We start from the raw sequence: 144,179 nt of genomic DNA, 5'->3' as shown, positions 1-144,179 counted from the left end.
TCCCGAGGAAAGCACATATCTCAGAGGCTAGAAGATCGTACAATTGGCTTTCTACTAAAGATAACATTTTCCTTAAATCGGTCTCTCTGACCCATAACTGCCTACACAAAGTGGCCCCTCAATATTTGATAACGAGATTCACCAGACCGACTTCCTGCCGCCCCTCTAGAAAGGCCAACTCAAACCTCCTCCTTGTCCCAAGATTCAAATGTACTATGTCTGGAGGGAATAGCTTTCCTGTCAAAGCAGCACAATTTTGGAATTTCTTACCACCATCTCTTAGGGAAGACCTTCCCTACCCACAATTCAGATCTAATACCATCCACTGGATCAAGGAACATGACTCTTAATGCTATGACATCCAATCTCTTCCACTGCCGCACCTTCTGTAACTTGTGCATAAATTGTATATCCCCTTACCTCTATGCTTAGATATATCTACAACTTGAAAACTATGTATATTCACCTATAACTTATACTTTAATGTACTGGTCCAAAATGTTTGATGCTTCCAACACTGTAACCTAGTTGGATTCATTTACTGCGTGCTCTGTAACTTAAGTTGTACACTCCTCTTGTTGCTTTGCGCCCTGCTACCCACGGGTTAGGTGCGCATCACAAATAATAAAAACAAACAAACAAAAACAAACAAAAAAGATCCCAGAGAATAAAAGTGCAAGTCTGGGACACACCCAGAGTGTGATTTGCGATGATTCAGGCATGCATGACTAGTGGGTGCTCTGAAAATACAGGGGAAGATGAGGATACAGGGGAAGATGAGGATACAGGGGAAAATACACCTGGATGACAACTACCAGGTATCGGCACGCCTCTAGAAGCACTCCAGTACTTCCAGGAAGTACAGAAAGGAGTGTAATGGGTGAGGTGGAAGTATCTGTGAGAACATGACACACAAGGGAACACACCAGAGCAGGGTTCAGCGGCGACTCATGGCAAATTTACTGCTATCAAATACTACTGTCGGAAGTGCCCACAGTTGTGGTTGCACCCTGGGGTTTAGAAACATTCACGCAAGACTGATTAGATCCAACTCTTCCCTCTGAAAAGAATTGTAAATATTTGATTGCATTTCCATTTTCTTCAAGGTCTTGCGAGGCAGCCCGTGTTGGCCAATGCATTTAGGACTGTGTAGTCCATCTTCAGGGCATCTAGCTGTGAGCAATTATAATGCAAACAAATAAACGTATGATGCGTCTGCTCCATAGCAAATCATCTTTCAAAAATAATATTACAATGGCTAAACAACTTGCCTGTCTGGAGAACAAATGGTGTACTTGAGTCTGACACATGCCATGCAACAGTGTCTATGTTGGTATAAAATAAAAGCTATTGGACATAAATAAATGTCCTGGGGTGCAGCAACTGTTCAGGAAACCAATTCACTGTGTACATAATCCAGAGATGTATGGGATGTATATACATAGAGACAATGAACCTTGTACAGACCCAAATTCATTAATATTCAAAGAAAATAGAAGAAACCGTCCTGCTAAGGAGCTATATGGCTGCGTCCTGCTCAGGAACCATATGGCTACGTACTGCTAAGGAGCTATATGGCTATGTCCTGCTAAGTAAGGAACTATATGGCTATGTCCTGCTAAGGAGCTATAGGGCTACGTCTTGCTAAGGCGCTATAGGGCTACGTACTGCTAAGGAGCCAAACTGTGAGTGCTTGAGCTTCGATAAGCACTACCCCCCAGCATTCGACTCTGTCTGTCCTCCCCTTGTCTCTCAGCCCACCTTCATGTCACCTGACCTCACCCATGCAAATCACACTCTACCTTCCATTCACTCCCCCTTTATACTTCTCACTATGCGGTTAGGTTGGACACCATGCTTACTTAATCTAATAGAAGAACTTTCATTAGTCACAGAATTCTGCGCTCTTCAGATGCAGCTTCTGCTCACAGTTCCATGCACTCCCCTTTTGTACTGCTCACTATGCGTTTAGGTTGGAATCCATGCTTAATCTACTAGAAGAACTTTCATTAGTCACAGAATTCTACGCTCTCAGATGCACCGTCTGCTCACAATTTGTAATATTTTAATTTGTTTCAGTGTTCCACTGGGAGGAATAGTAGTCGGTGTAAAGTTACACCTTCTATGTTGTAAGCATCTAGACCTGTGGTGTCTGTTACAAGAGTTGAAAGGTTATTTGTTTTATCTTCTTAAAATGTTTGAATTCTTTTAATCAACATTTTTTGCCAGAACCAGTTTCACTATTTAAATACCAGAGCAGAGGTTTGTCATTTTTGCAACTGCATGCTTTATTTGTATGTTTTAATCCATGTTCAATTACTTCATAGCCATCTCGGTGAATGTAGAGTTGTTAATATGATTTGAGCACTGACACGTCGTCTTCAGAATGTTTGCATTGATACATGGTGTTTTCCACTTCATTCATTGCTATTTCTGCTTCTCTTTGCATGAGTGGTTCATCAAGTGGTCCTTGGCTTCCTGTAAGAGATGGCTGACTGCCTTCAGGTGTTTCTCTGTCCAGTTCTCTTTCTATTTCTTTTTCTTGTTGATGTTCATTATCTAACATTTCTCTGTATTTTTTAAAATGTAATTTGTTATACTGCTTTCATTTGCTGTGAATACAGCTTCAAATGTATCATTGTCGCCTAATAATTATTTCTGTGTTCTCCAAGGTTTGAATAGTCGTAGTAGAGCCATGTAATGCAATTCTCTGTGTTCTGTAGATTTAAACAATTTCCTTATATCACACTAGGACATCATCAAGAGAGTGTATCTATTAGAACAATGACGATCATTTCAGTGCACCACCTCTATTGGTCTACAAACACAGTAGTATGTGATAGAATGTGTTATGATAACACAGCGAGATTCCTGGAGAGAATGAGTCCCTTTCACACAACATGGAGGCCGGGGGATTCTTGACAAGTGCACAGAGATTATACCTTCGACCTAGCATGCAGGTTTCCTTGTCTCTTGTATGTTTACATTAAGACCATTTTCAGACACCCTTTAGCAAGAACAACAAACCTTTTTGCACAGATTGGGTAGCCAGAGTAGGCATGTTATTGGCTGGAAGGAAAGTGAAGGAAGCTGTGCTTAGTGGTAGAAGTCACATCACATATGCTTCAGGTATGTTGGTGGTAGTAGTCGCATCACATATGCACCAGGTATGTGAGCGGTAGAAGTCACATCTCATGCTTCAGGTACGTTACTGGTAGAAGTCACATGACATATGCTTCAGGTATGTTAGTGGTAGAAGTCACATCACATATGAAGCTTCAGGTATGTTAGTGGTAGAAGTCACATCACATATGATTCAGGTATGTTAGTGGAAGAATTCACATCACATATGAAGCTTCAGGTATGTTAGTGGTAACAGTCACATCACATGCTTCAGGTACGTTACTGGTAGAAGTCACATCACCTCTGCTTCAGGTATGTTACTGGTAGAAGTCACATCACATATGCTTCAGGTATGTTACGGGTAGAAGTCACATCACATATGCTTCAGATATGTTACTGGTAGAAGTCACATCACATATGCTTCAGGTATATTAGTGGTAAAAGTCACATCACATGCTTCAGGTACGTTACTGGTAGACGTCACATCACATCTGCTTCAGGTATGTTACTGGTAGAAGTCACATCACATATGCTTCAGGTATGTTAGTGGTAAAATTCACATTGCATGCTTCAGGTACGTTACTGGTAAAAGTCACATCACGTATGCTTCAGGAATGTTAGTGGTAGATGTTACATCACATCTGCTTCAGGTATGTTAGTGGTAAGTCACATCACATGCTTCAGGTACGTTACTGGTAGAAGCCACATCACATATGCTTCAGCTATGTTGGTGATAGAAGTCACATCACATATGCTTCAGGAATGTTGGTGGTAGAAGTCACATCACATATGCGTCAGGTATGTTACTGGTAGAGGTCACATGACATCTGCTTCAGATATGTTAGTGGTAGAAGTCACATCGCATTTGCTTCAGGTATGTTAGTGGTAGAAGTCACATCACATATGCTTCAGGAATGTTAGTGGTAGATGTCACATCACATCTGCTTCAGGTATGTTAGTGGTAAGTCACATCACATGCTTCAGGTACGTTAGTGGTAGAAGTCACATTGCATATGCTTCAGGTATGTTAGTGGCAGAAGTCACATAACCTATGCTTCTTGTATGTTACTGATAGAAGTCACATCACATATGCTTCAGGTATGTTAGTGGTAAAAGTCACATCACATGCTTCAGGTACGTTACTGGTAGAAGTCACATGACATCTGCTCCAGGTATGTTACTGGTAGAAGTCACATCACATCTGCTTCAGGTATGTTACTGGTAGAAGTCACATCACATATGCTTCAGGTATGTTAGTGGTAGACGTCACATCACATATGCTTCAGGAATGTTAGTGGTAGATGTCACATCACATCTGCTTCAGGTATGTTAGTGGTAAGTCACATCACATGCTTCAGGTACGTTACTGGTATAAGCCACATCACATATGCTTCAGCTATGTTGGTGATAGAAGTCACATCACATATGCTTCAGGAATGTTAGTGGTAGATGTCACATCACATCTGCTTCAGGTATGCTAGTGGCAGAAGTCACATAACCCATGCTGCTTGTATGTTGGTGGTAGAAGTCACATCACATATGCATCAGGTATGTTACTGGTAGAGGTCACATGACATCTGCTTCAGATATGTTAGTGGTAGAAGTCACATCGCATTTGCTTCAGGAATGTTAGTGGTAGAAGTCACATCACATATGCTTCATGGTATGTTGTCATCATGGGGTATAGAATCTAATCAGTGCAATAAACAGTGCTTTGGCTCCAGTATAGGTCCCTACAGAGCATGGGCTTTACACAACACTTCAGAAACCTTTGCAATCTGAGTTGAGAAGCTTTGTCGGTCAACGGTTAAGCATGAGAAGTTAGGCTCAGTTAGACATGACATTCTCCCCTGGATTTCTTGCTCTTTGTTTTGGTTTGTCTGCCTTTGAGATTACTCTGGAACTCAACCTCTGCCTGTCGCTGGATCGTCTGCCCAGCGTCTTGGTTGGTCTGCCTCTGATTATACTGGATTGCAACCCCAGTTTCTTCCTGGATTCCTTGCTTAGCATCTCTTGCTTTTCTGCTCTCTGTTTTCCTGAATGAATTACCTGCGGCCTGTTCCTGGTCATCTGCAGGTAAAGCAGGGTTGCTGTTCAATTATTCTCACAGCATCAGGGAGCACTAACTTGCTGCTGGTCTCTCTGCCCTTCTGACTTTCCCGTTTCCTTAGAGGCGTCCTGGTGCCATTAGCTCTAGGTCTCTGCAAGCATTTGGACATGTTTTTCGGGACTCGTTTTAGGAAGGAGTGTCAGGCGGTTTCCCAGCCTATTGTTAGGACTGGTTTTCTATACACTTGCCTGGTGGACAGATGTATAAAAGGCCAACCTAGTTCAGTGACGGGGACAACTCTGGGAGCTGTAGCCAAACCAGTTCAAGGTAGGTGGACGAGTGATCTATGCTAAGTCTCAAGAGGTGGTGAAATTGTAAGGGGTCCTCAATGAGTACATATAGTGAAAAGTCAGGGAACACCCTTACAATCAGTTATAAAAATACTTATTTATTTATGACCATATAACACTATGAAAAGTAAATGACTACTAGCATGTAATTATATCACACAACATTAAATAAAAGATACATATATACAATCAATGAAGCACAGCAAAAAACATATCAAATCCTTGAAAAGGAAGCTAAGTATTAGTATGCAGCACTACAGGTCCACAGAGATAGATCTAACTTTAGAAATCCATCCCTAAGCTGGATGGGGCCTTGTGCCCAATGTTTCACCAAATTCCACACCATTTTGTGAGAGGGGAACAAATGTGTGTAGGGATTCTGAGGTCCAGTGAAGAGTTACAAGTGGCACAGGACAAGGTATTCTAACTAACACTAGTGACCCATGTTTTTTTGTTCTTGCCCGAGCAAGCAATGGCAAAGCCAAACTGTTGTAAAAGTTTCTAAAATTTGACAAAATTTTAAAAGGGAGGTAGGGGTTCAGGTAAGTATCATTACCACCAACCCTCGGTACACTGATTCGTCTTAGGACTTGGCAGGTCTTCTGACGAGGGTCTGCAGTTGCTTTTCCCAACTTTAGCTCCAGTCCCTGATGCCCAGGTGTTGCAGGTTTGAGCACTTCTCCAGTCGGTGACAAATACTGGTGCCAGGTCTTCAGGTTGGAGAATGCAGAAGAACTCGATGCAGCGCCCCTCTCGGCACAGGATTAGATGCAGGAAAGCTGTTTCAGACGAAGGCCACTGATGCACAGCGACACATGAGGGTACACTTGTCACAGTCAGGCTTCGCCTCCTATCGCGGGTTCCCTTGATGTTGGAACTATGATAGTTGGCAGAAGTGAGTCTTGTAGCACATGCTGGCGGTCCCCCAGGTTCCAGGCCTCAATATGGAATGGTGATTTTTGCAGCACGGTAGCCCAGACTCTGAGCTGGTCAGCAACTGCATGGTCCAGGGGCACTTACAAAGGCTCTTCTTCATAGGACTCTCAGCTGACATTGAGAAGGGATGTTCCCTCCATGCGAAGGGTCAAAGCTCCATCGTAGTACTGCTGAAGATCAATACCGTGTATTCAATTGACTTAATGGCCAGTAGATGGTCAATGGAGGTGTATGATGCTGTTACGTCTAAAGTGGCTAATAGGTAATCCTCTTGCCACTCCATTTGTTGCAGGAACTGCAGTACATGTGTTCTGTCTCCGATGTAAAATTGTAATTTATGTACATGTTCATTATTTAGTCGTCCAACCTATACCACTCCTAATTGTGGAAATCGGTCAAAAGGTTTGTGAATTTTAGGTACAAAATATAAGGTTGGCATGGTTGGTTTTGCAATAAACAAAAAGAACTTCTCCTCATACATCAGTAATCCTAATCTGTGCCACTCCAAGATTAATTTTTCAAGTTCATGGACTGTAATTTTGATAGGGTTGGAGGCTAGTTTCTTGTAGCACCCTGGTGTCTCCAGGTGCAACAAACCTGTGTAAATTATAATCACTTCTATTCATAATAACCACATTGCCTCCCTCGTCTGCTTCCTTAATTACAATGTTCATGTCCTTGGCTAATGCATCAAGAGCTACTTGTTCATTTTTGTTGAGATTATGTTGTCCCAAATTAGATTTTCTCAATTTGAAATCTAAATGATGATGTATGTCTATTATGACTGGTTGGTGAAAAGTGTCAATTATGTTTTCTATCGGCATCTGAGGGATAAACTTACATTTAGATTTAAGTTTGTTAAACTTCAAATTGCTGGTTAGTATGCCTAAATCAGTGTGTATATCTTCCTGACTAACCTGGGTTTATGATTCGAGAGACATTAGGAGATGGGTATTCTCAATGTCCTCTAAGGAAAAATGACTCAATGGTCTCTCTTGTCGTTTTGGTATATAAGTCTCAGATTTATTAGTAAAAAACGTCTTCAATTTCAGTTTTCGAACAAATTTGAAAATATCGATCTGAAAGTTAGTAAAGTCATTAGTGGTGCAAAGGAAAGTACTTTATTTAAAACCGACTCTTCTTCTTCAGTAAGCTGTCGATTAGACAAATTGATAACTACATTTAGCTCATTCATTTCACTATCTGTCTCCTTGTGCCCAAATTCATGAGTCTGCCTGTTACCCCTTTCTTTTCTTCTGAACTTCCTCCTGCCCCTGCTGTTGTGTTTGTTGTTGATATATGTGTTGCGAGAGGGTCATGAAACTGTACATGTTTAGAAAAATCTCTTATCGTGCCTTTCCTGTACCGTCTGATCTCTTCTAAAAAAAAACGTTCTTCTGTATATTGGTATTTCTGATAATACCAGTAGGTTCCGTCCAATTAGTGTGAGCGGGTTCTTCTTCTGATTCTATATCTGAGCTTCCCTGTGATGAATTCGGTGTACTCTCTTTTGGCCTTTTTCTATAGGTGTCATCAAATTTGGGTTGAAACGCGTTAAACCCTATGTTAGCGATAATCGCGGTCATCCCTAAAATACTTCCTAAACTTATTTATTTATTTATTTTATTTTGCCATTTATATAGCGCGCAAAACCCAGAGGTATCTAGGCGCTTTTGACTTAAGAATACGGTTACAGTGAGGGCTTGCCTGTTACAATGGCTGCCAACCAGCCATTCATGACACCTGGAAGGTACATAATATACAAACTTGGAAAAACTTGCTTCTTGTTGTGGGGAGCTACATCATGGCTGCATATTGGGGACATAATTGGTATGGTAAATACAAACTTGGAAAAGCTTGCCTCTTGTTGCGGGGAGCTACATCATGAATGCATATTGGGGACATAATTGGTACGGTAGATACAAACTTGGAATAACTCGCCTTTTGTTGTGGGGCGCTATATCATGGATGCATTTTGGGGACATAATTGGTACGATAGATACAAACCTGGAGAAACTCGCTTCTTTTGCGGGGAGCTACTTCATTAATGCATATTTGGGACATAATTGGTACAGTGGATACAAACTTGGAAAGGCTTGCCTCTTGTTGCGGGGAGCTACATCATGGATGCATATTGGGGACATAATTGGTATGGTAGACACAAACTTGGAGAAACTCGCCTTTTGTTGCGGGCAGCTACATCATGAATGCATATTTGGTACATGTTTGGTACAGTTGATACAAACTTGGAGAAACTTGCCGCTTGTTGCGGGGAGCTATTTATGAATGTATATTGGGGACATAATTGGTACAGTAGATACAAACTTGGAGAATCTTGCCTCTTGTTGCGGAGAGCAACATCATGGATGCATATTGGGGACATAATTGGTACAGTAGATACAAACTTGGAGAAACTTGCCTCGTGTTGTGGGGAGCTACTTCATGAATGCATATTTGGGACATAATTGGTACAGTGGATACAAACTTGTAAAAGCTTGCATCTTGTTGCGGGGAGCTACATCATGGATGCATATTGGGGACATAATTGGTACAGTGGATACAAACTTGGAGAAGCTTGCCTCTTGTTGCGGGGAGCTACATCATGGATGCATATTGGGGACATAATTGGTACAGTAGATACAAACTTGGAGAAACTCGCCTCGTGTTGTGGGGAGCTACTTCATTAATGCATATTTGGGACATAATTGGTACAGTGGATACAAACTTGTAAAAGCTTGCCTCTTGTTGCGGGGAGCTACATCATGGATGCATATTGGGGACATAATTGGTACAGTGGATACAAACTTGGAAAAGCTTGCCTCTTGTTGTGGGGAGCTACATCATGAATGCATACATGGGACATAGCATTGTTGCAGGATCAATACATGCTTTGGTGGCCACAGTCATGAGGCAGAGAGCCGCATCAGGTGTACATGGGAACAGGAAGAGGGTAAGAAATAAGCGGGATGGCTGCGACACACCTCATGATAAAGGGGCAGTATGAATGTCATGAGGACACAGGAGTACAAACAGACATCAGCACACCTCACGTTGCTTTGAGATAATTTGGGCACTCAGGCTACACCAGGCATGTATGCCGTGGCCATGAGGAAACAGGCAATACTGAAGGTATTCGTTTCGCAAGTGATATTATTGTCCCTGTGGATTGTGTTCATGAATAAAGGATAGAGATTTTGACAGATGGATTGGACTACAAGCCGGCTAATGGAGTTAGGAATAGCACATGTGGTAGACTGGGATACACCTGTTAAGGCAATGAAGTTAGTTCAAGGTAGAAAGGCAATGTTCTGCATCCCTTGCATGGCGCATGAGACCACCATTCTCTCAGAAAACTTAAAAGACACATCCCATACATTACTTTTGGGTGACTTAAATATTGGCTTCAATGACACCAATGACCAACATGCCATAGCAGCATCTAACATTCTGACAGAACTAGGCTTCACCCAAAGAGTGAATGAGCCAACCTGTCCCGATCTTGATGGTCGTGCAGATTTATTGCACCTCCGTCCCCAAGTACCGCACAGGCAAGAACAAGCTACTGCCTGTGCAGTCTTTGAGGCCACAGGTATTGTAGCCATCAGTCAGGAACCGGGAACACCGGAAGAACCCCAGACCACTGTAAGGCAAAAGCAATATATAAGAAAACAGAGGGTAGTAGAAATGTAAACTAAATACAGTTGGAATAAGGCTTACCCCGATAGATGACAGGAAAAATCCTCAGAATGATGAAGAGTAGTGAATCGGGGGGCCAGGTGAATAGGGTTCAATCTGACTTGCAGGAAGGCAACACCCGGGATCAGGATGGTGAAGTTCCAAAGGTACAAGGTGCAAAATATAGGAGCAACAGGTCCAAAGTTCCAAGGATACCAAGTTAAGGGAAAGTTCCAAACGAGTCCAAGAGAGCAGTCCAAGGCCGTGCCTAAGTAGTACTTAGAATTCCAAGAAAGCCAAAAACCAAATCCGTTGAGCAGTCCGAGGTCAAGTTATCCGAGGTCTTGAAGAGCTGTACCAGAATCCGAGGAGAGAGCAAAAGGCAGGTCCGTGAAACAGTCCGAAGTCGAAACAAGGATGAAGTCAACAGGAGCAACAAGAAACGCCAAAACCTCACGTGAAACAGCTGTAAGGCACGGCTTCCATGTTTTCGAGTGCTTATGACTCATTCAGGGCTGTCACGTGAGGAAAAAAACACTGGAACGTGCGGTGTGAGGAATGTCACGTGATTTGGGTCACGTGATGCAGTTCATCAGGGTTGTTGTGGGGGCTCTCACCGTACGGTGCCAGGATGAAAGCCGGGGACGATGTCGGCTGCGAAAAAGTCTCCAAGGCAACTGCCAACAAGCGGAGGGGCGAAAGACACCCGGACTGCCAGGCAGCGTTTTCATCCGCCGACGCTGCTTCACTGACTTAGTTGCCTCTGCAGGTGAGTGAGCGGGAGAGACCTTTGGGATGGGAAACCTAGGAGATGTGACAGAGCCCCCCCCTAAAGGCCCACGACCCCGTGGGCTTGATCGATTATCCCAGTGGAAAGCAGCAACCAACTGTGGAGCGTGAACGTCCCCGGAAGGGACCCACGAACGCTCCTCGGGACCGTAACCAAGCCAATACACCAGGTACTGGAGACGACCCCTACAAAGGCGGGAACTCAAAATGGCACTGACTTCATATACATCCGGAGAGGAGATAGACACCAGGGCCGGGGTCGGAACCAACCGGGTCGGGGCTAGATAGGGCTTGAGAAGGGAGGTATGAAAAACCGGGTGGATGCGCCATGTAGATGGAACAGAAAGACGCAAAGCCACCGGATTAAGGACCACAGACACCCTATAGGGCCCAATGAAACGGGGAAGCAATTTGCGGCAGCCAGGCAACCGCAAATGGCAGGTAGACAGCCAGACGCGGTCACCCACTTGGTAAGAGGGAGCCGCAGTTCTCCTCCTGTCAGCTTTCCTTTTCATGGAAGCCTGAGCCTCACGCAAATGGATCATGGTCTGGGTGTGAACAGCAAACAGATCGCGGGCACAGGCATTGGCGGCAGGAGTCGGTGTGGGCGGAAAATCAGGGAGTGGGAGAGTACGGGGGTGCTGCCCATAAAGAGAGTAAAAAGGAGAGAATCCCGTAGAGGAATGCCAGGTGTTATTATGCGCGAATTCAGCCAAATGAAGAAGGTTCAACCAGGTGTCCTGATACTGAAGGGTCAGGCATCGCAAATATTGTTCAAGGGCCTGGTTAACCCTCTCCGTCTGGCCATCGCTTTCTGGGTGGTAAGCCGAGGAAAAATGGGCATCAATACCAAGGATTTTAGTGAGGGACCGCCAAAAACGAGATGTAAATTGCAGACCCCGGTCCGATACAATGACTTGAGGCAAACCAAAGAGACAGAAAACAGACTTGAAAAACATTCAGGCTAGTGAAGAAGCTGAAGAAATGCCTGAACAGGGAATAAAGCGGGCCATTTTGGTGTAAGAATCGACAACCACCCATACTGTGTCATGTCCCTGCCTGCGGGGTAAATCAGTTATAAAGTCCATGGAGACGGTATGCCAAGGTCGAGGTGGTATGGGTAAGGGGTGTAAAAGACCCAACGGGCGGCCCTTGCGCGGTTTACATTGCGCGCATATGGAGCAGGTGTTCACATAATGTTCCACATCGCGTCTCATCAGGGGCCACCAACACCAGCGCTTTAATAGTTCCAGAGTGCGCTGTTGCCCAGGGTGTCCATTGATGGCCCCGTCATGGGACCAAACGAGTGCCTGATTGCGAGTGTCACTAGTGGGAAGGAACAATTTCCCCTGTATAAAGGGTAAGCCTTCCTGTAAAACCAGATCCCATTCTGTTAGTGCATGTGGATGAGTCGAAGCCCACTGTCGAATGGATTGCAGCATGGAGGGTGGTGGTGTGCACAAACAACATGCCCCTCGCCCAGGAGTGTGTCTGGATATAAGGACAAGGAATCCCCCCCAGTAGAGCGAGAAAGAGCATCATCCTTACTATAAGAAGACCCCGGTCTATGTTTCACTATGAAATCGTACGCGGCAAAAAACAAGTGCCAGCGTACCTGCCTACTGTTAGAACACTTAAGAGAGGCCAGGTCCTGCAGGTTCTTATGATCTGTGTACACTACAGTTTGATGTTTGGCCCCGATTAGGTGATGTCTCCAAGTTTGCAATGCGTCCTTGATGGCCAACAATTCCTTTTCAGTCACGGTGTAGTGACATTCAGATGGCATAAATTTCCGTGAATGAAAAGCCACAGGATGCAAGTGGCCTGTGGTCGGGCAGGGTTGCGAGAGCACTGTGCCTAATGCAAATGAGGAGGCATCCGCTTCTACAACAAAAGGGGAATCGGGATCAGGATGTTTTAGTAACGGGGCAGTGATAAACCGGGACTTTAGCGTATCAAAAGACTGTTGTTGTTCTGAGCCCCAATGGAACGGGGACCGGGGACTAGTTAAAGTAGTGAGGGGAGAAACAATCGAGGAGAAGTCAGCAATGAATCGCTGATAGAAATTGGCGAAACCAAGAAACGATTGCAATTGTTTGAGAGTGGTCGGAGCGGGCCAATCAATGATAGCACAAACTTTTGAATGGTTCATGGATAGACCTCCCGGTGTAATATGAAAACCTAGAAAGTCGACCTCCTGAGTATGGAACATGCATTTCTCGGGTTTAGCGAACAAGGAATTCTCCTTGAGACGTTTCAGGACTTCTTTAACATGGGCTATGTGTTCTTCTAGAGAGGAGGAGAAGATCAGTATATCATCTAGGTACACTACGACAAAGATATCAAGAATGTCGTAAAAAACCTTGTTAACAAAACGTTGAAAAGTGGCGGGGGCGTTGCAGAGACCGAAGGGCATCACGCACGGTGTACTCGAATAGACCCAGACGAGTACAGAATGCCATCTTCCATTCGTCTCCGCTGCGCATACGAACCAGGTTATAGGCACCGCGGAGGTCGAGTTTGGTAAATATTGATGCCCGTATTAACCTATCCAATAGTGTGGAAATAAGGGGTATAGGATACCGGTCTTTTATGGTGATAGCATTCAATCGTCTATAGTCAATGCAAGGACATAGGTCCCCCTCCTTCTTAGGCACGAAAAAGATTGGGCTGGCAGCCAGAGAACTGGATGGACGTATGTGGCCCAAACGTAAAGCCTGTTGTATATACTCTTTGAGTGCCTGCTCCTCAAGTGGAGAGAGCGAATATATCCCACCCTTCGGTATTGGTGCATCAGGAATGAGATCAATGGGGCAGTCATAAGGTCTATGTGGTGGTAGACCCTCTGCCGTGCCCTTATCGAAGACCTCGAAATAGTCTTGGTAAACCACAGGAACCCCTGCTACGACGGCTCCCACTGTTTGTGGGACCGTTTCGGATGTACCAGTGTTTGCAATACTGAAGGAGGCCATAGCCCCTAGTAAAGAAGCAGGAGAGGGCTGTGTTTCAGGTTCTGTCAAACAAACATGTTGGCAAATATCAGATTCAAAGGTAACTTGCCCAGTTCCCCAATTAATCAATGGGTTGTGTTGCCGAAGCCAAGGGATACCCATTATAACACCAAACTGAGGGGTGGTGATAAGATCGAATGATAAGGTTTCTCCCGGTGCACATCTTGAATCACCACTGTCATTGGAGCGGTTTGATATTCAATAGGGCCAGAAGATAGACTCGAGCCATCAACCGCTTGTACCGGTTCAGGATATTTTTTCTTGATCAGGGGTAGATTGAGTGTGTGTGCTAGTGCAATGTCAATAAAACAGCCAGTAGCCCCAGAATCGATCACAATTTGTACCGAATGTACTTGATCTGCAGTTGGTTTCAACAATACCTGGACCACAATCGGTCGGATAGGACCAAACGTTGGTCCAGTGGGGGTCAAGGAAGGGCCCGCCCGTACCCCCAATTTTAAGGGCGAGCCTTCTGAAAACATGATGGTCTCTTCGGGCGACGCGGACAATTATTTACATAGTGCCCATGGATTCCACAGTAAAAACAGGCGTTGTCGGATCCCCGACGTTCCCGTTCTGCCTGAGTGATAGGGCTTCTAATCCCACTGACCTGTATTGGTTCTGGAGTAGCAGAGGAGGTGGTCGGGGGAATTTGACTGGATGCTCCTGACTCTGCCCTACGCTCGATCTTACGTGCGTCAATCTGCAGTGTTAGATCCACTAGTTCAGAAAAAGCAGAAGGACGAGCAGGGATCACCGACAGGGCGTCTTTTCGACTGTTGCAAAGACCGCGATAGAATACAATTGCCTTCTTTTCTTCAGGCCATGAGGTCTCAGCAGCCAATTGATTAAAGCGGGTGATGTACTCAATAAGCGTCTGTTTGCCTTGAGTGAGATCCAATAACTCTAGGTCTCGAGACTGTGCCCTATACCTAGTATCGAATACTTTGGACATTTCAGCAACCAACAGATCGAAGTCGTATAGGGCGGGATGATCACTCTCCATTAAGGGGTTAGCCCAAATTGCCGCAACCCCAGACAGGTGTGAAAGAAGAAAGGCTGCTTTGGTCACGGCATCAGGGAAAGCTTGGGGCCTACATAAAAAATGTAACTTGCATTGGTTCAAAAAAGTGCGGTACTTCCTGGGGTCACCCTGGTAGCGTTCAGGGGCAGCAAGAGGAAATTAAGTAGAAAGGACAACTGGGGTAGGGACTGCAGGTGGCGGAACCGATGTTTGGGATGGAGGGGTAGGGTCACCGAAATCGGCGTCAGCGGGTAAAGGGTAACGGGTACTTTGTAAGGCATCAAGTCTATGGTGAATGGCGGTAGTGGCTGCGGCCATGTCGGTCCTAAGGTCCGCAACCGCTTGCCTTAAAGCGGCCACGGGGTCCCCGGGAGAGGCGCTCATAATCTGGACGACCAGAAAGGCCTTACAGTCTGTCCTGATCTTGATGGTCGTGCAGATTTATTGCACCTCTGTCCCCAAGTACCGCACAGGCAAGAACAAGCTACTGCCTGCGCAGTCTTTGAGGCCACAGGTATTGTAGCCGTCAGTCAGGAACCGGGAACACCGGAAGAACCCCAGACCACTGTAAGGCAAAAGCAATATATAAGCAAACAGAGGGTATTAGAAATGTAAACTAAATACAGTTGGAATAAGGCTTACCCCGATAGATGACAGGAAAAACCCTCAGAATGACGAAGAGTAGTGAATCGGGGGGCCAGGTGAATAGGGTTCAATCTGACTTGCAGGAAGGCAACACCCGGGATCAGGATGGTGAAGTTCCAAAGGTACAAGGTGCAAAATATAGGAGCAACGGGTCCAAAGTTCCAAGGATACCAAGTTAAGGGAAAGTTCCAAACGAGTCCAAGAGAGCAGTCCAAGGCCGTGCCTAAGTAGTACTTAGAATTCCAAGAAAGCCAAAAACCAAATCCGTTGAGCAGTCCGCGGTCAAGTTATCCGAGGTCTTGAAGAGCTGTACCAGAATCCGAGGAGAGAGCAAAAGGAAGGTCCGTGAAACAGTCCGAAGTCGAAACAAGGATGAAGTCAACAGGAGCAACAAGAAACACCAAAACCTCACATGAAACAGCTGTAAGGCACGGCTTCTGTGTTTTCGAGTGCTTATGACTCATTCAGGGCTGTCACGTGAGGAAAAAAACACTGGAACGTGCGGCGTGAGGAATGTCACGTGATTTGGGTCACGTGATGCAGTTCATCAGGGTTGTTGTGGGGCTCTCACCGTACGGTGCCAGGATGAAAGCCGGGGACGATGTCGGCCGCGAAAATGTCTCCATGGCAACTGCCAACAAGTGGAGGGGCGAAAGACACCCGGACTGCCAGGCAGCGTTTTCATCCGCCGACGCTGCTTCACTGACTTAGTTGCCTCTGCAGGTGAGTGAGCGGGATAGACCTTTGGGATGGGAAACCTAGGAGACGTGACACAACCCATGACAAAGGGAGAACCTTAGATTGGGTTGCAGACCATAATTGTAATATTTCTACCCTAACTATTTCCCCTCAAATCTGGACAAACCATCACTTGATATCCTTCACAATAGACACTAAAACTGCCACCCCTCAACAACCCTTGGCACCACCCATACTTACCATACTTACCAGAAATAAGAAGAATATGACAGTAGACAAACTAATCCCAGGCATCCTGCCCACCCTCAAGGCACTATCTGCCAACTTAGATCCTAACCTTCTAGTCCATTTATACAATACAATTATGAACAAGACTCATAACATTGCCCCTCTCAAACTAAGAAATAGCAAACCTTTTAACCACCTGAACAACTGGTAACTCCTCACCTAAAAAACCTCAGACTAGAAAAAAGAAATTGCGCTAACACTTGGAAACTCTCCCCCACACCTGAAAATAAACTAAAACTACAAAACATCTTACCACAATATAAGAAAGAGATCCTGCTAGCCAAACAAGAGACCTATAACAACAGAATCACTCAAGTTCATTCCAGTACAAAGGAGCTATTTTCCATACTCAGAGAACTTGAAAGTCCCATAACTGCCCAAGACAACTGTATCAAAGACAAAACTTGGTGCTCTGAAGTCCAGCATGCACTAGCGAATAAAGTCCTAAACCTCCAAAAGAAAATAGAATTAAAAAAAGAGCTACTAGCTACTACAGCATCTCCCAAAACTATAGTACCGCCCAATACTAAACTCCACACCCAATTACACTTCTCTAAAGTCTCCATAATTGAGGTTGAAAAAGTAATTCTTGGACTCAAACCATCCAATTGCAAAGGCGATCTATGCCCAGCACAATTGATCAAAGACGCGGCTAGGGATCTAGCCCCATTTATCACTAAACTGATCAATGCCTCCTTCAATACTGGCACTATCGCTAGTAACCTAAAGAAATCATGGGTACTCCCACTTCTCAAAAAGCAAACCTTAGACCCAACTGTACCCACCAATTACAGACCGATTACAACTGTGCCATTTCTGCTGAAGATTCTGGATAAGGTAGCCTACATATAAATCCAGAACTTCCTTGAAGCCAACCAGCTACTAGCTTCCCGTCAATCTGGCTTCTGCCCTCTACATGGCACGGAAACTGCACTCATTGACCTCAAGGCACAAATAGATAAATTAAGAGACAATGGGAAACCTGCATTGCTCCTCCTACTAGATATATCTGCGGCATTTGACCTAGTGGATCACAAAGTCTTATGTAATCACTTGGATTCAGCAGCCCACTTTTCTAGAGCGGCAATAGCAAGGATTCAATCATTCCTTAGTGACCGTACCATGAGGGTCTTCTCGCCCTCTGCGGCAGCTGACCCTATCCCTATCACATGTGGAGTGCCACAAGGCTCCTGTGTATCACCAACACTATACAATATCTTCACTAAACCCCTGTTTGATGACTTGGACCATCTGGGTATCACCTACACTAACTATGCAGATGATACCCAGATCCTCCTGCCACTCACAGGAGACTACAGTGAGGACCTTTCAATGGTGAACAAAATCTACAGTATCGTTCAGGCATGGATGGCCACCCATGGCCTCTGCTTGAACGATGACAAGACAGAGCTTCTCATCCTGGGCACTACAACTCTGCTCAACAAACTAGGCTCAAGTTACTCTGCCTTCATTATCGATGAGAATGTAATTCAAGTAGTTAAGGAAGTAAAAATGTTAGGCGTATATCTAGACTCCACATTATCATTTACCAAACAGGTAAATTCTCTAGCCTCATCAACAGCCTACACCTGTAAACTTATCAGAGCAGGCAAACAATTCTTATCCTCGAATAGTTGCATGACTCTAGCCAGAGCTCTGATTATCTCCAAATTAGATTATTGTAATGCCCTTTACATTGGAGCTTCCAAATCCATTACCAATAAAATACAGATACAGCAAAACAATGCTCTCCGAGCTGCTCTGAACACCCCCAAGAGAGAACATATTTCCGAAACAAGAAGGAAGCATAAATGGCTCTCCACACATGAGAAAATTAGACTTAAAACTGCTGCCCTCACTGTCACAAGTCTCTGCCCTTCTCACCTGCTTTTATTGTTTGCTTGCAACCTTCTGTGATGTCTTCTTTCTCAAAGTCCGGGATTTGTACAAACCCGAGCGCTGGTCCTCGGATTCCAGCGTGAGGTTCGCAATCCAACTTCTTAGAACGTTCAGAAGTCCAGGGCGGATACCAGGAAGGAATGATGCTCACACTCGGAGGCACGGAATGCCGTGACCCGAGCGCGGAAGAAAATCCAGGAAGTTTGAAGGTAAGGTAGAGGAATGGGAGGAAGGAAGGGGAATTCAAGGAACCGGGAACCAGGAATCAGAAGAAAGCCTCGAGTGAACTCCAGCAACACACGTCCAACTACAGCAAGCGGTAGCGTTGAGATGCGCAGAGCCGCAGGGTGTGTCTGTTTTGTAGAGCGTACAGCGTGGAGCGTAGAGAATGGCCAGCAGCATTCCGTTTCAAGCGGCCATGTTGGAAGGATCACTGTATTCAATCCCCTATGGGTCAGGGACCAGGAAGTCCAGAAAGGATGCAGACGACGGTTCATGACACTCACACACAAAAGTCTAAACAACAAAGCCCCTTAATACCTAATAGACAGATCCTATAGAATAGTACCCCCTAGACTGACTAGATCAGCAAACACTAATCACTTTCAGGTACCCCGATTCAAACTCTCCACCATTGGTGGATCCAGCTTCCCTGTCAAAGCTGCCCAACTATGGAACGAGTTACCTAGCTCAATGAGAATGGAACAATCCTTCACCAAATTTAGGCAAAACCTGATCAGCTGGTTAATAGCAACTAATAACAAAACCATTTACAAACTTAACCTACTGTATATACCTCCAATCATGCTTCAATCGTTTATTTTGCCTAAACTTAACTGCTGTATTATGTAATCTTGATTAATCTTGTTCATTACTGACACTTCTGTACTCTTTATCCTGTCACTAAGATGTATGTTTTTCTTGTAACCTGCCACTAAGCTGTACGTTTTCCTATGCTCTTGCACCCATATACCCTCGGGTCTGGTGCGCACAATAAATTCAAAACAAACAAACAAAAGGTGGTCTGTATGGAACAATCGTAAACTGGAAGTAATCAAGAGTCAGTGCAGAGGCCTGTGTCAGCAGTGCAAAGTAGGCATTGTTATAGGCATTGGTATGCCTATAACAGTGCGGTGTCAGATGGGTCATCGCAGAAGGCTGCAGAAGGCAGCCCAAGGCAGGGCGGTGCAAGCAAGTTTCAAGAGGGTGCGAGAGTGAGGGCTCACGCATGAGAGCAAGGTACAGGGCGCAGTAGCGAGGTGGGTGGGTGATGGCCAGATAAGGGATCATGAGAGTGAGGACCTCTTACCTGTGGATAGGACAGGAGCGACACTGGATGCAAATGGGAGGTTTGGAACGCCCCGATCCCACGTAGGACGGTGGTGGTAAGCCAGGAAGCCATGAGCGAGACAGTTATGCCAGGCCCCGCCTCGCTCACGGGTCAGCTGGGCCTCAGTATTTGATGGATGTTAAAGCCAATCTGACGGCTTGATGTAGTCGAGTGCCTCTCCTTCTCCAGGCACGACAGACATCCCAGAAAGATGTGATAAATGTGGCGGCCATCTTAAAAGTGCTGCAAAGTCTGCTTCAGTTGATAGTAGAACTGCAGACTGTGCCCCACGATGTTGGAGGGGGCACATCCTTCTTGGGCAGCAGGCCTGGAGTCTCCGGGTTTTTGGGTCCCGTCCAATTCTCTATCCGATTGGTGACCGGCAGCGGTCTTTTGCAGCCAATTTGACAGGACCTAGAAACGACGTGAATGCAGTATTACCAAATTTATTTAACTTAAACGTTTATTCTTTTTGGCCAGTTTGCCTTATGTTTTAGTCACCCTAAATTGAAGGGCGATTAAAACATAATGCACATTTGCCAAAAAGAATGCAAGCTGTAGCAACAAAAAAAACACAGAATACTGCTTTCAATCCAGTGTCATTAATTAAAGCAGTATTCCTATTTTTTCAGCTTCCATTCTTTTTGGGCAGTTTCCCAAGGCTCAAGTCTGGTGGATGGAGTCCACCCACTTTTTTCAGAGGGTGGACTCGGTCCCTCCAAACTAAAATGAGAAACATTGAAGGTCCTCTTTGAATTTGTGAATTAGCCGACCTCAGGGATTGCACCACAGCCATCAGGTTTGCAGGCTGGACACCTCACCACTGCACGATATAACCTGATGACAAACAACTAGGGTGAAATGTCACATTCCGGTACTGCAAGTTCCAGGGAAAACCTTTGTATTGGCTCTTGGAGTTTAAAACATGCACACATGTTAACGTCTTCAAAAACACTATTTGAAGGAAACATCCTCTCTTGTTTTGTTTGTGTATTGCTTTAATGGAAGGCGAATGCCATTCATCTTATGCAATCTGGGTAGTTATGCATGTCCCTGGACATTCACATTTACTGCATTCCACTGTAAAGTGCAAGATGCAAACATGCAACAGCAGAAGTTACCTTTATGACATGTGGCCGGAGTCTCTTGTGACTGTGGGCAGGGAATGCAGCTCAGGGTGTTTGATTTTCCAATAGGCAGATATGATCCAGGGGTCCTTATCTGTAGGCGTGGTTACAGGAAAGCAGTTGTTACAGTAAATACTTCTATATTAAAGCTGCCATGCTCACCTGGTGTTTGTGATGTCGGGTCCCTGGTGGTGTGTGTGGGGCCCGACCTTGGGGGTAGGCCCGGCTTGGGCCTGGCTTGGTGCACCGCGGTGCACAAAAGAAAGACGCAACCACACGTTTCGCTGCATAAACCCGGACTGGCGTTCTAACGCCTGTTCCGGTGATTCCTTTATTTCCGGTGTGTCACGTGACCCGGAAATAACTGGGCACGTGACACCACATTCCTCCCCAACTTGGAGGGGTTTACACTACTATTAACAACAAAACATTAGAACGGTACCGTGCATTCAAACTGACTCTGAGTTCATCTTGGCCGGGTTTTCTGTAGGTAAACTCCGTCCACCACGTATCCCTGGAGATGGGAGGACGGTCTCGGCCTCTCTCTCAGGAGGTATCGGGTGTTACCTCTCTCTGGCGTGTCCGCTCTTGGGAGCTCAGGTTCAGTCCTACCTTCTTGCTGGTGTGTCGTCTCGGGGTCTCTTGGCGTGGCATAGGTTCTGGGTGATACTCGGTCTCGGGGCGTGCAAGGTGCCATCGTCTCTCTTCTTGGGGACGCTGGGCACTCTTCCCACAGTTCGGGTGGTACTTTCCTGAAGTGTGACACATTTCTTGTCACTGTTTCGCTCCCTCGGGTGGCGGTAACCATGCTGTGGTTTGCCGCACTGACTGTCCACGGTTGGAGTTCAAAGTTGAGGGACATCTTCTTGGGCGTAGCCCGGTTTTTGACAATGACAGTGTCGCCTGGCGTTAACTCTCTGTGACTGGCTCGCCTGGTAATGCTTTCTTGTTCATTTTGCCTCAGTCGCATGGCGTCTATGGCCGGGATGTCAGGTTCAGTCCTACCTGACCTATGGCCGGGATGTCAGGTTCGGGGGCTACCCACTGAGGGTGTATGGGAAGCTCTGCCTGTATGGGTACCCCGAGCATGAGAGCAGCAGGGCTGATGCCTGTGGAAGAGTGTGGGGTTTGCCTGTGGGTCCTCAGGAAACAATATACCGCTCTCAGCCATGGATGTCCTCGTTCTTTGGCGATGCGAATGACCTTATTGAGTGACCCCATGAATCTCTCGGCGTCGCCGTTTGCTTGGGGCCATCTTGGGGTGATTTGCTTGTGTTTTACATTTATGTCCTTAAAGAAGTTGCGCAGCTCTTGGCTGGTAAATGATGGTCCGTTGTCGCTCTTTATCTTTCTTGGAATTCCGTGTGTTGCGAAGATCTTTTCTAGCGTGAGGATTGTGGTCTCTGCGTTGGTGGACGCCACGTGTTCTACCTCAGGATACCTGCTGAACTCGTCAATTACCACGAGTAGATATCCTTCGTCGGCAATTGTACAGTGGTCCATGCTGACTGCATCCCACCGCTTGCTGCTTCTTGGGGCACTACTGATGGGCTCTGGGTTCTCAGGCCTTCTGGAGGCTTGGCAGGCTGCGCAGGATTCTACCAACTCCACTACCCGTTGTTGTATGTTGGGCATCCACATTCTGGACTTTAGGTATGCCGTGGTTTTGACAATGCCCTGGTGTCCGCTGTGAGCTAGCCGGAGGGCTCTCTCCTCTAGTGATGCTGGCAGTATGATTCGGTGGCCTTTGAGGAGTACCCCTTTGGGGGCAACAGAGAGCTCATGTCGGAACCCGAATATTGCTCGGAGTTTGGCTTGAGCTGACGTCGTGCGTTGGGCCATGGACGTGAGGTAGTTCTTCCAATTACCTGACTGGATGGCGCTGGTGGTATGTTGCAGAATGGGGTCCGCTTCCGTTTCACATGCTACTTCTTTCAAGGGCAGGGCCCGTGGTCGGGCGCAGGCGACTACGTGGCACACATGTTCATCAGTTTCCTTCGCATGGCGTTGTTCTCCTTCCGTGGCAGGCCTCGGGTGACGGGACAGGTAATCGGCTGGGTTGTCAGTCCCTGGGCGATATTCAACTTCGATATTGTAGGGCTGCAGTTGCAGCATCCATTTCTCAATGCGTGCTGGTGGGTGAGGAGCCGACCCTCGGAATATCGGGATCAGGGGTTTGTGGTCCGAAAATACCTTTGCTTGCTTACCCAGCAGGTACACTTTGAAATGACGGCATCCCCACAGGATAGCGAGTCCTTCTATCTCTATGTGTGCATAGTTCTGCTCAGGTTTGGTGAGTGCCCGACTGGCAAATGCGATGGGGAACACGTTGCCTTCATTGTCTGTCTGGGTTAGTACCGCCCCAAGGCCAACCGGGCTGGCATCTACAAGGAGTTCGGTATGCCTTTCTATGTTGAAGAATGCCATGGTTGTGGAGGCTGACACTGAGTCCTTAATTTGTTGAAATGCTTGTTGGTGGATCGATGTCCATTCCCACTTCTGGTCTTTCTTTGTTAGTTCTCGGAGTGGGCTTGCAATACTGGCGAGGTCTGGAATGAACCGCGCGCAGTACCTCGCCATTCCCATGAAGCTCCTTACCTAAGTGGCAGATTGAGGTGCCTTGGTGTTCTTTATGTCCTCCACCTTGGAGGGGTCAGGTGATACGCCTTTTGCGTTGAAGATGTACCCAAAGAAACATAGTTCTTCCTTTGCGAATTTGCATTTTTCTGCGTTTAGCGTCAGGCCTGCTTCTTCCAATCTGCCCAGGACTGCTGCCAGGCGTTTGTGGTGCTCTCTCTCGTTTGACGCATACACAAGGATGTCGTCGTTGATGTTTGTGGTGCCCTCTAGGCCAGCGAGGACTTTTCGGATTTCGTGTTGGAATACCTCTGCAGCTGACGATATCCCGAAGTTAAGCCGTTTATACCGTATCTCGACTCTCTGGCTAGTCGGAGCTGGTGATAGCCAGATCTGAGGTCCAGTTTGCTGAATATCGTTACTTCTGTGAGGTCCACAATGAGCTCATCTATCGTTGGAGTTATGTGGCGTTCTCTTCCGATGGCTGCATTGGGAAGCCTCATGTCTATACAGATTCGTACTGCGTTGGGTTGTTTGGGTTTTTGGGCAACCACCATGGGGGATACCCACGGGGTTGGGCCTGACGTCTTTTGTATTATTCCTGCTTCTTTGAGCTAGGCCAGTTCCTTCTCCACTGCCTCTCTCAAGTGGAACGGTATCCGTCGGTGTCGGACGGCTTTCGGCTCGATGGTAGGGTCTATGTGGAGCTTGATGGTTCGGCCTTTCAGGCATCCGATGCCTTGGAATATCTTCTGGTATTGTTCTAGTAGGCCATCGAGTTCTTTGTGTTGAAGGCTGAAAGTGAAATGTATTAATTTTAGTTTTTCCGCTGTCTTGCAGCTTAGCAGCGTCTCACAGCCAGCATCCACGACATATATGCGTGCCCGGCAACTGGTGTTATTATGAGAAAAGTCTGATTTAAAGCATCCTTGCACTGGCAGGGGCTTCTTGCATCCGTACGCGTATAGTCGGACCTTCTTCACATGGAGTTTGGGCTTCGGGCGGAGCTTGCCGAATGCTGTCGTTGGCATTACTTTCACTGTTGCGCCAGTGTCGATGACTACTTTTAGTGGTTCTCCGTTGGCGATGACTGTACATGAGGGTCTCTTCCGTTGTCGGGATCGATGTGGTTCAACGGCCGAGATGAGGTGCACCCGGTGTATCTGCTTGTTCCATCTTTTCTGTCTGTCTTTGTCTCTCCTATCAGGGGATTCGCTGTCAATGCTGTCGTCACTCTCGCTTGTGTCTGGGGATCTTTGGGAGTGATCAACGGCTCTGGCCTTTCCTTTCTTGTTAGGCTGGAATGGATTTTCTCTGGGTGCAAACTTTTTCTGCCGCTCTTGCCCTGGTCACGGAGTTGATTCTCTGTCGTTTCGGTTTGGCGGGTTTAGACAGACTGCGGCATAATGATTAAGGAGGTGTGCATGAAATGTATCAACTGTCTCGGTGTCTCGCTGCCTGGCCATGCAGAAATGAAAGCGTTCATAGTCCGGGTTAAGGTCAGGTTTGAACATGTTAGTGAGCACAGTCTTCGCAGCGTCGTAGTCGTTTCCGTCTCCGCGGTTTGGGATGGCGTTAAACAGGCGTAAGGCGGCAGCCCCGATGTTGAGCAAAAGGAAGGTGCGTTTCTGTGGTACTGTGCTATCTCTTGCGTCGAGGTGCATTTCAAACTGTTGTAGTCAGATTTCCCAGCGAATGGCTGCTCCAGTGGTGAATGGGTCAAACGGAGGCATGAGCGTGGTGAGCGCTGGGTCGGGGTGATCTGTGGTGATGCTCCTTCTGGATGACGAGCTAGTGTTGACCTTCGAGGGGCTTGACTCTCTGCTGGACATGTTGCGTTACTGGGGTGATGGCGCAGCCAAAAATTTCAGGCCCTGGAGGGCTTCACTCACCCGTGTCGTGATGCAGGTGCCTGGGTGCTTGAGTGATGTCTTCCGTTGACTTTGATAGCTTGGTTGTGCCTCCTGATATTTTAATTGTTCAATAGGAGAAAAATTGTTTATTTTTTTTAAAAAAATGTTTTAAACCTAAATTGCTCTTGGGTGAGGCGGGACTTGCTGCAGCCACTTTGTACCGAGCGCGATGCTCCTAGAACGTTGGGGGGCTGAGAACGAGGCATCCAAAGTTTCTGTCGGGCCTGCGTGTAGGTTTGGAATGTTGGGGGTGTGAAAACGAGGCTCGGATGCTGCGCGTGTTGATATGCAGCTCCGCTCGCGGGCTCTTCTCCTTTCCCCTCGTCACCAGTGTGATGTCAGGTCCCTGGTGGTGTGTGTGGGGCCCGACCTTGGGGGTAGGACCGGCTTGGTGCGCCGCGGTGCACAAAAGAAAGACACGACCACATGTTTCACTGCATAAACCCGGACTGGCGTTCTAAGGTGATTCCTTTATTTCTGGTGTGTCACGTGACCCGTAAATAACTGGGCACGTGACACCACAGTGTTTAACGATCACCCGAATGCGCATGGTAATGCGATGTGTAAGGCGCTTCAGTCAGAACGAGGCTGCTGTGTAAGGTAGGAACCCCGCATGTCCGTCCGCGCGGGGACGTCACGTGTACACAAATGACGTCACCGCTCGGGGATGAGTGAAGTTTGATGAGGGCCGCCACGGGGCGTTCTGGATAGAGTGGGTAAGGTGCATTACTTAACGGAGTAGTGCCAACAAGGTCGGTACATGTTAAACAGGACTTCTCGCCTTCGATCGAGGAGGGTTTCTCGTCAAAGAGCTCTTACAGACATCAGAGCAACACCCGCCAGGTGAGAGGTGAGTTTGGATACAGGAAACTCCTCTGAGTCTGCGCCGCGAGCGAACAAGGGGTCTCAGCACTGCGGCTGCGCAAAACCAGATGCACGGATCACTCGTGCATGCGCACGACGGTCTATGAGCAGAATATCCCAACGCTGCTTTGAGGCTGCGCAGGAACAAAGATACCGCCTAGCGAAGCCAGCGCAGAACGGACTATTTTCAGTAGAAATTCTCAACACTGAACTGAGGCTGCGTCAAATTAGAGATACTATCAAATGAGCATGCGCAGAACGGTCTATGAGCAGAAGATTCCCAACGCTGGACTGAGGCTGCGCAAAACCAGAGACACCGATTGGCAGCGCATGCGCAATACGGTCTATCAGCATAACGTACCGGTGACCGTGAGCCAGGAAGTCTACCTGCTTAGGCAAATACTCAGGGAGGGAAGCAGGAACTCTCGCCGCCCCGCCACATCCCGGCGCCTCAGGCAGGAACTGGAGAGTTCGGGCAGCGGCGGCTCACGCGGGGGAGAAAGGGTGAGGCGCACCTGGGGCTGCTGCGGGAGGGGTGGCCGTTTGGCGAGTCTTGGCACTGGCGGGGGCTGTGTGCGCGCGATGCCGAGGAGGGTGAGAGTCACGCGCTAATTGGTGAGTGTGGGGTGGGTGTCCCTGCGCCCGCCGAGATGAGTGGGCAGGGGCGTGCTCTAGAGTGTGCGGCTGGGAATGGGGTGCAAGATGGCGCATGGCCTGCTCGTGGGAGGGGGGGATGCATTGGGTGGCCTGCTCCTGGGAGGAGGGGGGGATGCATTGGGTGGCCTGCTCCTGGGAGGAGGGGGGGATGCATTGGGTGGTCTGCACCTGGGAGGGGGATCATGCATTGGGCTGCCTGCTCCTGGGAGGGGGGGGGTGATGCATTGGGCTGCCTGCTCCTGGGAGGGGGAGGAGGGTGCATTGGGCTGCCTGCTCCTGGGAGGGGGAGGAGGGTGCATTGGGCTGCCTGCTCCTGGGAGGGGGAGGAGGGTGCATTGGGCTGCCTGCTCCTGGGAGGGGGAGGAGGGTGCATTGGGCTGCCTGCTTCTGGGAGGGGGAGGGGGGTGCATTCGGCGGCCTGCTCCTGGGAGGGGGTGGGGGGTGCATTGGGCGGCCTGCTCCTGGGAAGGGGGGGATGCATTGGGCAGCCTGCTCCTGGGAGGGTGGGATGCATTGAATGGGGGGGGATGCATTGGGCTGCCTGCTCCTGGGAGGGTGGGATGCATTAAATGGGGGGGATGCATGGGGCTGCCTGCTCCTGGGAGGGTGAGATGCATTGGACTGCCTGCTCCTGGGAGGGTGGGATGCATTGGACTGCCTGCTCCTGGGAGGGTGGGATGCACTAGGTGGTCTGCTGCTGTGATGGGGGTGCATTGGGCGGCCTGCTCCTAGGAGGGTGGGATGCATTGAATGGGGGGGGATGCATGGGGCTGCCTGCTCCTGGGAGGGTGGGATGCATTGGGTGGTCTGCTCCTGGGATGGGGGTGCATTGGGCGGCCTGCTCCTGGGATGGGGGTGCATTGGGCGGCCTGCTCATGGGAGGGGGGATGCATTGCAGGGGGGGAGGGATGCATTGGACTGCCTGCTCCTGGGAGGGTGGGATGCATTGGACTGCCTGCTCCTGGGAGGGTGGGATGCATTAGGTGGTCTGCTCCTGGGAGGGTGGGATGCATTGGGTGGTCTGCTCCTAGGAGGGTGGGATGCATTGAATGGGGGGGATGCATGGGGCTGCCTGCTCCTGGGATGGTGGGATGGATTGGACTGCCTGCTCCTGGGAGGGTGGGATGGATTGGACTGCCTGCTCCTGGGAGGGTGGGATGGATTGGAATGCCTGCTCCTGGGAGGGTGGGATGCATTGGGCGGCCTGCTCCTGGGATGGGGGTGCATTGGGCGGCCTGCTCCTGGGATGGGGGTGCATTGGGCGGCCTGCTCCTGGGAGGGGGGATGCATTGCAGGGGGGGGGGATGCATTGGGCTGCCTGCTCCTGGGAGGGTGGGATGCATTGGGCGGCCTTTTCCTGGTAGGGGGGATGCATTGGGCGGTAAGTCTACCAATGGGTCTGCAGGGGTTAGTGTATCTGACAAGGGGTCCCTTGGGGTTCCAGGGGGGAGAGGTGGCAAGGGTGATGGTGGGAAAGGGAAATCTGGTGCATGTGGTGGTCATCAGTCTCTGGCAGAGCGTTCGGCGGGAGCAGGTGTTGATGGTGGGAGAAGGAAGGGGGGGGTCGCATGGGTATGACAGTGGGGCGCTGCTTTGTAGTAGATCATCTGTGGATCCGCGGGTGGAGGGCAGTGGGGGTTCTGGTGGTGGACAGCAGTGGGTGGGTGTGAGTTTGGGGTTGAACCCATGGAGGCAGAGTTGGGTTGGCAGGGGGAAAGTCGGTGAAGCCCAATCAGGATCTTAGTGTTGTTGGCCCTTTTGTGATGTCAGAGTGGGTCCAGAAAGGGATTGGTACTGTGCAGTCTCTCCAGGTAATCAGTGTGGGGGCGTTTGTTGGTTAAAGGTGTGGGTGAGGTGACCAGGAACAAGGCATTCGATATGGGTTGTCTTGGGAGACATCCTGTTTCCGTGTCTAAACAGGGCGGTGCAGTGTGTAAGGGGGGGTACCTCTCTGTGTGCATGGCAAGCATATTGTGAGTTCCTTGCCGATGTTGGGGTTTTGGAGGTGTGGGGTTGGGTAGGAAAGGTCCTGATGGCATCATTTCTACAATGGTGGCCATTTGGTTTAGGGGGACTGAGGTGCCGGAGCACGTGTTTTTAAGGTTTCAGCATTTTAGGGTGAAGCCTTATGTTCCAGCCCCTCTTCGATGCTATAAGTGTCAGGAGTATGGTCACGTGGCACGATCTTGTAGGAAGGAGAGAAGGTGTGGTAAGTGTGGTGGTCCCCATGATATTAAGGATTGTGTCTCTGTATGTACACAAAGTCTTGTAATTGTGGTGGGGATCATGGATCATTTTGCTTCCTTTAAGGGGTGTGTTACGCAGGTGCAAGAGGCCTGTACGGTTGTGAGTACGAGGGTGGCCCATAACATCAGTTATGCTGCAGCAGTTCAGAAGGTGTGGGCGGAGCAGGTGGTTGTGGTGGGAAGTACTGCTGCAGTGGTGAAGCAGGTGGAGGTGGGGCAGGTACAATCTTTGCGGGTGGAAGGGGTGATTGGCGGGGGTGTTACTATCCGAATGGTGGATTTGTTGCATTTTATTATCACAACTATTAGTATGATGGCCGAGTGTCAGTCAAAATCGGACCGGTTGCAAGCAGTGGTGAAGGCTGCAAAGATGTATTTAAAGATTGGAAATATCACAGATTAACAGGCTAATTCATAGAATCCAGCGCACAAGTAGCGCACGCGGCTGGCGCACAGCGTGCCCCTGCGATAGTCTGCGCCAGGCACGTGCGCTAAAACAGATTTCCGCGCACAGCGTATTCATGGATTTCAAGCTCCCAAACCAGCCGTGGCGCAGAGAATCGCAGCGAGCCTGCAGCAGCGCCAGTAACGCCCCCAAGAACGCCCTCGCGCAAGGAAAAGCCATCAAAATCGCTAAATCATCGATAAGGGCTGCGCTAACCCTGGACCACTTCACAGGGCAGGCAAACAAGGAAAGCAAAGCGGGCAATCTCCAAATCAGGAGTACGCGGGAAGTACTACACGCGACTAGGCAGGGAACGTGAATTACAGGGGTACGCGGGAATCATCACACGCGAACAGCCAGGGTGCGTGTATTACAGGGGTAGCGGGAAGTTCAACACGCGATTGGCCAGGGAACGTGTATTACAGGGGGACGCGTGAAGTAGAACACGCGATAGGCCAGGGAACGTGTATTACAGGGGTACGCGGGAATCATCACACGCGAACAGCCAGGGTGCGTGTATTACAGGGGTAGCGGGAAGTTCAACACGCGATTGGCCAGGGAACGTGTATTACAGGGGGACGCGTGAAGTAGAACACGCGATAGGCCAGGGAACGTGTATCACAGGGGTATGCGGGAATTATCACACGCGAACAGCCAGGGTGCGTGTATTACAGGGGTAGCGGGAAGTTCAACACGCGATTGGCCAGGGTACGTGTATCACAGGGGTGCGTGGGAATTATCACATGCGAATAGGCTGGGTGGGCCCTCACAGGTGTACCCTGTACACCCTCCACGGCCCCTGCAGGCAGCCCACAAAACAGTGGACTACCCTGCACACCTGATCATGTCCCCCTGCACCCCCATCCACCAGGGGCACCCTCCACCAGGCCCCCACCCATGTCTCCCACCACCCCCACCCCCCAGCAGTGCAGGGGCACCTGCCATCAGGCCCCCATCCATGTCTCCCACCACCCCCACCCCCCATCCACCAGGGGCACCCTCCACCAGGCCCCCACCCATGTCTCCCACCACCCCCACCCACCAGCACTGTGGGGCACGTGGCCAGCAGGCAGTCAGGCAGCAGCCGATGGCAGGTGGGAGCGTGCTCAGGGCTCTGGGGGACTTAAATTTGGCCTCCTGGCCAGGAGCGTGGTCTTTCGTGTTTGAACGCGTGGACAGCCTGATAGGGAGTGATTTTGCACGTGAAAACCCCACACTCAGCGAATCGCGCGAAAACCCGTCACCAGCATATGTGCGTCAATAGTTACCTGCACGTGCAGTGTCAAAGCGTGTGATTGGTGAAAATGGATCTACACGCAGGAGTGACAAAGCGAGTGATTGGTGAAAAGTGAGCTACACGCAGGAGTGTCAAAGCATGTGATTGGTGAAAAAGGATCCACACGCAGGAGTGACAAAGCGTGTGATTGGTGAAAAGTGAGCTACACGCAGGAGTGTCAAAGCGTGTGATTGGTGAAAATGGGCCAAGCACGTACACGCCGTAAGTGACGCTGTACGTGTGGGCCTGTATAAAAGGTAGTGTTGAACACCATTTCCTTGTACGTGCTTTTCGTGGAGAGCGAGTGGGTGAATTCTGTACTTCTTGTCGTTTCACACGCGATTTACTTCACGGCGTTTCCAGTTCGTACTCCCTGTTACCTCTGACAGCTCTTTTCTCTTTTTCCTCTTGTACTGGTTTACCTGGGCCTGTTCCCTCAAACAGTGTCCCCTTCTACTGTTGTCCTGTCTCCTCAGACAGCGTACACCTCTTCTTTTGGCGGGGGTGTTGCCAACCAAAAGCGCTCATTTTTCACGCTCTTTTACCTGGCAGACGGTGAGTCACGCACGTATCTAACATCTGTGCTTGCCCCGTGTGTAGCCTACCCCTTCAGAGGTCAATCTAGGCTGCGTGTGACACGCATACGTTCATTGTGTTACTGGATGCCACAGCGTAGTGCAGGGTTTTCCATCAGCACACGTGGTCTAGGAGGGGTATTGTGCACGTTCCTTAACTTTTTTGGGGTGCCTGTGCGTTGCGTGACCCGTCATCTTTCCCCAGGGGTGTCATATAGCCTTGCCACTGCACTAGGGTACGAATACCATCTGGTACCCAACCCCTTTGACACCCAATTGCCCAGGACAATTGTGCACACCCACTCCCATACGCACAATACCATCAGTGCCATGGTTGGGAGGCGTGCAAGCCGTAAGGGTGGCAAAGGTGGCCGAGCCACACGTGGTGGCCGTGGAGGATCCACTAGGGGACGTGGTTGTGACTTGCAGGGTGTCCCTGTCCCCCCCAGTCTGGAGGAACAGTCAGGGACACCCATGCCCCCCCCCCCCCCAGTTGAGAGTCATGTGGCTGATACCAACCCTGATCAGCCCTTGTCGGACCAGGCCATTGTGGCACCAGACCTGTCCGAGGGTGATTCCATCGCTGACATCCAGGTCAGCAGGTCCACTGCACGTGCACCGGTGCACATTGGTGTCATCAGGGCACGCGCATCTATGCCAGATAGGTCATCTGCTGGCCCCCGTAGCCAGGGTGTGGCTCCATCCACCCCACCTCTCATACACCCTGCCAAGACTGTGTCGGTCCTAGTTCATGCACCTCAGATCAGGCCTGACCCCATCCCACTACCCCCAATGCCTGCACCTACTCCCATGCTGAGTGGGCAATCCCACACACCCAGTACTGAGTCCACCATGACTCCTGCCCCTAGTGTCCACAGCGGCGTAGGACACTCTGGATCCCCACCCCCTTCCAAGCGCAAGAGGAAGAGTGCACGTCCGGCACAGGCTGATGCCCCAGGCACGGCTGCACAGTCCGGCCCATCAAGGAAGCCAAGCTTCACAGACGCCAAACTGAATGCACTTGTTCAGTATGTGTCAGATCATGATAGGGAAATGGTCATCGTTGCAGGGTCCAAGACCACACATGCCAGACGCCAGGCACACTGGCAGACCATTGCTGACAGAATAAGTGCCCTTGGAGTAGTGAGGCGCACAGCTAGTGATTGCCAGAAGCGCTGGAATGACCTTAAGCGCAGGGCAAAGGATAAGCTGGCCTCAAGTCATGCCGCAACCTTGGTGACTGGAGGTGGGTCCCCAGCACAGGAAATAGAACTCACACCACACGAGTCCGTAGCTGGATCCTACGTCACCGAGGGACAACTCCAAGGTGTGGGAGACCTCCCTGATTACGAGGCATCATCCGGTGAGTGCACATGCATGTGTGTATTATCCATGTGCATGGTGTGTGTGTGAAGCATTCATGTTGGGTGCCTGTCAAGGGGGTGTGTGGCAGAGTTGATAGTGGCACCCATGTGCCTCATCCAGTATGTTCAGTGCAACACCATCTGGCCACAGCACTATCCCTACTGGCAACAGTGCACATATGGGCCAACACCATGGAAGTTGCCCTTGATTAGTCATTTTGTCACTACATTGTTGCTCATACTCCCCTGTCTATTCATCTGATGTCTTACATACCATTCCTATCCTTTCCCCCAGCCATTCAAGTTTCATCTTCACATGCCTGACATGCAATGATACCACATGCTAATGCGTCCTCTGTATATAAATGCCAACCAACATGCTGTCATACTGTGGATGTTGCCTTGACATCCACCTCCTACCTGTGGGCTTTGGTACCGTCTGGTTTCGAGCCCCATTCCCTCACACTCCATGCTGCTCTTCATGGTCTATCTTCCATGACTTCTACAGTTCAGACCATCGTGCCCTACTCACGACACCTGCTTGCCAAAAGTCAAATGAGGGCACCCTGCCCTCCAATGCGACCCACCCTATTGCTGACCAGTGCATCTGAGCCTACTCTAAGCTAACTCTCACTGACATCTGCTCATACATGCCTTTGCCTGTCCCATAGACCCTTCACATGGTCCCTGTCCTCTCTCCTTGCTCCTCTTCCACCATCATAGGTGGGACCCGTTGGGGTGTACTCCTGGCCTCCTTCCAATCCTCAGAGACCACTATTGATGTGCATGGTAATGGGAGCGTCTCAGTCCAAGGCCCTTAGGCCAACCTCAATCTCCTTGAGAAATGCTACCCACATCTCATCAACTTCCTTACCTCTCCTGCTGTCCCCCCTCCTCTCTCCTCATCAATCCTGCACTGCCTCCCTGCACCCTCCCATGAACCTTCTCCGCCTCCCACTCCAACTCCTACACATGCTGCACCTCTGATCTCTAGCACTCCCCGTAAGTCCTACAAGGCTGTCAACCTCCTCCACAATTACACTCCTTTCACTGCGGCTGCATCAGGCATTCCTCCGATATCTGTCACTTACATGAGGTTATGCACCTTGACATCCTTTGTCTCATGGAAACATGTCTGACGGCCAGCTCTGTCTGCATCCTTGACCCTCTCCTTGGCCCGCCACTACTGTGCAGGGGGGGTGTGCCCTTGGCTTCCCTGAGGGTATTCCTGCCACTGTCACTCCTACTTAGACCTACTCCACTCTGGAATGGCTTGTGTGAGGTCTCTCTCCACCACACCTTGACATTCTCAAACAGTGCGTACTGTGTCTGGGAAAACTGGTCAAATGTACTACTTCCTTTCTGAGTGTCCTCACCTCTCCTCCTCACTCATGTCCCCAGACACAGAAATCCTCATCCTTGGTGCTGTACACATCCACCTGCATGCTTGTTGATGCCCCCACGTGACCTTTCTGTGACCTCAGCAACTCCCTCTCACCCTCTAGACTCCCGTCTGTCCCTACTCATTCTGCAGGGCACACTCTTGATGCTCTGATCTCATCTGACTTTCCCCTCTCCGTCCATCTCTGCACTCCTCTCTCCTGGAGTGATCACATTCTCCTCTCCTCCCAGCTCACCCTCACCACCCCACAGGCAAAGCCACCCTCACCACTGTCACACACCTTCTTGGTATTCCGACCCATGAAGTGTGTGTCAGTCGAGGCTCATGCTGCCAAAATCTCTCCCCCATCCAGCTCCCCCTTAGGCTCACTCCCATCCTGACAGGGCCCACTCCATGCTCCACTCCATGTCAGGTACACTGGATGTCTTTGCCACGGTCATGACCACCTGTCTGAAGCCCCATGCCAATGCAGAGTCCTGGCATGACTCGGATCTTGTGAACCCAAACCACAGGTGCCGGGTGGCAGAGAGGTAATGTCCTGCATCATGGCCATCCTCTGGCAAACTGGCCTGCCACATGCTCCAAAGGCAATAGCGCCTCACCCTTTTCACCAAGATGAGATCCCCAATCCAAGGCCACATATCTGCGGCATGTGACAACTCTGCAGGACACATAGAAATCTGAAAGGACCTTGCCGAGCCAGAAGCAGTGTGTACCTCCCCTGTCCCCTCCGAGCCCACAGCACAGCATGATTGTCTCTGTACCCCTATAGGCCACCCCCCCAGCACTTGTCTGCGCCTAACACCATCTGCCCTTGACGTCAAGTCCTACTTACCTTGTACAGCACTTCCAGCCGCCACTCCCCCTTGCACTTCATTGTGCCACCCACCCCTGCACTTGCGTGACATGAATGACACCAGCACCAGTAGGATTGTTGACTGGCATCCCCTTCTGCCCCACCACCCCTCAGTGCTCCGCTGTACCTTCATACATTACTTGACCGGTGCTTCACGAATGCAATATGAATCCTTTACAGGTGATGGGGAGGTGGAATCACATTGTTTACTGCATTTTGTTGATGTAGACAAGGCACTGTGCATCGTTGCCAATTTGGACTAGCAGATCCATGTACAACATGTATACTTATTGATGTGACGATGCAATGTCAGGACCAGAGTGGTTGAAATCCAAAAAAGTAGCCCTCCTCTCCCTCTTCACTTGGTGGCTATGTCACATGCCATGTGTGTGATGGCATGTGCCTTTGACATGGCAATCACCGGCCAATGTGTGATGGCAGTGCTAGGCAGCAAGGTGAGCAGGCGTTGCTCTCCAATCTGTACATTGTATGCCCTGAGCCTCCCCTACAGACCCAGTGATGGTGAATGCATAGGAGGTCTCCCAGTCATGTTGGACATGTGTCGTAGGACTACTGCCTATGTTGTTCATCAGCCCTTGTTGCATGCCATGGTGCTAATGCCTGTTTCCATTTTTCTCTTTCATGTCTTTGCAGGGGACGAAGCACTTGTTGATGCTGGGGATGTGGTGGTGGAGCCGTCCCAGGAGGGCAACCCGGGCCGACCTACCACAAGTGAGGGACGTGGTGTGTTTGTGGGTGAAAACCCACAAGTGCTGCAGGCCGTGCTGTCGAGGGGTGTCTCTGGGGGTTCCTCCCCCGAGCAGTATTCAGGTGTAGACTCGGAGGATGACACCTATGTGCAGTCGCAGGTGAGTGTTCTTGGGAGAGAATCTCCTCTGTCCGACCCACCTGCAGCCGGGCCATTGCCCTCAATGGGGATGTCAGTGTCGGCAGATCAGCCTCCGGTGGTTACGGATGCAGGGCCACACCACCCAATCTCTGATCCTGTTCCTGGGGCTGCAGATCAGAGAGGGAATGCAGTCCTGCAGCCTGATGTCACAATGTGCAAAAGTTCCTGCCCCCTGAGACTCCTCACCTGGTTCTTCAGCAGGGTTTGAAGACTTCGGTCTCCTTCTTCTCTCCGTTTGTAGACTTTCTCTTTCTTCACTTGACTGAATAGTCCTTCTTTCCTTCCTTCGTTCGAAGAGATAGGGGCGGTCTCCCCCCGAGGCCACCTTGCCCGCCTATAGATCTGGCAGTCAGGTGGACCCAGGGGAGTCCGCTCCTCAAACAGGGAAAAAGCCTGATAAGGCAGAAAAAACCCTGTGTTTCAATTGGGGCTCTTGATATGTCCGATGTGAAGACTGGAGAGGCTGGCGTAGTCCGGTATCAGTTGTAAATGCAAGCTCAAGGTTTGATCCTTATAGATGAGGGTTTGGCCACTCTCGGGAAGCGAAGAGAAAATCCAACCGGAGGCTAAGGAGTAGTTAGACGCAAAAGAATCCTGGACCAAGGTAAGAGAGGAAATAGAACGAGAGGCTACGAGCGTGAGAGAGTGAGAGTGTGTGAGCGCGAAAGAGAAAGAGAGGATGCGAGTGCGAGAGAGAAAGGGGAAGTGAGCGTGAGAGCGAAAGAGAGCAGTAGTGAAAGAGTAGGAGTGAAGGAGAGTGGAAAAGAGAGAGAGAGCGATAGCGAAAGAGAACGGAAGAGCGAGAGAAAGAAAGAATGAAAGAGGGATAGACAGAGAGGGAAAGCGAGCGTCAGAGAGAGAAAGAGTAATCGGCGCGGGAGTAGCACGGGTCAGCTGACACCGAACACACCGCGAAAGAAAGATAGAAAATCCAAGCAGGTACAACAGGGAGGAACGAGAGAAGAGGAATCAAGCGAGGGCTGACAGAAGTAGAGAAAAATCGGTCAAGACGCTAAGGATAGCGAAATAACAGATGAAGCAAAAGTAATAAGATTCGCTTGACGGGGCACTGCAAGCAGACGAAAGTCAGGAGACTAACAAAGCGAGTTGCAACGCAAGTTGCAGGGGGGCGTGGTCTCCTATTATACCTGCCGGTCCTAGACGACTAGACCGTCAGGCGGACCGCTGTAGAGACTCAACACCGCCTCCATCTTGCCCAGAGTTTCCACGGCCGCGGTGTGACAGTATGCCCTCTCTTCATCGACTCTCCCCCAGGTTTTCCCGGATGTAGGCGATGGAACTGTCTTAAAAGTTGTGGGGCGTGAATATGCCTTCTGGGCTCCCAAGACCGTTCTGCGATCGAATACCCCTTCCACTGCACCAGGTATTGTAGAGATCCATGTCGGTAACGTGAATCCACCAGCCTCTCCACTTCATATTCTTCCGGTTCTGGTTCTTGGAGTTTAGAAGAGGGTATATGACGGTTCATGGGATCAGGATGATAAGCCTTCAGAAGGGAAGTATGAAAAACGGGGTGAATCCTTTTCAGCCTGGATGGAAGACGTAATCGAAAAGCCACAGGGTTTACTTGAGACAAAATGGGAAAAGGGCCTATAAAGCGGGCTGAGAATTTCCCTGGATGAACCCAACGTGGGAGATATTTGGTTGACAACCAGACCTTGGTTCCCACTTCCCATTCGGGGTTTTGAGATCTCTTTTTATCCGCATATTTCTTGTATCGAGCTCTACTTGCCTCCAACTGCTGAGTAGCATCCTTCTGGATGGATCGGAGCTCAAACAGGCGTTGATCTACCGAAGGGACTGAAGTTGGAGGTATTCCAAAGAGAGGTATATGTCTCGGATGATATCCATAGGTAAAGTAGAAAGGGCTGCAACCAGTTGCCGAATGTACAGTGTTGTTGTAGGTGAATTCTGCTAGAGTTAGAAAGGATTTCCACCTATCTTGTTCCTGATGGCAAAAACAACGGAGATATTGTTCAAGGGTGGAATTTAGGCGTTCTGTCTGTCCGTTGCTTTGGGGATGATAACCAGAGGATAAAGCTCTCTTTATTCCTAGAGTACTACATAAAGCCGACCAGAATCGGGATGTGAATTGGGAGCCCCTGTCGGACACTATGGTCCGAGGTAGACCATGCAGTCTTACTATTTCTTTGAGGAAAACTTCAGCCGTTTCGGATGCAGATGGCAGGCCAGGCAAGGGAGAAAAATGAGCCATCTTGCTCAAAGTATCCACCGTAACCATGATAGCCGTTGATCCCATTGAAAGAGGGAGATCCACGATGAAATCAGTGGAAATGTGTTCCCAGGGTTGTGATGGTAGAGGTTCTTGTTGGAGTAACCCCATGGGCCGATGAGTAATGGGTTTATTGGCCGCACAAACCGGACAAGCCTTCACGTATGTTCTGACGTCCTGGTCCATAGTCGGCCACCAGAAATATCTGGATATCAGATGGAGGGTTGCTTCTTGGCCCTTATGTCCTGCCGAAGGGAGATCATGGCACCAGAATAAGGCTTGTGTCTGAAGTTTCTCAGACGGTAAATACAGTGATCCTTGATGAAAAAATAGTTTCCCTCTCCTTTCCATACTGGTCCTATGGTCAGAAGAGACACCAGGGAAATTAGTCGAACGCTCAACTTCTTGTATGAAGGAATTGATAATTCCTAAGATTCTCTTACCAGGAAGTATCTCACCCAGGCTCTGTTCTTCCTTGGGCTCCAGACTGCGGGACAGAGCGTCAGCTAAGGTATTCTCCTTTCCTGGAAGGTAGGTTATTTCAAAGTCGAACTGGGAGAAAAAATACGCCCAGCGGGCGTGACGAGAATTACGGCATTCCATCTGTTGCAAAACCTTGAGATTCCGGTGGTCCGTGCGAACCAGAAAGGGATGGGCAGCCCCCTGCAGTAAATGTCTCCACTCTATACATGCCTGACGAATAGCCAGTAATTCTCGTTCCAGAACAGAGTAGTTCCTCTCACTCGGTGTAAGAGTTCTGGAATAGTAGGCCACCGGATGTTCTGCTCCATCCTTGCTTGCTTGTAGGAGAACAGCTCCTATGGCACCTCCGGAAGCATCCGTCTCCACCACAAAAGGAAGAGACTGATTTGGTTGCACTAGGATGGGAGCGGTGGTGAAAGTCTTCTTAAGTAAGAGAAAGGCTTGATCCGCCTCCTTATCCCAATCGAACTTCTGACCCTTCTTAAGCAAACGGGTTATTGGTAGTACAATATCCGAGAAGTTGGGAATAAACCTTCTGTAAAAGTTAGATAGTCCCAGAAATCTCTGAATATCCTTGGGATTCCTGGGAGTAGGCCATAAGAGAACTGCCTTAACCTTCTCCGAATCCATCTGTACTCCTTCCTTAGAAAGGATGAATCCTAAATAGGATACTGAAGAGGTTTCGAAAACACATTTCTCAGGTTTGACCAGTAGTTGATGTTCTCTCAGCCTTTGAAGGACCTGCGTGACGTGTCTTCGATGTTCAGAGAGGGAGGAAGAGAAAATCAAAATATCGTCTAAATAGACAACCACAGAGATGTATAACATGTCTGAGAAGATCTTGTCAACAAACCTTTGGAACACGGCAGGAGCATTCACTAGTCCGAAGGGCATTACCCGATACTCAAAGTGTCCCATGGGAGTCCTAAATGCCGTCTTCCATTCATCTCCTGCCCTTATTCTCAACAAATGATAGGCTCCTCGAAGGTCTAACTTTGTAAAGATAGAGGCTCCTTCCACAGCTTCAAGTACCTCCTTGATGAGAGGCATGGGGTACCTATCCCTGATGGTCATGCTATTCAGCCCACGGTAGTCTATACACGGCCTTAATTCAGTGGTTCCCTTCTTGGGAATGAAGAACATTGAGGCTCCTGCTGGGGAACGGGATTCTTGTATTAAACCGTTTTGCAGATTGGCATCCAAGTACTCCTTCAAGGCTCTTCTTTCCGGAAGGGACATAGGATACATACGACCAAAAGGAACAGATGACTCGGGCTTTAGGTCGATACCGCAGTCCTCTGCTCGATGTGGGGGTAAAGAACGAGGTAGCCTGTCTTCAAAGATTTCAGCATACTCCTGATAATGCGGTGGAATCGTTTGGACCACTGTAGTGCATGTCGATTGTGCTTTCCCCTTCTTCATCAAAGGAGAGGGTTGTGGTAGACATTCCTTTGAACAATACTGTGACAAAAAACAGACGGTATTTGCGGACCAATCAATCCTGGGATTATGTTTCCGTAGCCAGGGTATGCCTAGGATGATTGGGAAATGGGCTGCTCTTATAACATCAAAGACAATCCGTTCTTGGTGTTGAGACAAAGACATGTTAGCCGGAACTGTCTCCTTAATGATGGGACCGGATGAAAGGGGTACACCATCGACTCCTTCTACAGGCAAAGGGCAGGCCTTCTGACGTAGGGGTATGCCTTGTTCTTGAGCCCACTGGATGTCAATAAAGTTACCGGCCGCACCACAATCCAACATAGCTAGTACTTCAACAGATAGGGAGGATTCAAATGTTAGACGCACAGAAAACACCATAAGACTGTTGTTATCCGCAGAGGGATCCTGGTGAGTAGAATTGCAGGGATTCCTTGATCCTGCCCGGTTCCTTTCCCTGCTCAAGACCGGGGAGGCGCGTTTCCCGGACGTCTCGGGGGCACATCTGGACAGGTTCGGAGCAAATGTTTCGAAGATCCGCAGTACATGCAGAGACCCAGGTCTCTGCGTCTCTTGCGTTCCTCGGGGTTCAAAGGACCTCGGGTTGTTCCTATTTGCATAGGCTCTTCCTGTTGTGGTCTGTTAGGAGAACCTATCGAGGGATTCCCTCCTATGGGATGGAGTCTGAATCTCCTTCTTTCCAACCTTCGTTCATGCAATCTGTACTCCAGTTGCAGGGATAAAGTCACCAACTCTTGGAAGGAGGTAGGACGCGCCATTCTGGCCAGCTCATCCTTGAGTTCATCCTGTAAACCTCGGCGAAAAAGGGTCTGTTGAGCCGAATCTGGCCATCCGGAGTCTGTGGCCAGTTTGGTAAAGGTAGAGGCATAAGTCTGTACATCTTGATTGCCTTGACGGAGATCTAGGAGGGTTTCATAAGAAGAATATTGGACTTCTGGTCTCTCAAACCTGGCACACAACAGTTGAGTGAACTGAGCGTAATCCGCTAGCGCAGGGTCTGCGAGTGTTATCAGTGGGGTTGCCCAAGCCAGAGCGTTACCCGTAAGGTTGGAAACAAGAAACCCTACCTTAGTTCTATCCAATTCATATGCCCTGGGCCGAAAAGTGAAGTAAACCATACAGGCATTCAGGAATTCCTTTAGGTGTTTCGGATTACCATCGTACTTCCCAAAAGAAAAGGTCAGAGGAGGTAGATCGCCTCGGGATTCTTCTCGTGTCGCAACCTGTTGGCGTAAGTTAGCGTTCTCGGTCCGGAGATTCTGTACCTCGGCCTGAAGGCCCTGAATAGCTGTAACCATCTCCTGGAATTGTTCTAAGGAGGCCATGCCGGTAGTTAGGCGTTGCAATCTGTCACAATGTGCAAAAGTTCCTGCCCCCTGAGACTCCTCACCTGGTTCTTCAGCAGGGTTTGAAGACTTCGGTCTCCTTCTTCTCTCCGTTTGTAGACTTTCTCTTTCTTCACTTGACTGAATAGTCCTTCTTCCCTTCCTTCGTTCGAAGAGATAGGGGCGGTCTCCCCCCGAGGCCACCTTGCCCGCCTATAGATCTGGCAGTCAGGTGGACCCAGGGGAGTCCGCTCCTCAAACAGGGAAAAAGCCTGATAAGGCAGAAAAAACCCTGTGTTTCAATTGGGGCTCTTGATATGTCCGATGTGAAGACTGGAGAGGCTGGCGTAGTCCGGTATCAGTTGTAAATGCAAGCTCAAGGTTTGATCCTTATAGATGAGGGTTTGGCCACTCTCGGGAAGCGAAGAGAAAATCCAACCGGAGGCTAAGGAGTAGTTAGACGCAAAAGAATCCTGGACCAAGGTAAGAGAGGAAATAGAACGAGAGGCTACGAGCGTGAGAGAGTGAGAGTGTGTGAGCGCGAAAGAGAAAGAGAGGATGCGAGTGCGAGAGAGAAAGGGGAAGTGAGCGTGAGAGCGAAAGAGAGCAGTAGTGAAAGAGTAGGAGTGAAGGAGAGTGGAAAAGAGAGAGAGAGCGATAGCGAAAGAGAACGGAAGAGCGAGAGAAAGAAAGAATGAAAGAGGGATAGACAGAGAGGGAAAGCGAGCGTCAGAGAGAGAAAGAGTAATCGGCGCGGGAGTAGCACGGGTCAGCTGACACCGAACACACCGCGAAAGAAAGATAGAAAATCCAAGCAGGTACAACAGGGAGGAACGAGAGAAGAGGAATCAAGCGAGGGCTGACAGAAGTAGAGAAAAATCGGTCAAGACGCTAAGGATAGCGAAATAACAGATGAAGCAAAAGTAATAAGATTCGCTTGACGGGGCACTGCAAGCAGACGAAAGTCAGGAGACTAACAAAGCGAGTTGCAACGCAAGTTGCAGGGGGGCGTGGTCTCCTATTATACCTGCCGGTCCTAGACGACTAGACCGTCAGGCGGACCGCTGTAGAGACTCAACACCGCCTCCATCTTGCCCAGAGTTTCCACGGCCGCGGTGTGACACCTGAGGCCTTGCCGGCACAGCAATGCGCAGTCCGCCTTGCCCCAGGCAGGTGTGGTGCCCGTCAACGTGGTGGCCGTATGCCACCTGACAATACCGTTTGGGAGCAATCCATCTACGGTATGGCCACCCAACAGGCAGCATCATCAGAGATGATTGCACAGGCCATGGATAGGGTGGCCACTTCCATTGTCCCCCCAGAAAGGCTGATGGAGCGACTGGAGCAGGCTACAGAGTCCATCTGCCAGGCACACAGGGAGGATATGTTGGCGTCCAACATGGACAGGCGGGCGGCACTGGCGACTCTGCGGGAATCACTTTCCATGGAGTCCCAGCGCCACAGGGAAGGCCTGAGGGAAGAACTCCGTCACCTCAGGTCGACCCTGTTAGAGCTTGAGGCTTCATCCCATAGAAGGACAGAGGAGCAGCTGGAGCGTCTGACACGGACGCTCTCGGCCGAGATGCAGGCAACTCGTGCGGAGGTCAGGTCATCCCGGGAGTTACTGCATGGGGACCTCCGCATGATTATAACCCAGAACCAGAACTACCAGACCCGCCTGCTTGCAGCCATGGAGGAGCAAACTCGTGCTTTGCGTGGGCTGCCTCCCATTGTCACACCATCTTCTGAGGCAGCTCCCCCACCTCCAGAGTCAGCTGCAGGGTCTGGCCAGAGCCATAGCGACTCATCTCCCACAACAGAGTAGCCGTGTGGGCCACGAGCCTATGGGGTGTTTTCCTTTCCCATGATCCACACAGGTGGATTGTGGCGTGCATCCTGTCCTCGGACCTCATAGGTGGCCCCCCCCCCCCGCCGGCCCTTTCATGGCCATTTTTTCTCTTTTTTATTTTTATTTTGCAAGAGTGTTGCCTTGTGTGGGTACCTGGGCATACACTGGGCCTCATTACACGGACGGCGGTAAGGGTTAACGGTCACCGTTAATGGCAACGGTGACCGTTAACCCTTACCGCCGTACTACGAGGTCCCTTTGCGGGTTGGAGGAACTAACGCCTGCTTCTTGCAGGCGTTAAGTACCAACCCGCTAAGGGACCTCGGAGCTAATTACGGCACCGCAAAATTGCGGTGCCGTAATTAGCGCCTTCCCCATTCCCATAGAGCCCTATGGGGCTGAAATGGGAATGGGGAAGGGCAATGGCGGAAAGGGGATTTACCGCCCCTCCAACCTTGGAATGGGGCGGTAAATCCCCTTTCCGCCAAGGCGGTGCCGGTAATTTACCGGCATGGTCCAGGGTGCTAATAGCACCCTGGATTACCGCCTTCCGTGTAATGAGGCTTACTGTATTGTGGCTGGGCACATGCAGGCTTGTCCTGAGTTTGGTTTCGATGCTTGGGTAGCAGACATCCACACCCCTCCTGCTTCCGTTTCCATGGGCTTGCAAAGGGTGTGCCCAAGTGACAGCAAATTACACTGTGACATTGGACTCCCATGAGCTGTTGGCCAGTCCATAGTCAATACTGTGTAGACATTCATAGTGTTCATTGTTGTTGCACCTAACTATGCATGATGGTTTGATATGTGCCTCTACTTACATATGTTGCTCATGTTTTGCAGGTATTTCACACAGATCTTCAGAAGGGCATACTCTCTGGAGTCAGACTACATGTCGGCAGATGTGCACTGACACTTTTGCATGGCGCCATCACTGTACATCTGGACGGTGAGGACATACCAGCTGAATCAGGTAATGAGACTACCATTGATTACATGCAATATGTCTTGTTTGGGTGGGCTTCAGGGTGGGTTGGTGTGTAATTTGATTGAAATTACTCTTACACAGGTGTGTAGTAGTGGCTCCAGGGCGGTTAGCTGCTCAAGTGCGGCTATGTTCCATTTGGGGCACTGCTATTTGTGACACTGGTGTCATGTTGTGATGGCCAGTTTGTTTGCTGTCACATACCATGACATGGTGTCCTCAGTGGCGGGACTGTGAAGGGAATGGGTGACATGGCAATGTTGTCATGTAGTGAATCGCCTGTGGCAATGCATATTAGATTGATGGAGTTGTGTCTTTGCGTTGTGATGCATTGCTGGTGTATGTGTAGCTAGGGGTGCACACATATTGACACTTCCATGTTAACAATCTCAGGCTGATGTGTATCTGACAGTTTATTGTCAAGTAATTTTCAGACATTGTCACGTAGTGTCATCATTGATTGTCAGATGGTATGTGCCAGAGCAGTGTGCACTAGCCAGCACTGTGATTCCTAGGTGAAGAAGTTGGCCACCAGTTGCGTACGGGCTGCCTCCCCCCGTGCCCTTTCCCCTCCCATGCACAGCGGGCGTGCATGTGGTTGTGGATGTGGGGGCACCACCATGTCCACGGGCAGGCCCCGGCGTGTTGCAACGTTGTGCAGGACACATGCTGCCACTATGATCCTGCACACTATTCGGGGAGCATATAACAGCTGCCCGCCAGAACGGTCAAGGGAGCGAAAGCGTGACTTGAGCACTCCGAATGTGCGCTCCACTATGCCCCGTGTTGCAATGTGGGCTGTGTTGTACCTTACCTGGGGTGGCGTGGTGGGGTTCCGGATTGGGGTCATCATGTGGGGGCTGATAGGGTAGGCACTGTCCCCTGCGGAGGTGGTGATGGGTATCATTAGTGGTGTTGTGTCATGACCCAGTATCTGACATGCATGCATGTGCAGTGGCATTCATGCTCACCAAGCAGCCATGTATCTCCATGCTGGCCAGCCTCTAGGTCCCGGCATAGGGTAGACATTCTGTAGATGAAGCTGTCGTGGGTGGACCCTGGATAGTTGGCATATACTGATGTGATTATTCCCTTGGCATTGCATACAACTTGGACGTTGATGGAATGCCGGTGCTTGCGGTTTCTATAGATGTGCTCTGTTGCCCTGGGTGGACGTAGAGCCACATGTGTGCAGTCAATTGCACCAAGCACTTTGGGGAATTGAGCCACACCATAGAATTCCTGGATGCACGTCCGCCTTTCTGCATGAGTCCTGGGGAGATATATGTGCCTGCGGACTGATGGCCGTGCAGTGATGATGTTCAAGACCTGGTGTAGGCAGCGTGACTGCGTGGCCTGTGACACACCACCCACTATGGCACTTGTCCGCTGAAAGGATCCAGTGGCCAAGAAGTGCAGTACATTCAGGACCTTCTGCAGGGGGCTGAGTGCTTGGGAGCACAGGGTGGGTGATGTGAGGTCATCCTCCCACTCACTGACCAGGTCCAGTATGATGTGTGCTGGAAACCTGTACCTCCCATACACCTGGTCATCAGGCATCCCGAATAGGCTGGTTCTGGGTGTGAATATTCTGGCCCTGACTCTCCTCCTCCTCCTTTGGTAGCCCACTGCCACTGCTGCTAGGAACGGTATGTTCATCCTGGCATCTGGCTTGTTTATTGAAAAGTGCGCAAATTAATGCCTTGCGCGTGTTGTAGGCGAGCGTGTGAGCCTCGCACCCCTGGAATCGAGTTCCCACTCCAATCGCGTGTGGAAATTCCCACGCTGCAGGCATACAGGTGCGCTGACGTACTTGCCTGTGTAAGTGGCCGCGCGTCCCTGAAATACACGTACTTAGGCCAATGGCGTGTACGCGCACTTTTGGCCAATTACACGCGATGAAATACACGTACATAGGCCAATGGCGTGTACGCGCACTTTTGGCCAATTACACGCGATGACACTCTGACGTGCAGTATTTCCACGTGTGCTCCGTCTTCACGTGCTGAGTGGGGAACGCCCGTGCGGATCACGTCAGACGCGCTTACGCGATGAGGGACTCTGGTCCAATAGAATCGCATATGCGTGCTGACGCACTTACGCGCTAAGGGCCTTTCCTCGGATTTCACGCTGACGTGCAGGAATTTCACGTGCCAAATCACTCCGTATCAAGCTGGCCACCCGAAAACACACGGAACACCACGCTCCTGCCCCGAAGGCCGAGTTACTGCCCCCCCAGTGCCCTGAGCAGCCTCCCACGTGCTATCTGCTGCTGCCTGCCTGCCTGCCTGCTGCCACCGTGCCCTGCCATTTGGTGCCTGCACATCAGCCATCTGCAGGGGTCCACTTGCTGTGTCCACCCCTGCTGGAACTGAAGACTCCCAACTGGGATTACATCGCTCCACAGCCCAGCCCCAGGACCCAGTTGCCCACCCACACCTGCCTCTGGGGTTGCCATGTCGGGCACTTCTACATCTGGCACCAGTGGCAACCCCAGGCCAGAGGGGCAGAGGGGCACCAGCTTCACTGCCACCGAAGTTGGTGTCCTGGTGGAGCATGTCCTGGGGCAGTATGATGCCCTCTTTGGATCGTCCCGCGCCAGCAAGGAAGGACGGGAGAGGATCTGGGCCGACTGTGTGGTTGCCATCAACGCGGAGGGGGTGGCAACCCGCAACGTCTTGAAGATCAAGAAGCGCTGGGAGGACTTGAGGTCCAGGTCCCTTGTGAAGGCCCGGCGCCTCGTGGAGGGGGGCCGGGGCCACATGAGTTCCATCCAGAAGAGGGTCCTGGAACGCGTACGCCCAGCGCTCCACACCCAGATCCTTGAGAGGGAGACCCGTCTGGAGTTGAGCGGTAAGTGTCCAAGCATCACTGTGTGAGACAGGGCATGTTGCGGTGTGCTGGTTCTATGATACTTGCCTGTATGTGTGCCATGGGCCATGTATGCATGTATGTGTGCTGGGACATCATGGTAATGCATGTGCGACCAGTGATGTGTGACCCACATGGTTGTTGCATGTGTTGAAATGCGGCATGGGGAGCACTATGCAGATTTGGGACATGAGAGCATGCCAGTCTCTGTACCTGGACATGGATGGGGGTGAAGGATGGGTGCTGATGCCAGGTACATATATGGTAGCCATGTCTGTGTGCCTGACCTGCATGTCTGTGACTTGTGCATGCCATGGATGCATGACTCATGTGTGTGACAATGCACAGATTCAGTGACGCACCCAACTTACCCTTGTTTTGCCTGTGTTCGGTGTGATTGGGGCCAGATGGATGTGACTGAGGTGAAGTGTGTGCATGTCATATGCATGAGCCATGATGCATGTGAGTTACATTTCATTGAATGTTTCAAGAGTCAATTGGACATGCATGGAAATGTGCATGGCATGCACCATGCCTGTTACTGTGTGTGTTTTGCCTGGACTGACCCATGTGTTGTGGAGGGACATGATGGAAGTGTACTTTGACAGGGGTGCTCATCTGCTATTGCTTCCTGTCTAGGGGACCATTGTACAGTAGCCTGATGCTTGTGTCCTTTGTCTCCCTCTACGCAGCGGCTAGTGAAGAAGAGGGCGGAGACGGCGCTGTGGAGCAAGGCGGCGGGGATGCCCCCACGGCTGCAGCGGAAGGGGTGGGTGAGCCCCCACAGGGGCCTGCTACGGCGGGAGACGGTGAGGAGCCATCCAGGTTGGTGGTTTGCACAGAGGAGGAGGAGGCCGACACTGGTGCACACATGGGGCCTGGTGGGAGCATCCCTGCTGGTGCAAGTGGTGCAGTCCAGGGCCAGGGGCAGGAGGCAGCACAGGTCACCGTGGAGGGGCCTGTGCATGTCGCTGTCCCTGACCCTGTGAGTGCACCACCATGCACCAGCAGGGATGCCCCGTCCCAGGCCCGTCCGCAGGTAGAGGGGATGTCCATGTCAACTGACTCCCCTCCACCTGCGGCCGTGGGAACCCCTGGCCGCGTGGAGCAGGTCCTGATTGGGGTCGCGATGCGCACGGCTGTGATTCGTGATGCCGTGCGTGCTTCCCGGGAGGAGCACGCACGTCATCACGAAGTGCACCGTGCCGACGTGGCCCAATTGGGATCGGCCATGTTCGGGGGGTTCCTGCATGTGTTGGCCAATCTGACGGCCCTCTCCTCCTCTGTGCAGGCTATCCACCGGTCATTCTCCTTGCCGTCTTCCGGCCCAGATGCCACCATGGCCCCCTGTGGACCTGCCCCGACCAATGCAGCGAGCTCGGTGGGGATCCCATCCCTGCCGCAGTTGGGAGTCGGAGGTCCAGCAGGGGTGGACGACACAGCAAGTGGACCCCAGCAGATGGAAGATGTGCCGGCATCATCGGGCAGGGCACGTGCACGACGGCGTCGGTGGTTACCATCAGCCTGGATGCCGTCGTGCTGGCAGAGGCAGTGGCGTCGCAGGCAGCAGCGGGCTCGACGTGGGAGGCATCATGGCTCAGGGCCATCAAGATCGGAGGGGCAGGCATCGGCCGGAGGGCAGGGCAACCCTGGCATGGCGGTGTGTTCCGTGTGGGAGGAGTTTGGCCAGCGGATAGGTGCGGAGCGGCAGCGGGCGGAAGAGGAGCGGCTCGCCATGGCCAGGGCTGAGATCTCCATGCATCAGGCATTGAGGCGGGCTGAGTGCCTCGAGGAGGCTCGCAGGGAATTTGGTGAGCACATGGGGTTGTCCCTGCGAGACCTCCGGGCCAGGACTGAGTCCCGCCTCCAGGACATTGACATGGAGTTCGAGGATGCCCTGGCCAGCATCACCAAGTGAGCCGCAGGACTAGCCCGCTGCCTTTGTATATAGTTTTTTAGTTAGTTAGTGCTAGGTTTCCTTTATTTCTTTTTATTATTTTGGACCGCTTGGACAATGGCCACTTCTTTGTACATATTTTTTTAATTAGTTAGTATTAGGTTTCATTTGTGGTGTTGGGCTCATGGACCCTTGAACAATCCTGTATATATTGTTATTTTTTGTGAGGTACATTTTTTTACTTTCATATTGTTTACACCATGTCGTAATGGTTTTTCTTTCATTTCATACTACATGTGTTTACTTTGGACAAAATCTATTGATTTTTCTATCCTTTGTTTTTTGGTTTCTCATTTTTGTTCCCGGACATGGACCTTTTATTTGCTTTGCCAGATGGTTGTATTAGTTTACTTGATTTTTTTTTAATACATTTTTATATTATCTTACACTTGTGTCATTTTTTCTTTGGTTTCTTACATGTCATGATATGGGTTTTGACATTCACTTGCACCCATTGTGTATGTGTGTGTGGCGGACATGTGTTCTTTTGCATACTTGCCTTTGGGGTTGTGTCATGTGATTGCATTCACTATGTGGGTGCATGCAATCCTTGCCTGGGTGTTTGTGCTGGGTATGCTGGCCATTACTGCCATTATTGTGTATCGTCAGGACCAGGGGCCAGGGGGACATGGGTGGGGGCCTGGTGGAGGGAGCCCCTGGTGGATGGGGGGTTGGGGGTGGTGGGAGACATGGGTTGGACATGGGTGGGGGCCTGCTGGCAGGTTCCCCACAGTGCTGGGGGTGGGGGTGGTGGGAGACATGGGTTGGACATGGGTGGGGGCCTGCTGGCAGGTTCCCCACAGTGCTGGGGGTGGTGGGAGACATGGGTTGGACATGGGTGGGGGCCTGCTGGCAGGTTCCCCACAGTGCTGGGGGTGGTGGTGGTGGGAGACATGGGTTGGACATGGGTGGGGGCCTGCTGGCAGGTTCCCCACAGTGCTGGGGGTGGGGGTGGTGGGAGACATGGGTTGGACATGGGTGGGGGCCTGCTGGCAGGTTCCCCACAGTGCTGGGGGTGGGGGTGGTGGGAGACATGGGTTGGACATGGGTGGGGGCCTGCTGGCAGGTTCCCCACAGTGCTGGGGGTGGGGGTGGTGGGAGACATGGGTTGGACATGGGTGGGGGCCTGCTGGCAGGTTCCCCACAGTGCTGGGGGTGGGGGTGGTGGGAGACATGGGTTGGACATGGGTGGGGGCCTGCTGGCAGGTTCCCCACAGTGCTGGGGGTTGGGGTGGTGGGAGACATGGGTTGGACATGGGTGGGGGCCTGCTGGCAGGTTCCCCACAGTGCTGGGGGTGGGGGTGGTGGGAGACATGGGTGGGGGCCTGGTGGAGGGTGCCCCTGGTGGATGGGGGGTTGGGGGTGGTGGGAGACATGAGCAGGTGTGCAGGGTAGTTCCCTGTGGTGTGTGCTGCCTGCAGGGGCCGTGGAGGGTGTACAGGTAATGCCTGGGAGCACACAGCCAATTCGCGTGTGGAACTTCCCGCGCACTCCTGCAATCCACGTACCCGGCCATATCGCGTGTGGAACTTCCCGCGCACCCCTGGAATCCACGTACCCGGCTATATCGCGTGTGGAACTTCCCGCGCACCCCTGGAATCCACGTAGCCGGCCATTTCGCGTGTGGAACTTCCCGCGCACCCCTGGAATCCACGTAGCCGGCCATATCGCGTGTGGAACTTCCCGCGCACCCCTGCAATCCACGTAGCCGCCCATATCGCGTGTGGATCTTCCCGCGCACCCCTGAAATCCACGTTCCCTGCCATATCGCGTGTGGAACTTCCCGCGCACACCTGAAATCCACGTACCCGGCCATTTCGCGTGTGCAACTTCCCGCGCACCCCTGCAATCCACGTTCCCTGCCATATCGCGTGTGGGACTTCCCGCGCACCCCTGAAATCCACGTACCCGGCCATTTCGCGTGTGCAACTTCCCGCGCACTCCTGCAATCCACGTACCCGGCCATATCGCGTGTGGAACTTCCCGCGCACCCCTGGAATCCATGTACCCGGCCATATCGCGTGTGGAACTTCCCGCGCACCCCTGGAATCCACGTACCCGGCCATATCGCGTGTGGAACTTCCCGCGCACCCCTGGAATCCACGTAGCCGGCCATTTCGCGTGTGGAACTTCCCGCGCACCCCTGGAATCCACGTAGCCGGCCATATCGCGTGTGGAACTTCCCGCGCACCCCTGCAATCCACGTAGCCGCCCATATCGCGTGTGGATCTTCCCGCGCACCCCTGCAATCCACGTTCCCTGCCATATCGCGTGTGGAACTTCCCGCGCACCCCTGAAATCCACGTCCCCGGCCATTTCGCGTGTGCAACTTCCCGCGCACCCCTGCAATCCACGTACCCGGCCATTTCGCGTGTGCAACTTCCCGCGCACCCCTGCAATCCACGTTCCCTGCCATATCGCGTGTGGAACTTCCCGCGCACCCCTGAAATCCACGTAGCCGGCCATTTCGCGTGTGGAACTTCCCGCGCACCCCTGGAATCCACGTAGCCGGCCATATCGCGTGTGCAACTTACCGCGCACCCCGGTATGCACGCACACGTTTATTTTTTCTCTCTGCGCGTGTCTGTGTTTGTGGGTACCCCTTTGTACGTCATTTGTCCTGGAGGGCCACAGTATTGGACATTGATCATGTCTGTATATAGGTGCTATTTGTTGGCGCACCTTTTAGCGCACATTTCTTGCAGGCGCAGAGACGCTACCGCCTGCTTTCTTGTGGCGGTCGTGTTTGTGCCTGTTTGTGCCTGTGCGCTGCTTTGAGCGTGCGCTTTTTTGCCCTATTCTATTCCATGAATACGTGTTGTATGCGAGCGTGTGGGCGTTCCGCGCACTTGCCTCCTGAACTTTCCCCGTGCCGCCCACATTCTTCCCCATTCCGAGTGTTGTGCCCCATTTTATTCCCCATTCCGAGTGTCCCGCCTACTTTAGAGCTGTGCGCTGCGCTCGGAGTGATGGCGCAGTGGCCGTGGCGCACGACGTTGGTTGACCTGTGCGCCGGCCTGCGCCGCGCGTTTTTTCCGCGCACGTCCTCTGCTTTTCTTGCGCAGGGACTTCCATGAATCGACGTGCGCTGGTTTCCCTGCGCTTTGCGCTGATTTTCGGCGCAGCGCACGCATTGGCCCCTCTGCACCGGGATTTTCGGCGCACATTTATTCCATGAATCGGCCTGTAAGTGGTGGTGCCGTCACCCGTGATGGTTCAGGGGTCTGAGGTTGTGGCAATGGAATGCAAGGAATTTGTTGGCGAATGGGTAGGAGTTGAAGGAGTTGTTGAGGGTGTATGACGTTGATGTCATGTGCATGCAGGAGATGTGGTTGAGAGAGGTTATTAATTTTTGTTTTCCGGGGAATGTGTTGTTTAGGAAGGATAGAGTGGCAGGCTGTGCGGGAGGGGTTTGCATTTTGGTGAAGAATGGCATTCAATGTTCTGTCCTTGAGTTTGGTGGGGAGTTGGAGATGATTGGTGTGCAGTTGTTTGTGGATGATGATGTGTTGGTTGTTTTGAATTTTTATAATCCGTGTAGATCTCTGGATATGGGGGCATTGCAGCAGGCACTGGGGCGGAGCGGCAGATATGTTTTTTGTGGTGATTTTAATTGTCACAATATGTTTTGGAATCAAACAGTGACAGAGGTTAATGGGGCTAGTCTTGTGGTGCTAGCTGATGAGTGCAGGCTTATTTTATTGAACTCGCCGGGGCATACTAGGACTGATGTTCATACTGGTATGGGATCTTGTTTGGATTTGACCTGGGTCTCAGCTTCTTTAGTTTCTAAGTGTGTTTGGAAATTGAGGACGGGTGGGGAGTGATCACTGGTCTATATCCATAGAGGTAGATGTCAGGGTGGTGAAGTCAGCAAGTCCTGGCCGATGGGTTGTAACTTCCGTAATTTGGTTTGGGTGAAGTATGGAGAGGGGTGTAGTAGGTTGATGGGTGTGATGGGGTGGGGGTGCCACCCACTGTAGATGAGATGGATTTGACTCTGGTAGGCATTTTCCAGAGTGTTGTGGCAGAACTGGCCCCGGCTCGAGGTAAGCTCTACCGGAAACCTGAGGTCCTGTGGTGGTTGTCCAAATGTACAGTTGCTGTGCAGGATAGGAAGAGGAAGCGTCGGAAGGCCATGCATACTAAAGCAGTGGTGGATGTTGTCACGTATAAAAAGGCTAGGGCACTGGTGCAGAGGGTGATTTGGTGTCATAACCAAGTGTATTGGAGGAATTTTCGTGGTTCTCTCTAGTGATACTTGCTTGTCGAAGGTGTGGGCAAGGTTTCGGCATATGTCTAGGCTGGCGAAAGGTGGATCTTGATTACTGATATGGGGTGTTATATGGTGGTAAAGCGGAGGCACTGGGTAATTATTTTGCGTGTGTGCACATCACAGAAAATTATTCTCTGGTGTCCAGACGGAAAATGTCAGAGTTTATGGCTGTTAATTATGGTGTGCTGAATGCCGTGTTCAATTGAACATCCAGTATGGACATGTACTTCACTTGGAGTGAGTTGCGGGCTGTGCTGAGGAGGCAACGAGGTTCGAATCAGGGTGCAGATGGGGTCTGTTATATTTATTTGCATCATTTGCCGATGTTTGTTTGCTGGAGGTGTTGCAGCTGTTTACTGTAGTGTGGGGGTAGCAGTACGTTTCCTAGTGAGTGGAAGAAGTCTGTCATCCTGCCGATTCTGAAATTGGGGAAGCTGGATGGCTTGTGTGGCTCCCATTGTCCCATTGCTTTGACTTCTGTTTTGTGCAAGGTGATGGAAAAAATGGTGTGTGGCCGCCTGGTGCATTTTTTGGAGTCGGAGCAGCGGCTGATTGTGTTTCAGAATGGGTTCCGTAAATGTAGATCAGTGATGGATGCAGTTGTGGCGCTGGCGACAGATGTGGAGGAGGCCTTGTCCTGTCGGGAGATGGTGAGGTGATTTTTGTTGATATGGAGAAGGTGTACGATATGGTGTGGAGGGGTGGGTTGCTTTTTGTGCTGCGAGAGAAAGGTGTAAGGGGAAGATGTTTTCTTGGATTAAGGATTTTCTGATGAATAGGGTGTTTCAGGTACGTGTTGGTTTTGTGTTGTATCGAGAGTTTTTGATGGAAATGGGACGTCCTGGGGTAGCGTTTTCAGCTCTATTTTGTTTCTTGTAGCAGTGGGTGGCCTTACAGAGAAAATTCGGGAGTGTGCTTGTCAGGTGGGATTCTATGCAGATGATGGGGTGATTTGGGTTAGGGGTAAGGTGGGTGGAGTGATTCAAAGAAGGTTGCAGGAGGCTTTGGAGGTAATGGAAAGATGGTGTCAGGCTTGGGGTTGATGGTGTCCTCCTCCAAAACGGTGTGTATGCTGTTTAACAGGTGACGTAGTGGTGTCAGTTTGGATCTCAAGTTGAGTGGGGCTGTGTTGGTTCAGGTGTCGGAAATTACGGTATCTTGGTGTGCTCTTGGATGAGCGCCTGTCTTGGAAGTTTCAAGTGGAGAGGACAGTGGTGAAGTGTAAAAGACGTCTTAATTTGTTGAAAGCATTATCTGGTCAGGGATGGGGTGGAGGCCAGAGGAGTATGAGGTTGTTGTATGTGGGGTTGGTCAGGAGTGTGCTGGAGTACGGGGTTCAGCTGCAGAGCAGTTATAGTCAGAGGATCTGTTTGATGGTGTTCAGGCAAGGGCGGTGAGGATTGTGACTGCGACCGTTCGGTCATCCCCCACAGAGGCTGTGCAAGTGTTGGCAGGGATGTTGTCATTGGATTTGAGACGGGGGGAGATGAGTGCTAGGTATTGGTTGCGATGTAAGTCCCTCAGTGTGTGTCATCCTGTGAAGAAGTGTCTGGTGGTTAATTGGTTGCAGGCCTATAAAACTGGGAGTTGGGAGAGGAAAGGGGGACCTTTGGGTTCCAAGCGGACAGGCTGGTGAAATGATTGGGGGTGGAGAGGTTGTGTATGGTGGAAGATGTGGCTAGCGTGGTGGTGCCGGTTTGGATGTGGCATGATCCAATTATCTGTTTGGATTTGGAAAAGGTGGTAGTCAAAGTAGTAATCGAGGGGTGATTAAAAGATTGGCGGTGCAGTATGTGGAGGTGAAAGTTGGCGCTAAGGTATATACGGATGGTTCCAGGGACCCCGAGAGGAACAGGGTTGGTATGGCGTGCTATTTTCAGACGGATGGAGTTTTCAGTGGCTAGATTGTCGGATAATGTGTCCGTCTGCACGGCGGAGTTGATTGCTGTTAATATGGCAGTGCTTCAGATTCTGGGGATGCAGTTGGCTAAGGTGGTGGTGGTTGTGGATTTGATGAGTGCGTTGTTGTCTATCAAGGAGGAGAACTTTGATAGGGGGGATATAGTTGTGCTCATTAGACAGTGATTAGAGGAGTGTTGCGGGGGTACCGTGGTGTAGTTGGCTGGGCTTCTCAGTCATTGTGGGCTCTTGGGTAATGAGTTTGTGGATCAGGCTGCGTATGCGGCCATGCTTAAGGGCGAGGTGGATGTGGAAGTCCCATTGAGCGTGGCTGGGGTACAGGTGATGGTGCGTGGCAAGATTAAGGATATGTGGCAGGATCGGTGGGATATGAGTTTGAAGGGGTGGCAGTTGTATGTAGTGTGCAGGGAGGTGCGGTTTCGGGCAGTTGAAGGGGGTGTAGAGTTGGCACGAAGGGAGGAAACTATTTTGAATTACCTTAGGGTGGGTCATACGGGGTTGGCGGGGTGTAAATGTATGATCGGTAGAGCTGCATCGGCGGCGTGTGAGTCGTGCGGTTGCCCGGAGACGGTTTCTCATTATATGTTGGATTGTGTGAGGTTTCGTGTGCAGAGGGAATTGCTCAGTTAGGATGTGTGACATTGGGGTGGTTTTGCAGGTGTTACCAGATTTGTTCTGTTGGAAAAGAGGGGTAGAGGATAAACAGTGTAGGTTCCTGCTTCAGTTTGTGGGGGAGACAGGGAGGTGGGAAGAGATCTAGTGGTGATGGTTACCTGATTAGTGCATATTTTGACGAACATCATCTAGTTAGATGGAAATCGCTGGTTCTGGGGTTACCCCAAGAAGAAGGGGGAAGACTGTGAGCCCCTGATTGGTAGATGTGTTCCTAGGACTGCCCCCCACCTCTTCTTCAAATGTTGACTTGTCTCTGCTTTTCCTTCTAAAACCTTCTGTAAGCCTTTCTCCTGTGTATGTGATGGAGGGCGGGTTATGAGGGTGGGTCAGCAGCTTCTTTCGTCAATAGAATGAAATATTTTCTGTGTATGTCATGTAACTGCTTGGAGTATTTACTTCAGATCACTCTTTATAGAACAATTAATCATATGATAATATTTGCTTTCTCCAGACTTGAATACATTATTGTTGTCTGGTCGTGTTCAGCAAAAAGTAAGGAGAAAAGGCTACAAAAGGTAAGAACCTGCTGTGATATATGTATGCCTCTCTGCACATGTTCCTTGCTTCTGTCTCCTGACCTGTGTATCCAGGCCCGCTCTGTACCCACTTCCTTTTCTCTTATTCCTCTCCTCATGCAGAGGGGTCGACTAGGAACCAAATGTGGCCCTGGAAAAAGTTTTTAAAGTGCCCCATGGTGCGTGGATCAAAGACGAATAACCCGCAATTTCAACCCCTGAACAGAGAGCTTGAATGAGGGCATTTTATAGTAAGTTTATCTGTAAACAGTAATTAAAAAGCCATGTTTAAACTTTTCCAACATGTTTTAGGGGTCTTGTTCAATTCTGAATAAATAAAATGGTAGAAGGTATATGCATGGCCCTGATGATTAAAGTACCCACTTAAATGTTTGTTCACCCAGCATGTTTCATTCCTCTTACTCTTGGATGCTAAAATGGTCTTAATAAAAATAATCCCACTATTCCTGCTGCATACGGCCACTATCACATCATATTTTATCATCATCGAGCCACTACTCTGCCCCTAGAGTGCGTGTCCCCAGTAGATAGGACCCTAGTATTGAAAGTCTTATGAGCTACTGTGTGAGTGATTAACTAGTACACATTACTACTACTGAGAACCAGTCTGCCTGTTACATGGGATGCCTACGATTTTGAACATGTTGCAACTAATAACATGCATCTCCTTTTATTTTAACAGGTGATTGATGCCCCAGAAATGCAACCGCAGTGATTGTTAGATTCTCTGGACTAATGCAGTGAAAAGCGTCATTATTAGAATATGCAAGTGTGGGGTCCAGTTGTCTTTTCAGAGTTTTCAGCAACTCGGATTGAGAAGCCTATTTGCTACCAGGCGGCTTCTGTCCATGCAACTCTTTCATGCTAACATCCAATATCCAAATTTGTTCTGGATGTCAATCCTGACATGAAAACGACAAAAATGTCATTTCTTTAAAGCATTTTGTGAATAGGAGAAGCATATCCTTACGCTGAATATTTTAAAAGCTTCAATCAAAGGAAGAATTGTATTTGTCACCAGAAATGATCTTCGCAAGAGAAAGCTCATCTGTGCTCTGAATTTAGGAAAAGATATAGTGAGAAGTGCAACTGACGAGAAACCTTACACATGCACAGAATATGGGAAAAGTTGCCATCTGAAAAACATACTTATTGCCCACATGAGAACATGGGTGAAAAACCTTATTAGGTCACTGAATTTGAGAATAGCGTCCATTTGCATGATACACTTTTCTGCCTTCACAAAATGCATACAAGTGAGAAACATCATGTGCCCATTGAATGTGGGAAAGGGTTTGCAGAGAAGGTAGATCTTACTAGCCACCAGAGAACACGTACAGGTGAGAAATCTCACGTGTGCACTGAATGTGGGAAAGGGTTTGCCCATAAGTGTGATCTTACTAGCCATCAGAGAACACATACAGGTGAGAAACCTCATGTGTGTTCTGAATGTGGGAAAGGGTTTTCTCATAAGGCAAATCTTATTCGTCACCAGAGAATACATACAACTGAGAAACCCCATGAGTGTTCTGCATGTGGGAAAAGGTTTTCCCGGAAGGGATATCTTATTTGTCACCAGAGGACACATACAGGTGTGAAACCTCATGTTGGCACTGAATGTGGGAAAGAGTTTACTTCGAATAAAGCTCTTACTAGCCACCGGAGAACACACACAGGTGAGAAACCTCATGAGTGCACTGAATGTGGTAAATGGTTTGCTCAGAAGGAACATCTCACTATCCACCAGAGAACACATACAGGTGTGAAACCTCATGAGTGCACTGAATGTGGGAAATGGTTTGCTCAGAAGGAACATCTGACTATCCACCAGAGAACACATACAGGTGAGAAACCGTACGTCTGTACTGAATGTGGGAAAGGGTTTGCTCAGAAGGGAAATCTTAGTAGCCACCAAAGAGCACATACAGGTGAGAAACCTCATGTGTGTACTGAATGTTGGAAGGGGTTTACTCGGAAGGACATTCTTACTAGCCACCAGAGAACACATACAGGTGAGAAACCCCATGAGTGTTCTGAATGTGGGAAAGGGTTTGCATGGAAAGAACTTCTTACTAGCCACCAGAGAACACATACAGGTGAGAAACCTCATGTGTGCACTGAATGTGGGAAAGAGTTTGCTTGGAATGCAGATCTTACTAAACACCAGAGAACACACACAGGTGAGACACCTCATGTGTGCACTGAATGTGGGAAAGGGTTTACTCAGAAGGGACATCTTACTAGCCACCAGAGAACACATACAGGCGAGAAACCTCATGTGTGCACTGAATGTGGGAAAGAGTTTGCTAGGAATGCAGATCTTACTAAACACCAGAGAAAGCACACCGGTGTGAAACCTCATGTGTGCACTGAATGTGGGAAAGCGTTTACTCGGAAGGAACATGTTACTAGCCACCAGAGAACACATACAGCTGAGAAACCTCATGTGTGCACTGAATGTGGGAAAGAGTTTGCTTGGAAGGAACATCTTACTAAACACCAGAGAATACACACAGGTGAGAAACCTTATGTGTGCACTGAGTGTGGGAAAGAGTTTGCTTGGAATACAGCTCTTACTAGCCACAAGAGAAAACACACAGGTGAGAAACCTTATGTGTGCACTGAATGTGGGAAAGAGTTTGCTTGGAATACATCTCTTACTAACCACCAGAGAACACATACGGGTGAGAAACCTCATGTGTGTTCTGAATGTGGGAAAGGGTTTGCTCGGAAGGGAAATCTTACTAGCCACCAGAGAACACATGCAGGTGAGAAACCCCATGAGTGCACAGAATGCGGGAAAGGGTTTTCTCAGAAGGGACATCTTTCTATCCACCAGAGAACACATACAGATGAGTAACCTCATGTGTGCACTGAATGTGGGAAAGGGTTTACTCAGAAGGGACATCTTACTAGCCACCAGAGAACACATACAGGCGAGAAACCTCATGTGTGCACTGAATGTGGGAAAGAGTTTGCTAGGAATGCAGATCTTACTAAACACCAGAGAAAGCACACCGGTGTGAAACCTCATGTGTGCACTGAATGTGGGAAAGCGTTTACTCGGAAGGAACATGTTACTAGCCACCAGAGAACACATACAGCTGAGAAACCTCATGTGTGCACTGAATGTGGGAAAGAGTTTGCTTGGAAGGAGCATCTTACTAAACACCAGAGAATACACACGGGTGAGAAACCTTATGTGTGCACTGAGTGTGGGAAAGAGTTTGCTTGGAATACAGCTCTTAATAGCCACAAGAGAAAACACACAGGTGAGAAACCTTATGTGTGCACTGAATGTGGGAAAGAGTTTGCTTGGAATACATCTCTTACTAACCACCAGAGAACACATACGGGTGAGAAACCTCATGTGTGTTCTGAATGTGGGAAAGGGTTTGCTCGGAAGGGAAATCTTACTAGCCACCAGAGAACACATGCAGGTGAGAAACACCATGAGTGCACAGAATGCGGGAAAGGGTTTTCTCAGAAGGGACATCTTTCTATCCACCAGAGAACACATACAGATGAGTAACCTCATGAGTGCACTGAATGCAGGAAAGGGTTTGACATCTTATTAACCGTCAGAAAACATACAGGTGAGAAACATCACATAATGTGGAAAAGAGCTTGTGAACAGTAATCTTATTAGGCACCAGATGCAAGGAACCGTTGCAGTGTAGTGAATGTTGAAAATACTCCAGTGTTCGCGTCTGCCAAACGAGGACATGCAGGTGGTGAAATCCCCTTTTCAATTGAAGCTTCAGAGAGGAGGTGGTGCTTCTTCAATGGGTCTGAGTTTGCCATGGCTATTGACTAAATCTGTGAAATTATCACCACAGTTGTTGCCAGTTTCTTTTAGCTCACAAATAGTGGCTGATTATGATTGGCTGCATCAATGCTGTTTCAAATGCATCCTTTCTGGAATATTTCTGGAATATTCTAACCGGAAACTGTACATTATGTTCTAAGATACTCATCCTACAGAACACTTTTCCCAAGCACCTCCTGCAGATTAACGGGCACCACCATTCTGAAAAAGCTTAAAAATGCAGTGGTTGAATCAATAACTATAGACACTCTTTGGATATATGAGGGAAGGAAACAGCCCTATACATTATTTTGCAAGATGCTGCCTGTCACTAAGTGAGTAATCATTTCTTTAGATGGTGCCAGAGAACATATACAGATGAGAACCTGCATTGGTGAAGTGCATGTGTGAAACCTTTATCATTCTCTTGGACCTCTCGGTTGCCTTTGACACCATTGACCATTAGATCCTCCTTAGTCTAAGAGATGCCTCACTCAGGGACACAACCATCTCCTTTTTGCAATCCCTGCAGGATAACATTAGCAGTTATGACACCTCATTTGATATCAGAGTCCCTTAAGAACAGGATGTGGTGTGCCCCAGGGCTCCACTTGATCCCCTCTCCTTAACATGTTATGTTCTACTCCTGGCCTGACTAATCTACCATATATAACAACAATATGGACCAAAGGATGGAGGATGACAAATCACACTTATTTATCGTTTCTCATATATCGATAAATGTTTTTCTTCTAATCCATTTTCATTTTATTGTATATAAATGTTTAAAAACAACATAAATCATTTCCCATACAATATTAACACATCATTTTTGGCTCACATATCTTTTCTCCACCATTTCTCATTCATTCACTCTCATTACATCTCCACAAACTTTCTTCAATACATACAGGAATGACCATCTAAATTGGGTCACTCTCTACAATTCTCAGTTTCAACAGTATTTGGATCCCTCTGACCATTCTAAGGTGACTCAATCTGTATGTAAATATTCCCACAGATATTTGGTCGACGTGTGTTTTGTTTCGGTTGTCAGTGTTGGACTTCATAAGTTATGTCCATTCGATAATGCAATCTTCATCAGGACAAAAACAGGAACACAATAAGTCCTATTTCTCACAGTAGGCTGAACCACACCACCTATACAAACAAATAAAACCCATTGTAAACTCAATTTGTCTGTCATACCCCCCTTGTTCATATAGCACTCTAAATGTATTTTAAGTGACGCTTAACAGTAACCACCTCATCTGACTCGCCTCCATATATCACTTATGGGGGCGGCACAGATGTGATGAATGAATCCTCACTCCAATTCTAAGCTTGGCCAGATATTTCCGGTCTAACCTGAAAAAGTGAAATGATGGAGACTCAATTATATGTGGTCTCCTAATACCAATGGTAAAATTCAATCCTGATTGCAAAGAATTCTGATCGCCAACAATTCAACGCAATAGGTGCAGCCGTGTACTCATTTCCATAGTCAGCATCAGCTCGATATCCTATATCCACTGGATCTCTTTTACGTAGTGTAGGTTTCACAAAAATTAATTCCCCTGCAATAGATATCCATTCTTCAATCATCTTCACTATTCCTTGATCATATCTCAAAAACTATGTGTGAGAGAGTATATTCTTACTCTTACAATCCCTGTTGTTTGATACCGCTAAATGCTTCTTAATGGGGTAGACCAACTGTCCAAATTAGATATTCTTCAGTCCTTGACCCACATATGGACTTCATATTGGATTAGTTTCCTTTCAAATCACTATAAAACAATGAAAACGCCAGTAAATAAAAAACTCTCCGTAAGCACTCATGTTGGTTCCTACATCTAGTCTGTGTTTCACATCAGAGTATATTACTTAACTTATAGTATATACTTAAATATTGATCTTTTTGTTATTCAATTTGAGTGGTTGGTCCAATGTATATGGTGTGTGCCGTCTCGTCTGCTGGCTTAATATAGTTGAGTGCTGTTAGTTCCATACAGCAGGTAGTCTTGACAATAGCGTACTGAAGGGAACCAGATCTCTAATCAATCTTCTATGAATCTACATTGTAGTACATAGTATCTCGTCGCCTGCCCGTTATTTTTACGCGCAATTCCATTTCATTTCTCTAGTGTAACCCGACCGTTTTTCAAACTCACTACTTTGCTGAAGTTCTTTGTTATAGGCAGGGTATATCTATCCCTTTATGCACATTCGTCACACTACATTCCATAATTTTACTGGTCATTTCGTTATGAGTGTTACATTACATAACATGACACTGTAAGTACCGATCTAGCCGGCAACTTTTATTCATTCATTCCGCCAGGTTTATAGCCTTGCTATATTCCAATGTCACTTCTTCACTTTGACTACCAATAGCCGATTTCTTTAACATTGCGATTAAGCCACTTCTTCACTCTACCTGGTTTCACTAGTGTCGCACTTACCTCAGCGCAAAGTAGTCATACAAAGAGGACTATACGGTGGTCTCTGATCGGTGTCTTTACAACTGTTCTCTCTCCCACCGTGTTAGATGTATGTATGTCTAACCGGGTGGTGGCATCATCGCCAAAAGTTTATTCAAATTTTTGCAATACACAATAAAAAATGTCTTCAATTGCTTCATCTCAACGTAAAATGGGGGTATCATTTCCAAGACAGGACTTGTGATTCAGATGCTGCGTATCTCCTGTACGTTTTTCTCATTAGCATAGTGTATTATATGCAACTCAGACCGCATAGTACCGCTACCCTGTCTACATCTCCGTTTAGTGGATATCCTCTACCTTTTTAGAATTAGATTATTTTATACCGCAATTTGCGGTACCGTACTTAGCGCATTCCCATAGAGCCCCATGGGGTGAAAATGGTAATGGGGAAGGGCCATGGTTCAATGGGGAATTACCGCCCCGCCAACCTTGGAATGGGGTGGTAATTCCCCATTCAACCATGGCGGACCCATTACAACACCGGCACCAACCATGGTGCTAATAGCGCCATGGTTTAGTGCCGGTGTTGTAATGAGGGCCCATGTGTCCTTTGGATGCACAAGTACCATAGAGATTGCCTCTTTCTTTTTTAAAGAAAGAAACTCTTAATCCCAGCCCTGCTGATACAGTGTGTTGATCACATGTACTTCCCAAGAATTGTCACATAGTCCCATCTTAATAAATGTATGTAGAATTGGAAGCAATGGACACATAGCTGCCTGCTTTCCTGTTTTCACCCCTCAGCTCCATGGATATGTTCAGCCCAGTGACACCAGGCACACTTTACCAGTGGGATGTGTTATACAGGTACTACTGAATGATAGTAGAGGAACTGTAAAGTAAAAATTCAATATTTTATTTTGCATGAATTGCTAGATGCAAAGAAGCGTGAAAAACAAAGAGTTAAATATTGTTCTGCTTAAGTGAAACAATGCCTCTACTGAGAATGAGAATTGTATTTGTACACCCCCATAAAGAAATGTTACTTTCAACTAATAATCACAGGGATTTAAACATTCCAAATTTAAATGATCTGGAACCCGTCCTTAATACATTGGGAGATAGTTGCATTCTCGCATGGCTAATTGGACTAAGCTCGGCAATACAAATGTGAAAAGGCAATGTTCATCAAGGGGAAAACATGGAACATGGAATCTATAAACTGGAATCTCCAATATTACTCCAGAAGTCAGTTTGCAAGAAATGCATAACTCGCCTCAAACGTCCTTCTCGCTGAACTCTGCAGCGCTTCCAGTTTTGCACCACTGGGCTCCTTTCTCTCCTCAAGGTCCGCTCTCGCGTATTACACTATCGCCTGTCTCTATTGGGGGCACATAAGATTAGTGGATAGTTCCATGGCCTAGGAGCGGCATGGGGGGGCATTTACTAAAGGGCGTGTGCATACCCACTGTTAAAGCATTATCTTATAAGACAATGGTTTGGTGTGAAGGGCCTGGGGAATAAAGCAGAGAGGGCAAATGGAATAGAATTATTCACTGAGATGTGAGGCAATAAAACTCATTATGCAAATTTGGAAATTAAATGGTCTTTCTGAAATGAAAGTGTTGTGGGAGTAATGATATCATAGACTTGCTCTCTGAATTCCAAGAAGGAATACTGGGCAAAAATGTTTACCACATTAAAGTAATCCTGGAAAACTGACATGCTGAACTGAAACTTTACACACCTGTGTTCACAAATTGGATGAAATGCTGATTAAAAGAATATTGAGCTTCAGCCAATGTGCCGCTGTGTTACATACAAAATAAATGTTTCTGTTTTCTGCCTTTACTTTGGAGTAAACTGCTGCCTGCAACAGAGGCGATTGGTGTGTTTTAGGTAGTGGGGTGACCGTCTTGATTTCACTTTTATCTTAGAATGAATGTGATTCTCAGCTTATTAAACGTTCTTATCATGTTTGTATTTCTCTGAATTCTCCTTGAGGTTATACAATTCTGACCACAACAGGAATAATGGTATATGCAACGATGAATTCAGACAATGTATGTTTAGTTTAACATATAATCAGCCTATATTCTGACAATCATGCTGGCTGCCCTGGGCTCAGGAGGCCGGTACAGCATGTGGTACCTCCAGCATCTGTGGGTGTCAGAAGCTTGGCAGCATCTCCAGCATCTGTGGGTGTCAGAAGCTTAGCAGTATCTCCAGCATCTGTGGGTGTCAGAAGCTTAGCAGTATCTCCAGCATCTGTGGGTGTCAGAAGGTTAGCTGTATCTCCAGCATCTGTGGGTGTCAGGAGCTTAGCAGTATCTCCAGCATCTGTGATTGTCAGAAGCTTAGCAGAATCTCCAGCATCTGTGGGCGTCAGAAGCTTAGCAGTATCTCCAGCATCTGTGGGTGTCAGAAGCTTAGCAGTATCTTCAGCATCTCTGGGTGTCAGAAGCTTAGCAGTACCTCCAGCATCTGTGGGTGTCAGAAGCTTAGCAGTATCTCCAGCATCTGTGGGTGCCAGAAGTTTAGCAGAATCTCCAGCATCCGTGGGTGTCAGAAGCTTAGCTGTATCTCCAGCATCCGTGGGTGCCAGAAGCTTAGCAGAATCTCCAGCATCCGTGGGTGCCAGAAGCTTAGCAGTACCTCCAGCATCCGTGGGTGTCAGAAGCTTAGCAGAATCTCCAGCATCCGTGGGTGCCAGAAGCTTAGCAGTATCTCCAGCATCTGTGGGTGTCAGAAGCTTAGCAGTATCTCCAGCATCTGTGGGTGCCAGAAGCTTAGCAGTATCTCCAGCATCTGTGGGTGTCAGAAGCTTAGCAGTATCTCCAGCATCTGTGGGTTTCAGAAGCTTAGCAGTATCTCCAGCATCTGTGGGTGTCAGAAGCTTAGCAGTATCTCCAGCATCTGTGGGTGTCAGAAGCTTAGCAGTATCTCCAGCATCTGTGGGTACCAGAAGCTGGTTATGTGGGGGAACGAGATTACAAAAAACATGGAACATGGAATCTATAAACTGGAATCTCCAATATTGCTGCAGAAGTCAGTTTCCAAGAAATGCTTGACTTGCCTGGAACGTTCTTCTTGCTGAACTCTGCAGCGCTTCCACTTTTGCAGCACTAGGCTCCTTTCTAAAACCAATTAGCAATCCTGAAACCAGTTCAGTCGGGGATGAGAGTTGCTCTTATAAAGGCACGCTATATGGTAACCCATGCTACTGACATAGCTGACTTACTACACAATGAAAACCTAGACTTCTTAGCTGTTTCTCAATCTTGGCTCCACCCAGCAGCCGGCCCAGCAATTATGCTAGCTGTGCCAGACGACTACACCCTCCTAAGACTCGACCGTACCACCTCGCGAGGCGGTGGCCTTGCTATTATAGCTAAAACCAACCTATCAGTGAATCTCTCACCATCAACATAAATTCTTGTGAATCCCTAACGGCTAAGTTAACTCTATCTAATACGCAGACTGTATCCATTCACCTAATTTACAGACCTCCTGGTCCATTAGGATCTTTTGAAGATGACTTAACAAATATTATATCGCATAATCTCAAGATCTCCTCCCAAAGCATCATATTAGGAGATTTTAACCTTGGTCTTAGCGACTGGTTAGACACTAATGCTACTATAATCAATAACACCCTAGAGGAACTAGGTTTCATTCAGAAAATCACAGCTCCTACCCATACCAAAGGTAGAACCTTGGACTGGCTAGCTGTGCACAACTGCCCACTTACAGTCTCATCTATAATTCCACAGCCGTGGTCTGATCACCACCTGATCACATTCTCCCTAGAGCCCATACCACCGTTGCAACCTAATAGCATAGCTCCAGCGGTCCCAATTAGAAATAGGAGAAACATCACTTCTGAAAACCTTATTCCTATGATCTTACCTACTCTTAACGCTGTTCCCGACCATACAGATCCCTCAACCATGGTACATCTGTACAATAAAGTAATGCTATCCTCCCTTGATGCCATAACACCTCTCAAAGTGAGAAGGAGCAAACCTTGCAAACATGTGAACAATTGGTTCTCACCTCACCTTAAGGCTATCAGACAGGAGAAACAACGCTATGAAAAAATCTGGAGATCAGATCCAACTGAAACTAATAAGATAAACCTAAGTAATTTAGCTTCCCAGTACAAAAAAGAAATTATCCATGCCAAACAAACCTCTTATAACCTTCGAATCTCTCAAGTGAAATCTAATACTAAAGAGCTCTTCTCAATTCTGAAAGAAATAGAAACTCCCGTGCAGCTGCCTGACTCATGCATCAAGGACACAAACTGGTGCACAGATATTCAAAATGCTCTTGCCAATAAAATTACTTCTCTGTAAACTAAAATCAGTAACAAAAAAGATTCCCTTCTCTCCATCTCCAAATTGAGTAACACCAATTCTACTCTACCTCAACCCACCTGGACATCACCTCCTGTGCCCACCCCCCTCTTCAACTTCAGTAAAGTCTCTACCAAAGAGGTTGAAAAAGTTATTCCTGCACTCAAACTTTCAAACTGCCATGGGGACCTATGCCCTGCACAACTAATAAAAGATGCAGCTCGAGAACTCTCACCATTTATTACTAAACTAATAAATCCATCCTTTACAGCCGGAACCATACCCAACAATCTGAAACAATCCTGGGTCCTCCCACTCCTTAAAAAACCGAATCTAGATCCTGCCATCCCTACCAATTACCGTCCCATCACTACAGTGCCATTTCTTCTCAAAATCCTTGATAAGATGGCATACCAACAAATTCAACAATACCTTGAACTCAACCACCTCCTAGGAGTCTGACAGTCAGGCTTCAGACCTCAGCACGGGACCGAGACTGCGCTTATAGATCTTAAGGCACAGATAGATGAGCTGAGAGATGAGGGCAAGACAGCACTTCAGTTACTTCTCGATCTCTCAGCTGCATTTGATCTGGGCAACCACGAGATCCTCTGCACACACTTACAGTCGGCTGCTCACTTCTCCAAGGAGGCATGTGAATGGATCCAGTCCTTCCTCAACAACCGCGCCGTGTGAGTTTTTTTCCCCTTCAGCAGCCGCTGACACTATGCCCATTACCTGTGGTGTGCCAAAAGGGTTCTCGTGTCTCCCCCACCCTGTACAACATTTTTACAAAGCCCCTTTTCGATGATCTAGATGGCCTGGGTATCACCTACACGAACTATGCTGATGATATCCAGATCCTCATCCCGCTGACGGGGGGATTATGTCAAGGATTTGGCCTTTGTAAATCGCGTGTACCTCATCATCCAGGCATGGATGGATTCTCATGGTCTATGCCTAAATTATGACAAAACAGAACTCCTCATCCTAGCCACCACACCCAACCTCAATAAATTATGTCAAAACTACTCCTCTTTTGTCATTGATAATATCATCACCGTAGCCAACAAGGGTAAAACCATAGGATTCTATTTAGACTCAACGCTCACCTTCAAAAAACAAGTCAAAGCCATGGCTTCCGCTACATCTTATACATGTAAACTTATTAGGGCAACCAAACCATTCCTCTCACCAAACAACTGCATCACTCTAGCCAGAGCATTGATCCTATCCAAGTTGGATTACTGCAACACGCTCTACGTAGGTAGTAACAAATACATCACAAATAATATTCAAACATTACAAAACAATGCCTTAAGAGCAGCCCTAAGCCTCCCGAGGAAAGCACATATCTCAGAGGCTAGAAGATCGTACAATTGGCTTTCTACTAAAGATAACATTTTCCTTAAATCGGTCTCTCTGACCCATAAATGCCTACACAAAGTGACCCCTCAATATTTGATAACGAGATTCACCAGACCGACTTCCTGCCGCCCCTCTAGAAAGGCCAACTCAAACCTCCTCCTTGTCCCAAGATTCAAATGTACTATGTCTGGAGGGAATAGCTTTCCTGTCAAAGCAGCACAATTTTGGAATTTCTTACCACCATCTCTTAGGGAAGACCTTCCCTACCCACGATTCAGATCTAATACCATCCACTGGATCAAGGAACATGACTCTTAATGCTATGACATCCAATCTCTTCCACTGCCGCACCTTCTGTAACTTGTGCATAAATTGTATATCCTCTTACCTCTATGCTTAGATATATCTACAACTTGAAAACTATGTATATTCACCTATAACTTATACTTTGATGTATTGGACCAAAATGTTTGATGCTTCCAACACTGTAACCTAGTTGGATTCATTTACTGCGTGCTCTGTAACTTAAGTTGTACACTCCTCTTGTTGCTTTGCGCCCTGCTACCCACGGGTTAGGTGCGCGTCACAAATAATACAAACAAACAAACAAAAACAAACAAAAAAGATCCCAGAGAAAAAAAGAGCAAGTCTGGGACACACCCAGAGTATGATTTGCGATGATTCAGGCATGCATGACTAGTGGGTGCTCTGAAAATACAGGGGAAGATGAGGATACAGGGGAAGATGAGGATACAGGGGTAACTACACCTGGATGACAACTACCAGGTATCGGCACACCTCTAGAAGCACTCCAGTACTTCCAGGAAGTACAGAAAGGAGTGTAATGGGTGAGGTGGAAGTATCTGTGAGAACATGACACACAAGGGAACACACCAGAGCAGGGTTCAGCGGCGACTCATGGCAGATTTACTGCTATCAAATACTACTGTCGGAAGTGCCCACAGTTGTGGTTGCACCCTGGGGTTTAGAAACATTCACGCAAGACTCATTAGATCCAACTCTTCCCTCTGAAAAGAATTGTAAATATTTGATTGCATTTCCATTTTCTTCAAGGTCTTGCGAGGCAGCCCGTGTTGGCCAATGCATTTAGGACTGTGTAGTCCATCTTCAGGGCATCTAACTGTGAGCAATTATAATGCAAACAAATAAACGTATGATGCGTCTCCTCCATAGCAAATCATCTTTCAAAAATAATATTACAATGGCTAAACAACTTGCCTGTCTGGAGAACAAATGGTGTACTTGAGTCTGACACATGCCATGCAACAGTGTCTACGTTGGTAAAAAATAAAAGCTATTGGACATAAATAAATGTCCTGTGGTGCAGCAACTGTTCAGGAAACCAATTCACTGTGTACATAATCCAGAGATGTATGGGATGTATATACATAGAGACAATGAACCTTGTACAGACCCAAATTCATTAATATTCAAAGAAAATAGAAGAAACCGTCCTGCTAAGGAGCTATATGGCTGCGTCCTGCTCAGGAACCATATGGCTACGTACTGCTAAGGAGCTATATGGCTATGTCCTGCTAAGTAAGGAACTACATGGCTATGTCCTGCTAAGGAGCTATATGGCTACATCCTGCTAAGGAGCTATAGGGCTACGTCTTGCTAAGGCGCTATAGGGCTACGTACTGCTAAGGAGCCAAACTGTGAGTGCTTGAGCTTCGATAAGCACTACCCCCCAGCATTCGACTCTGTCTGTCCTCCCCTTGTCTCTCAGCCCACCTTCATGTCACCTGACCTCACCCATGCAAACCACACTCTAACATCCATTCACTCCCCCTTTATACTTCTCACTATGCGGTTAGGTTGGACACCATGCTTACTTAATCTACTAGAAGAACTTTCATTAGTCGCAGAAGGCTGCGCTCTTCAGATGCAGCGTCCGCTCACAATTCGATGCACTCCCCTTTTATACTGCTCACTATCCGTTAGGTTGGAATCCATGCTTAATCTACTAGAAGAACTTTCATTAGTCACAGAATTCTATGCTCTCAGATGCACAGTCTGCTCACAATTTGTAATATTTTAATTTGTTTCAGTGTTCCACTGGGAGGAATAGTAGTCGTTGTAAAGTTACACCTTCTATGTTGTAAGCATCTAGACCTGTGGTGTCTGTTACAAGAGTTGAAAGGTTATTTGTTTTATCTTCTTTAAATGTTTGAATTCTTTTAATCAACATTTTTTGCCAGAACCAGTTTCACTATTTAAATACCAGAGCAGAGGTTTGTCATTTTTGCAACTGCATGCTTTATTTGTATGTTTTAATCCATGTTCAATTACTTCATAGCCATCTCGGTGAATGTAGAGTTGTTAATATGATTTGAGCACTGACACGTCGTCTTCAGAATGTTTGCATTGATACATGGTGTTTTCCACTTCATTCATTGCTATTTCTGCTTCTCTTTGCATGAGTGGTTCATCAAGTGGTCCTTGCTTCCTGTAAGAGATGGCTGGCTGCCTTCAGGTGTTTCTCTGTCCAGTTCTCTTTCTATTTCTTTTTCTTGTTGATGTTCATTATCTAACATTTCTCTGTATTTTTTAAAATGTAATTTGTTATATTGCTTTCATTTGCTGTGAATACAGCTTCAAATGTATCATTGTCGCCTAATAATTATTTCTGTGTTCTCCAAGGTTTGAATAGTCGTAGTAGAGCCATGTAATGCAATTCTCTGTGTTCTGTAGATTTAAACAATTTCCTTATATCACACTAGGACATCATCAAGAGAGTGTATCTATTAGAACAATGACGATCATTTCAGTGCACCACCTCTATTGGTCTACAAACACAGTAGTATGTGATAGAATGTGTTATGATAACACAGCGAGATTCCTGGAGAGAATGAGTCCCTTTCACACAACATGGAGGCCGGGGGATTCTTGACAAGTGCACAGAGATTATACCTTCGACCTAGCATGCAGGTTTCCTCGTCTCTTGTATGTTTACATTAAGACCATTTTCAGACACCCGTTAGCAAGAACAACAAACCTCTTTGCACAGATTGGGTAGCCAGAGTAAGCATGTTATTGGCTGGAAGGAAAGCGAAGGAAGCTCTGCTTAGTGGTAGAAGTCACATCACATATGCTTCAGGTATGTTGGTGGTAGTAGTCGCATCACATATGCACCAGGTATGTGAGCGGTAGAAGTCACATCTCATGCTTCAGGTACGTTACTGGTAGAAGTCACATTCTGGTATGTTGGTGGTAGAGGTCACATGACATATGCTTCAGGTATGTTAGTGGTAGAAGTCACATCACATATGAAGCTTCAGGTATGTTAGTGGTAGAAGTCACATCACATATGCTTCAGGTATGTTAGTGGAAGAATTCACATCACATATGCTTCAGGTATGTTAGTGGTAACAGTCACATCACATGCTTCAGGTACGTTACTGGTAGAAGTCACATCACCTCTGCTTCAGGTATGTTACTGGTAGAAGTCACATCACATATGCTTCAGGTATGTTACGGGTAGAAGTCACATCACATATGCTTCAGATATGTTACTGGTAGAAGTCACATCACATATGCTTCAGGTATATTAGTGGTAAAAGTCACATCACATGCTTCAGGTACGTTACTGGTAGACGTCACATCACATCTGCTTCAGGTATGTTACTGGTAGAAGTCACATCACAAATGCTTCAGGTATGTTAGTGGTAAAATTCACATCACATGCTTCAGGTACGTTACTGGTAAAAGTCACATCACGTATGCTTCAGGAATGTTAGTGGTAGATGTTACATCACATCTGCTTCAGGTATGTTAGTGGTAAGTCACATCACATGCTTCAGGTACGTTACTGGTAGAAGCCACATCACATATGCTTCAGCTATGTTGGTGATAGAAGTCACATCACATATGCTTCAGGCATGTTAGTGGTAGATGTCACATCACATCTGCTTCAGGTATGCTAGTGGCAGAAGTCACATAACCCATGCTGCTTGTATGTTGGTGGTAGAAGTCACATCACATATGCGTCAGGTATGTTACTGGTAGAGGTCACATGACATCTGCTTCAGATATGTTAGTGGTAGAAGTCACATCGCATTTGCTTCAGGTATGTTAGTGGTAGAAGTCACATCACATATGCTTCAGGAATGTTAGTGGTAGATGTCACATCACATCTGCTTCAGGTATGTTAGTGGTAAGTCACATCACATGCTTCAGGTACGTTAGTGGTAGAAGTCACATTGCATATGCTTCAGGTATGTTAGTGGCAGAAGTCACATAACCTATGCTTCTTGTATGTTACTGATAGAAGTCACATCACATATGCTTCAGGTATGTTACTGGTAGAAGTCACATCACATATGCTTCAGGTATGTTAGTGGTAAAAGTCACATCACATGCTTCAGGTACGTTACTGGTAAAAGTCACATGACATCTGCTCCAGGTATGTTACTGGTAGAAGTCACATCACATCTGCTTCAGGTATGTTACTGGTAGAAGTCACATCACATATGCTTCAGGTATGTTAGTGGTAGACGTCACATCACATATGCTTCAGGAATGTTAGTGGTAGATGTCACATCACATCTGCTTCAGGTATGTTAGTGGTAAGTCACATCACATGCTTCAGGTACGTTACTGGTATAAGTCACATCACATATGCTTCAGGAATGTTAGTGGTAGATGTCACATCACATCTGCTTCAGGTATGCTAGTGGCAGAAGTCACATAACCCATGCTGCTTGTATGTTGGTGGTAGAAGTCACATCACATATGCGTCAGGTATGTTACTGGTAGAGGTCACATGACATCTGCTTCAGCTATGTTGGTGATAGAAGTCACATCACATATGCTTCAGGAATGTTAGTGGTAGAAGTCACATCGCATTTGCTTCAGGAATGTTAGTGGTAGAAGTCACATCACATATGCTTCATGGTATGTTGTCATCATGGGGTATAGAATCTAATCAGTGCAATAAACAGTGCTTTGGCTCCAGTATAGGTCCCTACAGAGCATGGGCTTCACACAACACTTCAGAAACCTTTGCAATCTGAGTTGAGAAGCTTTGTCGGTCAACGGTTAAGCATGAGAAGTTAGGCTCAGTTAGACATGACATTCTCCCCTGGATTTCTTGCTCTTTGTTTTGGTTTGTCTGCCTTTGAGATTACTCTGGAACTCAACCTCTGCCTGTCGCTGGATCGTCTGCCCAGCGTCTTGGTTGGTCTGCCTCTGATTATACTGGATTGCAACCCCAGTTTCTTCCTGGATTCCTTGCTTAGCATCTCTTGCTTTTCTGCTCTCTGTTTCCTGAATGAATTACCTGCGGCCTGTTCCTGGTCATCTGCAGGTAAAGCAGGGTTGCTGTTCAATTATTCTCACAGCATCAGGGAGCACTAACTTGCTGCTGGTCTCTCTGCCCTTCTGACTCTCCCGTTTCCTTAGAGGCGTCCTGGTGCCATTAGCTCTAGGTCTCTGCAAGCATTTGGACATGTTTTTCGGGACTCGTCTGAGGAAGGAGTGTCAGGCGGTTTCCCAGCCTATTGTTAGGACTGGTTTTCTATACACTTGCCTGGTGGACAGATGTATAAAAGGCCAACCTAGTTCAGTGACAGGGACAACTCTGGGAGCTGTAGCCAAACCAGTTCAAGGTAGGTGGACGAGTGATCTATGCTAAGTCTCAAGAGGTGGTGAAATTGTAAGGGGTCCTCAATGAGTACATATAGTGAAAAGTCAGGGAACACCCTTACAATCAGTTATAAAAATACTTATTTATTTATGACCATATAACACTATGAAAAGTAAATGACTACTAGCATGTAATTATATCACACAACATTAAATAAAAGATACATATATACAATCAATGAAGCACAGCAAAAAACATATCAAATCCTTGAAAAGGAAGCTAAGTATTAGTATGCAGCACTACAGGTCCACAGAGATAGATCTAACTTTAGAAATCCATCCCTAAGCTGGATGGGGCCTTGTGCCCAATGTTTCACCAAATTCCACACCATTTTGTGAGAGGGGAACAAATGTGTGTAGGGATTCTGAGGTCCAGTGAAGAGTTACAAGTGGCACAGGACAAGGTATTCTAACTAACACTAGTGACCCATGTTTTTTTGTTCTTGCCCGAGCAAGCAATGGCAAAGCCAAACTGTTGTAAAAGTTTCTAAAATTTGACAAAATTTTAAAAGGGAGGTAGGGGTTCAGGTAAGTATCATTACCACCAACCCTCGGTACACTGATTCGTCTTAGGACTTGGCAGGTCTTCTGACGAGGGTCTGCAGTTGCTTTTCCCAACTTTAGCTCCAGTCCCTGATGCCCAGGTGTTGCAGGTTTGAGCACTTCTCCAGTCGGTGACAAATACTGGTGCCAGGTCTTCAGGTTGGAGAATGCAGAAGAACTCGATGCAGCGCCCCTCTCGGCACAGGATTAGATGCAGGAAAGCTGTTTCAGACGAAGGCCACTGATGCACAGTGACACATGAGGGTACACTTGTCACAGTCAGGCTTCGCCTCCTATCGCGGGTTCCCTTGATGTTGGAACTATGATAGTTGGCAGAAGTGAGTCTTGTAGCACATGCTGGCGGTCCCCCAGGTTCCAGGCCTCAATATGGAATGGTGATTTTTGCAGCACGGTAGCCCAGACTCTGAGCTGGTCAGCAACTGCATGGTCCAGGGGCACTTACAAAGGCTCTTCTTCATAGGACTCTCAGCTGACATTGAGAAGGGATGTTCCCTCCATGCGAAGGGTCAAAGCTCCATCGTAGTACTGCTGAAGATCAATACCGTGTATTCAATTGACTTAATGGCCAGTAGATGGTCAATGGAGGTGTATGATGCTGTTACGTCTAAAGTGGCTAATAGGTAATCCTCTTGCCACTCCATTTGTTGCAGGAACTGCAGTACATGTGTTCTGTCTCCGATGTAAAATTGTAATTTATGTACATGTTCATTATTTAGTCGTCCAACCTATACCACTCCTAATTGTGGAAATCGGTCAAAAGGTTTGTGAATTTTAGGTACAAAATATAAGGTTGGCATGGTTGGTTTTGCAATAAACAAAAAGAACTTCTCCTCATACATCAGTAATCCTAATCTGTGCCACTCCAAGATTAATTTTTCAAGTTCATGGACTGTAATTTTGATAGGGTTGGAGGCTAGTTTCTTGTAGCACCCTGGTGTCTCCAGGTGCAACAAACCTGTGTAAATTATAATCACTTCTATTCATAATAACCACATTGCCTCCCTCGTCTGCTTCCTTAATTACAATGTTCATGTCCTTGGCTAATGCATCAAGAGCTACTTGTTCATTTTTGTTGAGATTATGTTGTCCCAAATTAGATTTTCTCAATTTGAAATCTAAATGATGATGTATGTCTATTATGACTGGTTGGTGAAAAGTGTCAATTATGTTTTCTATCGGCATCTGAGGGATAAACTTACATTTAGATTTAAGTTTGTTAAACTTCAAATTGCTGGTTAGTATGCCTAAATCAGTGTGTATATCTTCCTGACTAACCTGGGTTTATGATTCGAGAGACATTAGGAGATGGGTATTCTCAATGTCCTCTAAGGAAAAATGACTCAATGGTCTCTCTTGTCGTTTTGGTACATAAGTCTCAGATTTATTAGTAAAAAACGTCTTCAATTTCAGTTTTCGAACAAATTTGAAAATATCGATCTGAAAGTTAGTAAAGTCATTAGTGGTGCAAAGGAAAGTACTTTATTTAAAACCGACTCTTCTTCTTCAGTAAGCTGTCGATTAGACAAATTGATAACTACATTTAGCTCATTCATTTCACTATCTGTCTCCTTGTGCCCAAATTCATGAGTCTGCCTGTTACCCCTTTCTTTTCTTCTGAACTTCCTCCTGCCCCTGCTGTTGTGTTTGTTGTTGATATATGTGTTGCGAGAGGGTCATGAAACTGTACATGTTTAGAAAAATCTCTTATCGTGCCTTTCCTGTACCGTCTGATCTCTTCTAAAAAAAAACGTTCTTCTGTATATTGGTATTTCTGATAATACCAGTAGGTTCCGTCCAATTAGTGTGAGCGGGTTCTTCTTCTGATTCTATATCTGAGCTTCCCTGTGATGAATTCGGTGTACTCTCTTTTGGCCTTTTTCTATAGGTGTCATCAAATTTGGGTTGAAACGCGTTAAACCCTATGTTAGCGATAATCGCGGTCATCCCTAAAATACTTCCTAAACTTATTTATTTATTTATTTTATTTTGCCATTTATATAGCGCGCAAAACCCAGAGGTATCTAGGCGCTTTTGACTTAAGAATACGGTTACAGTGAGGGCTTGCCTGTTACAATGGCTGCCAACCAGCCATTCATGACACCTGGAAGGTACATAATATACAAACTTGGAAAAACTTGCTTCTTGTTGTGGGGAGCTACATCATGGCTGCATATTGGGGACATAATTGGTATGGTAAATACAAACTTGGAAAAGCTTGCCTCTTGTTGCGGGGAGCTACATCATGAATGCATATTGGGGACATAATTGCTACGGTAGATACAAACTTGGAATAACTCGCCTTTTGTTGTGGGGCGCTATATCATGGATGCATTTTGGGGACATAATTGGTACGATAGATACAAACCTGGAGAAACTCGCTTCTTTTGCGGGGAGCTACATCATGGATGCATATTGAGGACACAATTGGTACGGTAGATACAAACATGGAGCAACTTGTCTCTTGTTGCGGGGAGCTACATCATGGATGCATATTGGGGACATAATTGGTACGGTGGATTCAAACTTGGAGAAACTCGCCTCTTGTTGCGGGGAGCTACATCATGGATGCATATTGGGGACATAATTGGTACAGTAGATACAAACTTGGAGACACTTGCCTCTTGTTGTGGAGAGCTACATCATGGATGCACATTGGGGACATAATTGGTACAGTAGATACAAACTTGGAGAAACTCGCCTCGTGTTGTGGGGAGCTACTTCATTAATGCATATTTGGGACATAATTGGTACAGTGGATACAAACTTGGAAAGGCTTGCCTCTTGTTGCGGGGAGCTACATCATGGATGCATATTGGGGACATAATTGGTATGGTAGACACAAACTTGGAGAAACTCGCCTTTTGTTGCGGGCAGCTACATCATGAATGCATATTTGGTACATGTTTGGTACAGTTGATACAAACTTGGAGAAACTTGCCGCTTGTTGCGGGGAGCTATTTATGAATGTATATTGGGGACATAATTGGTACAGTAGATACAAACTTGGAGAATCTTGCCTCTTGTTGCGGAGAGCAACATCATGGATGCATATTGGGGACATAATTGGTACAGTAGATACAAACTTGGAGAAACTTGCCTCGTGTTGTGGGGAGCTACTTCATGAATGCATATTTGGGACATAATTGGTACAGTGGATACAAACTTGTAAAAGCTTGCATCTTGTTGCGGGGAGCTACATCATGGATGCATATTGGGGACATAATTGGTACAGTGGATACAAACTTGGAGAAGCTTGCCTCTTGTTGCGGGGAGCTACATCATGGATGCATATTGGGGACATAATTGGTACAGTAGATACAAACTTGGAGAAACTCGCCTCGTGTTGTGGGGAGCTACTTCATTAATGCATATTTGGGACATAATTGGTACAGTGGATACAAACTTGTAAAAGCTTGCCTCTTGTTGCGGGGAGCTACATCATGGATGCATATTGGGGACATAATTGGTACAGTGGATACAAACTTGGAAAAGCTTGCCTCTTGTTGTGGGGAGCTACATCATGAATGCATACATGGGACATAGCATTGTTGCAGGATCAATACATGCTTTGGTGGCCACAGTCATGAGGCAGAGAGCCGCATCAGGTGTACATGGGAACAGGAAGAGGGTAAGAAATAAGCGGGATGGCTGCGACACACCTCATGATAAAGGGGCAGTATGAATGTCATGAGGACACAGGAGTACAAACAGACATCAGCACACCTCACGTTGCTTTGAGATAATTTGGGCACTCAGGCTACACCAGGCATGTATGCCGTGGCCATGAGGAAACAGGCAATACTGAAGGTATTCGTTTCGCAAGTGATATTATTGTCCCTGTGGATTGTGTTCATGAATAAAGGATAGAGATTTTGACAGATGGATTGGACTACAAGCCGGCTAATGGAGTTAGGAATAGCACATGTGGTAGACTGGGATACACCTGTTAAGGCAATGAAGTTAGTTCAAGGTAGAAAGGCAATGTTCTGCATCCCTTGCATGGCGCATGAGACCACCATTCTCTCAGAAAACTTAAAAGACACATCCCATACATTACTTTTGGGTGACTTAAATATTGGCTTCAATGACACCAATGACCAACATGCCATAGCAGCATCTAACATTCTGACAGAACTAGGCTTCACCCAAAGAGTGAATGAGCCAACCTGTCCCGATCTTGATGGTCGTGCAGATTTATTGCACCTCCGTCCCCAAGTACCGCACAGGCAAGAACAAGCTACTGCCTGTGCAGTCTTTGAGGCCACAGGTATTGTAGCCATCAGTCAGGAACCGGGAACACCGGAAGAACCCCAGACCACTGTAAGGCAAAAGCAATATATAAGAAAACAGAGGGTAGTAGAAATGTAAACTAAATACAGTTGGAATAAGGCTTACCCCGATAGATGACAGGAAAAATCCTCAGAATGATGAAGAGTAGTGAATCGGGGGGCCAGGTGAATAGGGTTCAATCTGACTTGCAGGAAGGCAACACCCGGGATCAGGATGGTGAAGTTCCAAAGGTACAAGGTGCAAAATATAGGAGCAACAGGTCCAAAGTTCCAAGGATACCAAGTTAAGGGAAAGTTCCAAACGAGTCCAAGAGAGCAGTCCAAGGCCGTGCCTAAGTAGTACTTAGAATTCCAAGAAAGCCAAAAACCAAATCCGTTGAGCAGTCCGAGGTCAAGTTATCCGAGGTCTTGAAGAGCTGTACCAGAATCCGAGGAGAGAGCAAAAGGCAGGTCCGTGAAACAGTCCGAAGTCGAAACAAGGATGAAGTCAACAGGAGCAACAAGAAACGCCAAAACCTCACGTGAAACAGCTGTAAGGCACGGCTTCCATGTTTTCGAGTGCTTATGACTCATTCAGGGCTGTCACGTGAGGAAAAAAACACTGGAACGTGCGGTGTGAGGAATGTCACGTGATTTGGGTCACGTGATGCAGTTCATCAGGGTTGTTGTGGGGGCTCTCACCGTACGGTGCCAGGATGAAAGCCGGGGACGATGTCGGCTGCGAAAAAGTCTCCAAGGCAACTGCCAACAAGCGGAGGGGCGAAAGACACCCGGACTGCCAGGCAGCGTTTTCATCCGCCGACGCTGCTTCACTGACTTAGTTGCCTCTGCAGGTGAGTGAGCGGGAGAGACCTTTGGGATGGGAAACCTAGGAGATGTGACAGAGCCCCCCCCTAAAGGCCCACGACCCCGTGGGCTTGATCGATTATCCCAGTGGAAAGCAGCAACCAACTGTGGAGCGTGAACGTCCCCGGAAGGGACCCACGAACGCTCCTCGGGACCGTAACCAAGCCAATACACCAGGTACTGGAGACGACCCCTACAAAGGCGGGAACCCAAAATGGCACTGACTTCATATACATCCGGAGAGGAGATAGACACCAGGGCCGGGGTCGGAACCAACCGGGTCGGGGCTAGATAGGGCTTGAGAAGGGAGGTATGAAAAACCGGGTGGATGCGCCATGTAGATGGAACAGAAAGACGCAAAGCCACCGGATTAAGGACCACAGACACCCTATAGGGCCCAATGAAACGGGGAAGCAATTTGCGGCAGCCAGGCAACCGCAAATGGCAGGTAGACAGCCAGACGCGGTCACCCACTTGGTAAGAGGGAGCCGCAGTTCTCCTCCTGTCAGCTTTCCTTTTCATGGAAGCCTGAGCCTCACGCAAATGGATCATGGTCTGGGTGTGAACAGCAAACAGATCGCGGGCACAGGCATTGGCGGCAGGAGTCGGTGTGGGCGGAAAATCAGGGAGTGGGAGAGTACGGGGGTGCTGCCCATAAAGAGAGTAAAAAGGAGAGAATCCCGTAGAGGAATGCCAGGTGTTATTATGCGCGAATTCAGCCAAATGAAGAAGGTTCAACCAGGTGTCCTGATACTGAAGGGTCAGGCATCGCAAATATTGTTCAAGGGCCTGGTTAACCCTCTCCGTCTGGCCATCGCTTTCTGGGTGGTAAGCCGAGGAAAAATGGGCATCAATACCAAGGATTTTAGTGAGGGACCGCCAAAAACGAGATGTAAATTGCAGACCCCGGTCCGATACAATGACTTGAGGCAAACCAAAGAGACAGAAAACAGACTTGAAAAACATTCAGGCTAGTGAAGAAGCTGAAGAAATGCCTGAACAGGGAATAAAGCGGGCCATTTTGGTGTAAGAATCGACAACCACCCATACTGTGTCATGTCCCTGCCTGCGGGGTAAATCAGTTATAAAGTCCATGGAGACGGTATGCCAAGGTCGAGGTGGTATGGGTAAGGGGTGTAAAAGACCCAACGGGCGGCCCTTGCGCGGTTTACATTGCGCGCATATGGAGCAGGTGTTCACATAATGTTCCACATCGCGTCTCATCAGGGGCCACCAACACCAGCGCTTTAATAGTTCCAGAGTGCGCTGTTGCCCAGGGTGTCCATTGATGGCCCCGTCATGGGACCAAACGAGTGCCTGATTGCGAGTGTCACTAGTGGGAAGGAACAATTTCCCCTGTATAAAGGGTAAGCCTTCCTGTAAAACCAGATCCCATTCTGTTAGTGCATGTGGATGAGTCGAAGCCCACTGTCGAATGGATTGCAGCATGGAGGGTGGTGGTGTGCACAAACAACATGCCCCTCGCCCAGGAGTGTGTCTGGATATAAGGACAAGGAATCCCCCCCAGTAGAGCGAGAAAGAGCATCATCCTTACTATAAGAAGACCCCGGTCTATGTTTCACTATGAAATCGTACGCGGCAAAAAACAAGTGCCAGCGTACCTGCCTACTGTTAGAACACTTAAGAGAGGCCAGGTCCTGCAGGTTCTTATGATCTGTGTACACTACAGTTTGATGTTTGGCCCCGATTAGGTGATGTCTCCAAGTTTGCAATGCGTCCTTGATGGCCAACAATTCCTTTTCAGTCACGGTGTAGTGACATTCAGATGGCATAAATTTCCGTGAATGAAAAGCCACAGGATGCAAGTGGCCTGTGGTCGGGCAGGGTTGCGAGAGCACTGTGCCTAATGCAAATGAGGAGGCATCCGCTTCTACAACAAAAGGGGAATCGGGATCAGGATGTTTTAGTAACGGGGCAGTGATAAACCGGGACTTTAGCGTATCAAAAGACTGTTGTTGTTCTGAGCCCCAATGGAACGGGGACCGGGGACTAGTTAAAGTAGTGAGGGGAGAAACAATCGAGGAGAAGTCAGCAATGAATCGCTGATAGAAATTGGCGAAACCAAGAAACGATTGCAATTGTTTGAGAGTGGTCGGAGCGGGCCAATCAATGATAGCACAAACTTTTGAATGGTTCATGGATAGACCTCCCGGTGTAATATGAAAACCTAGAAAGTCGACCTCCTGAGTATGGAACATGCATTTCTCGGGTTTAGCGAACAAGGAATTCTCCTTGAGACGTTTCAGGACTTCTTTAACATGGGCTATGTGTTCTTCTAGAGAGGAGGAGAAGATCAGTATATCATCTAGGTACACTACGACAAAGATATCAAGAATGTCGTAAAAAACCTTGTTAACAAAACGTTGAAAAGTGGCGGGGGCGTTGCAGAGACCGAAGGGCATCACGCACGGTGTACTCGAATAGACCCAGACGAGTACAGAATGCCATCTTCCATTCGTCTCCGCTGCGCATACGAACCAGGTTATAGGCACCGCGGAGGTCGAGTTTGGTAAATATTGATGCCCGTATTAACCTATCCAATAGTGTGGAAATAAGGGGTATAGGATACCGGTCTTTTATGGTGATAGCATTCAATCGTCTATAGTCAATGCAAGGACATAGGTCCCCCTCCTTCTTAGGCACGAAAAAGATTGGGCTGGCAGCCAGAGAACTGGATGGACGTATTTGGCCCAAACGTAAAGCCTATTGTATATACTCTTTGAGTGCCTGCTCCTCAAGTGGAGAGAGCGAATATATCCCACCCTTCGGTATTGGTGCATCAGGAATGAGATCAATGGGGCAGTCATAAGGTCTATGTGGTGGTAGACCCTCTGCCGTGCCCTTATCGAAGACCTCGAAATAGTCTTGGTAAACCACAGGAACCCCTGCTACGACGGCTCCCACTGTTTGTGGGACCGTTTCGGATGTACCAGTGTTTGCAATACTGAAGGAGGCCATAGCCCCTAGTAAAGAAGCAGGAGAGGGCTGTGTTTCAGGTTCTGTCAAACAAACATGTTGGCAAATATCAGATTCAAAGGTAACTTGCCCAGTTCCCCAATTAATCAATGGGTTGTGTTGCCGAAGCCAAGGGATACCCATTATAACACCAAACTGAGGGGTGGTGATAAGATCGAATGATAAGGTTTCTCCCGGTGCACATCTTGAATCACCACTGTCATTGGAGCGGTTTGATATTCAATAGGGCCAGAAGATAGACTCGAGCCATCAACCGCTTGTACCGGTTCAGGATATTTTTTCTTGATCAGGGGTAGATTGAGTGTGTGTGCTAGTGCAATGTCAATAAAACAGCCAGTAGCCCCAGAATCGATCACAATTTGTACCGAATGTACTTGATCTGCAGTTGGTTTCAACAATACCTGGACCACAATCGGTCGGATAGGACCAAACGTTGGTCCAGTGGGGGTCAAGGAAGGGCCCGCCCGTACCCCCAATTTTAAGGGCGAGCCTTCTGAAAACATGATGGTCTCTTCGGGCGACGCGGACAATTATTTACATAGTGCCCATGGATTCCACAGTAAAAACAGGCGTTGTCGGATCCCCGACGTTCCCGTTCTGCCTGAGTGATAGGGCTTCTAATCCCACTGACCTGTATTGGTTCTGGAGTAGCAGAGGAGGTGGTCGGGGGAATTTGACTGGATGCTCCTGACTCTGCCCTACGCTCGATCTTACGTGCGTCAATCTGCAGTGTTAGATCCACTAGTTCAGAAAAAGCAGAAGGACGAGCAGGGATCACCGACAGGGCGTCTTTTCGACTGTTGCAAAGACCGCGATAGAATACAATTGCCTTCTTTTCTTCAGGCCATGAGGTCTCAGCAGCCAATTGATTAAAGCGGGTGATGTACTCAATAAGCGTCTGTTTGCCTTGCGTGAGATCCAATAACTCTAGGTCTCGAGACTGTGCCCTATACCTAGTATCGAATACTTTGGACATTTCAGCAACCAACAGATCGAAGTCGTATAGGGCGGGATGATCACTCTCCATTAAGGGGTTAGCCCAAATTGCCGCAACCCCAGACAGGTGTGAAAGAAGAAAGGCTGCTTTGGTCACGGCATCAGGGAAAGCTTGGGGCCTACATAAAAAATGTAACTTGCATTGGTTCAAAAAAGTGCGGTACTTCCTGGGGTCACCCTGGTAGCGTTCAGGGGCAGCAAGAGGAAATTAAGTAGAAAGGACAACTGGGGTAGGGACTGCAGGTGGCGGAACCGATGTTTGGGATGGAGGGGTAGGGTCACCGAAATCGGCGTCAGCGGGTAAAGGGTAACGGGTACTTTGTAAGGCATCAAGTCTATGGTGAATGGCGGTAGTGGCTGCGGCCATGTCGGTCCTAAGGTCCGCAACCGCTTGCCTTAAAGCGGCCACGGGGTCCCCGGGAGAGGCGCTCATAATCTGGACGACCAGAAAGGCCTTACAGTCTGTCCTGATCTTGATGGTCGTGCAGATTTATTGCACCTCTGTCCCCAAGTACCGCACAGGCAAGAACAAGCTACTGCCTGCGCAGTCTTTGAGGCCACAGGTATTGTAGCCGTCAGTCAGGAACCGGGAACACCGGAAGAACCCCAGACCACTGTAAGGCAAAAGCAATATATAAGCAAACAGAGGGTATTAGAAATGTAAACTAAATACAGTTGGAATAAGGCTTACCCCGATAGATGACAGGAAAAACCCTCAGAATGACGAAGAGTAGTGAATCGGGGGGCCAGGTGAATAGGGTTCAATCTGACTTGCAGGAAGGCAACACCCGGGATCAGGATGGTGAAGTTCCAAAGGTACAAGGTGCAAAATATAGGAGCAACGGGTCCAAAGTTCCAAGGATACCAAGTTAAGGGAAAGTTCCAAACGAGTCCAAGAGAGCAGTCCAAGGCCGTGCCTAAGTAGTACTTAGAATTCCAAGAAAGCCAAAAACCAAATCCGTTGAGCAGTCCGCGGTCAAGTTATCCGAGGTCTTGAAGAGCTGTACCAGAATCCGAGGAGAGAGCAAAAGGAAGGTCCGTGAAACAGTCCGAAGTCGAAACAAGGATGAAGTCAACAGGAGCAACAAGAAACACCAAAACCTCACATGAAACAGCTGTAAGGCACGGCTTCTGTGTTTTCGAGTGCTTATGACTCATTCAGGGCTGTCACGTGAGGAAAAAAACACTGGAACGTGCGGCGTGAGGAATGTCACGTGATTTGGGTCACGTGATGCAGTTCATCAGGGTTGTTGTGGGGCTCTCACCGTACGGTGCCAGGATGAAAGCCGGGGACGATGTCGGCCGCGAAAATGTCTCCATGGCAACTGCCAACAAGTGGAGGGGCGAAAGACACCCGGACTGCCAGGCAGCGTTTTCATCCGCCGACGCTGCTTCACTGACTTAGTTGCCTCTGCAGGTGAGTGAGCGGGATAGACCTTTGGGATGGGAAACCTAGGAGACGTGACACAACCCATGACAAAGGGAGAACCTTAGATTGGGTTGCAGACCATAATTGTAATATTTCTACCCTAACTATTTCCCCTCAAATCTGGACAAACCATCACTTGATATCCTTCACAATAGACACTAAAACTGCCACCCCTCAACAACCCTTGGCACCACCCATACTTACCATACTTACCAGAAATAAGAAGAATATGACACTAGACAAACTAATCCCAGGCATCCTGCCCACCCTCAAGGCACTATCTGCCAACTTAGATCCTAACCTTCTAGTCCATTTATACAATACAATTATGAACAAGACTCATAACATTGCCCCTCTCAAACTAAGAAATAGCAAACCTTTTAACCACCTGAACAACTGGTAACTCCTCACCTAAAAAACCTCAGACTAGAAAAAAGAAATTGCGCTAACACTTGGAAACTCTCCCCCACACCTGAAAATAAACTAAAACTACAAAACATCTTACCACAATATAAGAAAGAGATCCTGCTAGCCAAACAAGAGACCTATAACAACAGAATCACTCAAGTTCATTCCAGTACAAAGGAGCTATTTTCCATACTCAGAGAACTTGAAAGTCCCATAACTGCCCAAGACAACTGTATCAAAGACAAAACTTGGTGCTCTGAAGTCCAGCATGCACTAGCGAATAAAGTCCTAAACCTCCAAAAGAAAATAGAATTAAAAAAAGAGCTACTAGCTACTACAGCATCTCCCAAAACTATAGTACCGCCCAATACTAAACTCCACACCCAATTACACTTCTCTAAAGTCTCCATAATTGAGATTGAAAAAGTAATTCTTGGACTCAAACCATCCAATTGCAAAGGCGATCTATGCCCAGCACAATTGATCAAAGACGCGGCTAGGGATCTAGCCCCATTTATCACTAAACTGATCAATGCCTCCTTCAATACTGGCACTATCACTAGTAACCTAAAGAAATCATGGGTACTCCCACTTCTCAAAAAGCAAACCTTAGACCCAACTGTACCCACCAATTACAGACCGATTACAACTGTGCCATTTCTGCTGAAGATTCTGGATAAGGTAGCCTACATACAAATCCAGAACTTCCTTGGAGCCAACCAGCTACTAGCTTCCCGTCAATCTGGCTTCTGCCCTCTACATGGCACGGAAACTGCACTCATTGACCTCAAGGCACAAATAGATAAATTAAGAGACAATGGGAAACCTGCATTGCTCCTCCTACTAGATATATCTGCGGCATTTGACCTAGTGGATCACAAAGTCTTATGTAATCACTTGGATTCAGCAGCCCACTTTTCTAGAGCGGCAATAGCAAGGATTCAATCATTCCTTAGTGACCGTACCATGAGGGTCTTCTCGCCCTCTGCGGCAGCTGACCCTATCCCTATCACCTGTGGAGTGCCACAAGGCTCCTGTGTATCACCAACACTATACAATATCTTCACTAAACCCCTGTTTGATGACTTGGACCATCTGGGTATCACCTACACTAACTATGCAGATGATACCCAGATCCTCCTGCCACTCACAGGAGACTACAGTGAGGACCTTGCAATGGTGAACAAAATCTACAGTATCGTTCAGGCATGGATGGCCACCCATGGCCTCTGCTTGAACGATGACAAGACAGAGCTTTTCATCCTGGGCACTACAACTCTGCTCAACAAACTAGGCTCAAGTTACTCTGCCTTCATTATCGATGAGAATGTAATTCAAGTAGTTAAGGAAGTAAAAATGTTAGGCGTATATCTAGACTCCACATTATCATTTACCAAACAGGTAAATTCTTTAGCCTCATCAACAGCCTACACCTGTAAACTTATCAGAGCAGGCAAACAATTCTTATTCTCGAATAGTTGCATGACTCTAGCCAGAGCTCTGATTATCTCCAAATTAGATTATTGTAATGCCCTTTACATTGGAGCTTCCAAATCCATTACCAATAAAATACAGATACAGCAAAACAATGCTCTCCGAGCTGCTCTGAACACCCCCAAGAGAGAACATATTTCCGAAACAAGAAGGAAGCATAAATGGCTCTCCACACATGAGAAAATTAGACTTAAAACTGCTGCCCTCACTGTCACAAGTCTCTGCCCTTCTCACCTGCTTTTATTGTTTGCTTGCAACCTTCTGTGATGTCTTCTTTCTCAAAGTCCGGGATTTGTACAAACCCGAGCGCTGGTCCTCGGATTCCAGCGTGAGGTTCGCAATCCAACTTCTTAGAACGTTCAGAAGTCCAGGGCGGATACCAGGAAGGAATGATGCTCACACTCGGAGGCACGGAATGCCGTGACCCGAGCGCGGAAGAAAATCCAGGAAGTTTGAAGGTAAGGTAGAGGAATGGGAGGAAGGAAGGGGAATTCAAGGAACCGGGAACCAGGAATCAGAAGAAAGCCTCGAGTGAACTCCAGCAACACACGTCCAACTACAGCAAGCGGTAGCGTTGAGATGCGCAGAGCCGCAGGGTGTGTCTGTTTTGTAGAGCGTACAGCGTGGAGCGTAGAGAATGGCCAGCAGCATTCCGTTTCAAGCGGCCATGTTGGAAGGATCACTGTATTCAATCCCCTATGGGTCAGGGACCAGGAAGTCCAGAAAGGATGCAGACGACGGTTCATGACACTCACACACAAAAGTCTAAACAACAAAGCCCCTTAATACCTAATAGACAGATCCTATAGAATAGTACCCCCTAGACTGACTAGATCAGCAAACACTAATCACTTTCAGGTACCCCGATTCAAACTCTCCACCATTGGTGGATCCAGCTTCCCTGTCAAAGCTGCCCAACTATGGAACGAGTTACCTAGCTCAATGAGAATGGAACAATCCTTCACCAAATTTAGGCAAAACCTGATCAGCTGGTTAATAGCAACTAATAACAAAACCATTTACAAACTTAACCTACTGTATATACCTCCAATCATGCTTCAATCGTTTATTTTGCCTAAACTTAACTGCTGTATTATGTAATCTTGATTAATCTTGTTCATTACTGACACTTCTGTACTCTTTATCCTGTCACTAAGATGTATGTTTTTCTTGTAACCTGCCACTAAGCTGTACGTTTTCCTATGCTCTTGCACCCATATACCCTCGGGTCTGGTGCGCACAATAAATTCAAAACAAACAAACAAAAGGTGGTCTGTATGGAACAATCGTAAACTGGAAGTAATCAAGAGTCAGTGCAGAGGCCTGTGTCAGCAGTGCAAAGTAGGCATTGTTATAGGCATTGGTATGCCTATAACAGTGCGGTGTCAGATGGGTCATCGCAGAAGGCTGCAGAAGGCAGCCCAAGGCAGGGCGGTGCAAGCAAGTTTCAAGAGGGTGCGAGAGTGAGGGCTCACGCATGAGAGCAAGGTACAGGGCGCAGTAGCGAGGTGGGTGGGTGATGGCCAGATAAGGGATCATGAGAGTGAGGACCTCTTACCTGTGGATAGGACAGGAGCGACACTGGATGCAAATGGGAGGTTTGGAACGCCCCGATCCCACGTAGGACGGTGGTGGTAAGCCAGGAAGCCATGAGCGAGACAGTTATGCCAGGCCCCGCCTCGCTCACGGGTCAGCTGGGCCTCAGTATTTGATGGATGTTAAAGCCAATCTGACGGCTTGATGTAGTCGAGTGCCTCTCCTTCTCCAGGCACGACAGACATCCCAGAAAGATGTGATAAATGTGGCGGCCATCTTAAAAGTGCTGCAAAGTCTGCTTCAGTTGATAGTAGAACTGCAGACTGTGCCCCACGATGTTGGAGGGGGCACATCCTTCTTGGGCAGCAGGCCTGGAGTCTCCGGGTTTTTGGGTCCCGTCCAATTCTCTATCCGATTGGTGACCGGCAGCGGTCTTTTGCAGCCAATTTGACAGGACCTAGAAACGACGTGAATGCAGTATTACCAAATTTATTTAACTTAAACGTTTATTCTTTTTGGCCAGTTTGCCTTATGTTTTAGTCACCCTAAATTGAAGGGCGATTAAAACATAATGCACATTTGCCAAAAAGAATGCAAGCTGTAGCAACAAAAAAAACACAGAATACTGCTTTCAATCCAGTGTCATTAATTAAAGCAGTATTCCTATTTCTTCAGCTTCCATTCTTTTTGGGCAGTTTCCCAAGGCTCAAGTCTGGTGGATGGAGTCCACCCACTTTTTTCAGAGGGTGGACTCGGTCCCTCCAAACTAAAATGAGAAACATTGAAGGTCCTCTTTGAATTTGTGAATTAGCCGACCTCAGGGATTGCACCACAGCCATCAGGTTTGCAGGCTGGACACCTCACCACTGCACGATATAACCTGATGACAAACAACTAGGGTGAAATGTCACATTCCGGTACTGCAAGTTCCAGGGAAAACCTTTGTATTGGCTCTTGGAGTTTAAAACATGCACACATGTTAACGTCTTCAAAAACACTATTTGAAGGAAACATCCTCTCTTGTTTTGTTTGTGTATTGCTTTAATGGAAGGCGAATGCCATTCATCTTATGCAATCTGGGTAGTTATGCATGTCCCTGGACATTCACATTTACTGCATTCCACTGTAAAGTGCAAGATGCAAACATGCAACAGCAGAAGTTACCTTTATGACATGTGGCCGGAGTCTCTTGTGACTGTGGGCAGGGAATGCAGCTCAGGGTGTTTGATTTTCCAATAGGCAGATATGATCCAGGGGTCCTTATCTGTAGGCGTGGTTACAGGAAAGCAGTTGTTACAGTAAATACTTCTATATTAAAGCTGCCATGCTCACCTGGTGTTTGTGATGTCGGGTCCCTGGTGGTGTGTGTGGGGCCCGACCTTGGGGGTAGGCCCGGCTTGGGCCTGGCTTGGTGCACCGCGGTGCACAAAAGAAAGACGCAACCACACGTTTCGCTGCATAAACCCGGACTGGCGTTCTAACGCCTGTTCCGGTGATTCCTTTATTTCCGGTGTGTCACGTGACCCGGAAATAACTGGGCACGTGACACCACATTCCTCCCCAACTTGGAGGGGTTTACACTACTATTAACAACAAAACATTAGAACGGTACCGTGCATTCAAACTGACTCTGAGTTCATCTTGGCCGGGTTTTCTGTAGGTAAACTCCGTCCACCACGTATCCCTGGAGATGGGAGGACGGTCTCGGCCTCTCTCTCAGGAGGTATCGGGTGTTACCTCTCTCTGGCGTGTCCGCTCTTGGGAGCTCAGGTTCAGTCCTACCTTCTTGCTGGTGTGTCGTCTCGGGGTCTCTTGGCGTGGCATAGGTTCTGGGTGATACTCGGTCTCGGGGCGTGCAAGGTGCCATCGTCTCTCTTCTTGGGGACGCTGGGCACTCTTCCCACAGTTCGGGTGGTACTTTCCTGAAGTGTGACACATTTCTTGTCACTGTTTCGCTCCCTCGGGTGGCGGTAACCATGCTGTGGTTTGCCGCACTGACTGTCCACGGTTGGAGTTCAAAGTTGAGGGACATCTTCTTGGGCGTAGCCCGGTTTTTGACAATGACAGTGTCGCCTGGCGTTAACTCTCTGTGACTGGCTCGCCTGGTAATGCTTTCTTGTTCATTTTGCCTCAGTCGCATGGCGTCTATGGCCGGGATGTCAGGTTCAGTCCTACCTGACCTATGGCCGGGATGTCAGGTTCGGGGGCTACCCACTGAGGGTGTATGGGAAGCTCTGCCTGTATGGGTACCCCGAGCATGAGAGCAGCAGGGCTGATGCCTGTGGAAGAGTGTGGGGTTTGCCTGTGGGTCCTCAGGAAACAATATACCGCTCTCAGCCATGGATGTCCTCGTTCTTTGGCGATGCGAATGACCTTATTGAGTGACCCCATGAATCTCTCGGCGTCGCCGTTTGCTTGGGGCCATCTTGGGGTGATTTGCTTGTGTTTTACATTTATGTCCTTAAAGAAGTTGCGCAGCTCTTGGCTGGTAAATGATGGTCCGTTGTCGCTCTTTATCTTTCTTGGAATTCCGTGTGTTGCGAAGATCTTTTCTAGCGTGAGGATTGTGGTCTCTGCGTTGGTGGACGCCACGTGTTCTACCTCAGGATACCTGCTGAACTCGTCAATTACCACGAGTAGATATCCTTCGCCGGCAATTGTACAGTGGTCCATGCTGACTGCATCCCACCGCTTGCTGCTTCTTGGGGCACTACTGATGGGCTCTGGGTTCTCAGGCCTTCTGGAGGCTTGGCAGGCTGCGCAGGATTCTACCAACTCCACTACCCGTTGTTGTATGTTGGGCATCCACATTCTGGACTTTAGGTATGCCGTGGTTTTGACAATGCCCTGGTGTCCGCTGTGAGCTAGCCGGAGGGCTCTCTCCTCTAGTGATGCTGGCAGTATGATTCGGTGGCCTTTGAGGAGTACCCCTTTGGGGGCAACAGAGAGCTCATGTCGGAACCCGAATATTGCTCGGAGTTTGGCTTGAGCTGACGTCGTGCGTTGGGCCATGGACGTGAGGTAGTTCTTCCAATTACCTGACTGGATGGCGCTGGTGGTATGTTGCAGAATGGGGTCCGCTTCCGTTTCACATGCTACTTCTTGCAAGGGCAGGGCCCGTGGTCGGGCGCAGGCGACTACGTGGCACACATGTTCATCAGTTTCCTTCGCATGGCGTTGTTCTCCTTCCGTGGCAGGCCTCGGGTGACGGGACAGGTAATCGGCTGGGTTGTCAGTCCCTGGGCGATATTCAACTTCGATATTGTAGGGCTGCAGTTGCAGCATCCATTTCTCAATGCGTGCTGGTGGGTGAGGAGCCGACCCTCGGAATATCGGGATCAGGGGTTTGTGGTCCGAAAATACCTTTGCTTGCTTACCCAGCAGGTACACTTTGAAATGACGGCATCCCCACAGGATAGCGAGTCCTTCTATCTCTATGTGTGCATAGTTCTGCTCAGGTTTGGTGAGTGCCCGACTGGCAAATGCGATGGGGAACACGTTGCCTTCATTGTCTGTCTGGGTTAGTACCGCCCCAATGCCAACCGGGCTGGCATCTACAAGGAGTTCGGTATGCCTTTCTATGTTGAAGAATGCCATGGTTGTGGAGGCTGACACTGAGTCCTTAATTTGTTGAAATGCTTGTTGGTGGATCGATGTCCATTCCCACTTCTGGTCTTTCTTTGTTAGTTCTCGGAGTGGGCTTGCAATACTGGCGAGGTCTGGAATGAACCGCGCGCAGTACCTCGCCATTCCCATGAAGCTCCTTACCTAAGTGGCAGATTGAGGTGCCTTGGTGTTCTTTATGTCCTCCACCTTGGAGGGGTCAGGTGATACGCCTTTTGCGTTGAAGATGTACCCAAAGAAACATAGTTCTTCCTTTGCGAATTTGCATTTTTCTGCGTTTAGCGTCAGGCCTGCTTCTTCCAATCTGCCCAGGACTGCTGCCAGGCGTTTGTGGTGCTCTCTCTCGTTTGACGCATACACAAGGATGTCGTCGTTGATGTTTGTGGTGCCCTCTAGGCCAGCGAGGACTTTTCGGATTTCGTGTTGGAATACCTCTGCAGCTGACGATATCCCGAAGTTAAGCCGTTTATACCGTATCTCGACTCTCTGGCTAGTCGGAGCTGGTGATAGCCAGATCTGAGGTCCAGTTTGCTGAATATCGTTACTTCTGTGAGGTCCACAATGAGCTCATCTATCGTTGGAGTTATGTGGCGTTCTCTTCCGATGGCTGCATTGGGAAGCCTCATGTCTATACAGATTCGTACTGCGTTGGGTTGTTTGGGTTTTTGGGCAACCACCATGGGGGATACCCACGGGGTTGGGCCTGACGTCTTTTGTATTATTCCTGCTTCTTTGAGCTAGGCCAGTTCCTTCTCCACTGCCTCTCTCAAGTGGAACGGTATCCGTCGGTGTCGGACGGCTTTCGGCTCGATGGTAGGGTCTATGTGGAGCTTGATGGTTCGGCCTTTCAGGCATCCGATGCCTTGGAATATCTTCTGGTATTGTTCTAGTAGGCCATCGAGTTCTTTGTGTTGAAGGCTGAAAGTGAAATGTATTAATTTTAGTTTTTCCGCTGTCTTGCAGCTTAGCAGCGTCTCACAGCCAGCATCCACGACATATATGCGTGCCCGGCAACTGGTGTTATTATGAGAAAAGTCTGATTTAAAGCATCCTTGCACTGGCAGGGGCTTCTTGCATCCGTACGCGTATAGTCGGACCTTCTTCACATGGAGTTTGGGCTTCGGGCGGAGCTTGCCGAATGCTGTCGTTGGCATTACTTTCACTGTTGCGCCAGTGTCGATGACTACTTTTAGTGGTTCTCCGTTGGCGATGACTGTACATGAGGGTCTCTTCCGTTGTCGGGATCGATGTGGTTCAACGGCCGAGATGAGGTGCACCCGGTGTATCTGCTTGTTCCATCTTTTCTGTCTGTCTTTGTCTCTCCTATCAGGGGATTCGCTGTCAATGCTGTCGTCACTCTCGCTTGTGTCTGGGGATCTTTGGGAGTGATCAACGGCTCTGGCCTTTCCTTTCTTGTTAGGCTGGAATGGATTTTCTCTGGGTGCAAACTTTTTCTGCCGCTCTTGCCCTGGTCACGGAGTTGATTCTCTGTCGTTTCGGTTTGGCGGGTTTAGACAGACTGCGGCATAATGATTAAGGAGGTGTGCATGAAATGTATCAACTGTCTCGGTGTCTCGCTGCCTGGCCATGCAGAAATGAAAGCGTTCATAGTCCGGGTTAAGGTCAGGTTTGAACATGTTAGTGAGCACAGTCTTCGCAGCGTCGTAGTCGTTTCCGTCTCCGCGGTTTGGGATGGCGTTAAACAGGCGTAAGGCGGCAGCCCCGATGTTGAGCAAAAGGAAGGTGCGTTTCTGTGGTACTGTGCTATCTCTTGCGTCGAGGTGCATTTCAAACTGTTGTAGTCAGATTTCCCAGCGAATGGCTGCTCCAGTGGTGAATGGGTCAAACGGAGGCATGAGCGTGGTGAGCGCTGGGTCGGGGTGATCTGTGGTGATGCTCCTTCTGGATGACGAGCTAGTGTTGACCTTCGAGGGGCTTGACTCTCTGCTGGACATGTTGCGTTACTGGGGTGATGGCGCAGCCAAAAATTTCAGGCCCTGGAGGGCTTCACTCACCCGTGTCGTGATGCAGGTGCCTGGGTGCTTGAGTGATGTCTTCCGTTGACTTTGATAGCTTGGTTGTGCCTCCTGATATTTTAATTGTTCAATAGGAGAAAAATTGTTTATTTTTTTTAAAAAAATGTTTTAAACCTAAATTGTTCTTGGGTGAGGCGGGACTTGCTGCAGCCACTTTGTACCGAGCGCGATGCTCCTAGAACGTTGGGGGGCTGAGAACGAGGCATCCAAAGTTTCTGTCGGGCCTGCGTGTAGGTTTGGAATGTTGGGGGTGTGAAAACGAGGCTCGGATGCTGCGCGTGTTGATATGCAGCTCCGCTCGCGGGCTCTTCTCCTTTCCCCTCGTCACCAGTGTGATGTCAGGTCCCTGGTGGTGTGTGTGGGGCCCGACCTTGGGGGTAGGACCGGCTTGGTGCGCCGCGGTGCACAAAAGAAAGACACGACCACATGTTTCACTGCATAAACCCGGACTGGCGTTCTAAGGTGATTCCTTTATTTCTGGTGTGTCACGTGACCCGTAAATAACTGGGCACGTGACACCACAGTGTTTAACGATCACCCGAATGCGCATGGTAATGCGATGTGTAAGGCGCTTCAGTCAGAACGAGGCTGCTGTGTAAGGTAGGAACCCCGCATGTCCGTCCGCGCGGGGACGTCACGTGTACACAAATGACGTCACCGCTCGGGGATGAGTGAAGTTTGATGAGGGCCGCCACGGGGCGTTCTGGATAGAGTGGGTAAGGTGCATTACTTAACGGAGTAGTGCCAACAAGGTCGGTACATGTTAAACAGGACTTCTCGCCTTCGATCGAGGAGGGTTTCTCGTCAAAGAGCTCTTACAGACATCAGAGCAACACCCGCCAGGTGAGAGGTGAGTTTGGATACAGGAAACTCCTCTGAGTCTGCGCCGCGAGCGAACAAGGGGTCTCAGCACTGCGGCTGCGCAAAACCAGATGCACGGATCACTCGTGCATGCGCACGACGGTCTATGAGCAGAATATCCCAACGCTGCTTTGAGGCTGCGCAGGAACAAAGATACCGCCTAGCGAAGCCAGCGCAGAACGGACTATTTTCAGTAGAAATTCTCAACACTGAACTGAGGCTGCGTCAAATTAGAGATACTATCAAATGAGCATGCGCAGAACGGTCTATGAGCAGAAGATTCCCAACGCTGGACTGAGGCTGCGCAAAACCAGAGACACCGATTGGCAGCGCATGCGCAATACGGTCTATCAGCATAACGTACCGGCAGTGTTGCCAACCTAGCGACTTTCTCGCTATATTTAGCGAGAAAGTACGCCCCCCTAGCGACTTTTTCATAAAAAAGCGGCTAGCGAGAAATCTAGCTACTTTTTTCAATTGGTTTGGAGACTTGCTCATTTATGCAAGTTTCCAAACCAATTGGAAAAAGTGCTGTAATTCGCCCGTTTTCTAACGGGAGTAATGTAAAAACACACAAATAACTTAAAAGGGAGGTGTTAAAAGGGGAGGGGGCCACAGTAAAACACACTTGTAACTTAAAAGGGAGGTGTTAAAAGGGGAGGGGGCCACAGTAGAAGCCATAAATCGCAGGGGGAAAGAGGAGGTAATTATGCAAATTGGGCAGTGACGTCATCTAGCTACTTCTGGCGACTTCTAGGGGAGCCAATAGCTACTTTCTTCACTGAGGAGTTGGCAACACTGCGTACCGGTGACCGTGAGCCAGGAAGTCTACCTGCTTAGGCAAATACTCAGGGAGGGAAGCAGGAACTCTCGCCGCCCCGCCACATCCCGGCGCCTCAGGCAGGAACTGGAGAGTTCGGGCAGCGGCGGCTCACGCGGGGGAGAAAGGGTGAGGCGCACCTGGGGCTGCTGCGGGAGGGGTGGCCGTTTGGCGAGTCTTGGCACTGGCGGGGGCTGTGTGCGCGCGATGCCGAGGAGGGTGAGAGTCACGCGCTAATTGGTGAGTGTGGGGTGGGTGTCCCTGCGCCCGCCGAGATGAGTGGGCAGGGGCGTGCTCTAGAGTGTGCGGCTGGGAATGGGGTGCAAGATGGCGCATGGCCTGCTCGTGGGAGGGGGGATGCATTGGGTGGCCTGCTCCTGGGAGGAGGGGGGGATGCATTGGGCTGCCTGCTCCTGGGAGGGGGGGGGTGATGCATTGGGCTGCCTGCTCCTGGGAGGGGGAGGAGGGTGCATTGGGCTGCCTGCTCCTGGGAGGGGGAGGAGGGTGCATTGGGCTGCCTGCTCCTGGGAGGGGGAGGAGGGTGCATTGGGCTGCCTGCTTCTGGGAGGGGGAGGGGGGTGCATTCGGCGGCCTGCTCCTGGGAGGGGGTGGGGGGTGCATTGGGCGGCCTGCTCCTGGGAAGGGGGGGATGCATTGGGCAGCCTGCTCCTGGGAGGGTGGGATGCATTGAATGGGGGGGGATGCATTGGGCTGCCTGCTCCTGGGAGGGTGGGATGCATTAAATGGGGGGGATGCATGGGGCTGCCTGCTCCTGGGAGGGTGGGATGCATTGGACTGCCTGCTCCTGGGAGGGTGGGATGCATTGGACTGCCTGCTCCTGGGAGGGTGGGATGCACTAGGTGGTCTGCTCCTGTGATGGGGGTGCATTGGGCGGCCTGCTCCTAGGAGGGTGGGATGCATTGAATGGGGGGGATGCATGGGGCTGCCTGCTCCTGGGAGGGTGGGATGCATTGGGTGGTCTGCTCCTGGGATGGGGGTGCATTGGGCGGCCTGCTCCTGGGATGGGGGTGCATTGGGCGGCCTGCTCATGGGAGGGGGGATGCATTGCAGGGGGGGAGGGATGCATTGGACTGCCTGCTCCTGGGAGGGTGGGATGCATTGGACTGCCTGCTCCTGGGAGGGTGGGATGCATTAGGTGGTCTGCTCCTGGGAGGGTGGGATGCATTGGGTGGTCTGCTCCTAGGAGGGTGGGATGCATTGAATGGGGGGGATGCATGGGGCTGCCTGCTCCTGGGATGGTGGGATGGATTGGACTGCCTGCTCCTGGGAGGGTGGGATGGATTGGACTGCCTGCTCCTGGGAGGGTGGGATGGATTGGAATGCCTGCTCCTGGGAGGGTGGGATGCATTGGGCGGCCTGCTCCTGGGATGGGGGTGCATTGGGCGGCCTGCTCCTGGGATGGGGGTGCATTGGGCGGCCTGCTCCTGGGAGGGGGGATGCATTGCAGGGGGGGGGATGCATTGGGCTGCCTGCTCCTGGGAGGGTGGGATGCATTGGGCGGCCTTTTCCTGGTAGGGGGGATGCATTGGGCGGTAAGTCTACCAATGGGTCTGCAGGGGTTAGTGTATCTGACAAGGGGTCCCTTGGGGTTCCAGGGGGGAGAGGTGGCAAGGGTGATGGTGGGAAAGGGAAATCTGGTGCATGTGGTGGTCATCAGTCTCTGGCAGAGCGTTCGGCGGGAGCAGGTGTTGATGGTGGGAGAAGGAAGGGGGGGTTCGCATGGGTATGACAGTGGGGCGCTGCTTTGTAGTAGATCATCTGTGGATCCGCGGGTGGAGGGCAGTGGGGGTTCTGGTGGTGGACAGCAGTGGGTGGGTGTGAGTTTGGGGTTGAACCCATGGAGGCAGAGTTGGGTTGGCAGGGGGAAAGTCGGTGAAGCCCAATCAGGATCTTAGTGTTGTTGGCCCTTTTGTGATGTCAGAGTGGGTCCAGAAAGGGATTGGTACTGTGCAGTCTCTCCAGGTAATCAGTGTGGGGGCGTTTGTTGGTTAAAGGTGTGGGTGAGGTGACCAGGAACAAGGCATTCGATATGGGTTGTCTTGGGAGACATCCTGTTTCCGTGTCTAAACAGGGCGGTGCAGTGTGTAAGGGGGGGTACCTCTCTGTGTGCATGGCAAGCATATTGTGAGTTCCTTGCCGATGTTGGGGTTTTGGAGGTGTGGGGTTGGGTAGGAAAGGTCCTGATGGCATCATTTCTACAATGGTGGCCATTTGGTTTAGGGGGACTGAGGTGCCGGAGCACGTGTTTTTAAGGTTTCAGCATTTTAGGGTGAAGCCTTATGTTCCAGCCCCTCTTCGATGCTATAAGTGTCAGGAGTATGGTCACGTGGCACGATCTTGTAGGAAGGAGAGAAGGTGTGGTAAGTGTGGTGGTCCCCATGATATTAAGGATTGTGTCTCTGTATGTACACAAAGTCTTGTAATTGTGGTGGGGATCATGGATCATTTTGCTTCCTTTAAGGGGTGTGTTACGCAGGTGCAAGAGGCCTGTACGGTTGTGAGTACGAGGGTGGCCCATAACATCAGTTATGCTGCAGCAGTTCAGAAGGTGTGGGCGGAGCAGGTGGTTGTGGTGGGAAGTACTGCTGCAGTGGTGAAGCAGGTGGAGGTGGGGCAGGTACAATCTTTGCGGGTGGAAGGGGTGATTGGCGGGGGTGTTACTATCCGAATGGTGGATTTGTTGCATTTTATTATCACAACTATTAGTATGATGGCCGAGTGTCAGTCAAAATCGGACCGGTTGCAAGCAGTGGTGAAGGCTGCAAAGATGTATTTAAAGATTGGAAATATCACAGATTAACAGGCTAATTCATAGAATCCAGCGCACAAGTAGCGCACGCGGCTGGCGCACAGCGTGCGCCTGCGATAGTCTGCGCCAGGCACGTGCGCTAAAACAGATTTCCGCGCACAGCGTATTCATGGATTTCAAGCTCCCAAACCAGCCGTGGCGCAGAGAATCGCAGCGAGCCTGCAGCAGCGCCAGTAACGCCCCCAAGAACGCCCTCGCGCAAGGAAAAGCCATCAAAATCGCTAAATCATCGCTAAGGGCTGCGCTAACCCTGGACCACTTCACAGGGCAGGCAAACAAGGAAAGCAAAGCGGGCAATCTCCAAATCAGGAGTACGCGGGAAGTACTACACGCGACTAGGCAGGGAACGTGAATTACAGGGGTACGCGGGAATCATCACACGCGAACAGCCAGGGTGCGTGTATTACAGGGGTAGCGGGAAGTTCAACACGCGATTGGCCAGGGAACGTGTATTACAGGGGGACGCGTGAAGTAGAACACGCGATAGGCCAGGGAACGTGTATTACAGGGGTACGCGGGAATCATCACACGCGAACAGCCAGGGTGCGTGTATTACAGGGGTAGCGGGAAGTTCAACACGCGATTGGCCAGGGAACGTGTATTACAGGGGGACGCGTGAAGTAGAACACGCGATAGGCCAGGGAACGTGTATCACAGGGGTATGCGGGAATTATCACACGCGAACAGCCAGGGTGCGTGTATTACAGGGGTAGCGGGAAGTTCAACACGCGATTGGCCAGGGTACGTGTATCACAGGGGTGCGTGGGAATTATCACATGCGAATAGGCTGGGTGGGCCCTCACAGGTGTACCCTGTACACCCTCCACGGCCCCTGCAGGCAGCCCACAAAACAGTGGACTACCCTGCACACCTGATCATGTCCCCCTGCACCCCCATCCACCAGGGGCACCCTCCACCAGGCCCCCACCCATGTCTCCCACCACCCCCACCCCCCAGCAGTGCAGGGGCACCTGCCATCAGGCCCCCATCCATGTCTCCCACCACCCCCACCCCCCATCCACCAGGGGCACCCTCCACCAGGCCCCCACCCATGTCTCCCACCACCCCCACCCACCAGCACTGTGGGGCACGTGGCCAGCAGGCAGTCAGGCAGCAGCCGATGGCAGGTGGGAGCGTGCTCAGGGCTCTGGGGGACTTAAATTTGGCCTCCTGGCCAGGAGCGTGGTCTTTCGTGTTTGAACGCGTGGACAGCCTGATAGGGAGTGATTTTGCACGTGAAAACCCCACACTCAGCGAATCGCGCGAAAACCCGTCACCAGCATATGTGCGTCAATAGTTACCTGCACGTGCAGTGTCAAAGCGTGTGATTGGTGAAAATGGATCTACACGCAGGAGTGACAAAGCGAGTGATTGGTGAAAAGTGAGCTACACGCAGGAGTGTCAAAGCATGTGATTGGTGAAAAAGGATCCACACGCAGGAGTGACAAAGCGTGTGATTGGTGAAAAGTGAGCTACACGCAGGAGTGTCAAAGCGTGTGATTGGTGAAAATGGGCCAAGCACGTACACGCCGTAAGTGACGCTGTACGTGTGGGCCTGTATAAAAGGTAGTGTTGAACACCATTTCCTTGTACGTGCTTTTCGTGGAGAGCGAGTGGGTGAATTCTGTACTTCTTGTCGTTTCACACGCGATTTACTTCACGGCGTTTCCAGTTCGTACTCCCTGTTACCTCTGACAGCTCTTTTCTCTTTTTCCTCTTGTACTGGTTTACCTGGGCCTGTTCCCTCAAACAGTGTCCCCTTCTACTGTTGTCCTGTCTCCTCAGACAGCGTACACCTCTTCTTTTGGCGGGGGTGTTGCCAACCAAAAGCGCTCATTTTTCACGCTCTTTTACCTGGCAGACGGTGAGTCACGCACGTATCTAACATCTGTGCTTGCCCCGTGTGTAGCCTACCCCTTCAGAGGTCAATCTAGGCTGCGTGTGACACGCATACGTTCATTGTGTTACTGGATGCCACAGCGTAGTGCAGGGTTTTCCATCAGCACACGTGGTCTAGGAGGGGTATTGTGCACGTTCCTTAACTTTTTTGGGGTGCCTGTGCGTTGCGTGACCCGTCATCTTTCCCCAGGGGTGTCATATAGCCTTGCCACTGCACTAGGGTACGAATACCATCTGGTACCCAACCCCTTTGACACCCAATTGCCCAGGACAATTGTGCACACCCACTCCCATACGCACAATACCATCAGTGCCATGGTTGGGAGGCGTGCAAGCCGTAAGGGTGGCAAAGGTGGCCGAGCCACACGTGGTGGCCGTGGAGGATCCACTAGGGGACGTGGTTGTGACTTGCAGGGTGCCCCTGTCCCCCCCAGTCTGGAGGAACAGTCAGGGACACCCATGCCCCCCCCCCCCAGTTGAGAGTCATGTGGCTGATACCAACCCTGATCAGCCCTTGTCGGACCAGGCCATTGTGGCACCAGACCTGTCCGAGGGTGATTCCATCGCTGACATCCAGGTCAGCAGGTCCACTGCACGTGCACCGGTGCACATTGGTGTCATCAGGGCACGCGCATCTATGCCAGATAGGTCATCTGCTGGCCCCCGTAGCCAGGGTGTGGCTCCATCCACCCCACCTCTCATACACCCTGCCAAGACTGTGTCGGTCCTAGTTCATGCACCTCAGATCAGGCCTGACCCCATCCCACTACCCCCAATGCCTGCACCTACTCCCATGCTGAGTGGGCAATCCCACACACCCAGTACTGAGTCCACCATGACTCCTGCCCCTAGTGTCCACAGCGGCGTAGGACACTCTGGATCCCCACCCCCTTCCAAGCGCAAGAGGAAGAGTGCACGTCCGGCACAGGCTGATGCCCCAGGCACGGCTGCACAGTCCGGCCCATCAAGGAAGCCAAGCTTCACAGACGCCGAACTGAATGCACTTGTTCAGTATGTGTCAGATCATGATAGGGAAATGGTCATCGTTGCAGGGTCCAAGACCACACATGCCAGACGCCAGGCACACTGGCAGACCATTGCTGACAGAATAAGTGCCCTTGGAGTAGTGAGGCGCACAGCTAGTGATTGCCAGAAGCGCTGGAATGACCTTAAGCGCAGGGCAAAGGATAAGCTGGCCTCAAGTCATGCCGCAACCTTGGTGACTGGAGGTGGGTCCCCAGCACAGGAAATAGAACTCACACCACACGAGTCCGTAGCTGGATCCTACGTCACCGAGGGACAACTCCAAGGTGTGGGAGACCTCCCTGATTACGAGGCATCATCCGGTGAGTGCACATGCATGTGTGTATTATCCATGTGCATGGTGTGTGTGTGAAGCATTCATGTTGGGTGCCTGTCAAGGGGGTGTGTGGCAGAGTTGATAGTGGCACCCATGTGCCTCATCCAGTATGTTCAGTGCAACACCATCTGGCCACAGCACTATCCCTACTGGCAACAGTGCACATATGGGCCAACACCATGGAAGTTGCCCTTGATTAGTCATTTTGTCACTACATTGTTGCTCATACTCCCCTGTCTATTCATCTGATGTCTTACATACCATTCCTATCCTTTCCCCCAGCCATTCAAGTTTCATCTTCACATGCCTGACATGCAATGATACCACATGCTAATGCGTCCTCTGTATATAAATGCCAACCAACATGCTGTCATACTGTGGATGTTGCCTTGACATCCACCTCCTACCTGTGGGCTTTGGTACCGTCTGGTTTCGAGCCCCATTCCCTCACACTCCATGCTGCTCTTCATGGTCTATCTTCCATGACTTCTACAGTTCAGACCATCGTGCCCTACTCACGACACCTGCTTGCCAAAAGTCAAATGAGGGCACCCTGCCCTCCAATGCGACCCACCCTATTGCTGACCAGTGCATCTGAGCCTACTCTAAGCTAACTCTCACTGACATCTGCTCATACATGCCTTTGCCTGTCCCATAGACCCTTCACATGGTCCCTGTCCTCTCTCCTTGCTCCTCTTCCACCATCATAGGTGGGACCCGTTGGGGTGTACTCCTGGCCTCCTTCCAATCCTCAGAGACCACTATTGATGTGCATGGTAATGGGAGCGTCTCAGTCCAAGGCCCTTAGGCCAACCTCAATCTCCTTGAGAAATGCTACCCACATCTCATCAACTTCCTTACCTCTCCTGCTGTCCCCCCTCCTCTCTCCTCATCAATCCTGCACTGCCTCCCTGCACCCTCCCATGAACCTTCTCCGCCTCCCACTCCAACTCCTACACATGCTGCACCTCTGATCTCTAGCACTCCCCGTAAGTCCTACAAGGCTGTCAACCTCCTCCACAATTACACTCCTTTCACTGCGGCTGCATCAGGCATTCCTCCGATATCTGTCACTTACATGAGGTTATGCACCTTGACATCCTTGGTCTCATGGAAACATGTCTGACGGCCAGCTCTGTCTGCATCCTTGACCCTCTCCTTGGCCCGCCACTACTGTGCAGGGGGGGTGTGCCCTTGGCTTCCCTGAGGGTATTCCTGCCACTGTCACTCCTACTTAGACCTACTCCACTCTGGAATGGCTTGTGTGAGGTCTCTCTCCACCACACCTTGACATTCTCAAACAGTGCGTACTGTGTCTGGGAAAACTGGTCAAATGTACTACTTCCTTTCTGAGTGTCCTCACCTCTCCTCCTCACTCATGTCCCCAGACACAGAAATCCTCATCCTTGGTGCTGTACGCATCCACCTGCATGCTTGTTGATGCCCCCACGTGACCTTTCTGTGACCTCAGCAACTCCCTCTCACCCTCTAGACTCCCGTCTGTCCCTACTCATTCTGCAGGGCACACTCTTGATGCTCTGATCTCATCTGACTTTCCCCTCTCCGTCCATCTCTGCACTCCTCTCTCCTGGAGTGATCACATTCTCCTCTCCTCCCAGCTCACCCTCACCACCCCACAGGCAAAGCCACCCTCACCACTGTCACACACCTTCTTGGTATTCCGACCCATGAAGTGTGTGTCAGTCGAGGCTCATGCTGCCAAAATCTCTCCCCCATCCAGCTCCCCCTTAGGCTCACTCCCATCCTGACAGGGCCCACTCCATGCTCCACTCCATGTCAGGTACACTGGATGTCTTTGCCACGGTCATGACCACCTGTCTGAAGCCCCATGCCAATGCAGAGTCCTGGCATGACTCGGATCTTGTGAACCCAAACCACAGGTGCCGGGTGGCAGAGAGGTAATGTCCTGCATCATGGCCATCCTCTGGCAAACTGGCCTGCCACATGCTCCAAAGGCAATAGCGCCTCACCCTTTTCACCAAGATGAGATCCCCAATCCAAGGCCACATATCTGCGGCATGTGACAACTCTGCAGGACACATAGAAATCTGAAAGGACCTTGCCGAGCCAGAAGCAGTGTGTACCTCCCCTGTCCCCTCCGAGCCCACAGCACAGCATGATTGTCTCTGTACCCCTATAGGGCACCCCCCCAGCACTTGTCTGCGCCTAACACCATCTGCCCTTGACGTCAAGTCCTACTTACCTTGTACAGCACTTCCAGCCGCCACTCCCCCTTGCACTTCATTGTGCCACCCACCCCTGCACTTGCGTGACATGAATGACACCAGCACCAGTAGGATTGTTGACTGGCATCCCCTTCTGCCCCACCACCCCTCAGTGCTCCGCTGTACCTTCATACATTACTTGACCGGTGCTTCACGAATGCAATATGAATCCTTTACAGGTGATGGGGAGGTGGAATCACATTGTTTACTGCATTTTGTTGATGTAGACAAGGCACTGTGCATCGTTGCCAATTTGGACTAGCAGATCCATGTACAACATGTATACTTATTGATGTGACGATGCAATGTCAGGACCAGAGTGGTTGAAATCCAAAAAAGTAGCCCTCCTCTCCCTCTTCACTTGGTGGCTATGTCACATGCCATGTGTGTGATGGCATGTGCCTTTGACATGGCAATCACCGGCCAATGTGTGATGGCAGTGCTAGGCAGCAAGGTGAGCAGGCGTTGCTCTCCAATCTGTACATTGTATGCCCTGAGCCTCCCCTACAGACCCAGTGATGGTGAATGCATAGGTGGTCTCCCAGTCATGTTGGACATGTGTCGTAGGACTACTGCCTATGTTGTTCATCAGCCCTTGTTGCATGCCATGGTGCTAATGCCTGTTTCCATTTTTCTCTTTCATGTCTTTGCAGGGGACGAAGCACTTGTTGATGCTGGGGATGTGGTGGTGGAGCCGTCCCAGGAGGGCAACCCGGGCCGACCTACCACAAGTGAGGGACGTGGTGTGTTTGTGGGTGAAAACCCACAAGTGCTGCAGGCCGTGCTGTCGAGGGGTGTCTCTGGGGGTTCCTCCCCCGAGCAGTATTCAGGTGTAGACTCGGAGGATGACACCTATGTGCAGTCGCAGGTGAGTGTTCTTGGGAGAGAATCTCCTCTGTCCGACCCACCTGCAGCCGGGCCATTGCCCTCAATGGGGATGTCAGTGTCGGCAGATCAGCCTCCGGTGGTTACGGATGCAGGGCCACACCACCCAATCTCTGATCCTGTTCCTGGGGCTGCAGATCAGAGAGGGAATGCAGTCCTGCAGCCTGAGGCCTTGCCGGCACAGCAAGGCGCAGTCCGCCTTGCCCCAGGCAGGTGTGGTGCCCGTCAACGTGGTGGCCGTATGCCACCTGGCAATACCGTTTGGGAGCAATCCATCTACGGTATGGCCACCCAACAGGCAGCATCATCAGAGATGATTGCACAGGCCATGGATAGGGTGGCCACTTCCATTGTCCCCCCAGAAAGGCTGATGGAGCGACTGGAGCAGGCTACAGAGTCCATCTGCCAGGCACACAGGGAGGATATGTTGGCGTCCAACATGGACAGGCGGGCGGCACTGGCGACTCTGCGGGAATCACTTTCCATGGAGTCCCAGCGCCACAGGGAAGGCCTGAGGGAAGAACTCCGTCACCTCAGGTCGACCCTGTTAGAGCTTGAGGCTTCATCCCATAGAAGGACAGAGGAGCAGCTGGAGCGTCTGACACGGACGCTCTCGGCCGAGATGCAGGCAACTCGTGCGGAGGTCAGGTCATCCCGGGAGTTACTGCATGGGGACCTCCGCATGATTATAACCCAGAACCAGAACTACCAGACCCGCCTGCTTGCAGCCATGGAGGAGCAAACTCGTGCTTTGCGTGGGCTGCCTCCCATTGTCACACCATCTTCTGAGGCAGCTCCCCCACCTCCAGAGTCAGCTGCAGGGTCTGGCCAGAGCCATAGCGACTCATCTCCCACAACAGAGTAGCCGTGTGGGCCACGAGCCTATGGGGTGTTTTCCTTTCCCATGATCCACACAGGTGGATTGTGGCGTGCATCCTGTCCTCGGACCTCATAGGTGGCCCCCCCCCCCCGCCGGCCCTTTCATGGCCATTTTTTCTCTTTTTTATTTTTATTTTGCAAGAGTGTTGCCTTGTGTGGGTACCTGGGCATACACTGGGCCTCATTACACGGACGGCGGTAAGGGTTAACGGTCACCGTTAATGGCAACGGTGACCGTTAACCCTTACCGCCGTACTACGAGGTCCCTTTGCGGGTTGGAGGAACTAACGCCTGCTTCTTGCAGGCGTTAAGTACCAACCCGCTAAGGGACCTCGGAGCTAATTACGGCACCGCAAAATTGCGGTGCCGTAATTAGCGCCTTCCCCATTCCCATAGAGCCCTATGGGGCTGAAATGGGAATGGGGAAGGGCAATGGCGGAAAGGGGATTTACCGCCCCTCCAACCTTGGAATGGGGCGGTAAATCCCCTTTCCGCCAAGGCGGTGCCGGTAATTTACCGGCATGGTCCAGGGTGCTAATAGCACCCTGGATTACCGCCTTCCGTGTAATGAGGCTTACTGTATTGTGGCTGGGCACATGCAGGCTTGTCCTGAGTTTGGTTTCGATGCTTGGGTAGCAGACATCCACACCCCTCCTGCTTCCGTTTCCATGGGCTTGCAAAGGGTGTGCCCAAGTGACAGCAAATTACACGGTGACATTGGACTCCCATGAGCTGTTGGCCAGTCCATAGTCAATACTGTGTAGACATTCATAGTGTTCATTGTTGTTGCACCTAACTATGCATGATGGTTTGATATGTGCCTCTACTTACATATGTTGCTCATGTTTTGCAGGTATTTCACACAGATCTTCAGAAGGGCATACTCTCTGGAGTCAGACTACATGTCGGTAGATGTGCACTGACACTTTTGCATGGCGCCATCACTGTACATCTGGACGGTGAGGACATACCAGCTGAATCAGGTAATGAGACTACCATTGATTACATGCAATATGTCTTGTTTGGGTGGGCTTCAGGGTGGGTTGGTGTGTAATTTGATTGAAATTACTCTTACACAGGTGTGTAGTAGTGGCTCCAGGGCGGTTAGCTGCTCAAGTGCGGCTATGTTCCATTTGGGGCACTGCTATTTGTGACACTGGTGTCATGTTGTGATGGCCAGTTTGTTTGCTGTCACATACCATGACATGGTGTCCTCAGTGGCGGGACTGTGAAGGGAATGGGTGACATGGCAATGTTGTCATGTAGTGAATCGCCTGTGGCAATGCATATTAGATTGATGGAGTTGTGTCTTTGCGTTGTGATGCATTGCTGGTGTATGTGTAGCTAGGGGTGCACACATATTGACACTTCCATGTTAACAATCTCAGGCTGATGTGTATCTGACAGTTTATTGTCAAGTAATTTTCAGACATTGTCACGTAGTGTCATCATTGATTGTCAGATGGTATGTGCCAGAGCAGTGTGCACTAGCCAGCACTGTGATTCCTAGGTGAAGAAGTTGGCCACCAGTTGCGTACGGGCTGCCTCCCCCCGTGCCCTTTCCCCTCCCATGCGCAGCGGGCGTGCATGTGGTTGTGGATGTGGGGGCACCACCATGTCCACGGGCAGGCCCCGGCGTGTTGCAACGTTGTGCAGGACACATGCTGCCACTATGATCCTGCACACTATTCGGGGAGCATATAACAGCTGCCCGCCAGAACGGTCAAGGGAGCGAAAGCGTGACTTGAGCACTCCGAATGTGCGCTCCACTATGCCCCGTGTTGCAATGTGGGCTGTGTTGTACCTTACCTGGGGTGGCGTGGTGGGGTTCCGGATTGGGGTCATCATGTGGGGGCTGATAGGGTAGGCACTGTCCCCTGCGGAGGTGGTGATGGGTATCATTAGTGGTGTTGTGTCATGACCCAGTATCTGACATGCATGCATGTGCAGTGGCATTCATGCTCACCAAGCAGCCATGTATCTCCATGCTGGCCAGCCTCTAGGTCCCGGCATAGGGTAGACATTCTGTAGATGAAGCTGTCGTGGGTGGACCCTGGATAGTTGGCATATACTGATGTGATTATTCCCTTGGCATTGCATACAACTTGGACGTTGATGGAATGCCAGTGCTTGCGGTTTCTATAGATGTGCTCTGTTGCCCTGGGTGGACGTAGAGCCACATGTGTGCAGTCAATTGCACCAAGCACTTTGGGGAATTGAGCCACACCATAGAATTCCTGGATGCACGTCCGCCTTTCTGCATGAGTCCTGGGGAGATATATGTGCCTGCGGACTGATGGCCGTGCAGTGATGATGTTCAAGACCTGGTGTAGGCAGCGTGACTGCGTGGCCTGTGACACACCACCCACTATGGCACTTGTCCGCTGAAAGGATCCAGTGGCCAAGAAGTGCAGTACATTCAGGACCTTCTGCAGGGGGCTGAGTGCTTGGGAGCACAGGGTGGGTGATGTGAGGTCATCCTCCCACTCACTGACCAGGTCCAGTATGATGTGTGCTGGAAACCTGTACCTCCCATACACCTGGTCATCAGGCATCCCGAATAGGCTGGTTCTGGGTGTGAATATTCTGGCCCTGACTCTCCTCCTCCTCCTTTGGTAGCCCACTGCCACTGCTGCTAGGAACGGTATGTTCATCCTGGCATCTGGCTTGTTTATTGAAAAGTGCGCAAATTAATGCCTTGCGCGTGTTGTAGGCGAGCGTGTGAGCCTCGCACCCCTGGAATCGAGTTCCCACTCCAATCGCGTGTGGAAATTCCCACGCTGCAGGCATACAGGTGCGCTGACGTACTTGCCTGTGTAAGTGGCCGCGCGCCCCTGAAATACACGTACTTAGGCCAATGGCGTGTACGCGCACTTTTGGCCAATTACACGCGATGAAATACACGTACATAGGCCAATGGCGTGTACGCGCACTTTTGGCCAATTACACGCGATGACACTCTGACGTGCAGTATTTCCACGTGTGCTCCGTCTTCACGTGCTGAGTGGGGAACGCCCGTGCGGATCACGTCAGACGCGCTTACGCGATGAGGGACTCTGGTCCAATAGAATCGCGTATGCGTGCTGACGCACTTACGCGCTAAGGGCCTTTCCTCGGATTTCACGCTGACGTGCAGGAATTTCACGTGCCAAATCACTCCGTATCAAGCTGGCCACCCGAAAACACACGGAACACCACGCTCCTGCCCCGAAGGCCGAGTTACTGCCCCCCCAGTGCCCTGAGCAGCCTCCCACGTGCTATCTGCTGCTGCCTGCCTGCCTGCCTGCCTGCTGCCACCGTGCCCTGCCATTTGGTGCCTGCACATCAGCCATCTGCAGGGGTCCACTTGCTGTGTCCACCCCTGCTGGAACTGAAGACTCCCAACTGGGATTACATCGCTCCACAGCCCAGCCCCAGGACCCAGTTGCCCACCCACACCTGCCTCTGGGGTTGCCATGTCGGGCACTTCTACATCTGGCACCAGTGGCAACCCCAGGCCAGAGGGGCAGAGGGGCACCAGCTTCACTGCCACCGAAGTTGGTGTCCTGGTGGAGCATGTCCTGGGGCAGTATGATGCCCTCTTTGGATCGTCCCGCGCCAGCAAGGAAGGACGGGAGAGGATCTGGGCCGACTGTGTGGTTGCCATCAACGCGGAGGGGGTGGCAACCCGCAACGTCTTGAAGATCAAGAAGCGCTGGGAGGACTTGAGGTCCAGGTCCCTTGTGAAGGCCCGGCGCCTCGTGGAGGGGGGCCGGGGCCACATGAGTTCCATCCAGAAGAGGGTCCTGGAACGCGTACGCCCAGCGCTCCACGCCCAGATCCTTGAGAGGGAGACCCGTCTGGAGTTGAGCGGTAAGTGTCCAAGCATCACTGTGTGAGACAGGGCATGTTGCGGTGTGCTGGTTCTATGATACTTGCCTGTATGTGTGCCATGGGCCATGTATGCATGTATGTGTGCTGGGACATCATGGTAATGCATGTGCGACCAGTGATGTGTGACCCACATGGTTGTTGCATGTGTTGAAATGCGGCATGGGGAGCACTATGCAGATTTGGGACATGAGAGCATGCCAGTCTCTGTACCTGGACATGGATGGGGGTGAAGGATGGGTGCTGATGCCAGGTACATATATGGTAGCCATGTCTGTGTGCCTGACCTTCATGTCTGTGACTTGTGCATGCCATGGATGCATGACTCATGTGTGTGACAATGCACAGATTCAGTGACGCACCCAACTTACCCTTGTTTTGCCTGTGTTCGGTGTGATTGGGGCCAGATGGATGTGACTGAGGTGAAGTGTGTGCATGTCATATGCATGAGCCATGATGCATGTGAGTTACATTTCATTGAATGTTTCAAGAGTCAATTGGACATGCATGGAAATGTGCATGGCATGCACCATGCCTGTTACTGTGTGTGTTTTGCCTGGACTGACCCATGTGTTGTGGAGGGACATGATGGAAGTGTACTTTGACAGGGGTGCTCATCTGCTATTGCTTCCTGTCTAGGGGACCATTGTACAGTAGCCTGATGCTTGTGTCCTTTGTCTCCCTCTACGCAGCGGCTAGTGAAGAAGAGGGCGGAGACGGCGCTGTGGAGCAAGGCGGCGGGGATGCCCCCACGGCTGCAGCGGAAGGGGTGGGTGAGCCCCCACAGGGGCCTGCTACGGCGGGAGACGGTGAGGAGCCATCCAGGTTGGTGGTTTGCACAGAGGAGGAGGAGGCCGACACTGGTGCACACATGGGGCCTGGTGGGAGCATCCCTGCTGGTGCAAGTGGTGCAGTCCAGGGCCAGGGGCAGGAGGCAGCACAGGTCACCGTGGAGGGGCCTGTGCATGTCGCTGTCCCTGACCCTGTGAGTGCACCACCATGCACCAGCAGGGATGCCCCGTCCCAGGCCCGTCCGCAGGTAGAGGGGATGTCCATGTCAACTGACTCCCCTCCACCTGCGGCCGTGGGAACCCCTGGCCGCGTGGAGCAGGTCCTGATTGGGGTCGCGATGCGCACGGCTGTGATTCGTGATGCCGTGCGTGCTTCCCGGGAGGAGCACGCACGTCATCACGAAGTGCACCGTGCCGACGTGGCCCAATTGGGATCGGCCATGTTCGGGGGGTTCCTGCATGTGTTGGCCAATCTGACGGCCCTCTCCTCCTCTGTGCAGGCTATCCACCGGTCATTCTCCTTGCCGTCTTCCGGCCCAGATGCCACCATGGCCCCCTGTGGACCTGCCCCGACCAATGCAGCGAGCTCGGTGGGGATCCCATCCCTGCCGCAGTTGGGAGTCGGAGGTCCAGCAGGGGTGGACGACACAGCAAGTGGACCCCAGCAGATGGAAGATGTGCCGGCATCATCGGGCAGGGCACGTGCACGACGGCGTCGGTGGTTACCATCAGCCTGGATGCCGTCGTGCTGGCAGAGGCAGTGGCGTCGCAGGCAGCAGCGGGCTCGACGTGGGAGGCATCATGGCTCAGGGCCATCAAGATCGGAGGGGCAGGCATCGGCCGGAGGGCAGGGCAACCCTGGCATGGCGGTGTGTTCCGTGTGGGAGGAGTTTGGCCAGCGGATAGGTGCGGAGCGGCAGCGGGCGGAAGAGGAGCGGCTCGCCATGGCCAGGGCTGAGATCTCCATGCATCAGGCATTGAGGCGGGCTGAGTGCCTCGAGGAGGCTCGCAGGGAATTTGGTGAGCACATGGGGTTGTCCCTGCGAGACCTCGGGGCCAGGACTGAGTCCCGCCTCCAGGACATTGACATGGAGTTCGAGGATGCCCTGGCCAGCATCACCAAGTGAGCCGCAGGACTAGCCCGCTGCCTTTGTATATAGTTTTTTAGTTAGTTAGTGCTAGGTTTCCTTTATTTCTTTTTATTATTTTGGACCGCTTGGACAATGGCCACTTCTTTGTACATATTTTTTTAATTAGTTAGTATTAGGTTTCATTTGTGGTGTTGGGCTCATGGACCCTTGAACAATCCTGTATATATTGTTATTTTTTGTGAGGTACATTTTTTTACTTTCATATTGTTTACACCATGTCGTAATGGTTTTTCTTTCATTTCATACTACATGTGTTTACTTTGGACAAAATCTATTGATTTTTCTATCCTTTGTTTTTTGGTTTCTCATTTTTGTTCCCGGACATGGACCTTTTATTTGCTTTGCCAGATAGTTGTATTAGTTTACTTGATTTTTTTTTAATACATTTTTATATTATCTTACACTTGTGTCATTTTTTCTTTGGTTTCTTACATGTCATGATATGGGTTTTGACATTCACTTGCACCCATTGTGTATGTGTGTGTGGCGGACATGTGTTCTTTTGCATACTTGCCTTTGGGGTTGTGTCATGTGATTGCATTCACTATGTGGGTGCATGCAATCCTTGCCTGGGTGTTTGTGCTGGGTATGCTGGCCATTACTGCCATTATTGTGTATCGTCAGGACCAGGGGCCAGGGGGACATGGGTGGGGGCCTGGTGGAGGGAGCCCCTGGTGGATGGGGGGTTGGGGGTGGTGGGAGACATGGGTTGGACATGGGTGGGGGCCTGCTGGCAGGTTCCCCACAGTGCTGGGGGTGGGGGTGGTGGGAGACATGGGTTGGACATGGGTGGGGGCCTGCTGGCAGGTTCCCCACAGTGCTGGGGGTGGTGGGAGACATGGGTTGGACATGGGTGGGGGCCTGCTGGCAGGTTCCCCACAGTGCTGGGGGTGGTGGTGGTGGGAGACATGGGTTGGACATGGGTGGGGGCCTGCTGGCAGGTTCCCCACAGTGCTGGGGGTGGGGGTGGTGGGAGACATGGGTTGGACATGGGTGGGGGCCTGCTGGCAGGTTCCCCACAGTGCTGGGGGTGGGGGTGGTGGGAGACAGGGGTTGGACATGGGTGGGGGCCTGCTGGCAGGTTCCCCACAGTGCTGGGGGTGGGGGTGGTGGGAGACATGGGTTGGACATGGGTGGGGGCCTGCTGGCAGGTTCCCCACAGTGCTGGGGGTGGGGGTGGTGGGAGACATGGGTTGGACATGGGTGGGGGCCTGCTGGCAGGTTCCCCACAGTGCTGGGGGTTGGGGTGGTGGGAGACATGGGTTGGACATGGGTGGGGGCCTGCTGGCAGGTTCCCCACAGTGCTGGGGGTGGGGGTGGTGGGAGACATGGGTGGGGGCCTGGTGGAGGGTGCCCCTGGTGGATGGGGGGTTGGGGGTGGTGGGAGACATGAGCAGGTGTGCAGGGTAGTTCCCTGTGGTGTGTGCTGCCTGCAGGGGCCGTGGAGGGTGTACAGGTAATGCCTGGGAGCACACAGCCAATTCGCGTGTGGAACTTCCCGCGCACTCCTGCAATCCACGTACCCGGCCATATCGCGTGTGGAACTTCCCGCGCACCCCTGGAATCCACGTACCCGGCCATATCGCGTGTGGAACTTCCCGCGCACCCCTGGAATCCACGTAGCCGGCCATTTCGCGTGTGGAACTTCCCGCGCACCCCTGGAATCCACGTAGCCGGCCATATCGCGTGTGGAACTTCCCGCGCACCCCTGCAATCCACGTAGCCGCCCATATCGCGAGTGGATCTTCCCGCGCACCCCTGAAATCCACGTTCCCTGCCATATCGCGTGTGGAACTTCCCGCGCACACCTGAAATCCACGTACCCGGCCATTTCGCGTGTGCAACTTCCCGCGCACCCCTGCAATCCACGTTCCCTGCCATATCGCGTGTGGGACTTCCCGCGCACCCCTGAAATCCACGTACCCGGCCATTTCGCGTGTGCAACTTCCCGCGCACTCCTGCAATCCACGTACCCGGCCATATCGCGTGTGGAACTTCCCGCGCACCCCTGGAATCCACGTACCCGGCCATATCGCGTGTGGAACTTCCCGCGCACCCCTGGAATCCACGTACCCGGCCATATCGCGTGTGGAACTTCCCGCGCACCCCTGGAATCCACGTAGCCGGCCATTTCGCGTGTGGAACTTCCCGCGCACCCCTGGAATCCACGTAGCCGGCCATATCGCGTGTGGAACTTCCCGCGCACCCCTGCAATCCACGTAGCCGCCCATATCGCGTGTGGATCTTCCCGCGCACCCCTGCAATCCACGTTCCCTGCCATATCGCGTGTGGAACTTCCCGCGCACCCCTGAAATCCACGTACCCGGCCATTTCGCGTGTGCAACTTCCCGCGCACCCCTGCAATCCACGTACCCGGCCATTTCGCGTGTGCAACTTCCCGCGCACCCCTGCAATCCACGTTCCCTGCCATATCGCGTGTGGAACTTCCCGCGCACCCCTGAAATCCACGTAGCCGGCCATTTCGCGTGTGGAACTTCCCGCGCACCCCTGGAATCCACGTAGCCGGCCATATCGCGTGTGCAACTTACCGCGCACCCCGGTATGCACGCACACGTTTATTTTTTCTCTCTGCGCGTGTCTGTGTTTGTGGGTACCCCTTTGTACGTCATTTGTCCTGGAGGGCCACAGTATTGGACATTGATCATGTCTGTATATAGGTGCTATTTGTTGGCGCACCTTTTAGCGCACATTTCTTGCCGATCGCAGAGACGCTACCGCCTGCTTTCTTGTGGCGGTCGTGTTTGTGCCTGTTTGTGCCTGTGCGCTGCTTTGAGCGTGCGCTTTTTTGCCCTATTCTATTCCATGAATACGTGTTGTATGCGAGCGTGTGGGCGTTCCGCGCACTTGCCTCCTGAACTTTCCCCGTGCCGCCCACATTCTTCCCCATTCCGAGTGTTGTGCCCCATTTTATTCCCCATTCCGAGTGTCCCGCCTACTTTAGAGCTGTGCGCTGCGCTCGGAGTGATGGCGCAGTGGCCGTGGCGCACGACGTTGGTTGACCTGTGCGCCGGCCTGCGCCGCGCGTTTTTTCCGCGCACGTCCTCTGCTTTTCTTGCGCAGGGACTTCCATGAATCGACGTGCGCTGGTTTCCCTGCGCTTTGCGCTGATTTTCGGCGCAGCGCACGCATTGGCCCCTCTGCGCCGGGATTTTCGGCGCACATTTATTCCATGAATCGGCCTGTAAGTGGTGGTGCCGTCACCCGTGATGGTTCAGGGGTCTGAGGTTGTGGCAATGGAATGCAAGGAATTTGTTGGCGAATGGGTAGGAGTTGAAGGAGTTGTTGAGGGTGTATGACGTTGATGTCATGTGCATGCAGGAGATGTGGTTGAGAGAGGTTATTAATTTTTGTTTTCCGGGGAATGTGTTGTTTAGGAAGGATAGAGTGGCAGGCTGTGCGGGAGGGGTTTGCATTTTGGTGAAGAATGGCATTCAATGTTCTGTCCTTGAGTTTGGTGGGGAGTTGGAGATGATTGGTGTGCAGTTGTTTGTGGATGATGATGTGTTGGTTGTTTTGAATTTTTATAATCCGTGTAGATCTCTGGATATGGGGGCATTGCAGCAGGCACTGGGGCGGAGCGGCAGATATGTTTTTTGTGGTGATTTTAATTGTCACAATATGTTTTGGAATCAAACAGTGACAGAGGTTAATGGGGCTAGTCTTGTGGTGCTAGCTGATGAGTGCAGGCTTATTTTATTGAACTCGCCGGGGCATACTAGGACTGATGTTCATACTGGTATGGGATCTTGTTTGGATTTGACCTGGGTCTCAGCTTCTTTAGTTTCTAAGTGTGTTTGGAAATTGAGGACGGGTGGGGAGTGATCACTGGTCTATATCCATAGAGGTAGATGTCAGGGTGGTGAAGTCAGCAAGTCCTGGCCGATGGGTTGTAACTTCCGTAATTTGGTTTGGGTGAAGTATGGAGAGGGGTGTAGTAGGTTGATGGGTGTGATGGGGTGGGGGTGCCACCCACTGTAGATGAGATGGATTTGACTCTGGTAGGCATTTTCCAGAGTGTTGTGGCAGAACTGGCCCCGGCTCGAGGTAAGCTCTACCGGAAACCTGAGGTCCTGTGGTGGTTGTCCAAATGTACAGTTGCTGTGCAGGATAGAAAGAGGAAGCGTCGGAAGGCCATGCATACTAAAGCAGTGGTGGATGTTGTCACGTATAAAAAGGCTAGGGCACTGGTGCAGAGGGTGATTTGGTGTCATAACCAAGTGTATTGGAGGAATTTTCGTGGTTCTCTCTAGTGATACTTGCTTGTCGAAGGTGTGGGCAAGGTTTCGGCATATGTCTAGGCTGGCGAAAGGTGGATCTTGATTACTGATATGGGGTGTTATATGGTGGTAAAGCGGAGGCACTGGGTAATTATTTTGCGTGTGTGCACATCACAGAAAATTATTCTCTGGTGTCCAGACGGAAAATGTCAGAGTTTATGGCTGTTAATTATGGTGTGCTGAATGCCGTGTTCAATTGAACATCCAGTATGGACATGTACTTCACTTGGAGTGAGTTGCGGGCTGTGCTGAGGAGGCAACGAGGTTCGAATCAGGGTGCGGATGGGGTCTGTTATATTTATTTGCATCATTTGCCCATGTTTGTTTGCTGGAGGTGTTGCAGCTGTTTACTGTAGTGTGGGGGTAGCAGTACGTTTCCTAGTGAGTGGAAGAAGTCTGTCATCCTGCCGATTCTGAAATTGGGGGAGCTGGATGGCTTGTGTGGCTCCCATCGTCCCATTGCTTTGACTTCTGTTTTGTGCAAGGTGATGGAAAAAATGGTGTGTGGCCGCCTGGTGCATTTTTTGGAGTCGGAGCAGCGGCTGTTTGTGTTTCAGAATGGGTTCCGTAAATGTAGATCAGTGATGGATGCAGTTGTGGCGCTGGCGACAGATGTGGAGGAGGCCTTGTCCTGTCGGGAGATGGTGAGGTGATTTTTGTTGATATGGAGAAGGTGTACGATATGGTGTGGAGGGGTGGGTTGCTTTTTGTGCTGCGAGAGAAAGGTGTAAGGGGAAGATGTTTTCTTGGATTAAGGATTTTCTGATGAATAGGGTGTTTCAGGTACGTGTTGGTTTTGTGTTGTATCGAGAGTTTTTGATGGAAATGGGACGTCCTGGGGTAGCGTTTTCAGCTCTATTTTGTTTCTTGTAGCAGTGGGTGGCCTTACAGAGAAAATTCGGGAGTGTGCTTGTCAGGTGGGATTCTATGCAGATGATGGGGTGATTTGGGTTAGGGGTAAGGTGGGTGGAGTGATTCAAAGAAGGTTGCAGGAGGCTTTGGAGGTAATGGAAAGATGGTGTCAGGCTTGGGGTTGATGGTGTCCTCCTCCAAAACGGTGTGTATGCTGTTTAACAGGTGACGTAGTGGTGTCAGTTTGGATCTCAAGTTGAGTGGGGCTGTGTTGGTTCAGGTGTCGGAAATTACGGTATCTTGGTGTGCTCTTGGATGAGCGCCTGTCTTGGAAGTTTCAAGTGGAGAGGACAGTGGTGAAGTGTAAAAGACGTCTTAATTTGTTGAAAGCATTATCTGGTCAGGGATGGGGTGGAGGCCAGAGGAGTATGAGGTTGTTGTATGTGGGGTTGGTCAGGAGTGTGCTGGAGTACGGGGTTCAGCTGCAGAGCAGTTATAGTCAGAGGATCTGTTTGATGGTGTTCAGGCAAGGGCGGTGAGGATTGTGACTGCGACCGTTCGGTCATCCCCCACAGAGGCTGTGCAAGTGTTGGCAGGGATGTTGTCATTGGATTTGAGACGGGGGGAGATGAGTGCTAGGTATTGGTTGCGATGTAAGTCCCTCAGTGTGTGTCATCCTGTGAAGAAGTGTCTGGTGGTTAATTGGTTGCAGGCCTATAAGACTGGGAGTTGGGAGAGGAAAGGGGGACCTTTGGGTTCCAAGCGGACAGGCTGGTGAAATGATTGGGGGTGGAGAGGTTGTGTATGGTGGAAGATGTGGCTAGCGTGGTGGTGCCGGTTTGGATGTGGCATGATCCAATTATCTGTTTGGATTTGGAAAAGGTGGTAGTCAAAGTAGTAATCGAGGGGTGATTAAAAGATTGGCGGTGCAGTATGTGGAGGTGAAAGTTGGCGCTAAGGTATATACGGATGGTTCCAGGGACCCCGAGAGGAACAGGGTTGGTATGGCGTGCTATTTTCAGACGGATGGAGTTTTCAGTGGCTAGATTGTCGGATAATGTGTCCGTCTGCACGGCGGAGTTGATTGCTGTTAATATGGCAGTGCTTCAGATTCTGGGGATGCAGTTGGCTAAGGTGGTGGTGGTTGTGGATTTGATGAGTGCGTTGTTGTCTATCAAGGAGGAGAACTTTGATAGGGGGGATATAGTTGTGCTCATTAGACAGTGATTAGAGGAGTGTTGCGGGGGTACCGTGGTGTAGTTGGCTGGGCTTCTCAGTCATTGTGGGCTCTTGGGTAATGAGTTTGTGGATCAGGCTGCGTATGCGGCCATGCTTAAGGGCGAGGTGGATGTGGAAGTCCCATTGAGCGTGGCTGGGGTACAGGTGATGGTGCGTGGCAAGATTAAGGATATGTGGCAGGATCGGTGGGATATGAGTTTGAAGGGGTGGCAGTTGTATGTAGTGTGCAGGGAGGTGCGGTTTCGGGCAGTTGAAGGGGGTGTAGAGTTGGCACGAAGGGAGGAAACTATTTTGAATTACCTTAGGGTGGGTCATACGGGGTTGGCGGGGTGTAAATGTATGATCGGTAGAGCTGCATCGGCGGCGTGTGAGTCGTGCGGTTGCCCGGAGACGGTTTCTCATTATATGTTGGATTGTGTGAGGTTTCGTGTGCAGAGGGAATTGCTCAGTTAGGATGTGTGACATTGGGGTGGTTTTGCAGGTGTTACCAGATTTGTTCTGTTGGAAAAGAGGGGTAGAGGATAAACAGTGTAGGTTCCTGCTTCAGTTTGTGGGGGAGACAGGGAGGTGGGAAGAGATCTAGTGGTGATGGTTACCTGATTAGTGCATATTTTGACGAACATCATCTAGTTAGATGGAAATCGCTGGTTCTGGGGTTACCCCAAGAAGAAGGGGGAAGACTGTGAGCCCCTGATTGGTAGATGTGTTCCTAGGACTGCCCCCCACCTCTTCTTCAAATGTTGACTTGTCTCTGCTTTTCCTTCTAAAACCTTCTGTAAGCCTTTCTCCTGTGTATGTGATGGAGGGCGGGTTATGAGGGTGGGTCAGCAGCTTCTTTCGTCAATAGAATGAAATATTTTCTGTGTATGTCATGTAACTGCTTGGAGTATTTACTTCAGATCACTCTTTATAGAACAATTAATCATATGATAATATTTGCTTTCTCCAGACTTGAATACATTATTGTTGTCTGGTCGTGTTCAGCAAAAAGTAAGGAGAAAAGGCTACAAAAGGTAAGAACCTGCTGTGATATATGTATGCCTCTCTGCACATGTTCCTTGCTTCTGTCTCCTGACCTGTGTATCCAGGCCCGCTCTGTACCCACTTCCTTTTCTCTTATTCCTCTCCTCATGCAGAGGGGTCGACTAGGAACCAAATGTGGCCCTGGAAAAAGTTTTTAAAGTGCCCCATGGTGCGTGGATCAAAGACGAATAACCCGCAATTTCAACCCCTGAACAGAGAGCTTGAATGAGGGCATTTTATAGTAAGTTTATCTGTAAACAGTAATTAAAAAGCCATGTTTAAACTTTTCCAACATGTTTTAGGGGTCTTGTTCAATTCTGAATAAATAAAATGGTAGAAGGTATATGCATGGCCCTGATGATTAAAGTACCCACTTAAATGTTTGTTCACCCAGCATGTTTCATTCCTCTTACTCTTGGATGCTAAAATGGTCTTAATAAAAATAATCCCACTATTCCTGCTGCATACGGCCACTATCGCATCATATTTTATCATCAGGGAGCAACTACTCTGCCCCCTAGAGTGCGTGTCCCCAGTAGATAGGACCCTAGTATTGAAAGTCTTATGAGCTACTGTGTGAGTGATTAACTAGTGCACATTACTACTACTGAGAACCAGTCTGCCTGTTACATGGGATGCCTACGATTTTGAACATGTTGCAACTAATAACATGCATCTCCTTTTATTTTAACAGGTGATTGATGCCCCAGAAATGCAACCGCAGTGATTGTTAGATTCTCTGGACTAATGCAGTGAAAAGCGTCATTATTAGAATATGCAAGTGTGGGGTCCAGTTGTCTTTTCAGAGTTTTCAGCAACTCGGATTGAGAAGCCTATTTGCTACCAGGCGGCTTCTGTCCATGCAACTCTTTCATGCTAACATCCAATATCCAAATTTGTTCTGGATGTCAATCCTGACATGAAAACGACAAAAATGTCATTTCTTTAAAGCATTTTGTGAATAGGAGAAGCATATCCTTACGCTGAATATTTTAAAAGCTTCAATCAAAGGAAGAATTGTATTTGTCACCAGAAATGATCTTCGCAAGAGAAAGCTCATCTGTGCTCTGAATTTAGGAAAAGATATAGTGAGAAGTGCAACTGACGAGAAACCTTACACATGCACAGAATATGGGAAAAGTTGCCATCTGAAAAACATACTTATTGCCCACATGAGAACATGGGTGAAAAACCTTATTAGGTCACTGAATTTGAGAATAGCGTCCATTTGCATGATACACTTTTCTGCCTTCACAAAATGCATACAAGTGAGAAACATCATGTGCCCATTGAATGTGGGAAAGGGTTTGCAGAGAAGGTAGATCTTACTAGCCACCAGAGAACACGTACAGGTGAGAAATCTCACGTGTGCACTGAATGTGGGAAAGGGTTTGCCCATAAGTGTGATCTTACTAGCCATCAGAGAACACATACAGGTGAGAAACCTCATGTGTGTTCTGAATGTGGGAAAGGGTTTTCTCATAAGGCAAATCTTATTCGTCACCAGAGAATACATACAACTGAGAAACCCCATGAGTGTTCTGCATGTGGGAAAAGGTTTTCCCGGAAGGGATATCTTATTTGTCACCAGAGGACACATACAGGTGTGAAACCTCATGTTGGCACTGAATGTGGGAAAGAGTTTACTTCGAATAAAGCTCTTACTAGCCACCGGAGAACACACACAGGTGAGAAACCTCATGAGTGCACTGAATGTGGTAAATGGTTTGCTCAGAAGGAACATCTCACTATCCACCAGAGAACACATACAGGTGTGAAACCTCATGAGTGCACTGAATGTGGGAAATGGTTTGCTCAGAAGGAACATCTGACTATCCACCAGAGAACACATACAGGTGAGAAACCGTACTTCTGTACTGAATGTGGGAAAGGGTTTGCTCAGAAGGGAAATCTTAGTAGCCACCAAAGAGCACATACAGGTGAGAAACCTCATGTGTGTACTGAATGTTGGAAGGGGTTTACTCGGAAGGACATTCTTACTAGCCACCAGAGAACACATACAGGTGAGAAACCCCATGAGTGTTCTGAATGTGGGAAAGGGTTTGCATGGAAAGAACTTCTTACTAGCCACCAGAGAACACATACAGGTGAGAAACCTCATGTGTGCACTGAATGTGGGAAAGAGTTTGCTTGGAATGCAGATCTTACTAAACACCAGAGAACACACACAGGTGAGACACCTCATGTGTGCACTGAATGTGGGAAAGGGTTTACTCAGAAGGGACATCTTACTAGCCACCAGAGAACACATACAGGCGAGAAACCTCATGTGTGCACTGAATGTGGGAAAGAGTTTGCTAGGAATGCAGATCTTACTAAACACCAGAGAAAGCACACCGGTGTGAAACCTCATGTGTGCACTGAATGTGGGAAAGCGTTTACTCGGAAGGAACATGTTACTAGCCACCAGAGAACACATACAGCTGAGAAACCTCATGTGTGCACTGAATGTGGGAAAGAGTTTGCTTGGAAGGAGCATCTTACTAAACACCAGAGAATACACACGGGTGAGAAACCTTATGTGTGCACTGAGTGTGGGAAAGAGTTTGCTTGGAATACAGCTCTTAATAGCCACAAGAGAAAACACACAGGTGAGAAACCTTATGTGTGCACTGAATGTGGGAAAGAGTTTGCTTGGAATACATCTCTTACTAACCACCAGAGAACACATACGGGTGAGAAACCTCATGTGTGTTCTGAATGTGGGAAAGGGTTTGCTCGGAAGGGAAATCTTACTAGCCACCAGAGAACACATGCAGGTGAGAAACACCATGAGTGCACAGAATGCGGGAAAGGGTTTTCTCAGAAGGGACATCTTTCTATCCACCAGAGAACACATACAGATGAGTAACCTCATGAGTGCACTGAATGCAGGAAAGGGTTTGACATCTTATTAACCGTCAGAAAACATACAGGTGAGAAACATCACATAATGTGGAAAAGAGCTTGTGAACAGTAATCTTATTAGGCACCAGATGCAAGGAACCGTTGCAGTGTAGTGAATGTTGAAAATACTCCAGTGTTCGCGTCTGCCAAACGAGGACATGCAGGTGGTGAAATCCCCTTTTCAATTGAAGCTTCAGAGAGGAGGTGGTGCTTCTTCAATGGGTCTGAGTTTGCCATGGCTATTGACTAAATCTGTGAAATTATCACCACAGTTGTTGCCAGTTTCTTTTAGCTCACAAATAGTGGCTGATTATGATTGGCTGAATCAATGCTGTTTCAAATGCATCCTTTCTGGAATATTTCTGGAATATTCTAACCGGAAACTGTACATTATGTTCTAAGATACTCATCCTACAGAACACTTTTCCCAAGCACCTCCTGCAGATTAACGGGCACCACCATTCTGAAAAAGCTTAAAAATGCAGTGGTTGAATCAATAACTATAGACACTCTTTGGATATATGAGGGAAGGAAACAGCCCTATACATTATTTTGCAAGATGCTGCCTGTCACTAAGTGAGTAATCATTTCTTTAGATGGTGCCAGAGAACATATACAGATGAGAACCTGCATTGGTGAAGTGCATGTGTGAAACCTTTATCATTCTCTTGGACCTCTCGGTTGCCTTTGACACCATTGACCATTAGATCCTCCTTAGTCTAAGAGATGCCTCACTCAGGGACACAACCATCTCCTTTTTGCAATCCCTGCAGGATAACATTAGCAGTTATGACACCTCATTTGATATCAGAGTCCCTTAAGAACAGGATGTGGTGTGCCCCAGGGCTCCACTTGATCCCCTCTCCTTAACATGTTATGTTCTACTCCTGGCCTGACTAATCTACCATATATAACAACAATATGGACCAAAGGATGGAGGATGACAAATCACACTTATTTATCGTTTCTCATATATCGATAAATGTTTTTCTTCTAATCCATTTTCATTTTATTGTATATAAATGTTTAAAAACAACATAAATCATTTCCCATACAATATTAACACATCATTTTTGGCTCACATATCTTTTCTCCACCATTTCTCATTCATTCACTCTCATTACATCTCCACAAACTTTCTTCAATACATACAGGAATGACCATCTAAATTGGGTCACTCTCTACAATTCTCAGTTTCAACAGTATTTGGATCCCTCTGACCATTCTAAGGTGACTCAATCTGTATGTAAATATTCCCACAGATATTTGGTCGACGTGTGTTTTGTTTCGGTTGTCAGTGTTGGACTTCATAAGTTATGTCCATTCGATAATGCAATCTTCATCAGGACAAAAACAGGAACACAATAAGTCCTATTTCTCACAGTAGGCTGAACCACACCACCTATACAAACAAATAAAACCCATTGTAAACTCAATTTGTCTGTCATACCCCCCTTGTTCATATAGCACTCTAAATGTATTTTAAGTGACGCTTAACAGTAACCACCTCATCTGACTCGCCTCCATATATCACTTATGGGGGCGGCACAGATGTGATGAATGAATCCTCACTCCAATTCTAAGCTTGGCCAGATATTTCCGGTCTAACCTGAAAAAGTGAAATGATGGAGACTCAATTATATGTGGTCTCCTAATACCAATGGTAAAATTCAATCCTGATTGCAAAGAATTCTGATCGCCAACAATTCAACGCAATAGGTGCAGCCGTGTACTCATTTCCATAGTCAGCATCAGCTCGATATCCTATATCCACTGGATCTCTTTTACGTAGTGTAGGTTTCACAAAAATTAATTCCCCTGCAATAGATATCCATTCTTCAATCATCTTCACTATTCCTTGATCATATCTCAAAAACTATGTGTGAGAGAGTATATTCTTACTCTTACAATCCCTGTTGTTTGATACCGCTAAATGCTTCTTAATGGGGTAGACCAACTGTCCAAATTAGATATTCTTCAGTCCTTGACCCACATATGGACTTCATATTGGATTAGTTTCCTTTCAAATCACTATAAAACAATGAAAACGCCAGTAAATAAAAAACTCTCCGTAAGCACTCATGTTGGTTCCTACATCTAGTCTGTGTTTCACATCAGAGTATATTACTTAACTTATAGTATATACTTAAATATTGATCTTTTTGTTATTCAATTTGAGTGGTTGGTCCAATGTATATGGTGTGTGCCGTCTCGTCTGCTGGCTTAATATAGTTGAGTGCTGTTAGTTCCATACAGCAGGTAGTCTTGACAATAGCGTACTGAAGGGAACCAGATCTCTAATCAATCTTCTATGAATCTACATTGTAGTACATAGTATCTCGTCGCCTGCCCGTTATTTTTACGCGCAATTCCATTTCATTTCTCTAGTGTAACCCGACCGTTTTTCAAACTCACTACTTTGCTGAAGTTCTTTGTTATAGGCAGGGTATATCTATCCCTTTATGCACATTCGTCACACTACATTCCATAATTTTACTGGTCATTTCGTTATGAGTGTTACATTACATAACATGACACTGTAAGTACCGATCTAGCCGGCAACTTTTATTCATTCATTCCGCCAGGTTTATAGCCTTGCTATATTCCAATGTCACTTCTTCACTTTGACTACCAATAGCCGATTTCTTTAACATTGCGATTAAGCCACTTCTTCACTCTACCTGGTTTCACTAGTGTCGCACTTACCTCAGCGCAAAGTAGTCATACAAAGAGGACTATACGGTGGTCTCTGATCGGTGTCTTTACAACTGTTCTCTCTCCCACCGTGTTAGATGTATGTATGTCTAACCGGGTGGTGGCATCATCGCCAAAAGTTTATTCAAATTTTTGCAATACACAATAAAAAATGTCTTCAATTGCTTCATCTCAACGTAAAATGGGGGTATCATTTCCAAGACAGGACTTGTGATTCAGATGCTGCGTATCTCCTGTACGTTTTTCTCATTAGCATAGTGTATTATATGCAACTCAGACCGCATAGTACCGCTACCCTGTCTACATCTCCGTTTAGTGGATATCCTCTACCTTTTTAGAATTAGATTATTTTATACCGCAATTTGCGGTACCGTACTTAGCGCATTCCCATAGAGCCCCATGGGGTGAAAATGGTAATGGGGAAGGGCCATGGTTCAATGGGGAATTACCGCCCCGCCAACCTTGGAATGGGGTGGTAATTCCCCATTGAACCATGGCGGACCCATTACAACACCGGCACCAACCATGGTGCTAATAGCGCCATGGTTTAGTGCCGGTGTTGTAATGAGGGCCCATGTGTCCTTTGGATGCACAAGTACCATAGAGATTGCCTCTTTCTTTTTTAAAGAAAGAAACTCTTAATCCCAGCCCTGCTGATACAGTGTGTTGATCACATGTACTTCCCAAGAATTGTCACATAGTCCCATCTTAATAAATGTATGTAGAATTGGAAGCAATGGACACATAGCTGCCTGCTTTCCTGTTTTCACCCCTCAGCTCCATGGATATGTTCAGCCCAGTGACACCAGGCACACTTTACCAGTGGGATGTGTTATACAGGTACTACTGAATGATAGTAGAGGAACTGTAAAGTAAAAATTCAATATTTTATTTTGCATGAATTGCTAGATGCAAAGAAGCGTGAAAAACAAAGAGTTAAATATTGTTCTGCTTAAGTGAAACAATGCCTCTACTGAGAATGAGAATTGTATTTGTACACCCCCATAAAGAAATGTTACTTTCAACTAATAATCACAGGGATTTAAACATTCCAAATTTAAATGATCTGGAACCCGTCCTTAATACATTGGGAGATAGTTGCATTCTCGCATGGCTAATTGGACTAAGCTCGGCAATACAAATGTGAAAAGGCAATGTTCATCAAGGGGAAAACATGGAACATGGAATCTATAAACTGGAATCTCCAATATTACTCCAGAAGTCAGTTTGCAAGAAATGCATAACTCGCCTCAAACGTCCTTCTCGCTGAACTCTGCAGCGCTTCCAGTTTTGCACCACTGGGCTCCTTTCTCTCCTCAAGGTCCGCTCTCGCGTATTACACTATCGCCTGTCTCTATTGGGGGCACATAAGATTAGTGGATAGTTCCATGGCCTAGGAGCGGCATGGGGGGGCATTTACTAAAGGGCGTGTGCATACCCACTGTTAAAGCATTATCTTATAAGACAATGGTTTGGTGTGAAGGGCCTGGGGAATAAAGCAGAGAGGGCAAATGGAATAGAATTATTCACTGAGATGTGAGGCAATAAAACTCATTATGCAAATTTGGAAATTAAATGGTCTTTCTGAAATGAAAGTGTTGTGGGAGTAATGATATCATAGACTTGCTCTCTGAATTCCAAGAAGGAATACTGGGCAAAAATGTTTACCACATTAAAGTAATCCTGGAAAACTGACATGCTGAACTGAAACTTTACACACCTGTGTTCACAAATTGGATGAAATGCTGATTAAAAGAATATTGAGCTTCAGCCAATGTGCCGCTGTGTTACATACAAAATAAATGTTTCTGTTTTCTGCCTTTACTTTGGAGTAAACTGCTGCCTGCAACAGAGGCGATTGGTGTGTTTTAGGTAGTGGGGTGACCGTCTTGATTTCACTTTTATCTTAGAATGAATGTGATTCTCAGCTTATTAAACGTTCTTATCATGTTTGTATTTCTCTGAATTCTCCTTGAGGTTATACAATTCTGACCACAACAGGAATAATGGTATATGCAACGATGAATTCAGACAATGTATGTTTAGTTTAACATATAATCAGCCTATATTCTGACAATCATGCTGGCTGCCCTGGGCTCAGGAGGCCGGTACAGCATGTGGTACCTCCAGCATCTGTGGGTGTCAGAAGCTTGGCAGCATCTCCAGCATCTGTGGGTGTCAGAAGCTTAGCAGTATCTCCAGCATCTGTGGGTGTCAGAAGCTTAGCAGTATCTCCAGCATCTGTGGGTGTCAGAAGGTTAGCTGTATCTCCAGCATCTGTGGGTGTCAGGAGCTTAGCAGTATCTCCAGCATCTGTGATTGTCAGAAGCTTAGCAGAATCTCCAGCATCTGTGGGCGTCAGAAGCTTAGCAGTATCTCCAGCATCTGTGGGTGTCAGAAGCTTAGCAGTATCTTCAGCATCTCTGGGTGTCAGAAGCTTAGCAGTACCTCCAGCATCTGTGGGTGTCAGAAGCTTAGCAGTATCTCCAGCATCTGTGGGTGCCAGAAGTTTAGCAGAATCTCCAGCATCCGTGGGTGTCAGAAGCTTAGCTGTATCTCCAGCATCCGTGGGTGCCAGAAGCTTAGCAGAATCTCCAGCATCCGTGGGTGCCAGAAGCTTAGCAGTACCTCCAGCATCCGTGGGTGTCAGAAGCTTAGCAGAATCTCCAGCATCCGTGGGTGCCAGAAGCTTAGCAGTATCTCCAGCATCTGTGGGTGTCAGAAGCTTAGCAGTATCTCCAGCATCTGTGGGTGCCAGAAGCTTAGCAGTATCTCCAGCATCTGTGGGTGTCAGAAGCTTAGCAGTATCTCCAGCATCTGTGGGTGTCAGAAGCTTAGCAGTATCTCCAGCATCTGTGGGTTTCAGAAGCTTAGCAGTATCTCCAGCATCTGTGGGTGTCAGAAGCTTAGCAGTATCTCCAGCATCTGTGGGTGTCAGAAGCTTAGCAGTATCTCCAGCATCTGTGGGTACCAGAAGCTGGTTATGTGGGGGAACGAGATTACAAAAAACATGGAACATGGAATCTATAAACTGGAATCTCCAATATTGCTGCAGAAGTCAGTTTCCAAGAAATGCTTGACTTGCCTGGAACGTTCTTCTTGCTGAACTCTGCAGCGCTTCCACTTTTGCAGCACTAGGCTCCTTTCTAAAACCAATTAGCAATCCTGAAACCAGTTCAGTCGGGGATGAGAGTTGCTCTTATAAAGGCACGCTACATGGTAACCCATGCTACTGACATAGCTGACTTACTACACAATGAAAACCTAGACTTCTTAGCTGTTTCTCAATCTTGGCTCCACCCAGCAGCCGGCCCAGCAATTATGCTAGCTGTGCCAGACGACTACACCCTCCTAAGACTCGACCGTACCACCTCGCGAGGCGGTGGCCTTGCTATTATAGCTAAAACCAACCTATCAGTGAATCTCTCACCATCAACATAAATTCTTGTGAATCCCTAACGGCTAAGTTAACTCTATCTAATACGCAGACTGTATCCATTCACCTAATTTACAGACCTCCTGGTCCATTAGGATCTTTTGAAGATGACTTAACAAATATTATATCGCATAATCTCAAGATCTCCTCCCAAAGCATCATATTAGGAGATTTTAACCTTGGTCTTAGCGACTGGTTAGACACTAATGCTACTATAATCAATAACACCCTAGAGGAACTAGGTTTCATTCAGAAAATCACAGCTCCTACCCATACCAAAGGTAGAACCTTGGACTGGCTAGCTGTGCACAACTGCCCACTTACAGTCTCATCTATAATTCCACAGCCGTGGTCTGATCACCACCTGATCACATTCTCCCTAGAGCCCATACCACCGTTGCAACCTAATAGCATAGCTCCAGCGGTCCCAATTAGAAATAGGAGAAACATCACTTCTGAAAACCTTATTCCTATGATCTTACCTACTCTTAACGCTGTTCCCGACCATACAGATCCCTCAACCATGGTACATCTGTACAATAAAGTAATGCTATCCTCCCTTGATGCCATAGCACCTCTCAAAGTGAGAAGGAGCAAACCTTGCAAACATGTGAACAATTGGTTCTCACCTCACCTTAAGGCTATCAGACAGGAGAAACAACGCTATGAAAAAATCTGGAGATCAGATCCAACTGAAACTAATAAGATAAACCTAAGTAATTTAGCTTCCCAGTACAAAAAAGAAATTATCCATGCCAAACAAACCTCTTATAACCTTCGAATCTCTCAAGTGAAATCTAATACTAAAGAGCTCTTCTCAATTCTGAAAGAAATAGAAACTCCCGTGCAGCTGCCTGACTCATGCATCAAGGACACAAACTGGTGCACAGATATTCAAAATGCTCTTGCCAATAAAATTACTTCTCTGTAAACTAAAATCAGTAACAAAAAAGATTCCCTTCTCTCCATCTCCAAATTGAGTAACACCAATTCTACTCTACCTCAACCCACCTGGACATCACCTCCTGTGCCCACCCCCCTCTTCAACTTCAGTAAAGTCTCTACCAAAGAGGTTGAAAAAGTTATTCCTGCACTCAAACTTTCAAACTGCCATGGGGACCTATGCCCTGCACAACTAATAAAAGATGCAGCTCGAGAACTCTCACCATTTATTACTAAACTAATAAATCCATCCTTTACAGCCGGAACCATACCCAACAATCTGAAACAATCCTGGGTCCTCCCACTCCTTAAAAAACCGAATCTAGATCCTGCCATCCCTACCAATTACCGTCCCATCACTACAGTGCCATTTCTTCTCAAAATCCTTGATAAGATGGCATACCAACAAATTCAACAATACCTTGAACTCAACCACCTCCTAGGAGTCTGACAGTCAGGCTTCAGACCTCAGCACGGGACCGAGACTGCGCTTATAGATCTTAAGGCACAGATAGATGAGCTGAGAGATGAGGGCAAGACAGCACTTCAGTTACTTCTCGATCTCTCAGCTGCATTTGATCTGGGCAACCACGAGATCCTCTGCACACACTTACAGTCGGCTGCTCACTTCTCCAAGGAGGCATGTGAATGGATCCAGTCCTTCCTCAACAACCGCGCCGTGTGAGTTTTTTTCCCCTTCAGCAGCCGCTGACACTATGCCCATTACCTGTGGTGTGCCAAAAGGGTTCTCGTGTCTCCCCCACCCTGTACAACATTTTTACAAAGCCCCTTTTCGATGATCTAGATGGCCTGGGTATCACCTACACGAACTATGCTGATGATATCCAGATCCTCATCCCGCTGACGGGGGGATTATGTCAAGGATTTGGCCTTTGTAAATCGCGTGTACCTCATCATCCAGGCATGGATGGATTCTCATGGTCTATGCCTAAATTATGACAAAACAGAACTCCTCATCCTAGCCACCACACCCAACCTCAATAAATTATGTCAAAACTACTCCTCTTTTGTCATTGATAATATCATCACCGTAGCCAACAAGGGTAAAACCATAGGATTCTATTTAGACTCAACGCTCACCTTCAAAAAACAAGTCAAAGCCATGGCTTCCGCTACATCTTATACATGTAAACTTATTAGGGCAACCAAACCATTCCTCTCACCAAACAACTGCATCACTCTAGCCAGAGCATTGATCCTATCCAAGTTGGATTACTGCAACACGCTCTACGTAGGTAGTAACAAATACATCACAAATAATATTCAAACATTACAAAACAATGCCTTAAGAGCAGCCCTAAGCCTCCCGAGGAAAGCACATATCTCAGAGGCTAGAAGATCGTACAATTGGCTTTCTACTAAAGATAACATTTTCCTTAAATCGGTCTCTCTGACCCATAAATGCCTACACAAAGTGGCCCCTCAATATTTGATAACGAGATTCACCAGACCGACTTCCTGCCGCCCCTCTAGAAAGGCCAACTCAAACCTCCTCCTTGTCCCAAGATTCAAATGTACTATGTCTGGAGGGAATAGCTTTCCTGTCAAAGCAGCACAATTTTGGAATTTCTTACCACCATCTCTTAGGGAAGACCTTCCCTACCCACGATTCAGATCTAATACCATCCACTGGATCAAGGAACATGACTCTTAATGCTATGACATCCAATCTCTTCCACTGCCGCACCTTCTGTAACTTGTGCATAAATTGTATATCCTCTTACCTCTATGCTTAGATATATCTACAACTTGAAAACTATGTATATTCACCTATAACTTATACTTTGATGTATTGGACCAAAATGTTTGATGCTTCCAACACTGTAACCTAGTTGGATTCATTTACTGCGTGCTCTGTAACTTAAGTTGTACACTCCTCTTGTTGCTTTGCGCCCTGCTACCCACGGGTTAGGTGCGCGTCACAAATAATACAAACAAACAAACAAAAACAAACAAAAAAGATCCCAGAGAAAAAAAGAGCAAGTCTGGGACACACCCAGAGTATGATTTGCGATGATTCAGGCATGCATGACTAGTGGGTGCTCTGAAAATACAGGGGAAGATGAGGATACAGGGGAAGATGAGGATACAGGGGAAACTACACCTGGATGACAACTACCAGGTATCGGCACACCTCTAGAAGCACTCCAGTACTTCCAGGAAGTACAGAAAGGAGTGTAATGGGTGAGGTGGAAGTATCTGTGAGAACATGACACACAAGGGAACACACCAGAGCAGGGTTCAGCGGCGACTCATGGCAGATTTACTGCTATCAAATACTACTGTCGGAAGTGCCCACAGTTGTGGTTGCACCCTGGGGTTTAGAAACATTCACGCAAGACTCATTAGATCCAACTCTTCCCTCTGAAAAGAATTGTAAATATTTGATTGCATTTCCATTTTCTTCAAGGTCTTGCGAGGCAGCCCGTGTTGGCCAATGCATTTAGGACTGTGTAGTCCATCTTCAGGGCATCTAACTGTGAGCAATTATAATGCAAACAAATAAACGTATGATGCGTCTCCTCCATAGCAAATCATCTTTCAAAAATAATATTACAATGGCTAAACAACTTGCCTGTCTGGAGAACAAATGGTGTACTTGAGTCTGACACATGCCATGCAACAGTGTCTACGTTGGTAAAAAATAAAAGCTATTGGACATAAATAAATGTCCTGTGGTGCAGCAACTGTTCAGGAAACCAATTCACTGTGTACATAATCCAGAGATGTATGGGATGTATATACATAGAGACAATGAACCTTGTACAGACCCAAATTCATTAATATTCAAAGAAAATAGAAGAAACCGTCCTGCTAAGGAGCTATATGGCTGCGTCCTGCTCAGGAACCATATGGCTACGTACTGCTAAGGAGCTATATGGCTATGTCCTGCTAAGTAAGGAACTACATGGCTATGTCCTGCTAAGGAGCTATATGGCTACATCCTGCTAAGGAGCTATAGGGCTACGTCTTGCTAAGGCGCTATAGGGCTACGTACTGCTAAGGAGCCAAACTGTGAGTGCTTGAGCTTCGATAAGCACTACCCCCCAGCATTCGACTCTGTCTGTCCTCCCCTTGTCTCTCAGCCCACCTTCATGTCACCTGACCTCACCCATGCAAACCACACTCTAACATCCATTCACTCCCCCTTTATACTTCTCACTATGCGGTTAGGTTGGACACCATGCTTACTTAATCTACTAGAAGAACTTTCATTAGTCGCAGAAGGCTGCGCTCTTCAGATGCAGCGTCCGCTCACAATTCGATGCAATCCCCTTTTATACTGCTCACTATCCGTTAGGTTGGAATCCATGCTTAATCTACTAGAAGAACTTTCATTAGTCACAGAATTCTATGCTCTCAGATGCACAGTCTGCTCACAATTTGTAATATTTTAATTTGTTTCAGTGTTCCACTGGGAGGAATAGTAGTCGTTGTAAAGTTACACCTTCTATGTTGTAAGCATCTAGACCTGTGGTGTCTGTTACAAGAGTTGAAAGGTTATTTGTTTTATCTTCTTTAAATGTTTGAATTCTTTTAATCAACATTTTTTGCCAGAACCAGTTTCACTATTTAAATACCAGAGCAGAGGTTTGTCATTTTTGCAACTGCATGCTTTATTTGTATGTTTTAATCCATGTTCAATTACTTCATAGCCATCTCGGTGAATGTAGAGTTGTTAATATGATTTGAGCACTGACACGTCGTCTTCAGAATGTTTGCATTGATACATGGTGTTTTCCACTTCATTCATTGCTATTTCTGCTTCTCTTTGCATGAGTGGTTCATCAAGTGGTCCTTGGCTTCCTGTAAGAGATGGCTGACTGCCTTCAGGTGTTTCTCTGTCCAGTTCTCTTTCTATTTCTTTTTCTTGTTGATGTTCATTATCTAACATTTCTCTGTATTTTTTAAAATGTAATTTGTTATATTGCTTTCATTTGCTGTGAATACAGCTTCAAATGTATCATTGTCGCCTAATAATTATTTCTGTGTTCTCCAAGGTTTGAATAGTCGTAGTAGAGCCATGTAATGCAATTCTCTGTGTTCTGTAGATTTAAACAATTTCCTTATATCACACTAGGACATCATCAAGAGAGTGTATCTATTAGAACAATGACGATCATTTCAGTGCACCACCTCTATTGGTCTACAAACACAGTAGTATGTGATAGAATGTGTTATGATAACACAGCGAGATTCCTGGAGAGAATGAGTCCCTTTCACACAACATGGAGGCCGGGGGATTCTTGACAAGTGCACAGAGATTATACCTTCGACCTAGCATGCAGGTTTCCTCGTCTCTTGTATGTTTACATTAAGACCATTTTCAGACACCCGTTAGCAAGAACAACAAACCTCTTTGCACAGATTGGGTAGCCAGAGTAAGCATGTTATTGGCTGGAAGGAAAGCGAAGGAAGCTCTGCTTAGTGGTAGAAGTCACATCACATATGCTTCAGGTATGTTGGTGGTAGTAGTCGCATCACATATGCACCAGGTATGTGAGCGGTAGAAGTCACATCTCATGCTTCAGGTACGTTACTGGTAGAAGTCACATTCTGGTATGTTGGTGGTAGAGGTCACATGACATATGCTTCAGGTATGTTAGTGGTAGAAGTCACATCACATATGAAGCTTCAGGTATGTTAGTGGTAGAAGTCACATCACATATGCTTCAGGTATGTTAGTGGAAGAATTCACATCACATATGCTTCAGGTATGTTAGTGGTAACAGTCACATCACATGCTTCAGGTACGTTACTGGTAGAAGTCACATCACCTCTGCTTCAGGTATGTTACTGGTAGAAGTCACATCACATATGCTTCAGGTATGTTACGGGTAGAAGTCACATCACATATGCTTCAGATATGTTACTGGTAGAAGTCACATCACATATGCTTCAGGTATATTAGTGGTAAAAGTCACATCACATGCTTCAGGTACGTTACTGGTAGACGTCACATCACATCTGCTTCAGGTATGTTACTGGTAGAAGTCACATCACAAATGCTTCAGGTATGTTAGTGGTAAAATTCACATCACATGCTTCAGGTACGTTACTGGTAAAAGTCACATCACGTATGCTTCAGGAATGTTAGTGGTAGATGTTACATCACATCTGCTTCAGGTATGTTAGTGGTAAGTCACATCACATGCTTCAGGTACGTTACTGGTAGAAGCCACATCACATATGCTTCAGCTATGTTGGTGATAGAAGTCACATCACATATGCTTCAGGCATGTTAGTGGTAGATGTCACATCACATCTGCTTCAGGTATGCTAGTGGCAGAAGTCACATAACCCATGCTGCTTGTATGTTGTTGGTAGAAGTCACATCACATATGCGTCAGGTATGTTACTGGTAGAGGTCACATGACATCTGCTTCAGATATGTTAGTGGTAGAAGTCACATCGCATTTGCTTCAGGTATGTTAGTGGTAGAAGTCACATCACATATGCTTCAGGAATGTTAGTGGTAGATGTCACATCACATCTGCTTCAGGTATGTTAGTGGTAAGTCACATCACATGCCTCAGGTACGTTAGTGGTAGAAGTCACATTGCATATGCTTCAGGTATGTTAGTGGCAGAAGTCACATAACCTATGCTTCTTGTATGTTACTGATAGAAGTCACATCACATATGCTTCAGGTATGTTACTGGTAGAAGTCACATCACATATGCTTCAGGTATGTTAGTGGTAAAAGTCACATCACATGCTTCAGGTACGTTACTGGTAAAAGTCACATGACATCTGCTCCAGGTATGTTACTGGTAGAAGTCACATCACATCTGCTTCAGGTATGTTACTGGTAGAAGTCACATCACATATGCTTCAGGTATGTTAGTGGTAGACGTCACATCACATATGCTTCAGGAATGTTAGTGGTAGATGTCACATCACATCTGCTTCAGGTATGTTAGTGGTAAGTCACATCACATGCTTCAGGTACGTTACTGGTATAAGTCACATCACATATGCTTCAGGAATGTTAGTGGTAGATGTCACATCACATCTGCTTCAGGTATGCTAGTGGCAGAAGTCACATAACCCATGCTGCTTGTATGTTGGTGGTAGAAGTCACATCACATATGTGTCAGGTATGTTACTGGTAGAGGTCACATGACATCTGCTTCAGCTATGTTGGTGATAGAAGTCACATCACATATGCTTCAGGAATGTTAGTGGTAGAAGTCACATCGCATTTGCTTCAGGAATGTTAGTGGTAGAAGTCACATCACATATGCTTCATGGTATGTTGTCATCATGGGGTATAGAATCTAATCAGTGCAATAAACAGTGCTTTGGCTCCAGTATAGGTCCCTACAGAGCATGGGCTTCACACAACACTTCAGAAACCTTTGCAATCTGAGTTGAGAAGCTTTGTCGGTCAACGGTTAAGCATGAGAAGTTAGGCTCAGTTAGACATGACATTCTCCCCTGGATTTCTTGCTCTTTGTTTTGGTTTGTCTGCCTTTGAGATTACTCTGGAACTCAACCTCTGCCTGTCGCTGGATCGTCTGCCCAGCGTCTTGGTTGGTCTGCCTCTGATTATACTGGATTGCAACCCCAGTTTCTTCCTGGATTCCTTGCTTAGCATCTCTTGCTTTTCTGCTCTCTGTTTTCCTGAATGAATTACCTGCGGCCTGTTCCTGGTCATCTGCAGGTAAAGCAGGGTTGCTGTTCAATTATTCTCACAGCATCAGGGAGCACTAACTTGCTGCTGGTCTCTCTGCCCTTCTGACTTTCCCGTTTCCTTAGAGGCGTCCTGGTGCCATTAGCTCTAGGTCTCTGCAAGCATTTGGACATGTTTTTCGGGACTCGTTTTAGGAAGGAGTGTCAGGCGGTTTCCCAGCCTATTGTTAGGACTGGTTTTCTATACACTTGCCTGGTGGACAGATGTATAAAAGGCCAACCTAGTTCAGTGACGGGGACAACTCTGGGAGCTGTAGCCAAACCAGTTCAAGGTAGGTGGACGAGTGATCTATGCTAAGTCTCAAGAGGTGGTGAAATTGTAAGGGGTCCTCAATGAGTACATATAGTGAAAAGTCAGGGAACACCCTTACAATCAGTTATAAAAATACTTATTTATTTATGACCATATAACACTATGAAAAGTAAATGACTACTAGCATGTAATTATATCACACAACATTAAATAAAAGATACATATATACAATCAATGAAGCACAGCAAAAAACATATCAAATCCTTGAAAAGGAAGCTAAGTATTAGTATGCAGCACTACAGGTCCACAGAGATAGATCTAACTTTAGAAATCCATCCCTAAGCTGGATGGGGCCTTGTGCCCAATGTTTCACCAAATTCCACACCATTTTGTGAGAGGGGAACAAATGTGTGTAGGGATTCTGAGGTCCAGTGAAGAGTTACAAGTGGCACAGGACAAGGTATTCTAACTAACACTAGTGACCCATGTTTTTTTGTTCTTGCCCGAGCAAGCAATGGCAAAGCCAAACTGTTGTAAAAGTTTCTAAAATTTGACAAAATTTTAAAAGGGAGGTAGGGGTTCAGGTAAGTATCATTACCACCAACCCTCGGTACACTGATTCGTCTTAGGACTTGGCAGGTCTTCTGACGAGGGTCTGCAGTTGCTTTTCCCAACTTTAGCTCCAGTCCCTGATGCCCAGGTGTTGCAGGTTTGAGCACTTCTCCAGTCGGTGACAAATACTGGTGCCAGGTCTTCAGGTTGGAGAATGCAGAAGAACTCGATGCAGCGCCCCTCTCGGCACAGGATTAGATGCAGGAAAGCTGTTTCAGACGAAGGCCACTGATGCACAGCGACACATGAGGGTACACTTGTCACAGTCAGGCTTCGCCTCCTATCGCGGGTTCCCTTGATGTTGGAACTATGATAGTTGGCAGAAGTGAGTCTTGTAGCACATGCTGGCGGTCCCCCAGGTTCCAGGCCTCAATATGGAATGGTGATTTTTGCAGCACGGTAGCCCAGACTCTGAGCTGGTCAGCAACTGCATGGTCCAGGGGCACTTACAAAGGCTCTTCTTCATAGGACTCTCAGCTGACATTGAGAAGGGATGTTCCCTCCATGCGAAGGGTCAAAGCTCCATCGTAGTACTGCTGAAGATCAATACCGTGTATTCAATTGACTTAATGGCCAGTAGATGGTCAATGGAGGTGTATGATGCTGTTACGTCTAAAGTGGCTAATAGGTAATCCTCTTGCCACTCCATTTGTTGCAGGAACTGCAGTACATGTGTTCTGTCTCCGATGTAAAATTGTAATTTATGTACATGTTCATTATTTAGTCGTCCAACCTATACCACTCCTAATTGTGGAAATCGGTCAAAAGGTTTGTGAATTTTAGGTACAAAATATAAGGTTGGCATGGTTGGTTTTGCAATAAACAAAAAGAACTTCTCCTCATACATCAGTAATCCTAATCTGTGCCACTCCAAGATTAATTTTTCAAGTTCATGGACTGTAATTTTGATAGGGTTGGAGGCTAGTTTCTTGTAGCACCCTGGTGTCTCCAGGTGCAACAAACCTGTGTAAATTATAATCACTTCTATTCATAATAACCACATTGCCTCCCTCGTCTGCTTCCTTAATTACAATGTTCATGTCCTTGGCTAATGCATCAAGAGCTACTTGTTCATTTTTGTTGAGATTATGTTGTCCCAAATTAGATTTTCTCAATTTGAAATCTAAATGATGATGTATGTCTATTATGACTGGTTGGTGAAAAGTGTCAATTATGTTTTCTATCGGCATCTGAGGGATAAACTTACATTTAGATTTAAGTTTGTTAAACTTCAAATTGCTGGTTAGTATGCCTAAATCAGTGTGTATATCTTCCTGACTAACCTGGGTTTATGATTCGAGAGACATTAGGAGATGGGTATTCTCAATGTCCTCTAAGGAAATATGACTCAATGGTCTCTCTTGTCGTTTTGGTATATAAGTCTCAGATTTATTAGTAAAAAACGTCTTCAATTTCAGTTTTCGAACAAATTTGAAAATATCGATCTGAAAGTTAGTAAAGTCATTAGTGGTGCAAAGGAAAGTACTTTATTTAAAACCGACTCTTCTTCTTCAGTAAGCTGTCGATTAGACAAATTGATAACTACATTTAGCTCATTCATTTCACTATCTGTCTCCTTGTGCCCAAATTCATGAGTCTGCCTGTTACCCCTTTCTTTTCTTCTGAACTTCCTCCTGCCCCTGCTGTTGTGTTTGTTGTTGATATATGTGTTGCGAGAGGGTCATGAAACTGTACATGTTTAGAAAAATCTCTTATCGTGCCTTTCCTGTACCGTCTGATCTCTTCTAAAAAAAAACGTTCTTCTGTATATTGGTATTTCTGATAATACCAGTAGGTTCCGTCCAATTAGTGTGAGCGGGTTCTTCTTCTGATTCTATATCTGAGCTTCCCTGTGATGAATTCGGTGTACTCTCTTTTGGCCTTTTTCTATAGGTGTCATCAAATTTGGGTTGAAACGCGTTAAACCCTATGTTAGCGATAATCGCGGTCATCCCTAAAATACTTCCTAAACTTATTTATTTATTTATTTTATTTTGCCATTTATATAGCGCGCAAAACCCAGAGGTATCTAGGCGCTTTTGACTTAAGAATACGGTTACAGTGAGGGCTTGCCTGTTACAATGGCTGCCAACCAGCCATTCATGACACCTGGAAGGTACATAATATACAAACTTGGAAAAACTTGCTTCTTGTTGTGGGGAGCTACATCATGGCTGCATATTGGGGACATAATTGGTATGGTAAATACAAACTTGGAAAAGCTTGCCTCTTGTTGCGGGGAGCTACATCATGAATGCATATTGGGGACATAATTGGTACGGTAGATACAAACTTGGAATAACTCGCCTTTTGTTGTGGGGCGCTATATCATGGATGCATTTTGGGGACATAATTGGTACGATAGATACAAACCTGGAGAAACTCGCTTCTTTTGCGGGGAGCTACATCATGGATGCATATTGAGGACACAATTGGTACGGTAGATACAAACATGGAGCAACTTGTCTCTTGTTGCGGGGAGCTACATCATGGATGCATATTGGGGACATAATTGGTACGGTGGATTCAAACTTGGAGAAACTCGCCTCTTGTTGCGGGGAGCTACATCATGGATGCATATTGGGGACATAATTGGTACAGTAGATACAAACTTGGAGACACTTGCCTCTTGTTGTGGAGAGCTACATCATGGATGCACATTGGGGACATAATTGGTACAGTAGATACTAACTTGGAGAAACTCGCCTCGTGTTGTGGGGAGCTACTTCATTAATGCATATTTGGGACATAATTGGTACAGTGGATACAAACTTGGAAAGGCTTGCCTCTTGTTGCGGGGAGCTACATCATGGATGCATATTGGGGACATAATTGGTATGGTAGACACAAACTTGGAGAAACTCGCCTTTTGTTGCGGGCAGCTACATCATGAATGCATATTTGGTACATGTTTGGTACAGTTGATACAAACTTGGAGAAACTTGCCGCTTGTTGCGGGGAGCTATTTATGAATGTATATTGGGGACATAATTGGTACAGTAGATACAAACTTGGAGAATCTTGCCTCTTGTTGCGGAGAGCAACATCATGGATGCATATTGGGGACATAATTGGTACAGTAGATACAAACTTGGAGAAACTTGCCTCGTGTTGTGGGGAGCTACTTCATGAATGCATATTTGGGACATAATTGGTACAGTGGATACAAACTTGTAAAAGCTTGCATCTTGTTGCGGGGAGCTACATCATGGATGCATATTGGGGACATAATTGGTACAGTGGATACAAACTTGGAGAAGCTTGCCTCTTGTTGCGGGGAGCTACATCATGGATGCATATTGGGGACATAATTGGTACAGTAGATACAAACTTGGAGAAACTCGCCTCGTGTTGTGGGGAGCTACTTCATTAATGCATATTTGGGACATAATTGGTACAGTGGATACAAACTTGTAAAAGCTTGCCTCTTGTTGCGGGGAGCTACATCATGGATGCATATTGGGGACATAATTGGTACAGTGGATACAAACTTGGAAAAGCTTGCCTCTTGTTGTGGGGAGCTACATCATGAATGCATACATGGGACATAGCATTGTTGCAGGATCAATACATGCTTTGGTGGCCACAGTCATGAGGCAGAGAGCCGCATCAGGTGTACATGGGAACAGGAAGAGGGTAAGAAATAAGCGGGATGGCTGCGACACACCTCATGATAAAGGGGCAGTATGAATGTCATGAGGACACAGGAGTACAAACAGACATCAGCACACCTCACGTTGCTTTGAGATAATTTGGGCACTCAGGCTACACCAGGCATGTATGCCGTGGCCATGAGGAAACAGGCAATACTGAAGGTATTCGTTTCGCAAGTGATATTATTGTCCCTGTGGATTGTGTTCATGAATAAAGGATAGAGATTTTGACAGATGGATTGGACTACAAGCCGGCTAATGGAGTTAGGAATAGCACATGTGGTAGACTGGGATACACCTGTTAAGGCAATGAAGTTAGTTCAAGGTAGAAAGGCAATGTTCTGCATCCCTTGCATGGCGCATGAGACCACCATTCTCTCAGAAAACTTAAAAGACACATCCCATACATTACTTTTGGGTGACTTAAATATTGGCTTCAATGACACCAATGACCAACATGCCATAGCAGCATCTAACATTCTGACAGAACTAGGCTTCACCCAAAGAGTGAATGAGCCAACCTGTCCCGATCTTGATGGTCGTGCAGATTTATTGCACCTCCGTCCCCAAGTACCGCACAGGCAAGAACAAGCTACTGCCTGTGCAGTCTTTGAGGCCACAGGTATTGTAGCCATCAGTCAGGAACCGGGAACACCGGAAGAACCCCAGACCACTGTAAGGCAAAAGCAATATATAAGAAAACAGAGGGTAGTAGAAATGTAAACTAAATACAGTTGGAATAAGGCTTACCCCGATAGATGACAGGAAAAATCCTCAGAATGATGAAGAGTAGTGAATCGGGGGGCCAGGTGAATAGGGTTCAATCTGACTTGCAGGAAGGCAACACCCGGGATCAGGATGGTGAAGTTCCAAAGGTACAAGGTGCAAAATATAGGAGCAACAGGTCCAAAGTTCCAAGGATACCAAGTTAAGGGAAAGTTCCAAACGAGTCCAAGAGAGCAGTCCAAGGCCATGCCTAAGTAGTACTTAGAATTCCAAGAAAGCCAAAAACCAAATCCGTTGAGCAGTCCGAGGTCAAGTTATCCGAGGTCTTGAAGAGCTGTACCAGAATCCGAGGAGAGAGCAAAAGGCAGGTCCGTGAAACAGTCCGAAGTCGAAACAAGGATGAAGTCAACAGGAGCAACAAGAAACGCCAAAACCTCACGTGAAACAGCTGTAAGGCACGGCTTCCATGTTTTCGAGTGCTTATGACTCATTCAGGGCTGTCACGTGAGGAAAAAAACACTGGAACGTGCGGTGTGAGGAATGTCACGTGATTTGGGTCACGTGATGCAGTTCATCAGGGTTGTTGTGGGGGCTCTCACCGTACGGTGCCAGGATGAAAGCCGGGGACGATGTCGGCTGCGAAAAAGTCTCCAAGGCAACTGCCAACAAGCGGAGGGGCGAAAGACACCCGGACTGCCAGGCAGCGTTTTCATCCGCCGACGCTGCTTCACTGACTTAGTTGCCTCTGCAGGTGAGTGAGCGGGAGAGACCTTTGGGATGGGAAACCTAGGAGATGTGACAGAGCCCCCCCCTAAAGGCCCACGACCCCGTGGGCTTGATCGATTATCCCAGTGGAAAGCAGCAACCAACTGTGGAGCGTGAACGTCCCCGGAAGGGACCCACGAACGCTCCTCGGGACCGTAACCAAGCCAATACACCAGGTACTGGAGACGACCCCTACAAAGGCGGGAACCCAAAATGGCACTGACTTCATATACATCCGGAGAGGAGATAGACACCAGGGCCGGGGTCGGAACCAACCGGGTCGGGGCTAGATAGGGCTTGAGAAGGGAGGTATGAAAAACCGGGTGGATGCGCCATGTAGATGGAACAGAAAGACGCAAAGCCACCGGATTAAGGACCACAGACACCCTATAGGGCCCAATGAAACGGGGAAGCAATTTGCGGCAGCCAGGCAACCGCAAATGGCAGGTAGAGAGCCAGACGCGGTCACCCACTTGGTAAGAGGGAGCCGCAGTTCTCCTCCTGTCAGCTTTCCTTTTCATGGAAGCCTGAGCCTCACGCAAATGGATCATGGTCTGGGTGTGAACAGCAAACAGATCGCGGGCACAGGCATTGGCGGCAGGAGTCGGTGTGGGCGGAAAATCAGGGAGTGGGAGAGTACGGGGGTGCTGCCCATAAAGAGAGTAAAAAGGAGAGAATCCCGTAGAGGAATGCCAGGTGTTATTATGCGCGAATTCAGCCAAATGAAGAAGGTTCAACCAGGTGTCCTGATACTGAAGGGTCAGGCATCGCAAATATTGTTCAAGGGCCTGGTTAACCCTCTCCGTCTGGCCATCGCTTTCTGGGTGGTAAGCCGAGGAAAAATGGGCATCAATACCAAGGATTTTAGTGAGGGACCGCCAAAAACGAGATGTAAATTGCAGACCCCGGTCCGATACAATGACTTGAGGCAAACCAAAGAGACAGAAAACAGACTTGAAAAACATTCAGGCTAGTGAAGAAGCTGAAGAAATGCCTGAACAGGGAATAAAGCGGGCCATTTTGGTGTAAGAATCGACAACCACCCATACTGTGTCATGTCCCTGCCTGCGGGGTAAATCAGTTATAAAGTCCATGGAGACGGTATGCCAAGGTCGAGGTGGTATGGGTAAGGGGTGTAAAAGACCCAACGGGCGGCCCTTGCGCGGTTTACATTGCGCGCATATGGAGCAGGTGTTCACATAATGTTCCACATCGCGTCTCATCAGGGGCCACCAACACCAGCGCTTTAATAGTTCCAGAGTGCGCTGTTGCCCAGGGTGTCCATTGATGGCCCCGTCATGGGACCAAACGAGTGCCTGATTGCGAGTGTCACTAGTGGGAAGGAACAATTTCCCCTGTATAAAGGGTAAGCCTTCCTGTAAAACCAGATCCCATTCTGTTAGTGCATGTGGATGAGTCGAAGCCCACTGTCGAATGGATTGCAGCATGGAGGGTGGTGGTGTGCACAAACAACATGCCCCTCGCCCAGGAGTGTGTCTGGATATAAGGACAAGGAATCCCCCCCAGTAGAGCGAGAAAGAGCATCATCCTTACTATAAGAAGACCCCGGTCTATGTTTCACTATGAAATCGTACGCGGCAAAAAACAAGTGCCAGCGTACCTGCCTACTGTTAGAACACTTAAGAGAGGCCAGGTCCTGCAGGTTCTTATGATCTGTGTACACTACAGTTTGATGTTTGGCCCCGATTAGGTGATGTCTCCAAGTTTGCAATGCGTCCTTGATGGCCAACAATTCCTTTTCAGTCACGGTGTAGTGACATTCAGATGGCATAAATTTCCGTGAATGAAAAGCCACAGGATGCAAGTGGCCTGTGGTCGGGCAGGGTTGCGAGAGCACTGTGCCTAATGCAAATGAGGAGGCATCCGCTTCTACAACAAAAGGGGAATCGGGATCAGGATGTTTTAGTAACGGGGCAGTGATAAACCGGGACTTTAGCG

At 48.6% G+C, this 144,179-nt stretch overlaps 1 pseudogene; it reads left to right on the top strand.

Annotated features, from left to right (window-relative positions):
• The first annotated feature begins 56,537 nt into the window (after nt 1-56,537).
• Nucleotides 56,538-127,072, top strand: LOC138487567 (zinc finger protein 850-like; annotated as a pseudogene).
• Nucleotides 127,073-144,179: the final 17,107 nt, after the last annotated feature.

This window comes from Ambystoma mexicanum, chromosome 9 (genome assembly GCF_040938575.1).
Source record: "Ambystoma mexicanum isolate Mex_15411 chromosome 9, UKY_AmexF1_1, whole genome shotgun sequence".
Lineage (NCBI taxonomy): Eukaryota > Metazoa > Chordata > Amphibia > Caudata > Ambystomatidae > Ambystoma > Ambystoma mexicanum.
The sequence above is the reverse complement of the archived record's forward strand: the minus strand, read 5'-3'. Positions and strand labels throughout refer to the sequence as shown.